The sequence below is a fragment of the Bacillus rossius genome, chromosome 1, assembly GCF_032445375.1.
Source record: "Bacillus rossius redtenbacheri isolate Brsri chromosome 1, Brsri_v3, whole genome shotgun sequence".
Lineage (NCBI taxonomy): Eukaryota > Metazoa > Arthropoda > Insecta > Phasmatodea > Bacillidae > Bacillus > Bacillus rossius.
Window position 1 is genome coordinate 143,701,100 of NC_086330.1, and position 144,179 is coordinate 143,845,278.

Sequence of the window (144,179 nt, forward strand, 5' to 3'; positions counted from 1 at the left end):
GTCGTATGTACGCAGACACAATTTTTATGTACAAAAATCTGTACGTATGTGTTGGCGTCGTTAGGGAAGCCATAGTTTATGTACACTGCTACTGCTCCCGTACACTAATAAACATGTAGTAGTAGTCCTGTTCTGTGGTACACAAGGGATGTGGCGAACACTACAATACTAACGCAGAGAACATCCAGCGTTTTGACTTTTCAATAAAAATAACAACAGTATATCGAACACACATAACATCGGACCATAACAACACAACTTAGTACATGTAACATTTAGTCGTAAGTAATGATGGTTTACATCAAAGGAACAGGTATGTTTGGAAAAATTATTAAATTATTACGTTTTAATTGACTTGATGCAGTACACTATTATCATATCCCGTTCACATACGTAAACGTAATTGTGACTTGGAACAAACACGGGATTTACGTGGGGCACAATGATACTCAACAAAAATTCTTATTTCACTGAAGGTTACTGTTCACTTTATACCAAATTTTCTTAATTTTCGATTATTAACGTTTTAATACTTTTATGATTGCTCTATGCTTTACAAATCATGTAGTTTTGTATGGAATCCGTTACAGGACCTCTAGTTTGCCACCAGTCAGATGGACCATAAATATATTTCTTAATAAAAGTTTTAATTTTATGTATTCCTTATGACTTGTGTAGTTTTTCAATAGTAAATTTTACGTAGAACACGTAAATATGCACTACGTGTCCGTCAGACTTACAGTTTCTTTGTAATCACCATGGCGTCGCTATGCCTTTCTAAAATATAAGGCTTACCGCAACTATTTTCTCAGTTTCCACACTCCTAAGTAAGATATCTCCCTCAACTTTATTACTTATTCTTACAGGCCACTAAAAACAGTTTTATAACGGATGCCTAACTAGTTACATCGCGAGGATAGATAATACTTAAGTAGTATATAATAGTTCCCCCGATGGCTGGAGCTGGAGCGAGGTTTGGATTGTCGGTCCATCATCTTTGATTCTGACGACATTGGGGCCATCTTGAATGACCTTAAATTTTCACCTTGACCTTAAAATTCAAAATGTGTCAACAATTTCCAAAATAACTCAACATTTGAAAAAAATTCGCGAAATTTCGCCTAAATTTCAAGTATTTAGGAAAACATTTCCGCGAAAATATAAAATATTTTCAATAATATAAATATAAAAAATTAAATTTTTGAGGGAATAAATCTGAAAAAATTTAAAAATTGAATATTCTAAATGCATCAAAATATTTTTGCCTTAGAAAAACGAAATTTCCTCATTGAGGATAAAATTCCCTATTCACAAGCCTCCAACAAGCCAGGGACCTTGAACTTGACCTCAACCACCATTTTTAATTATTATTACTGTGGCATCAACCATCTTGAAAATTGTCCACAATCTTGAAAGCGTGAAATTTTTAATATATGAATTCGGGAAAATTTCAAAAAATAATTAAATAAATCACTTATTAATGTTCTGATTAATTCGAACGGCTCTTCAGTCTGCAGTTTGATTCCAGGCAATTCAGGGTTGATTCAATTGATTTGTTATATATTAAACAGTTTAAGGTCCGGGATACAATAACAAAATATCAACATTACGTGAAACAACAGGACAAAGGAGTTAGCATACACGCCAAGTGCCAGCCACTCATGTAGTAAGGACCATGTATTCGTTACCTACCCATAAACTCTATTAATTTTTTTCTTGCCTCATGTAGAAAAATAAATTCCTATACATGTGAAGTTAAAAGTATTCACGTACGACTAATCAAAGAATCTAAATTCAAACTCGTTTACTACACAATTTCTCTCTTCACGCTCTGGACTTATCCTTATTACTGGCCGATAATCAAACCAAAGACGGAAATCTATTGCGCGTCAATCATTATATTAGTGATTTTTTTGATGAATTTTGGAATTTTTACGAATTTCTAGGTCAATAAATACAAATTTCTAAGATGGGGTCATATCGGCATATATTATGAGGAATATTAGGAACTTAAGCTGATTTTAGGACGTTTAACATGATTTATTAAAAATATATTTTTTGTCTAAAATAATTTTATGGCATTGATCAAGTATCGAACCAAGGACAAATATCGATCGAATAAATCATTATATTGATGAGTGATTTTTTCGACGAAATGTGAAATTTTATATATTTTATAAGTTAATTATTTTTAATTTCAATAGGGCGATCACTTTGTTAATATCTGATAATTTAAGGCTAGTAGATGAGTAATTTAAGATTCTTTTTAGGATTTTTTACCATATTTATTGAAATTATTACGTTTTACATAAAATGATTATTTTTTCATCTATCGATTATTAAAAAAAGGACAGGAATCGATTGAATAAACCTGTATATAATTGTAGATAATTTTTTAAAATGTATTATGGCATTCTTCTTGAAGTTCTAACTAAATAATTACGGATTATCAAGATGGGGTACAAATGAAAATATATGAATAATTTTAATTTATAGGATACAATTTCTGCCCGCAGCTATTTTCGCGAGTCAGGTAGGTATCTGCAAACAATTTATTTAAGTTATGAGTTGGTCGATTATTGTTCATTAGTATGTACACCTAATTAAAGCCAAATTTAATGCTTTCTGAAAAATAAACTTAGTGGAATTACTACTTGAGAACGAGCTGCGTATACTTGATCATTTACCTACTTACACTCAAATTAATTCCATTTAAAATTGAAATAAATTTTTTAATATAATTTAAAATAATTTTGAGCAAATTTAAACTAATATTAAAAACAACTTAAAAATCCAGAGTGTTAGAAAATATTTTCATGGTATTTATTTATAAAACTCATAAATCAATCGCAATTATTTGTTTATTGCATGAAATTTATTTCTCACATTATATTATAACTGAAAATTCAAAACAAAATTAATAATATTTGTTTTTAGATTTTAGTTTGGAATTACCATGATAAATTCGGAATCGTTTGAAAAACCATTATGAGATAAAGAATAAAATCCAGGTATTACAACATAAAACTTCTTTGAAATTTAAATCAGCAGCATCAACAGGTTTTAAGTTTAATCATTTCGTACATACAGACATACAAAATGTTTTAACGCTAGAGGTACCAGTGCATACAAATTTTTATCAGCGTTTTTACTATAACTATTTTGTATTGCTACAGTAGAATCATATGTTGCTTTGATTTATTTCTATGAGCGAACTGAAGGTCATCATTTATATTTGGAATAGGGATTTAGAGTTCAGGTAGCATTATTTCTTTGTTAAATTTATGAACACGACAAAAACTAAAGGGATAAAAATTTAAAAAGTATTTTATATACATTTACACATTATGATTTTCTAACATCATACAAAACAGTGTTTGAAAACCAGCAGTAAAAAAAGAATAAACTTTTTTTTGTTATTTTCTTGCTATGAAAACGAACCAAATATCTCCGTCTCTGACATTGCTTTACTATTATTCGTATATGTAAAAAAAAGAAGCAGATTAACACTGCCAATAAAACAAAAAATGACTGACTCACACCAAACGCATAAAACCGAATCTTGATAATATTTAATAATTTTACTTCAACATATATGCTCGTTTGAATTTCAGCGTGTAGCATTAACACAAAACTCAATTCACTCACATGAAACAGCATTTATTTTCTGTATTATATAATCATTACCAAGATTTTCTTACTGTCGTATCTTACTGATAAGACTCGCATGGATTCGGTTTGGAGGATTGTCGGGGTAAAAGTGCGTTTCGGTTATCTCTAGATAAGCTTAGGGACGGTATCGTAAACAAGTTTGTTTAAACACAGAACAACATACAGTGTTTACATCTCTGTACGAAGGGCACATCGACCAGTCATTTTGAGTTTAGCAAAGGTAAGTTGACTTGCGCGTTTTCCGAAGCATGGATTTTCACGGTAATTCAAGTCCCGTAACAAAATGGCACGTAGCTAATATAATAAATGATAAAATAATACCATGGGATTTTGTTTTCTTTATTTCGGAGTACTCTGTCGCTAAATGTATACTTAGATTTGACATATTCCAGAATAATATTCTGGAATAAAAGGTCCGAGTTTATTAAAATTTACGAAACTAAGTTGTTAAATTTACTTTTCAGTTAGTTAACCGAGTCAAGTTGATGTGCGGACCACCTGAGGTATATTTCGACCTTACCACTTTAAAATAAGTTATAAACGCACAAGGTCACATACATGTCGAACACCATATGCTTAGCTTCACAGTTGTGTTTCGACCTTTACAAATTTAAATTACATGCATTGCTGTCACACTTTTATTTCTATGTGATAAAGTTTCTAACGGTTTTAAAATTGGTAGTATGCAATGGGAAATTAACTTTATTATATCTCAGTCAACCAGACTTCAAAATTCCCTTTCGATATTTAAGAATAATAATGATTCAGGTACTTTATTAACTCCGATGCTCATGTTTAGCTGTGCTATCAGTATTGGGTGACTGGATATGGGTGCATGTGTGTGAATTTGTGTGACTCATTAATATTAAATTTATATGTATTTTTAGAATAGTTATATTGCTGTTAGGTGTTATGAAATGAACTACCACGAAATAATTTTTGTAGTTGAAATTATAGTATTAGACAGATTTAACTTAATTAATTTATTAAAATTTTATAATTCCATTTTTATTTCTTATATGTAAAATCACATTTTGTATCTAATATGTTTATTTATTTATTTTGTTTCTTTTTAGTAATGATTTACTTAGTTTGTATTTCACTGTATTTGTAAGTTATGTACTTTTATTGAAGTTATAATTTTTGACGTGACAACGTCTAATAATCAATGACGCCGGCTTCACGCACGAAAAAATGTCCCGTTACGCACATTGTCCCGTTTCGCTGTGTCCCGTTACGCTCATTTTATATTGCTCTTTGCTAACCTGAACCTCCTAGCATTGCGACCGTGTCCATGGCGTAATTCTGTTTTCATTCATTTCAATGTAACATTTTCTTTGCTCTTTGCTAACTCGTTCCTCCTAGCATTTCTGCAGAGTCCGTGGCGCAAATATATTTTTTTTGACTGCATCTTGGTGTATGGTAAGCCATTTTCCTTCACATTATCCTTGAAACACTCCCATTCGTTTCCTACTTTTTCTATCATAGTCCTATCCTTAACAGAATAACACAGATTTGAAGAAGTTAAATAGCAAACATGTATAAAAGTTATAGTTAAAATAATCTCTTCGTTCAAGTATTAAACATATTTGAATTAATGAGTGAAAATAAAAGTAAATTTATCAATTAAATTGTAGATTTCATTTCACTCCTTCTTTGCATCAATAAAAAATCGTGATAATTTAATAAAAATGATTCAATTTTATTCATAAAAGTATCTAATCATTTCATCAATGTATTGTTATGACGTTGTCACGTTAAACTATCGTCCGTAAACCGACTTTACAGACAACCAATTTTTTATATAATTTTACGTGTACCTACTTTGTATATGTTTATGTTACTAAATGTAAGACAAGGTAGTTTGCTTAAACTTCGCAAAAATATAAAATAAAATAATATGTAAGTGCATTAGAAATTATACTTACTTGGCGTAGTAAAAATACTTACTTTAATTTTGCATGCAAATAATGAATAGAAATAAAATAATAAAAATACTAGAATAATATTACAAAATAATACGGTTGGTAAAGTATTAATTAAATCAAATTTAAAATTTTAAATAAATACTCAGTATTCAATATTAATATGAAATAGTGAATAAAGTAAATATTTAATTTTGTAAAATAATTGAAATAAATTTTAATTAATAATGAAATAAAATAAATTGAATGTTTATTCTAATATATTAATTTTCATTATTTATTCAATAATACTGAAATAATTTCTAATTTAAATAAATTATACATATGGGAACATATCCTGACTTATATAAATACACCTTAAAAAGTTTATAAACGCAATTTCTATGACTAATATTTACAATAAATAAATGTTTCTAAATATAAAGACCATTATTCAATTTCAATCACTGAAGTATTTGATTTTTAAGAACATATTTAATTTTTGTATATGTAACTTTTTTTTTCATCCTGCGAAAAATTCGTTGTATGGTGCGCGTGCATCGTAAAAATTCACTATTATTTTTTTCATAACAAGCCTAAAGAAGAATAACATCAATTAATAAATATATTTGCACAGAGGTTGCCAAATGGTTCTTTGCAACATATATTTTAGCAAGAGACCTGCAAATTTCTCGTTATTTTCTGATGTCATACTATAATCCATAACCACGTGGGTAGTCAAGTCGATGTCATACGATTGCTGTAAAATCACAGCTCCTCTCAGATTTTTTTAGAGAAGTTTGCCAATAGTTTCTAGTCCTTCAGGGCGTGTCGAATAACTTGTGATCCAACGGTAATGGACCATAAACCATACAAACATTTGCAATCTAGGCTGTCAACAAATAATAAAGTGGATTAGACAGGTGTCTACTGCTATTTTGTGATAAAACTTAGTTTTAACACTTTTTGATATGTAACCAGCTTATCTCTCGGTATACGGCATTTGGTAGGAGTCATTGCGTGAAAATGGAACGGAAAACGGAAATGTGACACAAAGATGGCGGACCCACGTGTAGCAACATAAAACCGTATGTAGTCACTTTCATAAAAAATATAGTACATATCAAACCTGAATGAACATGGTTCAAAGCTCGTCACTGGATAAGTACTTTTATGTTTTGTTAATAACATTATAATATAATATTGTTAAATTGGCTTATTAAGGTTAAGGTTTGTCGTAGGAAGTATTTACAAACTGATTTCAGGCATTTTAGCAAAAACAAATATACAAACATTTATTATTATTGATATAATATGTATTTTAAAATTGTTTCAGGTTAATTATTTAGTAAAATACCTAAAAGATAGCGCCACGTTCGTAATGCTTTAGAGAACCAACAAAATGTTAAATATCTTTGACGTCATGCTCGTCTCAATAAAATTTTCCTGGTTAATAAGTTATAGGTATTATTAAAGTTGTTATTATATTTGCTTGTGACTATTATTGTGTTCAAAATATATTTCAGGATAGTTTCATTGCCATTAAAAATAATTTGGCACACCAATACGCTTAGTTGTGAGTCCGCCATTTTGACGAATTCGGCTCGTGGCTAAACAAGTTTCTGTTATTCACCTATTGAATTTCTGTTGTGTAATACACGCTTATTTCATTGCATTTCTGGTGCATACTAAAATTTCACCCCCCGCGCAAATAAATAATTATAACCTAAAAAACGCATGCAATGATAATTCCGGTATGGTGGAAATGTCAAATATTCAGCGTTGAGACGACGAGTTCGGTACTCCTGATCTCAGCTGGCCCTGAGAAATCAACAGTACCATTTTTCTAAACAGAATTAAAGTTAGGTTTTAGAAAAGGAAAAATTTTATACCGATGTTCCCTAAAATGAATACTTTTCGTGTATTTATCACGTTCTGTATTATTTCAAAGAATTCTATGTTTTATTTTGTGTCCGAGTTTCGTATTTTAAGTGTAGGCTATTTGTAACATGAGAATACGTTAATTTTCTCGTTAGCGATGTTAGATGATTACACATCACTGACGAGTAATGTAAGACTCGCTCACTTAAAAAAAATCGGGTCTTGTGTTCACTATAGGACATACTCATAAGCTTCAATGGATCTTCAAGGAAAAGTTGCCTTAGTGACGGGTGCCGCTATTGGCATTGGCTTGGAGTACGTGAAAGTAATGCTGGAGAATGGTTTGAAGGTAAGATGTAAGCAAAAAAAAAGTTTACTCTTTCATTCAGTGACTTAATTCTTATTGAAAATCTCATGTAAAATATTCAGCATAATGTTGTGACTGCATAGTGTCCCTGGGGCTGGGCATGATAATGACGTCATGAATTGGTAGCAAAGGCCTGAAAGTTGATGCCAACACCCAGACGTGAGTCAAGTTTAGGAGAACCGCTACAATGTCGAATGAGTGCAGTTCTTTGTTCAGCTATTGGTCTGCGCTAAACAATGGTTGAAGGATAGTGTTTGTACTGAAGAAATATAAAAACCGTTTTAAAGAAATTTATTTCATGGATGTGACAATTTAACATCGGAACGTCAAATTCCTACTTAATAATCATCAGACGTGCTCAAGCACCAATTTCTCAAGGTTGTAACATAGCTAAGGTGAGGTGAACAGTGACTTAAACTACGTCACAACATTCCATCTCCTGACAGCTCATTATTCCGCGTAAGAACTGAAAGACGCCATTTTGGTTCTAACATTGTATGTGTCCGAGATCTGTATCTTAGGTATATTAACTGAAATTTTTTTGTAAGAGTTGAAAGCACGTGCTAATATATTTTCTAAGAATGTAAAATGAGTCAATGTTTCGTTCGTCTTATTTATATTTCATTAATAATGAACGGAAGTTTTCGACATAAGAGATAAAAATTTGTGGCTGTAAAAAAAAAAAAAGGCTGGACCGATGTTAACATCCAAGCTGTAACACATCTAACATCTTTACTCCCCATATCCCCCCCCCCCTATTTCCACCTCCTTTCTCACCCCCTCTCCTCTTTCAAAGAGACAGCTTGACCCGCGGGGTATGTTTTTAATTTCGACAACTTAAAATATTTTTCGACGATTGGGGACATTAAGTGCTTATGGCCTTGTAACTTATGTACATTGTTTATATCATAAACATAAGACAGGATAAATATTTTCCCCCCTTCATAGTTGGGTGGGGGAAGATCAAAAACCCATATTATTCGGGACCACGAAAAAATCTATGTAGGACTTTCCTTTTGATGTACTCCCGAGGCACTTCGACACTTCTGGGTGAGGGGTGTCAAAGCCCCCAAATTTATCCAAAATGGCAAAATAAATTAATATTCATTTCGTACAAGATTAAAGATATCAATTACACAGACCAACAAGAAATTTTTTTTGGTGCCTAGGATATTGGAACTGATTTTAGATGTACATGGGGCGCTGAATCTAAATATCAAATTAGTTTTATTCTATCAGCTCTACTTTTTGAGATAAGTGTGGAAAAACGTAAAACCGCCTGCTTGACTCAAGCCACTTCGTCACACGGGTACCCCAGGATGGGAATCCCATCCTTCATTTCAACGCTTCAAATAAAATTGAGGTCAGTTTGTGAGTTTTAGCCGTGAAGGATGGATCGAAGTTGAAAAAAAATGAGTTCCAGTGGAAGAAGTTGTGGAAATCATCCTGATGTGTTTTGCTACATATGCGGAGAATACACATTAAAAGATAAAAGAAAGACTGTTAGTGACCTTGTGAAGATAGCTTATCATGGATACTTTAGTGTTAAGCTCGGTGATCAGGATAAATCCTGGGCACCACATCAGGTTTGTAAAACTTGTACAGAACATTTACGCCAGTGGACTAACGGGGAAAGAAAAGTTTGAAATTCGGCGTACCGATGGTTTGGAGAGAACCCAAAAAAACACATCGATGACTGTTATATCTGTCTAGTAAATATTACTGGAATCAATCGAAACAACCGTAGCAAGTGGACTTATCCTGATTTAGTCTCTGCAAGATGCCCGGTCCCTCACTCAGAGGAAGTACCAAACCCAGCATTCCACCAGCTTCCAGAGCTTTCTGAGGACGAGTGTTGTCCCTATAACCACCCTTCTGACACTAATGAAGGTGATAGTGATTATGAGGGGATGTCAACAATTCCTAAACGTTTCAACCATGATGAGTGAAATGACCTCGTCAGAGATCTTTTCCTGTCAAAAGAAGCTTCTGAATTATTGGCTTACAGATTGAAGTAAAAAATTAAAGCAGGAATATTTAACGGCCCAGAAATAAGAATGAGGCTGAGCGAAAATACTGGACTTAATTTGTTGCAGTTTTCGAAAATTTTCTAGGCCAAACAAAAGCAGAAGACCATGTTGAACTGGTAAACGATAGGCTTAAAAATTTTATATCTTTTGGATGCTACATAAGTATTAAGGCACACTATTTACACAGCCACCTAGACCGTTTTCCTGAAAGTTTATGGGACAGCAATGAGGAGCAAGGTGAAAGATTTCATCAAGATATTACAATTATGGAGGACCGCTATCAAGGAAGACGGTACACGCACATGATGGCAGATTATTGCTGGAGTTAAAAATGGACTGTTCCAAGATATATTCAAGAAGTTCACGAAAAAGAAGCTTCCGAAGTGTTGAGTGACTAGTTGGTTCCATCGATGACTTGGTACTATTTTTGTATATATAATAACGTTATTATATACTAATAATACTTGTAAAATATAATGATATTTGTATAATATAATATTTGTGTAATTTAATAATGAGAATTTCATTTTAACTTTTAGACTTTATTCATGGATTTAACCTAAAATAACATAAAACATAAATTTTACTAAAACGTTATATCTTGTAATTTTGACCTCCTAGGCAAAAACTAATGCTATATTTGAATTCAGGGCACCAAATTCAAATGAATTTAGCTCCAAATACCCCTGCACCAAAACTATTGTTAGCCTGTGCAATTGTTGGGTCTACACCTCTTACCCAGGGGATATAAATAATAAGTTTTAAAAAAATCACTATGGTTAACTTCAACTTTGTAATATATTGCATAACTAATAATTTTGTATTATTCCAACAGTAGTACGTACAAGTAATATATATATATTTATTTATATACTACCATACTTTATTGCAAGGGATGAAAAAAAGAACATAGTGGAGTGATTAATATTCATCTTGGATGAGTCACATGAGGTATAATATTATTAAAAATTAATTTCATACGCAACGCCAATCATTTCATAGCGGATAGTACTTTTTTCCTAGCCAACCACTGTCATCAACAAGGCCCTATAACTCTGTTAAACTTCCCCTTTCAACACCTTCCAATAAAGTTTGGTCATTATGTTGGCGGTTCATGACGACGCAGAAAACGTCTCTAGCACAGCCAAGATTGTTAACTTAGTTTAATTTCCATAAAACTATTTACGAATGGAGGTTCTATAGTTTGTTGAACGTTTGACATTATCAGCTAATCAGAATCCTGCTTACCGAAAACGGGAATGGTAAACGTTACATCTCAACGAATCATTAAAATCGGGTATGAAACAGATGAATTTAAATGTGTTATGAAAATAAAATAATTCCTTAATGTATGTCGCCAGTAAATTATTTATTTGTAAATAACAAATAATTTTTTCTTTAACTTTTAATGACAGAATATGCATTGTATTATTTAATGAATATTTTGTGATTAAAAATTATAATTTAGTATTTTTTAAAAATACTTAAAATTCATAACTTTTAAAAATTTTCAATCAAGTAATGTGACGCATTACTTATATAATTTTGAAGAAAAAAAGACAAAAGGTGGAACGTTTGAGCTAACTCAGTCCAATATTAAACTTTGACAGCATGACAATATTAAAAATAATATTTGAGGTTATCTGTCCATCTTTATTTGTTAGAAGCAATGGGAAGCCATATTATGTCTAATATTGTCTCTCCCCACCAATATTTGTAGTCAAATATAGATGGAGACGAAAATTTGACAATGTGACAGAGGCTATGAATTAAGGAGAAAGTTTTTCAAAAATAAATGATAAAATATTTGATTACTTAGAATTATCGAATGCGAGATATTGCCCTGCAGTTTTTATTATGATTTTTTCCTTTAGCTTGTGCGCGTTACTGTACCAAAAAAAAGAAAGAATATTAGCATTTTTTGACGTGTAACAGCTTAATTCTCGGGATACGTCATTTAGTGGGAGCAATTTCGCGAATTTCGGAAGTCAAGAAACGGAGAAGTGTAACAACCACGGTGATTCCATCTGTGGCGGATAGTGCAAACCAAAGTTCACAAAGCCAAAGAGAAACTTTAAAGTATTATCTGTTTAATGAGTTCCAACAATACGTGCAGAATTTAAATAAAAATCCTTGTCGAAAATCAGATCCAAAACCGGGATTTAGAATTTTTTTCAGGACTTTTTTCACTTTTATCCGAGAAGTTTCATTATAAAGTTTAAAAATTGTGTCTGCGAATCGTATCATTCGATAGTTAACGTAGCTGCTCAGCAGCAAATTCTAGCGGCGGGTGCGGAAACTACGTGTGATTTGCGTCCAGAAATTGCGTATAATTATCACGCTTGTCATTATTTTAAATAATACCACGTTAAATTTCGTGTCCGAAGCCTCGTATTATAAGCGTATTTGAAACATGAGAACCTTTGAATTTGCTTGTTACCGTGTTTAGATGTTTACACTTCATTGGATGGTACTGAAAGACTCTTATCACTTTTTTTTGACACAGTTTATAACACTGAGAGGAGTGAATGCAATGTGAAAATAATGAAGGTGCATAAAAATAAATCAGTAATTGACAACTTTGTATAGTTGACAATCTACTCGCGGTACAGTGTAGTTCAACTCAACTATCAATGTTGTTCTTATGGACACAGTGAAGGCCACTGTTCTCAACGACGGTGATGTTTGTTTCCAGCATGCTGCTGTTTTGGACGTCAATCAGACCGCCGGCACAGCGGCAGTTAAGAAACTGAACGAAAAATTCCGAGCAGACGCTGCCATTTTTATACATTGCGATGTCACCAACAAAGAGCACTTGGAAGGTAAGTAATAAAACGTTGCGAAAACGAATCATAAAATCCTTTTCTTTAAAGTAAAATTCATGATAACACATTAATGTTTATGCTTCCACTTATTTATTTGTTTCCTAGTTCAGAACAAGTGCTAAGTAAAAGGAAGGTGTCGCGGAACGAGAGAGACTCGTTAATAGCATTTGGAGTAATTATTATTCGCATTCATTTTTACAGCATGTTTGGAACAATTAAAATATCATTCTTAACTGTGACTGTGCGACCCAGGTTACATATTTAATCACTCGTCTTATTTTATACTGAGGCGAAATTAAAGCGCTGAGCGCATTGTCTTACACTTAACCACAGGAATAAACATTTAATTACTTTTATTAATAAAAAGCCAACATGTAAGTAAACTTAGCGAACAGTTTGGAAAAGAATCAATTAAGTATACTTCCTCACATTGAAGTTTCTAATAGAAAATACATTATTAATAGTAGAAAAACATTTAATTGAACTTTTTACATGTTGGTCTAGTTCTATATTGAAAAAAATAGTATTTTCTGATACACATGAATTTAATAAATAAGAAGAAAAAACTATTAAAATAATAAAACTTAAATTTACTACAGTATATGTGTATTATAATAGAAAAAAACTATCACTAAATAAACTCTAAGCTTAAAACAATTTAATCTACCGCAAAACAATGTAAATAACCACAATTACAGACATAGGCCTAGTTACAAAAAAAAAATTTCTTTCCAAATTTTGGATTGAGAGGAATGATGATCAACCTTTAAATTTGTGTTACTTTTTTTTTAATTTCTGGAACGTCGTGTTTCTTGGAATGAACCCCAGTCATGCATACAGAATTTGATAAAAAAATGTAAAAATGAATTAAAACAACTTGTATTCAGTTGTTATTCTCGGCGCAGCTGCCTTCACGCAGACGCTGCGGGTCTTCGGGCGGATCCACGTGGTGGTGAACAACGCCGGGCTGCTGCGCGGCTGCGCGTGGGAGCTGGAGATCAGCGTCAACCTCGTGAGTGCCCGTCGCCCGTCTCCGGCGCTGGCCGCGACGACACTCTGGACCATTGGCGTAGCTGTGTTCATAAAGATGGGGGGGCGGGGGGGGGGGACAAATAATGATTTTGATGTCATGTAAACCCATTCCCCTCTTACTAAGACGGGGGGTCCGGGGGTCCTCCACAGGAAAATTTTTGATTTTAAAAGTGCAAAATAGCGCTTTTTAAGCAGTTTTTGTATCTAAACATTGGATACATCGATATTAAAATTATTGTTTCCTTAAGATAAAATTTGATGAGTGAAGAAATTACAAATAAAGTTGGGCAGAATAATATTATAAAATAAAAATATCATGGTCTAGAAAGTTGGTGGGGACAGTCCCCTTGTTCCCCCCCCCCCCCCGACCCCCCGGTTCCTACGCCGCTGCACTGAACTAGTGCTTCTGTTAAACATGTTCAACTTTTGCGTGCTATTACACGCTGTCTGAACATGTTTTCTTCGAGGCCATTTCTCATCCAGCTTACACAGGTTGGTTGGCAAAAGTAGTTAAAGAACGATACTTCTGCACAAGCCTCTCTGGTTGGCTGCTGAGTGTGAGTGTTAAGAGTATGAACAGTCCTTTGCGAAAAATGCAAGATGGAGAATGCCCCTGGCAAAAGTTAGTGTAATAGTTTACCGACTGCAACAAAAACAAAACAGACAGGTAAATATTTTTTTTCTTTTTAAAAACTGATGCTGGCGGTACTTTTCTTGCATAGGTACAGTTGTTCATATAAATAGGATCCACAACATGTTCATTCGATGACAGTATAAAATCGGTTTTTGGAGTTGAACACACTAAATAAACTTTCACGTTTGCAAACATGTTCACATAAACCTGTTCACCTGAAGTAGTTCGGAGAAAAGTAATAGGAAATAATTTCTTTCTCATCACGAGATCTTACAGTTACAATGGTTTAACCAAGTAAAAAAAGTCTACATAATTTTTGAAACGATATAAAATATTTCTAAGAATTATCAGTTTAACATTTGCTCTATACTTTTACTTACCCAAAATATTTTTATTAACATTAAACCTAAAATACTATATTTTATCTTAGCTCGAAGGCTTATTTATATTATAGGACCAACAATATTTGAAATATTTTTTTTCTATGAATGAAAAAAACCGTACTTACAAAGAAATTATTTTTTAAACATACTCATTAATAAAAATATATTGCCTACCATATGGTACAAACTTCTCTAAAGCTTATAAACACTTTTTTCGGAAAGGACGTAGGTGCATTATTTAAAACTATCATCATATATATTAATACAATAAGAACTAAATATATTTATCAATTTTAGCAACAAAAAAAACACGCAGTTAACCTATATATATATTGGGTATCATTGTATGGAAATTTTTTTATAATTGAAATTAAAATAGTTTAAAATATTTTTTTATATTTTTACAAGTTTTTTATTGTTTTTTTAATATTTTTATTGAATACTAGCTGCCCAACCCGGCTTCGCACGGCTATACTAATGGAAAAAAAATTAAGCCACATCTCCCATTTACAGTAATGTTAAATAAAAAAAAAATTCAGTGAAAATTTATTACAATGCTGTATAATGTACCGGAGAGAAAATGAATAGCACCGGTGGTTTCCCGACTCGTGCACGCAACGTACAACTGATGTACCCGTACTTCGCTACGGCAGTCTACAGGCAGATCACTCTTGCGCTGCTCATTATACATGCCCCTCCTTGTGGATACGTCACTGCCGCGCGATGCCCGTTGCCATGGAGACGCAGAAGGCATGAACAATGCGAAATCCTGTTCTCATGCAGACAAAGTACCCACTGTTTCCTGGTTTTAACCACCCATGGGATATAATTTTCGGAAAATGTCATCCTGTGTAACATAAGGAACATTACTGTGAAGTTTCAAGTCTGTAAAATATATATACTTGGAAAAAAGGGCAAAAAAAACAAACAAATTAAACACAGAGAGAGGAGAAAAAAAACAATAGTTTAGGTTTGCGATTTAAAGTGATAAAAAAGTATTTAAATACTAATTAAGCTCTTATGAGGGTACTGATTGCTTCGTTGTTAGTATCACACGGGTGTTTTTTACTTGTATGGGAAAATTAAGAATGATAAGGCATCTAGTGCGTGGCAACAATGTTAATAGGCAATTGGAAATAAACTTATTTGCGCCTGCGGCATTGTCAACATTCACTTCGTACGTGTACTTAATGTTGTATCTAACACCCTCCAACGCATTTTATTCTAAATTGGACTTTCAGTAAGGATCTCTAATGTTATTGATAATATAATATAGCCTAAAGCCTTCCTCGATAAATGTACTATCCAACACTGAAAGCATTTTTCAAATCGGACCAGTGTTTCCTGAGATTAGCGCGTTAAAACAAACAAACAAACAAACAAACTCTTCAGCTTTATAATATTAGTATAGATTTGTCTGTTTGTCTGTTTGTTTGAGTATCGCGCCAAAACTACTGGACCGATTTTGAAAGAAAAAAAGTATTTAAAAGCGTATGTTTATACTTAAAAACTGGTGTATATTTAATATCGTTACGATGACGGGAGCTGGAGATATAACAATAAACCTCATTTTTTTCACAAAAATGTGCAACCAATACAAGGTAAGCTCCCATTTCTACCAACACTCATTTCTACCAATTTTACTGTGTACCACATACGTAATCTAATTTATTTAATTTATCACAATCAATGACTATTTCTCAATTAATGATAACTTTTTTTATTACATGAAGCTATAATGAAAGAAAAATGAGCACTGTGCGATTATTCGCACGGTTAATAATTCATTAGGTTTTCAAAACGTTCTCATTGTTCCATATAAAGCTGAAATTAACTTCTAAGACATTTTAACGGAAGGAAACACAACAGTTAGGCCTAGTTCTTTATACAGTTAATATGGTATCAGAGAAACGATTGGCCCCACTTAAAGAAATAAGTATGAACAGAAGAAGTACAAAATAACGGTTTTGCATTCTGTTTACAAGAGAGCAGTTACCATATTTCAACACAATCAACAGAGATATAACAAACCATTTAAGAGAGACCTAAGATTCATTGACATGGATTGTAATCCCTGAATAACCCAGATTTGATCATTTGAGATTTTTTAGGTAGATTTCTAAGAAAGAATAACTATTGTAGCCGTTTCCATGTATGACTTCCGGAAAAGCATTTATATAGTATTTAATTAGTTTCATAGTCCATAGACGCCAAAATAACTTCCACTCAAAAGTATATATATACCAAAATGAGACATAACATATAGTATGGGAAATATTGCTCGTGTTCATTAATAGGCAAAATATGACCAAAATGGTAGAAGTGAGGAAGGATTTTTTAAATACATAAAAATCGCTATAACTCCTATAGTATGACAATTCCTACTAAGGGTGCAATAAAAATGTATTAAAGGACATATTATTCATAACCCCTTTAGTAAGCACACCATTAAATCAGTTCAAATTGTTTGTAAAACTCGTAATTTTTATCTAAAACGTTTGTCTGAAACAATTGTTGATAAGTCAAACCATGACTGCAAAGGGTTGAAAAAATCAGGGGTTGAAGTAAAAAAAAAATAATAGTTTTCTACTATGTTCACTATCAAAACCATTCTAATCTATATATATAAAAATTTAGCTTCCATATGTATTTGGCCGCAAAACTCGGAAAGTATACGATGGTTTGGATTGAAATTTTTACAGAACATTGCATCTTAACAGAAGAGTGTTTATATGAAATAAAAGTTTGGGAAAATCCACCGGAAAAGTCGGAAAAAAAAGTTTCTATAACTAAATATCATGGTCACCCAACTTAGTTGTGACCACGCTCGACGATGCTGTACCATATTGTCGAAGTTCAAGCACATCAGGCTACTCGACCATTGTGCCTTGACGACTATAATTTACACAAATATGTATATATATATATATTTCAAGAAAGAATAAAAAACTTTATTTAATTTGAAAGTATATTCTTTCGACTCTATTGATAAAAATACGTTTAAATTAAAAAATACATTTCGTACAATACATTTGAAAATTAAATAATTCTTATCTTATAGCTTATATCTTATATATTGCTATTATAATCTATATCTATAAAAATGTTATGTTGGTTTGTGTACGCTTCAAAAACTCAAAAAGTTCTGCACCGATCGAGCTGAAATTTTACCATTATATACAACCCGCATCAAGGATTGTTTTTATCTACTTTTCACGTTAGCAACATACCCGCAACCGCGAAAAAGTAACTGCGCCATTTTATTAATGTGTTTTCTCACCAATAAAAACAAAAAACACAAATTTTCTGTTATGGAAACGTTTCTCCATGCCAAAGGATTTCTCTTAGCAATGGAAAAAACTATGTCAAGTGAAACGAGCGGGAAATGGCAATATACAATGAGAATAATTTTATTGTGAGGTGCAATAATTAAAAAATGACTAAGCTTACCGGTATGGGACTATATATACAATATGAATGAGGTACTTTAGTGTGATCGTGTCTCGATTGAGCTGCGCCGTTATCCAAATCGTAAGTAGACGTTATGTTTTGTATGGGTCTATCACCACTTGATGTGGGATTGCATGTAGATGGTTCTAGGCTATTCATTTTTTTAACTCCTTAGACCCTATACATTTTTTTAAATTTTTAATTTAATTAATATGTTCTATCGCCAATAACAACAATTGCATCAATCGTAAGTAGAGGTTATGTTTTGTATGGGTCTATCACCACTTGATGTGGGATTGCATGTAGATGGTTCTAGGCTATTCATTTTTTGAACTCCTTAGACCCTATACCTTTTATTTAAATTTTAAATTTAATTAATATGTTCTACGGAATTTTTAAAATCACTTGATCAGCCAGGGATACCACCACACATACTTAAATTGAAAATATGTGTGCCAATTACCCTCTTGCGGAATATTAATCAGCCAAAACTCTGCAACGGCACGCGACTTTCAGTTAAGAGATTAATTAATAACGTAGTGGAAGCAACGATTTTAACGGGGCCTTTCAAAGGTGAATATGTCCTCATTCCTCGAATACCCATGATCCCGACCGATACACCATTTCAATTTAAAAGATTGCAATTCCCAATTCGATTGGCATTTGCAATCACAATCAATGAAGCTCAAGGTCAATCTTTAGAATTGTGTGGTTTAGATTTAGATGCGGATTGCTTTTTACATGGACAACTGTATGTTGCGTGTTCCCAAGTCGGAAAACCAGATAGTCTTTACTTATATCTACGCATACAGTGGAAAAACAAAAAAAATATTCAATCACAATGTGCCACAGCGAAACGTGGCAGGGTACAGCTAGTTTTATATAAACTTTCTAAAAGTTTCTCGAACGTTTGTGTTAGGTAAATTTTCATGTAACCAATTAGGGGGTGGAAATAACAAACAAAAAAAAAAAAGAATAATCATTCTAAAATTTTTTTAGAAAGTATAATATCATATCCTTTATAATTTATTACAAAAAAAAATTATAAACATTATCTGAAACCTTTGGCTGAAACTAGTTTCGATGAAACGAACTACCAATGCTGGATGCATTGTGTTAAAAACAAGCGAAACATTTCGCTGCTTTGAATATGAGAAAAATGTTTTTTCGATCTGTTTGGAATATTGGAGAACATTTAGAATGTAGTGTAAGTTCTTAGAATGTTACAAAAGTTTACAAAAGATTCCAGAACATTTTCAGGAGAAATATTTAATTCGAAATCTACCTACGCCAGTAGACTGTGCCGAAATGTTTCTATTTTTTAAGCTGTTGTAAAAGCAACAGTCAGGTTAGGTTAGGTGTGTTACATAAATACAACTCTTGCAAAAATTCGTTCTTTATGGAAATCCAAATCTTTTAAGCCAATTTGTTTTGCTTTTTGTGCAGCAACAGCATAACTTAAATAATGTACGTGTTTTGCTTGATGTACATATTTATTCCCTTAGGTATGAAATTTTGTTATGATAAATAGCTTTATTTATTTTACGGGAAACCTCTGTTCCAAATTTTATCGAAATCTGTTTATAAATAAAGATGAAATTGAGCAACAAGCATTGAAAAGCAAAACAATTCCTATTTATATACCTAATTGCAGGAAAGAATACATTTGTATGATATACTAGCTGTACCCTACCACGCTTCGCTGTGGCACATTGTGACTGAATAGTTGAGAAATGAGAAACAAAACAAAGAATACATTTCATATAAGTTTAATTTTGCAATACTTGTGGATGTGCAATATTTTTTTGTTTTTCCACTGTATGCGTAGATATAAAGACTATCTGGTTTTCCGACTCGAGAACACGCAACATACAGTTGTCCATGTGAAAAGCAATCCGCATCTAAATCTAAACCACACAATAATTCTAAAGATTGACCTTGAGCTTTATTGATTGTGATTGAAAATGCCAATCGAATTGGTAATTGCAATATTTTAAATTGAAATGGTGTATCGGTCGGGATCATGGGTATTCGAGGAATGAGGACATCTTCACCTTTGAAAGGCCCCGTTAAAATCGTTGCTTCCACTAAGTTATTCATTAATTTCTTAACTGAAAGTCGCGTGCCGTTGCAGAGTTTTGGCTGATTGAAATTCCGCAAGAGGACACACCTATTTTCAATTTAAGTATGTGTGGTGGTATCCTTGGCAGATCAAGTGAGTTTAAAAATTCAGTTGGATAATTAACTACTTCATATGCTTCCACAACGGTGTCTATCGACTTATATGTAATTTCATCACTTTGAATACTGGATTGAATAACATTATTAAGTTGATAGACATCTTTATTCTTTGTGGCAAGGATAGCTCTTTCACTGAGCCAATCGTGATTTCTATGATTTATTTGAATGTCAGGAAATACTTTTTCAATCAGTTCTTCTTTCGATGTTACTAAACTACAAAAATGATCGGGAAATGATATTCGTCTAGACGTCTCATCGACTGACAGCTGTCCGTTTCCAATTTCCAGTAACTGTCGTGAGAATACGTCAGCTGATGGATCATTCTGCAACTGGACACGCATATTCGTAGTCAACTGCAATGCACGTACGTGCCGCCATAGTGTTGAATATTTCAGGCAAGCATTTATTTTGTCTGCTGGTGTCGATCGAGAAATTACAAGCAATGTTTGCCTTAAATCTCCTGCGAGCAATATCAATGCATTCCCGAATGGTTGAACGTTTCCACGCAAATCTCGTAACGATCGATCAAGAGCTTCAAGCGATTTTTTATGTGCCATCGTGCATTCATCCCAAACAATTAGTTTACATTTTTGTAATACTTTTCCCATACCGGATGCTTTGGAAATATTGCATCTGTTTTTGTTTCTGTAATCTTCTGTATCTTGGTATCAGTCTTCATTTCTGTTCTTGCGTTAATGCTACCTACCGTAATAGGGTCTAAAGAGTTCAAAAAATAAATAGCCTAGAACCATCTACATGCAATCCCACATCAAGTGGTGATAGACCCATACATAACATAACCTCTACTTACGATTTGGATAACGGCGCAGCTCAATCGAGACACGATCACACTAAAGTACCTCATTCATATTGTATAATTAGTCCCATACCGGTATGCTTAGTCATTTTTTAATTATTGCACCTCACAATAAAAGCATTCCCATTGTATATAGCCATTTCCCGCTCGCTTCATTTGACGTAGTTTTTTCCATTGCTAAGAGAAATCCTTTGGCATGGAGAAACGTTTCCATAACAGAAAATGTGTGTTTTTTGTTTTTATTGGTGAGAAAACACATTAATAAAATGGCGCAGTTACTTTTTCGCGGTCGCGAGTATGTTGCTGACGTGAAAAGTAGATAAAAACAATCCTTGATACGGGTTGTATATAATGGTAAAATTTCAGCTTGATCGGTGCAGAACTTTTTGAGTTTTTGAAGCGTATACAAACCAACATAACATTTATATATATATAGATTTAACATACAATAATGGTATATTGCCAATGCACTTGACTTTACGTAACACAAAAGTAGGAAAGATACCATATTTGTAAGTTTACTTGTTTCGATCTTTGCAGGCATCACACTAAAACTCACACATAGGGCTTTATATATATTGAGTTTAAATATATTTATTTACACACTTTTAGGACACCGTCATAGAAGTGATATATCAATGATTCCGCCTACACTTCAAGTATTGCCCAACTAAAGGTATGTGTCAAAAATGGCTAAGTTTCTATCTTAATACAAGGTATAAACAATGGAAACAAGACAAACCGTAGTAGAACCAACATCGTAGATTTTTCCAACTTCGATAGGCCGGCCAAGTTTGAAGCTGGTAGCTGTCCATTAAATGTATAAAAATGATATAAACTGTTGTGAAAAAAGTAAAACACTATAGGCCTATATACAACTATATCTAAGGTATAATTTCATATCCTGATAGTATATTATAATAATTCCCATTGCATATAATTTTTTTTAAAGTATACATGAGTGTGATCCTGAGGTTATGGCTTCATGTTTCTAGCTGTGTTGAATACAAAAATTTCACTGACGTTTCGGTCGAACTTACAGTTGCCATCTTCAAGGCAGGCAACTGCTACCCCGAAGATAGTTTCTGCAATAAACCCACAAAGCCAAACAACTTCAGACGATGGCCGTTAAAGCCCGCGATCCTTATTGGTCTGTGGTAATATGTATTTTTTTTCTTTATTTTCCTCTGGGTGCAAAACTTGGTGGTGAGTTGACGCAATCGGCCCGTGTGTGATGCCTGCAGACGGCGCTGGTGAGGAGCACCCTCCTGGCGCTCGACCTCATGGGCAAGGACAAGGGAGGCGAGGGAGGCGTCGTGGTCAACATCGCGTCCGTCGCAGGGCTCTCTTCGGTGGCCCCCATACCCGTCTACTCGGCCACCAAGAGTGCCGTCATCGGCTTCAGCCAGTCCCTGGGGGTGAGTGCGCAAGTGTCTCCCAACAGCAACATACCATAGGCTCTGACAATGCGAACAAGCTGGCTCGGGTGCGAGTTCTCGGATTGCCGTTGGAAATCCCGCCAAGATCAGGTATCTCTAAAAACTGTCCGTATTTTCATAAGAATTAATAATAGTTTGTAGTATGTTCACTATCGAAACCGTTCTTATTTTAATCTTTCTAAATAGTTTCTCGAACGTTTGTGTTAGGTAAATATTCATGTAACCAACCATTACCTGCGGGGGGTGGAAATAACATAATGATAGTACAACTTCTAATAAATTTTTTAGAAAGTATACTATCATATTCTTTATAATTTATTGCAACAAGTTATAAACATTATCCGAAACCTTCAGCTGAAACTATTTTTGATGAAACGAACCACCAATGCTGGATGCATTGAGTTAAAAACGTTCGAAACCTTTTTGCTGCATGGAATATGAGAAATAGTTTCCAACACTGCAAGAAAGATATTTTAACTTTGTGCATCACAAGGCTACGGTTATTTTTGGCTGTATGAAATACGTTTTTATAAATAATACTGAGTATTTCTTACGAAAATTGACGCATATTTTAATATTTTAATTGATGTTTCATTCAAGCGAAATATTTTTAAACCTTTGGAAATGACAATCTTTATTCAACAATTTAACATTATTTAGTTTAACTGTGCTTATTAATGTGCGCAGTTAATACTGGAAAGTTATTCAGGGAACGGTTTACAAATAACTCTAACTATTGGAGGTACTGGGACGACACAAAGCATAAATTCCCGGGTAAGAATCCGAACCTAGTATTACTGCGAATACGATTTTGTAGTGGTGTTTTCATATCAATGTACAAATTTACAAATATCTGTAAGTTTACACGAATATTTCTGTTCCATAACAAAAACAAAAAAAAAATTAGAGTGCAGTTGCCTTAGCTAAAGAAATTGGTCCTGGAACGATTGGAACCAATATGAAACCTTATGTAGCGAACTTACACAATTTGGCGCATTACCATTTTATTAGAATTAAATAATTAATTTTTAATTTTCTATAGTTTTTCCATTAAATGTTCATAGTTATAGATTGCGTAAATAAGATCACATCATGTTAGCACAAAAAAAATACAATGTCTTAATATGAAGCTTGCACCTGGCATTGCAAGACGGTGGGACTGCCTGCAGAAAAACGAAATATAAAATCGTTGGGAATCGAATTTTTACAGTATTTCTTTTACACGTTGTGACAGGTAAGGTTCAAATATACTCTGTTTTTCATACATGTTGAAACTACTTAATAACGTTATCTACCGTATTCAGATTGGAAATAGGGGACGTATTAAAGTGGTACATTTGGACCGATTGAGGGAATACGCCGGAACGAACAGGTTTAAGGAGGGGACCTAAACGAATACCCCTAATAGTCGTCAATAAAAAGCTGAATTAGAGTAACTGTGACCAATGGCAAAAGCTCCAGGGATCTTTTACCGTAAATAATTTCAGAAGAGAGCCTCATCACAGCTATTGTGCCCAACCAGTTTGAAACATCACAAACGTCATGCGTACGGTTTTTTTGCATATATTGATACGCCCCTCGTGCCCTAAAATTATATTATTTTAATTTAATAAAAAAGGCCTAGGAAGCAGCTGAGCAAAATTATAAAGAAAAAATATACAAGTATTACCTGAGGTGGCATGAGGTGGTGAACAAGACAATTTTATACTCCCAGCACACAGGCAACTTGGGAGCTAGTGGATCGTTTAATAGAATAAGGTATATGATAAATAAACACTACATAAGTAGATTGGACTATAGGTTCCCTGTTTTATTTAAAAAGGTAAATTAAATCTTTTGTTTTGGTTTCACAATGACATAGCATTCACAATTAATTGAAGTTATTAAAGGGGGGCCTGCCCGATATTATTAAAACACATTATATTATACTGTTAATAATAATAAAATGACATTTTATAGCAGGTTAGTTTCCATCCACTTATTACAGTATCAATTTCACATTTTCTTATTTGATAAGTTCTCTATGGCACTGCTCGCTGGTATTCGTTTAAATAATTTGTTTCGTTGGCGGTAGGGAGAATTTATATGCTAAATATCACCCGGGGCTTCAAGTTGGACATCTGGCCGGGAGGAAGCTCTTCTTAGAGAGAAATGAAACTGGAGGTCCTGGACAACATGATGGGTGCAATTTCGGCGCCCAAATGTGGACCCTGTCTGAAACACAAGTCAAATTCCAAACGAATTAGACCTGTTTCCAGACAGTCAAACACAGTCGGCGCGAAAAGCCAAACAAACGGGAATTCGGGGAGGAAAAATTGACCGAAGTAACTCACCAAACAGGGTGTAGCTCCAGGCCTCAGGAGATGTCTCACGCCGACATCAGAAAGGCGCGGACCGAGAATTGCGCGGATGACACGGCAGAAATAAACATTTAGTAAAATAAAATAAAAATTAATACATTATAAAACTAAAACTTGACTTGTTTTCTACTACTGACTGGCTACTACTGAAATATTGAAGTTGGGCTCACATCCCTTAACACAGCTGACTATATTTCCTATTACCACGAGTTCGTCGTTGCCGCGAAAAAGCCTCTTAACCGAGGTGACGCCGAGAAGACGCGGTAAGTAGCCGAAGTCAAAGTACAAAGTGCCGGCGATGGTGGACAAAGCTCCTAATTAAAACGGGTGGTCGGCCCTAGGGAAAAAGAGGGTGAAAGTTTGGCTCTGTGCAGGAAATTTTCGGAGGTGTCCGAGTGGTCGTAGCAACGACTTCAGTTGTTTGCGCCGAAGGGCGACTGCTGCGGTCTCTACCGGCAGGCACAGAAAGCAACATACAATCGACTTTTACAGGCCGCAAGGAGGAAGCATAGGGCCTTATGGTGTAGCCGGTGCTACACTCTGGCGGCCTAAAGGGAAAAAAGGGGGGGTTAACAAGATCGCCAACAGGTGTCGCGGGCGTTAGCTCCACTCGCTGGCACCAAGAGAAGAAGTTACTGTTTCTGCCGCTAGATGTCGTGGGTGGTCCATCCTTGCACATATTTTTTCTTATGGCAAATCGACCTTGAAAACGGCCACCGCCTGGCAGGTTCACGTCAGGTCAATGGTCCTGGGATAAATTCTTAGAATCAAGGTGGGTAGCTGTCGAGGAGAGGGGGTACAAAAAACGCAACCAGGTTTGGAACGAGCCTCCTAACGTGACTTTCGAGGAGAGAACCTAAGACGTATGTGTGACGGTAAAAGCTATGATAAGCTCGTCTCTGAGAAATGATAACAACTCGTCCAGAGCTGTTGTATGCAGTTTTAGTCATGCAGGGAAATAATGTTACAGGCCGGGGACGTGACTGTAAGCAGGAGAAATGTCATACGGGCTGCTAACGTCTACATAAGACTAGCAAAATATCAGATAGGTCCCTGAGAAAAGGTGCTTCGGTCCACTTGCGCAAAGTTTAACTAGGTAGAGTACACCAGTCTAACAAAGTGTAATTCACCCTTTTGTAACTAAATTATATAGAAAATAAAATTTCCAAAAATAATTTAAAATTAAAATAACAATTTAAAAAAAACCGTGCCAAAATACACAATTTCCGGCACAATATAAACAGCCAGAATCAAGGTATTTCCTCGAAATTTGACTCTGTAAATCAATAGTGAAAACATTTTCTGGTTCACAAAGAGAATAAACTGGCAAAATTGGCGTTAGTAGTATACAAATGTATTTCCTACTTCTGGTGCTAGTACGTGGTGTGGTGCCAAAATTTGCAGAAAATTCGTCTAAGTTTACAGTTTTTTAGGAAAAATATTTCTGCCGAAAAATAAAAAAATAAAAGTTTAAAAATTCAATTTTTGAGTGAAAAAACCGTAAAAAATTTAAAAAATTTGAAATCTGTAATGCCGCAAATATTATTGGTTTTAAAAGAACGAAAAGTAACCAAAGTAGCTTAAATTTCCAATCGACATGCCGTACTTAGCCACCGAAGTCATGAACTCAAACATTAGGATAAAGTCATGACTGCCATTTTGTATTATGAGTACATTGCCACCATATTGATAATCCGTAAATTATAACGGAGAAATTCTAGAAAAAATTTAAATATCTAAAAACTTAATTTAATTACAATTTTAACAAAATTTAAATAAAAAACGCACATTTATGGAGTCCTTGGTTCAAACCCGTTGAGGGGGGGATGGCGATAGGTCCCTCCTCCTGGGACGCCACCAGCAGACTGACTTTCCACCACTACCACCAAGTCAGATATTACGGCAGCTAGCATGACCTCACATCCGCCATCTTTGAACCGCCATATTGTTTTTGTCTCCAGGAGGTCGCTCATATTGGATAATGCAATTTCAACCATCTTGTTTTCAGTACTCAATACAAGGAATGCTAGTGTCATGTAGTGCAAACATCATCTTCTGGAGGGCACTGCTGCCCTCTTGTTTGTAAAACTCGATACTAAGAATGCTAGTGTCACGTAGTACACACATAATCAGCTAGAGGGTGCTGCCACCATATGGTTTAATTTCTACCCGCTAGAGTCCAGTAGTATTTATCATCGTGACATCAGGACGTTGCTCATCAGTCACTGAGGTTCGTCCGTTTTTGAACTGTTTTACTTACTTATCAAAATTTCCGCGAATCATACAGTTTTCACTATACTGTAAAACATTTTAAATAATATTTTAGCCAGTTTTTCACCTTCAGAAAGTAAAAAAAAAAAAAAAATGATTAGGTACTGAACGTTGTTCAACTAATGTGGAAACTTCAAGCGGACACGTCATTGTTAAATGCAATATTGAGGCTTTATACGACTTTTTTTTATCCGTCAGCTGTTCTCAGCTCATCCAAGTGATGCAAACATAAAGTCATGAAAGTACAAAACTCTTCCTACAAACTGTTTTATTTCTACTTCAATTTGTCTCTTTAATTATTGAATGGCCCTCGTATTAAAAAAAAAAAATTTCAAGCAGAAAAATAAGAGTCTTCAAACTGTCGGACCTACAGTATGGATAAAACCTATTACAAGAAAACAAACCAAATAACTAAGCTTCTTTTACATATACTTTTGGACCAAAAATCCCTGAAAAGTGCTTTATGCTTACAACAAGACCAAGAGGTGCTAAACTATTCATTCACCAGTCCTCAGTATATACTTGAATACTACAATAAACGAAAATAACGTACGTTTGGACGAATATTCGACAAAAACGACTAATATTCGACAAAAAGAGGCACATTTGAAAGTATATTCAAATAATTAATATAAGATCCCATCAGAAGGATATGATCCCATAAGTAGTATACGATCGACAGGATATGTTAGATACGATCCCATTATTAGATATATGATCCCGTCAGTAGGGATACTATTTCATCAGTGGGATGTTATCTAATCAGTAGGATAAGATCCCATCGACAGGGATACGATCTCATCAGACGGATAAGATCCCATCAAAGGGATACGATCTCATCAGTAGGATACGATCCCATCAAAGTGATATGATCCCATCAGTAGTATACAATGGACAGGATACGGTAGATACTATCTCATTAGTGGATATACGATTCCATCAAAGGGATAAAATTCCATCAGTAGGATACGATACTACCGACATCACTACGCACATGTAATGACAAGGACGTACATTCGCACGAACATTCGACAAAGAGGACTCAATTCGACAAAAAAAAAGACGCACATTTGGCCGAAAATTTAACAGAAAACCCACATTCGACAAAAAATGACTCACATCTGCAAGAACATTCAACTAAGTAGGATACGATCCCATCAGAGGGACACGATCTCATTAGTAGGAAATTTCATTTCTTAAACGCTTGGCCATCAGGAGATCCTAATTGCGTCACTTTAATTTCTATTCGAGCCCTACATATAATGTGTAAGTAATATAGCTTGGCCGGTCCGGAAACAGGCCTCAGGCGGTGGATTGAGATTGTCGGTCCGCCATCTTGGATTGTGACGTCACGGCGGCCATCTTGGATGGTTGTGACCTTGACCTTTGACCTTGACCTTGAATTTGATCCTCAAAATCCGCCAAAATTGGGCAAAATTTGCCCCAAAATTCCTCAAAAATTGCCAAAATTTCCATTTCTGTGGAAAAAAGTTCCGCCAAAAAATTTCAAAAAATTCCACAAATTAAAAATTTTTTTTTTCGAGGGAAAAACTTCCCGTTTCGAGGGAAAAATTCCCGTTTTTAGTCCTTAAAAATCCCAGCGGCTGAAAATTCCTAAAACTGGCTTAAGCATCCTTAACTCAAGCCTCAGTTAAGCCATTTCTAGGAATAAGGATACCATGACCGCCATCTTGGATAATGTCGCCACCGTTGCAATTTTAGTTACGGTCGCCATCTTTAAAATCTTCATTTACTATCCGATTTTAATGAATTTTTTTTTAAAAATTATAAAAAAATTCAAATAATAAAATTTTAATAAAAAATATTTAAAAAGCATACATTAACGACACGGAGCTCGGAGTCCGTGGTTCGAACCCGGTGGGTGCAAAAAAAATTAAAAATGACGACAGATCCTTCCCCCTAGGTGGATGCTGGCAGACTGACCCCCACCACTTTTACCAATGCACATATACCATCAGGTAGTATGACGTCATGTCCGCCATATTATCTTCGATGCTGGAAGCCAACATCATTGTATCGTCGGCTAGAGTGCGCTGACACCATGCTAGTTTAATTCTTACCCACTAGAGTGCAGTAATCATTTATTACTGTGACACCCGCCATCTTGTCATTTGGCCGCCATCTTGAAAATCCGTAATTATTTAGCTAGAAATTCGGGAAAAGTTCCAAAATTCATTAAATAAATCACTCATTAATTTACATATTGATTCGATCGATTCCCGTCCTCGGTTCGATACCCGATCGTTGCAATAATGTTTAATCTTATGTAAAAAAATAATTTAAATAAACCATGTTCAACATTCGTAAAGAGACTCTAAATCCTCTACGACCACCATCCTATCAGACATCAAGACCACCATATTGGAAATGTGTAATTTTAATGCTAGAGATCCGGGAAAAAGTTCAGAAATCATTAAATAAATTTCCGATCAATATACTGATTAATTAGATCGACTAAGGTCCTTGGTACGATCTAGGATGATGCAAAAAAAATTAAATATAACATCAATTTAACATAAAAGTAACAGGTTCGAGGAATTAAACACCGCAAGTTCTTTTACAAACATAATATTTATTACATAATTTCTATTCTACTACAGGATCACTTACGAAAGCCAGCAATCTTATAATCATTTAGTTCCGCAGCGGTGTGAAATGACTAATTCTTAGCTCCAATCGGTTTATACTAGACAGAGTCCAGCCAGAACCTTTACAGACATAGTCCACCTCTTCTTGACAGAGTTTCTGGATACCGTTTTTAACAATTTGCTTCACATCGTTAGAACTGTAAATTACTGCAGCCGATGTCTTGAATGCACACTTCTTCACTTTGTCATCGAACGGATATGGCTTTCCATATATACAGTCCAACCACAAGTTATATTTCAAAGGTCCGTTTGTTGCTACATCATCAGTAAGCTGATTGATTATCTTCTGTCTGATATCGTCAAGAAAATTACAACTGTCCGACTCACCGAACGTATTTAGATAATAGTAGTCTTTCAACGTTCCACGAAATGCAGACTGCGCCAAGTAGAAGCCATTTCGTTCACTTGTAATGCTCCGAACACAGTCTTAGGTTTAGTTCCATGTTCAGACGTCATAACAATCGGTTGCTGGGCATCTGTTTTTTTGGTTGTACACTTTCGTGTCTCCAATCTAAAGCGAGGAGTCGAAATGTCGGCAGGTAGTTCAGCAGTAGGAGCACAGACTCCACCTTTACATTTTTTCGCATGATGTCGCAAACTATCGATTCGAGTAAACCATTCATGACAATCATCACATCGAAACTTTATACGAGAAGGATTCTTTTTGCATTTGCTCCGCTCATGACTTCGTGCATCATGGAAAAATGCGAACGACGTATCACAGTAGCTGCAAGGATACCGTGCTGATGTAGACGAACCTTTCAGACCCGATCCAGATATGGACGTTGCAACAGTAGTACCATTTCCAGGCATAATCTTATGAACATCGATGCATCGCTGTTGCACCGAAACCTTTACTTTCTGCCGCACAGCAGGACCTTTACATGCCTTCATGTGCGTTTTCATATTATATTTTCTGGCAAACTGCTTATGACATTTCTCACAAACAAACATTTTACGATATAGGTTCTTGACACATTCGCTCCTCTCGTGTCGCCGAGCATTGCTGTTGTTTGAGAAAATCTTGTCGCAGTAACAGCACCGATGTTCGCTAGTTGTCAAATCAGCATCCATTGAAGTCTCCATCGAGGTCGTATCGTCGATCGTCGTGGTTTCCTGCACATCCAGCTCAGTAGTTATTAAGCTATCTTCTGCTGGTGGTATCACATCTATTGAAATCTCCTCCAATGTTGACGTCGTCGTCGTTGCCAACGAGATCTGCTCCACCATTGTCATCGCTGACGTCAAGGTTCCCGTAGACGATGGTACAACGTCCATCGAGTTCGACGTTAAAGTCGGTAAAGATGCCATCGAGTTCTCAAGAACAGGTAATTACGCGACTTATGCACCAGATGAAATAATCTAGGTGATCCTTACACCGTCGACGACAGTAACAAACTGACCGACCTGCTGTCTAGGACTCGCTTATATACATGCACCGGATGGAATAATACGCTAGTCAAATCAAGAATCATTTACAATAATACTAGAGTCAAAACAACATAAAAAATAGAAGGACCAACAACGAAAAGGCAGCACATTCGGAAGCACCGACAACGAAAAGGCAGCACATTTGGAAGCACCGACAACGAAAAGGCAGCACATTTGGAAGCACCGACAACGAAAAGGCAGCACATTTGGAAGCACCGACAACGAAAAGGCAGCACATTTGGAAGCACCGACAACGAAAAGGCAGCACATTTGGAAGCACCGACAACGAAAAGGCAGCACCGACAACGAAAAGGCAGCACATTTGGAAGCACCGACAACGAAAAGGCAGCACATTTGGAAGCACCGACAACGAAAAGGCAGCACCGACACCGAAAAGGCAGCACATTTGGAAGCACCGACAACGAAAAGGCAGCACCGACAACGAAAAGGCAGCACATTTGGAAGCACCGACAAAGAAAAGGCAGCACCGACAACGAAAAGGCAGCACATTTGGAAGCACCGACAACGAAAAGGCCGCACCGCCAACGAAAAGGAAGCACATTTGGAAGCACCGACAACGAAAAGGTCGCACCGCCAACGAAAAGGAAGCACATTTGGAAGCACCGACAACGAAAAGGAAGCACCATCAACGAAAAGGCCGCACCGCCAACGAAAAGGAAGCACATTTGGAAGCACCGACAACGAAAAGGCAGCACCGCCAACGAAAAGGAAGCACATTTGGAAGCACCGACAAAGAAAAGGCAGCACCGCCAACGAAAAGGAAGCACATTTGGAAGCACCGACAACGAAAAGGCAGCACCATCGACGAAAAGGAAGCACATTAATTTGTCATTGACTCCAATATTCATTGGCTCCAATATTCATTAGCTCCAATATTCATTGGCTCCAATATTCATTGACTCCAATATCCATGAGCTCCAATATCAATTGGCTCGAATTGCTCCAAAAGGTTCCATCAGCCTTTTGGCTCCAACAGTTTTTTGGCTCCGATAGTCATTGGCTCCAATAGTCTTTGGCTACAATATTCATTGGCTCCAATAATCATTGACTGCAATATTCATTGGTTCCAATATTCATTGGCTCCAATATTCATTGGCTCCAATATTCAATGGCTCCAATATTCATTGACTCCAATATTCATTGGCTCCATCAGTCATTGACAACTACAGTCTTTTGGTCCCAAAAGTCTTTTGGCTCCAAATATATTAGGCTAGAATTCTTCGAGTCTAAGAGACTATGAGACCACATGGTTACAGAACTACGTGACTACGAATCTTCAAGTTTACGAGACTGCGAGGCTACAGAGCTACGAAGCCTCTAGCACACAGGTTTACGTGACTGCGAGGATACAGGACTACCAGTCTGCATGAGTACTTGACTACGAAGCTACTCGTCTACAAGGCTACAATTACAGCATCTGTTTTCGTCAGAATTTTCTCTTTTGCTCCAACTGCACCACCAGCATTATGTTATAAGATTACAAGGCCGCCTGCTTACGTAGCTTCAAGTCTACGAGGATACTTGGATACGTAGCTTCAATTCTACGAGGTCCTAAGACTTCATGACTACGCGACTTCGAGCCATGAGGTTACGAGATTACGTGACTACGAATCTTCATGTTTACGAGACTGCGAGGCTACAGAGCTACGAAGCCTCTAGAAAACGAGTTTACGTGACTGCGTGGATACAGGAATACAAGTCTGCATGAGTTCTTGACTACGAAGCTACTCGTCTGCAAGGCTCCAATTGACACATCTGTCTTCGATGGAATTTTCTCTTTTGCTACATCTACACCATCAGCATTATGTTATAAGATTACAAAGCTACTTGCTTACGTAGCTTCAAGTCTACGAGGCTCCAATACATCATGACTACGAGACTACGAACCATGAGGTTACGAGACTATGCGATTGCAAGTCTTCAAGGTTACGTCATCGCGAGGCTATAGGACTACGAAGCTTCCAGAACGCATGGTTACGAGAATGCATGACTAATTGACCGCATGGCTACGAAACTTTATGTCTCTAACTGACTACAATAGTACTATTCAGTGGTGAGAGTTAATTTATTTCATGCAAAGGTACTTGCTGCAAGCAGTTCCGCTTTTCAACATCAGATGACGTCATGTTTTGCTTGCAGGTAAAATAATATTTATTTATTTTATGCAGGATGCGGGTTGTTCACTATCGGTCGCATAAGAAGAATGGCATCGATAGTCTTCAAGGAGAAGGAAGTTCGTCCTTCCTGCTAGTGCTTCTCAGATTTCTCACGGTCCGCCATCTTGGATTGCGACGTCACGGCTGCCATCTTGGATGGGTGTGACTTTGACCTTTGACCGAAACCGCAGGAATGATCGCAAGCACACGGATTAACCATCATAATATTGATAAGAATAATCAGGAGCACACGGAGAAAACCATCATAATATTGGCAAGAATAATCAAGATCACACGGTGAATAACGACACATGTTTTCTTTGATATCATAAAATTACAGGAAAAAAATATTTAAAAATAAAAATAAATTAATAAAAAATTTTAAAATAAAAACAAAAAATACATAAGATTCTGCTAGCTTGTAAACTTATCATTGTTGAGCAAAGATAGAGTTCTAGTACAAGCCAGAATTTTATGTATTTTTTGTTTTTATTTTAAAATTTTTTATTAATTTATTTTTATTTTTAAATATTTTTTTCCTGTAATTTTATGATATCAAAGAAAACATGTGTCGTTTTTCTCCGTGTGCTCCTGATTATTCTTGCCAATATTATGATGGTTTTCTCCGTGTGCTCCTGATTATTCTTATCAATATTATGATGGTTAATCCGTGTGCTTGCGATCATTCCTGCGGTTTCGGTCAAAGGTCAAAGTCACACCCATCCAAGATGGCAGCCGTGACGTCGCAATCCAAGATGGCGGACCGTGAGAAATCTGAGAAGCACTAGCAGGAAGGACGAACTTCCTTCTCCTTGAAGACTATCGATGCCATTCTTCTTATGCGACCGATAGTGAACAACCCGCATCCTGCATAAAATAAATAAATATTATTTTACCTGCAAGCAAAACATGACGTCATCTGATGTTGAAAAGCGGAACTGCTTGCAGCAAGTACCTTTGCATGAAATAAATTAACTCTCACCACTGAATAGTGCTATTGTAGTCAGTTAGAGACATAAAGTTTCGTAGCCATGCGGTCAATTAGTCATGCATTCTCGTAACCATGCGTTCTGGAAGCTTCGTAGTCCTATAGCCTCGCGATGACGTAACCTTGAAGACTTGCAATCGCATAGTCTCGTAACCTCATGGTTCGTAGTCTCGTAGTCATGATGTATTGGAGCCTCGTAGACTTGAAGCTACGTAAGCAAGTAGCTTTGTAATCTTATAACATAATGCTGATGGTGTAGATGTAGCAAAAGAGAAAATTCCATCGAAGACAGATGTGTCAATTGGAGCCTTGCAGACGAGTAGCTTCGTAGTCAAGAACTCATGCAGACTTGTATTCCTGTATCCACGCAGTCACGTAAACTCGTTTTCTAGAGGCTTCGTAGCTCTGTAGCCTCGCAGTCTCGTAAACATGAAGATTCGTAGTCACGTAATCTCGTAACCTCATGGCTCGAAGTCACGTAGTCATGAAGTCTTAGGACCTCGTAGAATTGAAGCTACGTATCCAAGTATCCTCGTAGACTTGAAGCTACGTAAGCAGGCGGCCTTGTAATCTTATAACATAATGCTGGTGGTGCAGTTGGAGCAAAAGAGAAAATTCTGACGAAAACAGATGCTGTAATTGTAGCCTTGTAGACGAGTAGCTTCGTAGTCAAGTACTCATGCAGACTGGTAGTCCTGTATCCTCGCAGTCACGTAAACCTGTGTGCTAGAGGCTTCGTAGCTCTGTAGCCTCGCAGTCTCGTAAACTTGAAGATTCGTAGTCACGTAGTTCTGTAACCATGTGGTCTCATAGTCTCTTAGACTCGAAGAATTCTAGCCTAATATATTTGGAGCCAAAAGACTTTTGGGACCAAAAGACTGTAGTTGTCAATGACTGATGGAGCCAATGAATATTGGAGTCAATGAATATTGGAGCCATTGAATATTGGAGCCAATGAATATTGGAGCCAATGAATATTGGAACCAATGAATATTGCAGTCAATGATTATTGGAGCCAATGAATATTGTAGCCAAAGACTATTGGAGCCAATGACTATCGGAGCCAAAAAACTGTTGGAGCCAAAAGGCTGATGGAACCTTTTGGAGCAATTCGAGCCAATTGATATTGGAGCTCATGGATATTGGAGTCAATGAATATTGGAGCCAATGAATATTGGAGCTAATGAATATTGGAGCCAATGAATATTGGAGTCAATGACAAATTAATGTGCTTCCTTTTCGTCGATGGTGCTGCCTTTTCGTTGTCGGTGCTTCCAAATGTGCTTCCTTTTCGTTGGCGGTGCTGCCTTTTCTTTGTCGGTGCTTCCAAATGTGCTTCCTTTTCGTTGGCGGTGCTGCCTTTTCGTTGTCGGTGCTTCCAAATGTGCTTCCTTTTCGTTGGCGGTGCGGCCTTTTCGTTGATGGTGCTTCCGTTTCGTTGTTGGTGCTTCCAAATGTGCTTCCTTTTCGTTGGCGGTGCGACCTTTTCGTTGTCGGTGCTTCCAAATGTGCTTCCTTTTCGTTGGCGGTGCGGCCTTTTCGTTGTCGGTGCTTCCAAATGTGCTGCCTTTTCGTTGTCGGTGCTGCCTTTTCTTTGTCGGTGCTTCCAAATGTGCTGCCTTTTCGTTGTCGGTGCTTCCAAATGTGCTGCCTTTTCGTTGTCGGTGCTGCCTTTTCGTTGTCGGTGCTTCCAAATGTGCTGCCTTTTCGGTGTCGGTGCTGCCTTTTCGTTGTCGGTGCTTCCAAATGTGCTGCCTTTTCGTTGTCGGTGCTTCCAAATGTGCTGCCTTTTCGTTGTCGGTGCTGCCTTTTCGTTGTCGGTGCTTCCAAATGTGCTGCCTTTTCGTTGTCGGTGCTTCCAAATGTGCTGCCTTTTCGTTGTCGGTGCTTCCAAATGTGCTGCCTTTTCGTTGTCGGTGCTTCCAAATGTGCTGCCTTTTCGTTGTCGGTGCTTCCAAATGTGCTGCCTTTTCGTTGTCGGTGCTTCCGAATGTGCTGCCTTTTCGTTGTTGGTCCTTCTATTTTTTATGTTGTTTTGACTCTAGTATTATTGTAAATGATTCTTGATTTGACTAGCGTATTATTCCATCCGGTGCATGTATATAAGCGAGTCCTAGACAGCAGGTCGGTCAGTTTGTTACTGTCGTCGACGGTGTAAGGATCACCTAGATTATTTCATCTGGTGCATAAGTCGCGTAATTACCTGTTCTTGAGAACTCGATGGCATCTTTACCGACTTTAACGTCGAACTCGATGGACGTTGTACCATCGTCTACGGGAACCTTGACGTCAGCGATGACAATGGTGGAGCAGATCTCGTTGGCAACGACGACGACGTCAACATTGGAGGAGATTTCAATAGATGTGATACCACCAGCAGAAGATAGCTTAATAACTACTGAGCTGGATGTGCAGGAAACCACGACGATCGACGATACGACCTCGATGGAGACTTCAATGGATGCTGATTTGACAACTAGCGAACATCGGTGCTGTTACTGCGACAAGATTTTCTCAAACAACAGCAATGCTCGGCGACACGAGAGGAGCGAATGTGTCAAGAACCTATATCGTAAAATGTTTGTTTGTGAGAAATGTCATAAGCAGTTTGCCAGAAAAGATAATATGAAAACGCACATGAAGGCATGTAAAGGTCCTGCTGTGCGGCAGAAAGTAAAGGTTTCGGTGCAACAGCGATGCATCGATGTTCATAAGAGTATGCCTGGAAATGGTACTACTGTTGCAACGTCCATATCTGGATCGGGTCTGAAAGGTTCGTCTACATCAGCACGGTATCCTTGCAGCTACTGTGATACGTCGTTCGCATTTTTCCATGATGCACGAAGTCATGAGCGGAGCAAATGCAAAAAGAATCCTTCTCGTATAAAGTTTCGATGTGATGATTGTCATGAATGGTTTACTCGAATCGATAGTTTGCGACATCATGCGAAAAAATGTAAAGGTGGAGTCTGTGCTCCTACTGCTGAACTACCTGCCGACATTTCGACTCCTCGCTTTAGATTGGAGACACGAAAGTGTACAACCAAAAAAACAGATGCCCAGCAACCGATTGTTATGACGTCTGAACATGGAACTAAACCTAAGACTGTGTTCGGAGCATTACAAGTGAACGAAATGGCTTCTACTTGGCGCAGTCTGCATTTCGTGGAACGTTGAAAGACTACTATTATCTAAATACGTTCGGTGAGTCGGACAGTTGTAATTTTCTTGACGATATCAGACAGAAGATAATCAATCAGCTTACTGATGATGTAGCAACAAACGGACCTTTGAAATATAACTTGTGGTTGGACTGTATATATGGAAAGCCATATCCGTTCGATGACAAAGTGAAGAAGTGTGCATTCAAGACATCGGCTGCAGTAATTTACAGTTCTAACGATGTGAAGCAAACTGTTAAAAACGGTATCCAGATTCTCTGTCAAGAAGAGGTGGACTATGTCTGTAAAGGTTCTGGCTGGACTCTGTCTAGTATAAACCGATTGGAGCTAAGAATTAGTCATTTCACACCGCTGCGGAACTAAATGATTATAAGATTGCTGGCTTTCGTAAGTGATCCTGTAGTAGAATAGAAATTATGTAATAAATATTATGTTTGTAAAAGAACTTGCGGTGTTTAATTCCTCGAACCTGTTACTTTTATGTTAAATTGATGTTATATTTAATTTTTTTTGCATCATCCTAGATCGTACCAAGGACCTTAGTCGATCTAATTAATCAGTATATTGATCTGAAATTTATTTAATGATTTCTGAACTTTTTCCCGGATCTCTAGCATTAAAATTACACATTTCCAATATGGTGGTCTTGATGTCTGATAGGATGGTGGTCGTAGAGGATTTAGAGTCTCTTTACGAATGTTGAACATGGTTTATTTAAATTATTTTTTTTACATAAGATTAAACATTATTGCAACGATCGGGTATCGAACCGAGGACGGGAATCGATCGAATCAATATGTAAATTAATGAGTGATTTATTTAATGAATTTTGGAACTTTTCCCGAATTTCTAGCTAAATAATTACGGATTTTCAAGATGGCGGCCAAATGACAAGATGGCGGGTGTCACAGTAATAAATGATTACTGCACTCTAGTGGGTAAGAATTAAACTAGCATGGTGTCAGCGCACTCTAGCCGACGATACAATGATGTTGGCTTCCAGCATCGAAGATAAGATGGCGGACATGACGTCATACTACCTGATGGTATATGTGCATTGGTAAAAGTGGTGGGGGTCAGTCTGCCAGCATCCACCTAGGGGGAAGGATCTGTCGTCATTTTTAATTTTTTTTGCACCCACCGGGTTCGAACCACGGACTCCGAGCTCCGTGTCGTTAATGTATGCTTTTTAAATATTTTTTATTAAAATTTTATTATTTGAATTTTTTTATTTTTTTTAAAAAAAAATTCATTAAAATCGGATAGTAAATGAAGATTTTAAAGATGGCGACCGTAACTAAAATTTCAACGGTGGCGACATAATCCAAGATGGCGGTCATGGTATCCTTATTCCTAGAAATGGCTTAACTGAGGCTTGAGTTAAGGATGCTTAAGCCAGTTTTAGGAATTTTCAGCCGCTGGGATTTTTAAGGACTAAAAACGGGAATTTTTCCCTCGAAACGGGAAATTTTTCCCTCGAAAAAATAAATTTTTAATTTGTGGAATTTTTTGAAATTTTTTGGCGGAACTTTTTTCCACAGAAATGGAAATTTTGGCGATTTTTGAGGAATTTTGGGGCAAATTTTGCCCAATTTTGGCGGATTTTGAGGATCAAATTCAAGGTCAAGGTCAAAGGTCAAGGTCACAACCATCCAAGATGGCCGCCGTGACGTCACAATCCAAGATGGCGGACCGACAATCTCAATCCACCGCCTGAGGCCTGTTTCCGGACCGGCCAAGCTATACTACTTGTGTATCCGGACTAAATTGATGCGACCGATTAGCCAACCTCTCCTGGTTAGTTAAAACAAATAGAGCTCTCAAAATATTACCAGGGAGAAAGGTGACAAGCACGCCAGGAAAAGTTTGTGACAACAATACAGGGACAAGTTTAAAAGCTTCTGCTTCGTTTATAGTTTCTACCAAAACCGAAAATTACTTCGTGCATATTTTGTTTTATTTTTTCTTCCAGGCTCCATTTCATGAAGCTCGTACTGGGGTCCGCGTGCTCACCTTGTGTCCAGGTGTGACTCACACCTCTCTGGTGACAGACTCGCATCTCTATGTCATGGATGAGAACTGGAAACAAGAACTGAAGAAATTTTTCACTGATTTTCCTTCACAAACGTAAGAAGTAAACAAGTTGTTGATATTTATTATAATTTTTGAAGTTATAATTATTTAGGCGCGCTATAAAAAAATTATGAGAGAGAATTTTTACGATGCACGTGCATCATGAATTGAAATTTTCACAGGATGAAAAAAAGGTTACACAGAAATAAATATTTATATATATGCTCTTAATCATATACTTTAGCGATTGATATTGAATACTAGTCCATATAATTAAAACATTTATTGATTGTGAATATAAATGGTATAAATTGTAATTATAACTTTATCAAGTGTATTTATAAATTTTAGCATGTATTTTCAAATGTATTTATACAAGTAAGGTTATGTTTCCACATGCATAGTTTATTTTCTTTATATATTGTTACTTCATTTTTAATAATCAATTCAATTAATAAATTATAATAAAAGTTTAGCATATTAATGGTTTGAAATATTAATTAAAATTAATCTCGATTATTTTACTAAATTGAATGAATACATTTTACTCATATTTATATTAATATTAAATACTTAAAGTATTTATTTTAATTTTTAAAATTTTATTGAATTTATACTTTATCAACAATATTTATAATATCACTTCAGTCCATTTATTATTTTTTATTAATTAATTGCATACAAAATTAAAGTTACATTTTTATTACATTCAGTAAGTAAAACTTCTAACGCACGTACATAAGTAGACGTGCCCATTGTTTTTAATATTTCACTTTTATTAATATAAATTGTTAATAATTACAGATTTTGTCTTATAAAACCACTACGAATGTATTTTAATCATGTACTATTTTGAATATTACATTAATTTTAATGCTAGTTTTTCCTAAATTATTTATTTTTTATTTTAACTGTATTCATTTGGTAATGGGTTGTAGCTGATAGCTTGCTCATCCGCTTCTACCATTTACTTTTTTTTTCTTCCTCATTTTCCTTTCATGTTTATGTTGTTTATATTGATTTGTTTTTATATTTGTATAGTACAAACCTATTTTTGACCAGGTCTGTTGGCTAGTACTTAATAAATAAATAAATTAATAAATCTGTATTAAAGCTATCATTATGAAACCGTATGGCTTTTATGTCACTAGCAGAAACCCGCGGACGTTGTCTTGGCAGTGTTTAATTATTTACCTCTATGTATTTAAAATGGGTGGTTTGTCTGTAATTTTTATATAATTTTATCACAGTCACAATCCCTATTTAATGTTATTGAGGATTAATAACAGTAAAAATCATAATATACCTATTTTCATAGCGATTGGTTGAACGGAATAGAAGTTGATGCACTGCAGCGCTATCTATTGGCGAGTTATAGCAAAATGGACAGTGTGAAAATTGAAAATATTCTCCGTGTTTAAATGCCGATATATATAATAAAATTGATATATATATATATATATATATATATATATATATATATATATATATAAATTTTCATGGTGATCGGTTGAACGGTGGAGAAGTTGATGCGCAGCACTGCTATATAGCGGCGAGTTACAACAAAAACTTCTCAATAAAAACAATCAGATGTACTAACTAACATTCATTGCAATCGGTCAAACGGTGTTGGAGTTTATCAACGTCATAATTACCAACATCCATTTTTAGGTTCAAATATAACATTTAAATACTTACATAGCATTAATTTATTTTTATGACTAGCATTTAAGAATTTTTTACATTGTTTACTTAGTACTTATTGGCTTCTAGTTTAAGGACTCGTACGTGTGGATGATGAAGTGCCCTACGTTTCGGCGCTTGAAAATTTGGCTTGAAGATGTCTGCAACAGGGTATGCCGAAACATCGTTCACTTCGTCATGTTCACGAACGAGTCCTCAACTCAGAAGCAAGAAGTAGTTAGTGACCTTGACTTAGATACCTAGCCTTATTTCGTGACACAATTGTTTGGTTGTATTTTACCTGGGTTAAACGGCGTAAACCGGAATCTTACTGCGACAACCAACACTGTGAATGACATTTCCAGACCGGAGTGCGTCGCCACCGCCATGCTGCACATTCTGAAGAATGCGAAAAGCGGAAGCGTGTGGGTCATCGAAGGTGGCAAGCCTGTCTACGAGATCGAATTGCCAAACTACGAATCTTTAAAAGTTGGAAAAAAAAATTAAATTATTTTAAAGGATTTTTTTTTACTCTAAGGCTGACATACTAAAAAGCAAAATAACTTAATAATTAGTAGGCCTAATAGTAAAAAAATCTGAACAATTTTTTAAGAGTTTTATTATAGCACAAAGAATAATGTCTTTGTTGTTAAAATATTAATATAGTGAACAAGAACTCAAGTTTAAATAGTACGAAACTGTTTTGAAACTGTGAAGTGCGTGATATTTCATCAGATTTCTATCATAGCTATATGTTTAGGTGTATTTTTTGTAGCCATGTCAGAAAAAAATGCGCATGTCCTTACTATGGACTTAATTAAATTAAAATATCTAAATAAATCGACTTTTGATTGCATGTATGGGCAATAAGCAGCTTCCTTATTTAACCCATATTCTGAATGGTGGTGTGAAATTGTTTATTAGTTAAACATGTTTCTTTCCTTTATACATATATAGGCCTATAATATATAATTAACGAGGACACACGTAGCAAATTAACAAAGAAAAAATGCTTTGAATTTATATATATATACACACACACAAAAAAAGGACATAACATTGCGCAAATTACTCCCAGACTAATTAATATGTATACATATATATGGAGGTAACTTGTACAACATTAAGACTGTTTAATAAATAAATATGTGTGGAAGTAATTTGTGCAATATTACGTAATTTTTCATGTATAAATGCAGCAGACAAATGCATGTATATATATATATATATGAAAACTGATGTAGTTTCGCACAAATTACCTACAGACTGCTGCATAAAATAAAGAGATGGAAAAAATGTCTAGTTGGTTAACGAGAAATATCAGACAAAGGAGGTTAAAAAAAATTTATCTTAATATAAAATCATATGTTTACTTTTTAAGTTATTATTCCTCCTTAGAGTAGTATTACATATGTTTGAAAAGAGTGGGAATAATATGGTTTGAAGGACAAAAACAATCAATAACTCCCTTAAAAGAAACCGTTCAAGCCCTTTTGAAGTTCATGTTAACCTTCTTAAAACTATCTAAAATACTTTTGTCTGAAATAATTTTTGATATGGCCAAACCTTACTTTAAGGGATAGCCAAAATATGGTCACCAAACCAAAAGTATTTCATAAGTAGTCACTATATCTAATAATTTGTCCAACTTTTTTTTTTTTGTGGTTAAATGATTTAGCACTGTGATTTTCGGTTAGTAGACCTTAGGCAGACAGCCAGATAAAAGTGCATCAGGTCTAGTGGAAAGTCAATAAGTACAGAAAGGTGCATTAAATTTATCTCTGCAAGAACTTAGTGTAAATGACTAACGACAATACTACAGGCGAGATAACTCAAATCTCTGCTAGTGCAGTCTTCTCAAGGACGTGTTGAACAAGCGCATTGTGGAACAACAGGCAGTCAGGCAGTACAGCGTGCTGGCAAACGGACCGCACACGCAGTTACGACACATTAAGGTATGTTGATTCATTTGTTTAGAAATCATGGAATGCTGCACGTTTATCAAGAAAAGTGAGTACAAGTAAGATTTGATCATTATTTTCTTTTTACAGGGATGTAGTTTATTAAGTAAGAAGTGGTAAACTGAGTATTAAATAAACTCTGAAGCCACGTACTTTTGTGTATAGTTACAGATTTATTTACAATGTTAGAGGTAAGTAATTAATCTCAAGTAGCTCCTCTTAAAATTTACTCACGAATTCTTACGAATCATTTTTTAACTTGATATGACTACAGTTTTAACGGTAAACATCCATCAAATGAATTTATGGATAATATAGAAACAATTTAACCCAAATAGAACGCTACTGGGAGGTAGTGAAATTTAGTGAATATTTTACATGTCAAATTTCATGTTTGATATTGAAGAATCATAGCCTCTTACTGATGTACACAGTGTTTATCAATGTTTGCCACCACTAACATTTGTAATTGTTACAAAGTCAACATACTTTCTTAAGGTAATTAATAATTGGTATACTGACATACTTTAGTACGATTACTAAGTAAATATTGTGAAACAAATAGTAAAAAATGCATAACACCCATATTGATGTTTAACTGAAATTTGTCATACCTTGATTTTAAACTTTATTCGACATTCTCAAACCAATTTTAATGAAATTAATGTAAAATAATTGGTGTATATTGCGTATGTTTTACAGCTACTCAAATAATGAAACAAAGAACATTTTGATAATGGTCTCTTTTATCATATACCTACTTTTATGTAAAAGATAGCATCTCAGAATTTTTACTGTTTGTACATAACTATTACACAACATATAGATAATTCTGGAAGTGCAATATGTCAAGAAACAACACAGCACATTCAAGACAAAAATTACTACAAAAAAGACTAAACGAAAAAAAAAATCATAAATCCAGCAAAAAACGAGGAAGATTAGATATTCTCAAAGAGGTCATACTTACGGACACAGTCACTTGCATGAATACACAGAGTGTGGGCGATTTAACGAAGCCATTAAATGCGAGTACAGAAGGTTTTTATTCAACGAATAAGTGCAGCGTTTCGGCCAATGGCACCCGTTTATAGTCTTCAGCCACGCAAAGACTGTCGACTGTTAAAAGAGATGAGATAAGAATTTATTTATGAAATATCTGTAAAACAGGACCTTGGAAGTAATTACTACTAGATTGCTCATCCTTTGTTAACGAGTTTTGTTCATATCGTGGTTATGTGTCATTGCAGGCGCTTATGGACTTGCAAGGAAAAGTTGCTCTGGTGACGGGCGCTGCGGCAGGCCTAGGCTTGGAGTATGTAAAAATAATGCTGAATAATGGTATCAAGGTAGGTAATGTATGCAAGAGACAAGTTAAACAAAACTTTTATCTTTGACTTATTGCTGCAACTTTTCGTAAACAAAAGTACATATATAAACTGTATGTTTATTATTGTGTAAAAGCCCGCTTCTGCAGCATAATGTTTTCACAATTGGGTTGTTAGAAATCTGTCCCCTAATTAACTTATTGGTATTAGTGATGTAGGGAAAATAATGTCTCAGCCATCAAGTCCACCGAGAGTCCTTCGTTAAAATGAGATGTAATGTAATTTTACATCTACAAGAGTGAATGGTTACCAATGGACATACTTTGTAGCTATGACTATCGGTATTCTTATTCAAACATATTTTTAAACAAAATTCCAGAGGATCTTAATAATTCTTCTGTCTAGAAGAAAATAGCGAATCCGTAAATTTAATTTGAATATTTATGATGTATCAACGCAAATTGGACTCTGAATAAGATCTTATCGTCTTCAAAATATGACATTACTAGAAACTAGCAAGTAAATACGCACCCACAAGAAAATAAATTACTGAAACGGGAGTATCAGGTCATTATCACCATTTGGTTGCCAAAAGCCAATGAGTGTGCTGCTGATCGTAGCTAGTTAAAGTGTATATCTGTTGCCATAATGCTTCTCACTTTTTGTCAGCAAATTAATTTTTGTTTAAATTGTATCTAAGTAACTTGGAAAAGTTCATCAGTTCAGTTCATCAGAAAAGTTTCATCATCAGCTTTTCTTCCAGGAAGCTCAAATGTATTTGTAAAAATTGCAGAAGTGCTCCCAATAGTTGCATTACAATTCTTTAACTTAAAACCGCACTTACAATGACGACTGATAAAGTCAACAAACATAGCAATATTTTCAAAATAACTACAATAGGAAAAAAATTATTAGTTTTAGCTGTAAGTGCCAGACCATTATATTTTTAAATTACTGATTACTGTATAAAATCTTATGAAAAACACATTTTAAGGACCTAATATGAGAATTTGTTTGGAATGTTGGCAGAAAAAGCCCACTTTCTATTGCATGAAAAAACATGTTCGGTATTTTTGGATTATTCGCACATGATATCCCAAAACTGGAAAGGCCAGAAATTTTTTTACAACGCGTGTAATAAACTTGGCTCGCAGTTCTGCCACATGCCTATACTTTTAGGGTTTCCTGTTGTAATAGTTGTGCACTATTTCATTAATGAATATTTTAATCTCACCAATTTCATTAATTATTTGCCTATAAAAATAAACTGTTTTGTAGATAAGGCAGTACGCTTCACTAGGAGTCAAATTCACAACATTTGATTTATTTAGGTTACTTTAGGCATGAAAACAAATCTCTCATTTTTATATTATCGCTGTTATAATTTTGGGAGTAAATAATTTTTCTGCACGTTTGTAAGTGAGAACGAATCTTCACCATGCCAACAGTGAATCATGGTTGTCGACGATTTATTTGCAGCATGCTGCAATTTTGGACTCAAACCACGCTGCCGGTTCGGCAGCAGTTGGAAAATTGAACGAAAAATTTGGGGCTGACACCGCCATTTTTATTGCATGTGATGTAACCAAGAAAGAAGATTTAGAAGGTAAAGAATGCCATTCATAATTCGAAGGAAACAAGGATTATGCCACATTTATTTCAAGAAAATATATTTTGGGTATACCCATACATACATATGAACAAATAGAAGTAATATTAATGCAGTACACTCAATTTGGAAAATCTTGTAAATGTATCTTTGTTACTTTTATGCAGGTGCTTTTAGAAAGACATTAAGAACTTTCAAGAAGCTCCACATTGTGATCAACAATGCTGGAATCATGCGCGACAGTGTTTGGGAACTGGAGATCTCCCTGAACTTCGTGAGTTTGACCTAGGAAGGTTATAAATTAATTGTTTGTGCTTTCGTTTTAAAGTCTAGTTGCAGTTTAATTTGTTTGGTGATGCAGTGGTTACTAAAATGAAGATGATATAAATGTGCTTGTTCTTAAATGTTAAATAATCTTCTTAAACATCTGTAGATAACGACGTCACCTAAGAAAAACGTTTATTTTTCTTCTTCTAATAAGCAACATCATTTTCGTCCAAAATGTACTCAATGTAAATACATAATGCACACTAGCCAGCACTCATTGACTACCTTCTTTTGTAGTCACTTAATTTCTTGCTGCTAAAATTATCAGTAGTATACAATTAAAATATATATAGTATATTTTTTGTCAGATTTTTTATTTTTTCGTACATAAATAAATAATTATCAGAAATAATTTTGATTTATACATCATTAAAATGATTTTAATTTTTTAAAGACATCTCCTTTTCCTTTTATTAAATTAAAGTGTTTGTTATATTCAGCATCCTTCAACAAACGCCTTATAGTTACCTTGCAACCTCCTAGTTTTCATATAGCCGACATCGCTTTAAGCTAATAGTTGACCATCTACTTAATATTTGATAGTTATTGATGATGAATAAATTAATTTATCATATTCGTTGCACCTGATTTTTTTAAATCTTTTGCCGTATGAAAGACTGCATTTGCAAGATATATATAAAAAAAACCTAAGATATTTAGTGTAATTTCTCAGACTTCACTCATGAGAGAGTGCAAAGAGTTGCGCGGGAATCCTTTGTCTTTGTTTTTTCATACTGCATTTTCAGTTCCCCTGTTTGGAAATAAACATGCATACAATGCACAGTTTATCATCAACACACTATATACTCTCAATACAAACTGGTTTTTAAGCTTAAACTATCGTCGGTTTGTGTGCCAGTCATGAAGTTGCCCATGTCTCACCTGCAGACGGCGCTGGTGAGGACCACCTTCCTGGCGCTCGACCTCATGGGCAAGGACAAGGGAGGCGAGGGAGGCGTCGTGGTCAACATAGCGTCCGTCGCTGGCCTCATCCCGGTGCCGGTACTTCCCGTCTACGCCGCTACCAAGAGGGCCGTCATTGGCTTCAGCCAGTCCCTGGGGGTGAGTGCGCAAGTGTCTCCCAACAGCAACAGACCATAAGCTCTGACAATGCGAACAAGCTGACTCAGGTGCGAGTTCTAGGATTGCTATTGGAAATTCCGCCAAGATCAGGTAACTCTAAAATCCTCCATGAGCCTTAAGCATAGGTGAACTTAGAGATCCGCAGATAGAAATGACAATATATAGATGTAACGGCGAGAATTCCAAAGTTACTGCTATGATACATTACACATCAAGAGAGTTATACACAATACAATTTTGAGAATTAATGGGGTGCTACTGAATAAGAATGTTTGCGAATGTATGACAAGTTTGCATTAAAGAAACATCGAGGGGAAATCAATTTTTTTTTTAATGTAATAATTTTAAAACATCTAAATAAAAAAAAATAGAATGTCTCTTGCGTCTGGAAGAAATCAGGAAAATGAAAGCACTTTTCTTAATGGATGTTTCGGACTTACACAATTTTGGCCAATGCAAATTTTTCTATTGTTGGTAGCAAAATTCTCGGGCATATTCCTGTTTGTTGCTATATTTTTTTCTCCCTGCTGATCCTATGATAGGTTCACTTAGTTTTGGCTAGGGGTTAGTCACATCTACATGATTACATGATCAGTGTGTAAAGCCTTCTCTCTTCTTCAGCTAATTGTTGCGCCGTATTGGTCAGACGTCCAAAAAATTGGCTGAAGTGTAGTGGTTTCATTGTGTAAACAGTTTTAAGTGACCTATTTTTTTTTTATTAAAGTGACTGTTTTTAAGGACGGAGATTCCAATTCATAGATGTTTACCAGCATTGGACGTTATCTAGAACCATTTCCGAAATGTTTTTGGCGGGACAATATGGTGATGGTGAGGTTGGAAAGTGGCTTCAACTACGCCACAGCATGCCGTCTCCTGACTGTTTACAACTGCTTGGTTTCTGCTGCCAGGTTCCATTCCACGAAGACAGAACTGGGGTCCGCGTGCTGACGCTGTGCCCTGGGGCAACAGACACTCCCATGATCTCAGACTCCCGTCACTGCCTGCTGGATGACGCTTGGTCGGATCACCTCTCGGCAGTCATCAGCAGTGTCTCCATACAGAAGTGAGTCGCAGCAAGCCGGTCTGCTCGAGCTTACGAAACAAGTGCTTGCACGTCTGTGCGAACACTGTTAACATTTTTCACCTTCAATTTACAAACAACGCTGGTTACAATTTATCCGACGATCTTCGTAAATTTAAGGATATCTTAGCACATTTACGGACACTCGAGTCACCTTACTTTGAACATGAATAAGAAAGAATATTCTTGGAAAATTAACATTTCATGAAAAAAAAACTGTTCACGTTTACATTAAGAACACCATTATTTTGTTCACCTTTGTTTAGAACAAAAGATAAACTCGGAAGTCGAAAAACAGCGTGGTTTCTACGAAGATTCAGCTATATGAAATTACGAAGAACTCCTTGTTTACTTGAGTTCAATTTTTCGTTTGATAGTCCGTAAATTTTCAGAAATATCTAACAGTGAAATTGTGGTGGTTTATGTGTGTAAATAATGCCTAAAACAATATATGCCGAGAAGCTTACATTTATTGAATCCTCAAACGCGAATTCACATATCAAACAGCATGAGTTAGAATTAAACCGACAACATTCGGCTACAGTTCAGTCACGAGATAAATAAATTGAAAATATTAATGTGGTTAATGTTCAAAAGTGCTTCATCCAAGGCTATTCGCCTTTATAGTTGGAGCTTAATAAAGTATTTAATTCATGCATATGGATGAATTATTTAAGATGGAGGAACACTAAGCATGTATGAATCGTGTTAAGATGAACATTAGGTACTACTACAAAATAAAACTTGGCACTGTCGTAAAACATTTTCATTTTTCTGACACACAAAATACACTTTTGAGAATATGCTCGTTAAAGATGTTGAAAAGTGTGATTATATCCGACCAATTTAAAATGATAACAGTCTTGGAATTTTTTTTATGAATTTTAATGAACACGAATGCAGTGATTTGGACTGATTACATTATCATATAAGTTAAAGAGGCTCTACAACCTGGAAATTGTTCTTTGTAAAATTACTCAATACAGATGCATTTTAGAGAAGAAAAACTTTAAGTTAAAAACGACATGTTCGGCAAGTTTAAATAGATAACATGACATGTCACTAATATAGTAATTAATCATATTTAACTTCAACTGACATTGTTCTCACCAATATAGGCTATAAATATATCATTTAAAAAAAACATACAGAAACTCTTTGTACATTTCGTCTTCGGAAGTTTGGGTCTCTAGTGAAATATCAACAGCCTGCAGAGACTTTTGATTCTAGAAGTGGTACGTGAGGAAACAATTAGTTGTAAATTTGAATAAAATCTTTGGTTATGAATACTAAGATAATTTTTATGTCTTATTGCACACACTAAAACTATGATATCTGAAACTATGATTAAATGTGATAAAGTATTAGTAGTAGCATTTAAAAACATTTAGTTTGAATTTTCCATGACATAAGGTGTTTGGTTATTGGCAGAGAAGATGCAGCATGAATTTATTATTGTATTTAAATTTTCAGAACTGTATGTAGTGTTCGTTGTTTATCAGTGAGTGAATTTCCATTCCAATAAGTTGAGTTGTTCGGTTAAGTTTCATACCACGTAACTTTTAGTTAAATACCTTGCTAACTTTTTTTGGATTAAAGATAACTTACAAGAATATGACGTTTCACAGTGAAAAAATTAAAATATGCAATAAGAAGCAAGTTAGAGCAGCATTATGTATAAATTGTTATTTAAAACATAAATAAACGATTAAGTTTCATTAATTGTTACTTTTTCGATGTGTAAACCTCGGTATATGGCATTTAATAACAGTAATTTAGTGAAAATGGAACGGAAGTGGATGAACGGAAATGTGTGACCAAGATGGCAGACCCACGTGTAGTAACTTAAACCCGTATAGAGTAACTTTCGTAAATATTAGGGTACATACCAAACGTACTATGTGCCAATTATGTTGTAAATTAAGTCGTCATAGTAAAAATTAGTTACAACATTTAAAATACTTAAGAAAACTGGCAAAACCATGATGATAATACATATTCTTCTTCTTAATTCCTAATAGGCTTGGTAACAGCGGTAGAGTGGCGCTTGTTGACTTCAAGAGACATGGTTGAAATCACGTCACAGGAAAAATTTGCATTAAAATATAATAATAATGTCGAATAAGCTCAATATGGTTTAAGTTTGTTTACAGAAAGTATTTACAGACTGAAATCAGTCTTTCGATCGAAAGCAAATATATAAACATATTCTTAGTGTTATAATATGTGTTTTAAAATGTTTCAGGTTGATATTTTAGTGATGCCATATAAGTAGCTATAGCTTCTAACGTGTACGGAAAATTTACAGTATTTACTGTAATAGAATTCCTGATCAAAAATTAGGACCAAATCTGTAATTCAAGATTTTTTTTTAAAATCTTTTTCGCTTTTATCGGAGCCGTTTCTATAGTTTAAAATTTATGTTGTTTCGTGCTGCTATCTGCGGGTGATGGTGGTAAGCAACGTTTACGATATAGGCAGCGAATTCTAGTGGCGTGCGCAGAAAGTACGCGTGTGATTCACGTCCAGAAATTTTGTTACTTGAATAGCAAAAATTTATTTATCAATATATTTATGACGCTCAGCATTATTTCAAAGAAATCTACGTTGAATTTCGTGTCTGAGGTTCGTATTATACGTTTATTTGCAATACGAGCAACACGAGAACATATGAATTCGATATTTACTGAGTTTGGATGTTTATACGTCACTGGCGAGTTCTGAGGGATTCGCTCACTTTTTTTTGTATTGTCGAATGTAAATGAATCTACTTATACCCGATTTAAGTTTGTAAATGACTTTTTCAGGCCGGAATTCGTCGCCTCTGCTTTGCTGCACATGTTGAAGAATGCGGAAAACGGAAGTGTATGGGTTGTCAGGGAGAGCAAGCCTGTTTACGAGATCAAATTTCCAGATTATGAAACTTGCAAGGTGTAGCAAGTAACCGCATTTCACGAAGGAAATGCATTACGAAAGTAAAACCAATGTACTGGAAGCAAGCAAGATATGCAATATAGCTAACGCTAATGGTTGTATAATAAATATAAAAATCAATAATTGTTAAAAGTGTTTTACTGCTGCAAAGACACATTTTACCTTAAATGGTATTATATTAAACAGTACAATAGAAGGCCGGTGTTAGTAAATAAAATGAAAAAATAAATAAATACATTATTTGTCGGGCTCGATTATGAAATCGAAGTGAGCATTACAGTTTTGCAAACTTTTTTGAAAATATAAAATTTAAGGATAACCCCACGTAACTAATAATTTGGTGCAGGGTAAGGATTTAAAATATAAAAAAAAGGGGGGGTTGTCTGTAAAGTCGGTTTACGGACGAAAATTTTACGTGATAACGTCATAAGGAAACTTTGATGAAAAATTGCATACTTTTTAATTTTCAAGTATTATTTACAGTTTATGAAAATTTAATTTAAATAATTTGTTTAAATATAATCACAAACAATTAGTTATAGAAATAAACTGAAATAAAATCAATGTCAATAAATTGTTATTTTGAAATGACGAAATTGGACAAATAAATAAAAGTTTTTAAATTGCTACTTTTAAAAGCCCGCCTTAACCTGTTTCATTTTATAGGAAATTTTCTCGCACGGTGGTTGGCCGGTTCTTGCACGCTCGACTCAGGCGGAACGTGAAAATGAGTCATGCTTTTTCGTACGTGTAGCCGGCGTTCATCAATTTAAGACGTTACCACGTCAAAAAAAAACTATACATGGAAAACCATTACAGTTTGTTTTGTATGTTTAATTCAGAACCGTTTTTAATTGGCTTATAAACTATTCTCCGTTTGACCTTGAATTCTGGGACATTCTGTATATATGACAACTAAGTCGGTATCAAAGAAGTCTTGAATGTACCCTCACATTAAGTCTATGTGCATAAACGTGCATCGTGAAATCTTTTCAGACAAACAAATTAAAATAGCCCACTATAAGCATCTTTGTGTCGATAATATTCATTAAATATATATTTATTAGAGAAATGTGTATTATGTTGGTTGTTATTTAGACATAAAACTTTCTACCGCTCAAACGTTATCTGAATAAAAAATTGCCACATGTTTCGGTTGGAAAAAAAGTAAATTTTTCTTTAACACACTTACACAATTAAAACATATTGATAAAAGTACCTGCGTAGTTGTAAAGATCGTCTTTTGAGTTAGCTCTAATAACACCATTTAACGTGGTACCCAAACCTGTTTATACGGCACATGCATTACAGATAGCTCGCTATCTCTTTCAGCTTAAAAAAAAACCTCACGGACGCGGCGATTATGCGCACGAATGTGCAAATACGCCCAGTTTAACTGGCTCGTGGAACCAATAGTCAGTCACAAGGTGGTGTTTGCCATCGTTTTTACGGGCGTATAATAGGTATGTTGGCGTACGCTAATTTTATTGTTTTTCTGGTACTTGGAAGTAGAATTATATCTGGTTTTCCTGTTGCATGACTTTTAGTTAGACAACACGAAGTGTAGTGCGTAGTCAAAATCATATTTTCCATTAAGAAGGTTGAAACTTTGAAGAAGAGTTGCGGAAGTACTTAAGTATCTTACTAAAAAATTTCACATGAGCCAGATAAGAATGTATTAATGAATGACGATAAAAATATTATCAAAATTTGAATATTTGCTATGAAACATTAACTAAAAAAATAATATTATTTTCAAAAGTTATTTTTTCAGGTAGATTCGATTAGGTAGATTTGGAAGTAAGACTACCTATTATAGCAGTTACCATGGAGCGACTTCCAGAAAATTTGTATACAGTTTTTCGTTTCATAGTCCATAGACCCAAAAAACCGTCAACTCAAAACAATATAGATGTATATCAAAACTAATATTATAAATGCGAAAGTAACTCTGTCTGTCTGTATGTCTGTTTGTTACCTTTTCCCGGCTGAACGGCTGAACGGATCGTAATGAAATTTGGCAAAGAGATAGATTATATCCTGGGAATGGACATAGGCTATCTTTTGTGTAAAAATAATCTTTAAACGGGTTAAAAATATATATCTTATTTTTATGTAATGTGTGTCATACTGTAGATATACAAACTGTTAGTGTCATTCCTCTATGTCTGCCGAGCAATAGTTTTAAAGCCATTACGTTACGTTTTGATATCTTAGGTTTTTATTGTGTGGATAGTTTCAAGTTTAATATTATGTTGGTAGAGGACGAGGAAAATTACCTACACAACTGGTATGCCATCAAGTGCTGTAGACGACAGGGTTGATGCTGGACGCGAGACGAGCCATGTGGACGATCTCCCGAACGAGACCCTTCACGAGTGGAGTCTGCTCGACAATTTTATTTAGGGAGGTGACCTCTCGTCAGTTTGGGAATCCTGGTTTGTCATGTGAACCGACGACACACCCATCTTCACTGCTGTTGCTGCCCATCAGCAGGAGCCAGCTACATCTCGTGACGCTTCGTACGAATCATCATCAATGGCTTCGCCCACCTTGACGAGACCATTGACTCCGCTAATGTCAATTGCATCACGACCACCGAGAGATACGGAGAGGTCTCATATAGGATTTCGATGTCACAGCCACCATCTTGTTTTAGTTTGCAGGAGCCAATAACATTCTGTCGACATAGCCCCACATTGTTTTCGTCTGCTTGAGGTCACCATCTTGAATAATGTAATTTCCACCACCTTTGATTTCAGTACCACCTACAAGGAGTTTTAGTGCATACATTGTACGTTAGAGTGCGCTGTCACCATATTGGTTTGATTTTTACCCGCCAGAGAACAGTATGATACGCCATCTTGTCACACGTCTTGACAGCCATCTTGAAATTATATAATTATTAACCTAAAGTTTCGGAAAAACTTTTATAGTAACTAAATAATTTATCTATTAATATATTTATTGATTCGGTCGATTTTCTTCCTTGTTTCGACCCTTTATCGATGGAAACATTAATTTATGCTCTTAAATATTTATTTAGTTAACCATCCTCACTGCAAACAAGGACTCCAAACGACTGAATAAATTGTTACACGGTATCATTATGCGGACAATGAAGGTGGTATTCGATGTAGTGTACCTTATGACTACTAAACTTAAAAATACAATCATATAGACTAAGTGTCTCTGAACCTGGAAGCCAGGTCATGTACAATGTTAGTAAGATAGACCCAGCATATCCGAACCACGAGTTCGTCTCTTTTGATATTTGACATTCATTTCGAAAAGCCATGGGCAATGCGAGGCATATAGTCAAAGTGTATGAAACACACGAGACCTTCGTCAACACCAGTCATATCTTTCAAAATAATTTTGACTTATTTCAAGCAGACAAGACAAGAGTCTCCGAACCGTACCTATAGTATGGATATAATCAATTACAAGCATAAGACTAACTAACTAAGCATGTCTTACAGATACTATAGGACCAAGAATCCTTGAGAAATATTTTATCTAGAACGAGAGGTTCTGAACCATAAAATCATCAGTCCTAGCTAAGACTTGACTACACACATTTAACGAAAATGAGGCACATTTGATGAAAAATTCAGCTCGATCGACATAATACATTGGTTTACGATAGGATGTGTTCGACAGAATACAATAGCATCTGACTCCAACATATTTTACTAATTATGGAATTTTGTTACAACATCGAGTTTAAACTGTAAAATATATAGCCTAGCCTATATTAACTCTAAGAACAGGTGCATTAATGTAATACTAATGTATTCTATACCACAGGGACGTTTTTGACATCAAAAAGTTTTAATGTAGCTATGTAAGAATGCTATGAAGTAAGTCATATTTATTACCTCTTTGAAAGACTTTTTATATGTTTTCTAATAAATATACATCAGATCAAATAAATTGTAATTTGTATTATACAAATCTCGTACTTCCTATTCAGGTTTATTTGATGATAGTAAATTTTCAGAATTCAAGAAGAAGTCTTAGCCTGTCGATCAAACCATTCGTATTGTCTCTCAATGGACAATATGTTTCTTCCGCTGCTACCAATTTTTTTTTACAATGTGTTATTAATATTCAGAGAATCTCCGTGTCACATCAGCCTCAATGTCATTAACATGAAATTCATCATCAATACGTAGCTAAGAGTATCATTATCATGAACAGTAGGCCTAATATTTATATTTTTCATGTCGTTTCCATATTTCAATTGTCAAAGATTTAAAACAGTCTTGACAGTTTCACATATTGTCCTCAAGTTCATGAATACTGCTTTCTCATTTTATGTAAAAGCTAGTATTTCCAGTATTATTTCATTCTTCACCCCGCATCACAAAAAAATTGTATCGATGACTTATATAAGAGAAAAGCCACTAATTACTATTAAATAAACTTAGGAAACCCATTATATTAAATTTTCTCCCGTAATACTGTGTCGCGTTTCATCACGCAATAGTCTTAATACTTTTCAGTGTATACCATGTAATGTTCTTCAAGAGTGTGATAATTAATTACCAGTTCCACACACAGATCCGTTCTGTTTCTAACATTTTTCTCACAAGACCACAAAAACATTTATCTACCTGAACAGGACTTTATATGTTTTATTAAATTATCGCATTGACCAAACATACTACCAAATTTAGGAATATATATGGTAAACATTCCATACTTACGGAGTAAACTTCATTTGGTAAAATAACACAACGCGAGTTAACTAGGAACATGAAAAATACGAATATGCTGGTGAGCATGACTGTAACAAGGTGTAGTGAAAATCAAAAACGAATCTCATTTGCATAAATGTATTATTTTTCATACTATACTTTAATTCCTCCAAATATTTATTAAAGAGACGCCAATTTTTTTCTTACGGTTTTTAAATAATTTTAAATTAAGTTTTTTAAAGTATTATTTTAAAAAAATATCCAAACAACTGGTGTAAACTCTAGTAAAAAATAAATCGTTTAAACAATTAATTTATGTATTCTGGTGGTTTAGTAATTTCTGCTTTCGGAAAAAAATTATCAACCAAAGAGAATTTTTGTGTCAATTTTATTATTTTTATTTGTTAATTTTTATATTTAAAAAAAATCTGACTTCAATATTGCTGGTAGTGTAAAATATAAAATTGTAAAGCATAAGAAACAATTTATTGATTTCATAAATTTTATTTTAAGGAATTGTTTGACGTGTTACATGGCAGACTACGATCATAATGAAATTCAATATTAAAAATTGTTACCTTAAGCAATAATTTTCGAAATATTTCTAAACAATTGTTTTGATTTCTCATTGCTTATAAGTGCATATGAGTTACTAAATTGCTCTATATTTTGAAACACGAGCTTATAAATTAGTTTATGGTCACAGTTGACTATTACTGGATTAAAATTAGGTTATTTTAAGTATATTGAAGTTAATTAGTCTGACTGATAATTGTATTATATTTCGAGTTAGAGTCGTGAAGTAGCAGTATTGTGCACCGAATTTTCACTCTGCATTGCAGCAAGCATCTTCAAGGTTTATAACCAACTAAGAACCGCGAGGTGGTAGTAATAAGTACATTCTTCTTGCCAGGGTTCTTCTTCGCGTAACCAATCACGAGAGAGCTCCATCTATTGTCTCTAGTGCCGGCTCTCCTGCCATTGGCTACCGCTTTGGCCAATATTCATGCAGAGTGATTACAGTTCCTCTAAGGACGTTCTTTCGTTCCTTAGGTATTAAGAGTTATATTCAAAATGTTGATTTGTTTCGGCCAATGCTTGTAAATGCTGTTCGTATTAAAAACACGTTGAGCATAAAAGCGACTGATAATCCATCGTGCTCGCTGTCCGACGACAGAGGCACCCGGAAGAGCTCAGAGCGGGCAGTGTAAACAAGCCGCGAGTCAACGCAGAGGAGATAGTTCTTATCTCTGTGGAGCGAGTCTAGAGCCAAGAAGAGCTTGTCGGTGATGCGCACTTGAAACGCCAACCACCAATTGCACTCGACTCTCGTGGCGGGGCGTGTCACGATAATCCCGCCGCTACACAGCTACACAGTGGGCGGTATACGGTGAGTCATGCATAGAGGCCTCATGCGACAAGTCCTCCAAGATTACGGGTTCTACCAAAGGTCTAAGACCATCTGTAGATTTAATATGATAATTTTTTTTGTCAACGCCCAGTAAAATTATCTATTTATAAAAATAACTTCTGAAATCCTTAAATAATAACTACTAATTTAAAATGATTCATTCACTATGTAATTTTGATTTAATAAAATTTTTTGAACACATGCCTTTACAGTTTTGCACGGTTTGTCATGGAAAAAAATTTCGAGAATGCAAAATGAGAAATGAAAAGGAAAACGTAAATACACAGAGAACAAGCCTAAATCATCTTTTGTCGAACACACAGACCCAACGATGAAACTAAACAGGTATTATTGACAACATAACGACTATATCACAGACTAACATATTCAAACTTTAAATATCAGACAGCACAAGAATTTCGTGGAAAGACAATTTCAACAAGTACAGTAAATGCAGACAGAGAACAAACCTGAACAATGCAACGCAGCAAGCATAAGAACACAACGATAAAAACAAACAGGTAACTTGGACAACATAACGAAAACAGCGACAAACACAGTAGGTTTCCTATGACAAAACAGATGTGACTTTTCTGGAACTGGCATCTGTTACCGCCATATGTCTGTTTGTGACTGATAATGGGAGAATATGCCAGTTCCCAAAACGTCACAACAGTTTTGTCGAAGATAACCTACTGTTTTCGTCGGTTCTGTCATCGTTGTGTTTTTCATAAATGCCTGTTTATTTTCATAATTTTAATCGTATGTTTGCTGCGTTGTTAAGGTTTGTTGTCTGTAAGAATTTAATGTTATTGTTGAAACTGTCTCGTCATGGTTACCCTACAATGTTCATCAGTGCTGTTAATTTTTAAATACTAAACTCCTTCTACGGAATTCTTGTGCTGTCTGATATTTAAAGTTTGAATATGTTAGTCTGTGATATAGTCGTTGTGTTGTCCATACTACCTGTTTAGTTATATCGTTTGGTCCATTTGTTCGATATAAGCTGATTTAGGCTATTTCTCTGTGGGTAAATATTTTGTTTGTTAATTTCTTATTTTGCATTCTTTAATTTTCCATGAAAAACGGCAATGTTGTATGTCCGAAAAATTGTATTAAATTAAATAACTAATTAATCATTCCTAATTTTAGTAATTATTCTTTAAACAAAATAAAATTGGTTGTTCTAGAAAAGGTTTACTAATGTAAAAGTACCTTTTCTAAAAAGATTTTGAAATAATTGTGTTTGTATACAATTATGTATAGTTAGACAAATCTTTAACTAGTAAAAAAAAACTTCTCGAAAAATATAGTGATTTATTTTAAAAAATAATTTATAAGTAAAGAAAGTAACGTAAACATTTCAGTAAAATTATGTTATCATTTTAACAAACTTTTATGAAATTTGTCAACTATACCTCAAAAGCCAGCAAAAAGTAGTTTTTAAAATAATTATTTAGGTTAAGAAGCAACTTATATCAGAACTTTAAAGCAAATATTATTATATTAAATTATCAAATGGACTCAGACATTTGGTGGGACCTGGACACTGACTCACTGTCCATAAATTTAAGTTACGCAGAGAAGTTGGGGTTGAACTTGTGACAGATAAATTACGGAATTGTCAGTACCTATATTGAGAGGTTATTTGTTCTAAATGAAGTCACTCTGGTCGTCAATTGGTTGACAAAAAAAACCATAGCTGTTATAAAGGCTAATACTGAAACCTTAAGATGTAACATAGTAGCTCTTGGTATACGGCATTCGGTGGAGTAATATCATGAATACGGAAGTCGCATTAAACATTGCTGCCATCGTTGGCGTATGGCCCGAAAAAAAGTTCACAAACCAAAGGAAAATTTATAATATTAACTACGTAATGAATACACTGTATGCAGTATTTTCATAAAATTCATTGCCATAAATCAGGTCCACAGCCGGAGTTTAGTATTGTGTCAAAACGTTTTCGCTTTTTTTCGGAGCCGTTTCGTTGTGTAGTTTAAAATTTCTGTATGCTAATAAAATGCTTCGGTAGTCGACGTAGCTGCTTCGGCAACGAGTTCTAGTGGCGGGTGCAGAAACTACGTGAGATTTGCGTCCATAAATGTAGTTGAAAACAAAATTTGCGTATCGGTCGGTATTATTTTTGGAGCCAAAAGACTGTTGGAGTCAATGACTGATGGAAACAATGACTATTGGAGCCAATGACTTATGGAACTAAAAACTGATAGATTCATAGACTGATGGAGACATTATATCCTAACTTAACATTGACGATCGCATCCTATCGAGTTGAATGTACGTGAGAATGTACCTCCTTTTCGTTAAATGAGCTTTCGTTTTGTAGAATGAGCTTCCTTTCGATTGACGGTGCGTCCAAAATGTGCTTCCTTTTTGTTGCTTGTGCTTTCAAATGTGCTGCCTTTTTAATTGAGCTTCCAAATGTGCTGCCTTTTTGATGATGGTGCTTCCAAAATATGGTGTCTTTTTGTTGATGGTGCTTCCAAAATGTGGTGTTTTTTTTGTTGATGGTGTTTCCAAAATGTGCTACCTTTTTGATTATGCTTCCGAATGTGCTGCCTTTTTGATTGTGCTTCCTAAATGTGCTGCCTTTCTGTTGACGGTGCTTCCAAAATGTGCTGCCTTTTTGTTGATGGTGTTTCCAAAATGTGCTGCCTTTTTTATTGTGCTTCCAAAATGTGCTTCCTTTTTGATTGTGCTTACAAAATATGCTGCCTTTTTGATTGTGCTTCCAAATGTGCTATCTTTTGGTTGATGGTGCTTTCTTTTTGTTGATGATGCTTCCAAAATGTGCCTTTTTGATGGGACTCTTGGTCCTCTTGTAAGTGTAAAATCATGTTACGTTGGTTTAACTGAAGGTCGTTAGGTTCGGAAATGTCTGGTCTGTACGTCTGACATTGTCTATGAACCTGTCTCGTGGTTCGAAGACAATTGGCCTGTATATATGGCTTTGTACATGAACGGTTTAAAGGTTATTCAGATCATCGAAAAACTAGATTTTCATGTTGGGCTTATAGGAAACGTATTTAATTCGTCGAGCATTGTCGTATATTGTCTTGAGTTGTTTTTCGTGGAGTGAATGAATGATAAACTCCACGAAAGGTAATGGAAAACAAAATATAAAATTTATTTAATATTTAGTTACATTTGTCACTGGTCAAAGAAGCAAACCGAAGACAGGAATCCATCGATTCAATATGTAAATTTTTGTAGAATGAGCTTCCTTTCGATTGACGGTGCTTCCAAAATGTGCTTCCTTTTTGTTGCTTGTGCTTTCAAATGTGCTGCCTTTTTAATTGTGCTTCCAAATGTGCTGCCTTTTTGATGATGGTGCTTCCAAAATATGGTGTCTTTTTGTTGATGGTGCTTCCAAAATGTGGTGTTTTTTTGTTGATGGTGTTTCCAAAATGTGCTACCTTTTTGATTATGCTTCCGAAATGTGCTGCCTTTTTGATTGTGCTTCCTAAATGTGCTGCCTTTCTGTTGACGGTGCTTCCAAAATGTGCTGCCTTTTTGTTGATGGTGTTTCCAAAATGTGCTGCCTTTTTTATTGTGCTTCCAAAATGTGCTTCCTTTTTGATTGTGCTTACAAAATGCGCTGCCTTTTTGATTGTGCTTCCAAATGTGCTATCTTTTGGTTGATGGTGCTTTCTTTTTGTTGATGATGCTTCAAAAATGTGCTGCCTTTTTGATGGGACTCTTGGTCCTCTTGTAAGTGTAAAATAATGTTACGTTGGTTTAACTGAAGGTCGTTAGGTTCGGAAATGTCTGGTCTGTACGTCTGACATTGTCTATGACCCTGTCTCGTGGTTCGAAGACAATTGGCCTGTATATATGGCTTTGTACATGAACGGTTTAGAGGTTATTCAGATCATCGAAAAACAAGATTTTCATGTTGGGCTTATAGGAAACGTATTTAATTCGTCTAGCATTGTCGTATATTGTCTTGAGTTGTTTTTCGTGGAGTGAATGAATGATAACCTCCATGAAAGGTAATGGAAAACAAAATATAAAATTTATTTAATATTTAGTTACATTTGTCACTGGTCAAAGAAGCAAACCGAAGACAGGAATACATCGATTCAATATGTAAATTTTTGAGTTATTTTTTTTTTCGGTTAATTTTGGAATTTTTACCGAATTTATAAGTCAATTTATACAATTATTCAAGATGGCAGTCGTAATGGCTTATAGAATGATGGTAGTAGTTAATTTTAAGCCTCTTTTAGGACTTTGAACATGATTTATTAAATTTATTATTTTTTTTATAAAATTAAATGTTTTTCATCGACCAGGGATCGAACCAAGGACAGGAATCGATCGAATCAATTAGTATATTGATTATAAATGTATTTAATACATTTTGTAATTTTTTGCCAATTTCTAGCTAAATAATTACAAATTACCAAGATGGCATTCAACTGATAAGTTGGCGGGTGTCACAGTAATAATAAATGATTAATACACTCTAGCGGGTAAGAATAAAACTAGCATGATGGTAATGCACTCTATAAGACGAGTACACACAAGATGGTGTCCTCCAGCAGATGAAAACATGATGGTGGCAATGTCCTCTAGCAGGTGGTAGCTCCTGGTAGCGAGTACTGAACACAAAATGAGGTATCTAAGATAGATGTCAAGGTCATGGTTAAATTACAGGGTCAAGGACAAAGTCCAAGGTCAAGTGAAAATTTCAAAGGTCGAGGTCAAAGTTCAAGGTCAAGGTCAAATTTCAAGGTCGAGGTCAAAGTTCACGGTCAATGTCAAAGTTCAAGATCAAGGTCAAAGTCAAATGCTAACAGTTGAGGACAAAGGTATGGTGAACAGAAAATTATACTAACATGGTGCTAGTGCACTTTATCATACGAAAACAAGATGGTGGCCTCCAGCGGATGAAGACAAGTTGGCGGACATGACGTCATACCAGTTGACGATATATATACTTTGGTATTGGTGGTGGGAGGTCAGTCTAGGTAGCTTCCGTGGAGGAAGGATCTGTTGTTTTTTATTTTTTGCTCTTACTGGTTTCGAACCAAGGACGGGAATAGATGTAATCAATCAGTATTCTAATAAGTAAATTTTTTTAATTGAATTTTGAACATTTATCATTAAAATCGGATAATAAATAAAAATTTTCAAGATGGCGTCCGTAACAATAATTGATACAGTGGTGACATAATTCAAAACGACGGGTGTGGCGTAAGACATTATTATTTCGTTTTAATGAGAATTTCTTAAATATATTAATAAATTACTGGTTTAATTTCCCCGGAAATCAAACCGAGGACCGAAATCGTTTAAATAACTAATCATTTGAAGTAGGGTATTTTTAAAATAATTTTTTTGGAATTATTTCGGAAATTCTAGCATTGAAATTATGGATTTTCAAGATGGCGACCGTAACGAAACATGCAACATTATTAGTATCCAATATGGCGGTCGTAACGTAAAGTGTAACGATGACATCGTACGGAACCAAGATGACGGGCGTTACGAAATATGCAACATTTATATAATCCAAGATGGCGACCATAACAATAAGTGCAACAGTGGTTTTAAAGTAATATTTTAATAAATTTTTATTTTTTAATTCAATTGGTTATTTTTTTAATGATTTTTAAAAATTTTCCCGATTTTCTAACATATAAATTACGGATTTTCAAGATCACAGAGGTAAAGAAAAGTGCAACGAAGGATTTAAGGATTTTTTAATTTTTAATTAATATATATTTGTTTAATTTTTAAATTTTTTTCTAATTTTCTCGCATTAAAATTACGGATTTTCAAGATGGCGGACATGACGTCATACTAGGTGACGATATATATATATATATATATATATATATATATATATATATATATATATATATATATATATAAGTATATATATATACTTTGTTATGAGTGGTGGGGCAGTCAGTCTGCCAGCGGCTTCCTTGGAAGAAGGTTTGGTCGAAATTTTAATTTTTTTTTGCTCTCACTGGTTTCGAACCGAGGACTCCGAACTCTATGTCGTACAAGTATTTTTTTAAATATTTTTATTAAAATTTTATTAATTGAATTTTTTTATAAATTTAAACTTTTTTTAAATAAAATCGGAAAATAAATAAAGATTTTCAAGATGGCGGCCGTAAAAGAAATTGCAACGGTGAGGTCATACTCCTAGATGACTTCTGCGGCTTAGAGAGGCTAGCTCTTAGGAATTTTAAGCCGCTTTTAGGAATTTGTGTTCTTTCTAAGGCAAAAGTATTTTGAGGTTTTTCGAAATCCTAATTTTTGAATTTTTTAGTAAGAAAACGAGATATATTTCCTCAAAACGGAAATTTTTGAGTCATTTTGAGTCAGTTTTGAGGAATTTTAAGGTATTTTTGAGTCCAAGATGACCACCATGACGTCAGATGTCGGTCAGTCATTGACTCAACCACCACCACGCGCCTGGCGCCTGGTGCAGTATGCCCTATTCTATACTACTATGTATTGTTTATCATGCTAATTAACGTTGCTGAGAATTTATCCCTGTAAACGTCTTTGTACAATTTTAAATTTTAAATTTATAATCTTTACCTATTTGTGCTGAAAATATACGTAGTAACCTAACTCAAGGGGATAGACCAGGAGCGGATACAGTCATGCGTCTTGGGGAGGGAACCGGTGCCATTCAGCTAATAACAAAAAAACAAAAACATTACCCGATATGGAATTCAATGAACTATTCCCTTAAACATAGACAATATAGAACAATATTCAGAAAACCCTGCTTATGGAAACCCGGACATGGAGTATCCAATTTAGAATAAACATATTTATAATACCAACCTGATAAACATAATTCAAAATTACTAACCTAAAAAATTAATATTATTATAAAGAAAATTCATTATTTTTAAACATTTCAGATCAAGTATCATGCAATATGTACTTGGGGCATTAAAACTGAGTAATTTCAACTTATTCACAAAAAACATTATTCACCTCTATTGCTTAAAAATCAGATAGTTATAAAATATAGGTAACTTCGAAATCCTACAATACTGAAAGTATGTAATAAATACTTGGATACCTCCCTCCTTCTCAATAAAATTTAATAAAAAATCTAAACCATGATACGTGGCTGTAAAAATCTTTTTGTGACTCCTGTAAAATGTATGAAAGTGGAATAATGAAATATTCAAGCCACAGGACTAAGCTATGATTTAAATAACATTATAGCATTTAGATAGGCCTACACAAAGAAAATGCATTATGTACTATTACTTCATGAATGAATTATAGTTACTATAGGTAATAGGACAACCATTATTATTATGTTTATATGGGCGCCACACTTTAACATTACTATAATAATCATAAATGTTTCCACTGCTATAAGTAGTTTTCAATTGCGGCTTATGCCCAAGGTTACCTATTTCTACACTGAGAAACTAGGTCGCTTACCCATAACTCATATGAAATCACACAAAATATAATTTATCTATAAAGTTATGTTGGGCACAACCAAAATAAAAAGTTCATTTATGATAAATATTAATACTTAAAGTGAATTAAAAAATTAACTAACTCAGTTACCTCGGATCACACAAGAATCTTTAAATCGAGACCACTAGGTGAAATTCAAAATAATTATGTTGTGCCATAATGAAAACCAGAGGCATTAACAAGAACAATAAGTTACTAGGCCGAAAAAGTTAATAGAAGGGACTCACTGAACACAAAACTTCAGGACTGAATATATTAAACTTTAGTACCTTATATTTCAGTAGATTAAAGTAGCCCCGGTAATTAAATATTACCGTAGCATTCGCCCTGGCTCAGGGGCACAACAGTTCACTTATTCAGTGAAATATCAGCTGAAAATATAGCTGACACCAGCCACAAAAACTTCCTTCTTCATTTTATTCTCCCAAAATTATATCGTTAACAATGCCTTAATTTTCCATTTTTAAAAGGTCCGCCGATCCATAGACAAAACACCTTCTCTTAATCAGATATCTTTGCCCAACATTAAAACATAGAGAAATAGCTACTGCTCTGAGCAATAAACTCTAGAAATTAATACAATTGAAAGACATATAAACAAACACTCAAAATTGTTTAAACTAAAGTTTCAGTGTTCTGAGATAATTAGTATTATCACAGATGCTGCTCTCGGCCTTAATTCACACCAAAATTACCTTAAATTTGGTTTAATTTAGGTCGTACCATAATTTCAAATTCAAACACTGAAACTTGACATTTTCCAAAAGTTGGTAGCACTGCGTTTCGTGACGGTTGAGAATCGTAACGGCTCACACCATATTTCTTCATCCTGGGGGCAGGCAGCTGCTATCAACAAGTGTCTGGTAAACAAACACCCGGCGTCGTTGATCGAGGTGTCTATTACCTCGCTGAAGGTCTCGGGAGCACAGAAGAAAACTCGTTCTGTCGCTGGTTACAAGGTAGGAGTTGATTCTGCAGGGAATTACGAGGCTGCTATCAACAAGTGTTGTGTGGCGGGTACTAAACAATACCGCTCAATGTGCAGATACACGCCGTCGCTGGACGCTGTTGGCCGGGACGCCGTCCAAGCCAATGACAACCACTTATGTCACCACATTGCCATCGTGATTCAGGCTAGAGAGGACTGTGGCAGCCATTCCAGACAACCCATGTCTGGATATACCTCTCGGCCGCTCCACCCCAGGCCTGCGGTGGGACGTCATGCCCAAAGCATGACAGACATGGTGGACGCTGTCACTGCTGATGCTACTACCCCATGCAGTAGACGAGGATCAAGAGGAATTCATCTCGGTCCGTAGTTCGTCCGCGCACTCGTGTACACTATAAACACTCATTAAACTGTTATATATTAGCCTCTGAATGCACCCGCGCTTTTTAACTTTAAGCGTTCAAGTGAACTACCTCGTACAGTTTATTCTCCATTCGCTGCAGACACCGGAACGTAAAAATTCTTCTTTACTTGCTACCCTAACTAACCTTAAATAATGGGTAAGCAACCTTGGTTTAAAGTAAACAATATAACTCTAAAATAAAATAACATATGCCTAGTTAATAACAATTTAAAATCTTAAATTAAACACACATAATTTGCCACAACTCATATTAACCAAAAATATTAAATAAAATAAGCATAATTCATTAACATAATAACACAAATACATAATATAGTGGAAATCAGATGTGGACTATTGTTGAGACTGGGTATTTTTTTCATGTTCATGATAAAATGCGGAGTACATGAATGTGATAATTTTTACTTGTCTACAACAATAAATATTTACACAAAGGCCATTTAGTTATTTTGGCTGAAAAGAATTATTTTTAACCTAGCCAAAGAAAAACTTTGTTTTATTACAATTGGTATCATACCATCAATTGAAATACCTAGTTGTTTGTTAAACTTCATTATAAACATTATTATTTTAGTACATTAGTTTTATGGCAGAAATAATAACATTTCCTGGGATTCTGCCTATAACAATAAACATTTGTTTCATTATGATATATATTATATTTACAAGCAACTTGTTCTTAGAAACATTAACTAAACTTCAGTGCAGGAACACACAATTAAACTTCAAACACAATAACATTGATAGGCACATATTAAAGAAATATTTACAGTGATTACTAGAACTTCATAAATGCCTTGCTGGTATATAGGAATAGCACATTCCTGGTCATTACAAACAAATACAAACATTTTATAGATATTTGCACTGACATAACATTTATATGCACATATTCTAATATTTTACAGTTATTTCTGATTATACTTAGTAATCATAATTGTTTAATTTTGTCTCCCATAAAACAACATTAAATCACATTTTCACATCACTAGCTTTTTAGCATTGCTATTAATTACAGCAATTGTCAATTAACAAATAATAACATTCTACACTCATCACTGAAGAATCTTTTCACATCAAGAAATAGACAGTGAATTACAGTGATTTCAACCTGAGTGCTATCTGTGTGATGTAAACAAGTGAAATTCAACGATTAATGTGCATTTTTCTTTCTTTTCAAAATTAATCTAAAGAGAAGTGAAGGTGATCTCTCTAGCCAGCTATATAGCTAATTCTTTCTTCAGGTGTGATATCTAGGAAGTTGTGGATGAAGTAAATATCCACTTAGATAGGGTAATCCTGTGGGATTACAATCCTAGTCAGCATGATTTACTACTGATTGAAAAGTGTTAGAAATGAGGAATGCCTAGGAAATAGGTAGGTAAAAAAAAGCTGTAGCCTGGATCATAACAAGGTAAGCCATTATTTTCAATTTCTACAGTGCTTTCTCGTTTGTTTACACACAGTGTGTCAGGGTGTCCGTGTTTACAACAGAACATTGCCTAGGTATACATTTGCACCAATATACAGCCTGTACTGACAGTGTACATTAAAATTACTCAATTCGTGTGTGTGAACCGAACTATTAGGTGCTGCCAATAAACATGTACATACAGTACACCAGGTTCACAGTACATCCTCTAGGTCTCTGCCTAAGGACAAGAGCATTTACTCTCGTACTGAACCACATAAATGCTAGGAAGACTACGCTTCACCTAGCCGAAATCAACTGAGTTCACAAAATTAAAAAAAAATAACTCAGCTGACTAACACCATAACCTTCCGGTATAAATTCACAGTTACACATAAATCTTATTAATAATTCTAGGCACAATAACAGTACAGTATACATATAGCTAACTATTTTGTATACTCTGATCTTATATATTTTGCACCACTGGTGTGTGGTAGGCCCTTAAATGATTAATGTTGTAGTTTCCCACATTGATACCTGTTGACACTTCCTTTAAGGTGTAACAGTTCTCCCGATGTACCTGGAGAATCTCGTAGGGTCCACTGTAGAGTGGGAATAACTTCTTCGTTACATTCGCCCACTTGTTGCTTGTTGGCGCAGTCCTTAACAGCACAAGGTCACCGACCTTAAAACGGTGTAGCTTGCGCCTGGTTTTCCGCTTCTGCCTATTCCTGGCTTCTAGGTGTAGCTTTGCTCTAATTAAATCCTCAATTTCTTCCCTGCTAGGAAGTTTATCCTGATCCGGATTCTCGTCGCAGATAGGTAAATATTGGTTGGGTATCGCCTCCGACCGAACCAGGCATATGGCCTCATGGGGGGTAACGCCGGTAGATGTGTGTATGGTGTGGTTTAGTACACACTCTACAAACGGTAAATAATCACGCCAGCTTTGCTGTGCATCGTGACAGTATGCCCTTAGCAGATTACCTAGCGAACGCATCTGCCGCTCCACAGGGTTGCTTTGTGGATGCCTCACTGAAGATGTGGTGGGTGAAGTACCTAGTCGTTTCACACCACTTTGCCACACATCACTAGAAAACTGGGATCCTCTATCAGATAACACGTAGGTGGCTTTCCCGATTGTTTCAGTGAAAGTTTTGAACTTTGACAACACTGTTTTTGCAGTTGCATTTACTATAGCGTACAGTTTAGTGTACTTGCTGAACACGTCCATTACAACAAAAATAAACTTTACACCAGCCTTGGAGGTAGGTAAGGGTCAAAATAAATCCACTGACACTAAATCTAGAGATCGCTGTGGAATGATTGGTCGTAGTTCACCATGCAGCCTCTCTTGTGCATGCTTGGTTTTCTGGCATAACAAGCAGGATGCAGTGATTTTTGACAGTGTCCTAGTCATGTTGGGCCAATATAGCTGTCTGCTTATGGCTCCGAACAGCTTCTTTGCACCCACATGGCCTAAGCTTACATGAAGCTCCCAAGATATCTTGTCTCGTACAGCCGTTGGTATAAATGGCTTCCAGCAGTCTTCAAAGTATGACTGTTGTTTTTGCCGGTAAAACAGTATACCCTCTTTTGACTTGCAATAATGCAAATGTACCTTGTGCGTAGGTTCACTAGCTGTCAGTTTTGCTGTTGCCTCTTGGCAAAACTTGTCAGTGTCTTGCAGTGCTTTTAAGTTTTTCAAAATATTTTCTAAATTTTTATTTTCGCCAAAATTAGCAATGTTGCCTGGAGCTACCAGGAATTCCTTTGGTTTGCTAACAGGAAACATATCTCCTGTTTCAAGTGACTCCAGCCTACTAAGGTAATCTGCTGCCGAGTTCTCGCTCCCTGGTATATGGCAGATGTTGATGTCGTACTCTTGTAAGAGTAAATACCACCTAGTAAGTCGGCTTCCAAACACTCTACCTGCTTTCAGACACGTGAGAGCTTGGTGATCAGTGAGTAGTTGTATTCTCTCACCTAACAGCAGGTCACGAAACTTCTGTAAAGCCCAGACTATGGCAAGGGCTTCTTTCTCTGTTACAGTGTACTGTCGTTCCGCTGTGTTCAGAGTGCGGCTGGCCATAGCCACAGTTTTCTCCGTTCCTTTGTCGTCGAGCTGGGCTAGTTTGCATCCTAGCGCATAATCTGACGCGTCGGTGTACAACAGGAAGTCTCGACCTTGGACGGGGTGATAAATCACCTGTTCTGTAAGGAACAGCTGTTTCAGGTCTCGGAACGCTGTTTGATGTGGTTCATTCCAGCCCCAGGGAACGTCCTTTTTCAGTAGCTGGAACAGTGGTAGTGCAATTTTCGCCACCTGATCGCTATAATTCCTGTAAAATCCCACGACTCCGAGGAAAGCTCTTACTTGTTTAATGTTCTTAGGAACAGGGAATTCTTGTATGGCCTTAAGTTTATCTGGTGCAGTTTTAATTCCTGTTGGAGTTAAAATGTGCCCAAGGAATGGCAGCTCTTCTCTGCAAAACAGTGATTTTTTTATTTTCACAGTCATGCCTGCTTCCTTGAGTTTAGTGAGTACTACGTGAATGTGTTATAGGTGTTCGCTATATGTTGATGACGTAATCAGTATGTCATCAACATACGCTCTTGCAAATGATGCACACTCTGGCCCTAACGTAGTAGCCATACACCTAGTAAATTCCGCCACTGCATTACACAAACCAAAGGGAAGTACTTGGAATGTGTACTGTTGATTGCGGAATAAAAATGCAGTGTACTGACAGGATTCACGTTGTAATGGTATTTGCCAGTAACCTGAAGACAAGTCCATGGTGGCCAAGTATTTTACGCCCTGGTACAGTCGTAGAATTTCATTTGTGCAGATCGGGCTCTCACGATCTTTCACCGTGATGCGGTTTAGCTCCCTTGCGTCTAAACATAGGCGTACAGTACCATCTTTCTTACGTACACAAACCACAGGATTGGCGTAAGGACTTGCTTCCCTCTTGATGATTTTCCAGTCTAACATTAGTTGCAGATAGTCAGTTGCTTCATTCAGGTACTTAGCTGGGATAGGGTAGGTTTTTCTATGAAAAGGTTCGCCCTCTTTCACCACTATTTTCGCTTTGTACCAACGATTATACCCAGGCTTCTCGTTGAACACGTCCTGATGTTGGCAAAGTAACTGTAATAGCAAATCCTTTTGCTCGGCGTTAATAGTGAGAACCTCCTGTACTGATTGCTGTAATTCTTCCCCTGATGCAATAAAATTATTGTTAGCTTGCAAGCTGTGCACCTGAGGTAACATGTTTAGACGTAACATGCCTATAAAATTACCTGTCACCTGCCAATGACTGGTAGTTATGGTGGTAGGTAACTTGCATTCAGTTGGTGAAATAGTCCACTTGTCGAAATTAAGTACTATGCCATACTGTGTCAGAAAATCAGTACCTAAAATCAATGTTTTTGCTAACCCTTTAACGACTAATGCCGTAATGTCTTTGGACTGACCTAGGCCGTTGATGTGGAGCAAAACTTGTTTGTTTACAATAGGACTAGACCTGGACGTCACTCCAATAATTTTTATGCATGGTACTGGCATGATGCCTAATTTTTGTCCAAGCTGTAGCAGGTGCGTGACAAATTCTTCACTTACACAAGTTATTTCTGCTCCGCTATCTAATAATACACTAACTTGTTGTCCGTTAACCTCTAATTCTAATTCTGGACAAACAGTGTTGTACTTGGGCAAAATACTTTCAGGTTCCTCGCTATAAAGAAATTCACGTTCATTTTCTTTTAGCAAAACTGTGGCGAGCAAAATTTGATATGTGATGCAATTATAACTGGGCACACAATAGTTCACCCCCATGCCTGGTTCGTGGATCAATGGTCGGGGCGTACCACCATCAATCCTTGCTAGTTTAACGCCGTCACATTGGCTGTGCTAGCCAAGGCGGCGTTCGATGATGAGCTGACCTGCTGCTGTTGCCGCAGCTGCTGCATCTGGCTGCTGTTGGGAGGGATTGGTGATTGCCGCGCAAAGTATCCTTGTTGGTACTTTGACGTGGACGAGGGGAAGTTGTGAGTGGGGAAACTCGTCGTGGTGTTCGCTGACTGGACGGTTTCAGCTCCACTGGGAGGGAACACTAGCTGTTGCTGCTGCTCCGGTGATCTTGGCAATCGGTCGTGGTACCCTTGACGTGGTGATCTTGGTCGCTCTGGGTACTCATACCTAGGAAGCCGCTGTTCTTCGTGTTGTGATCTCTTGTTACGGTGTTCATGGTGGCTCGGCTCGTACTCGTCACTACCGGGACGACTCCATTTTCAGAAGTTCGAGTTATGTATTCGATTCTGCCGGTTGTTCCATTTCCCGGTGTGGTGAAACTTCCATTTGGCGGTGTTGACTCGTATTTTGGGCTGTTCCCCGCCGCGCTGCCACTGTTGATAAAGCGGAGGTGATTTCTGAGCTTGTGCCTTTTCTGGTTCAGTGGTATTAATCCGCCCCTGCTGCTCTAGCCTGGCGAATGCCAGTAACTGTTCTCTAAACTCGGTAATATTCGAAAAATTCCTACCAGTTAACTGTAACTGGTACTTGTGGGGTAGTTGTCCAAGAAACATGGAAATAAATTCCTCGTCATTCATTGGTAGGTCTAAGTACCGGGTACGTTCAAACATGCTCGAGAGATAGGCTTCCAGAGACTTATGTTTTTTATAGTCGAATTTTTCCCCATGCAGCCTGGCTCTTAAGTGGCCCTGTATTCGCACACTCCAGAACTGCTGCTTGAATTGGGTTTGGAAGTCTGCGTATGTGTGGGTCGAAGTTTGTATTACTTCCCACCAGTAATACGCATGTTCGCGGAGGGCAGTATTCAGGCATTTTAATTTCTCCTCGTCATTCAGCTTAAACATGGCTGAATACTCCTCAAATTTTTTTAAAAACCGCATGGGGTTTTCATTTTCCCCACCTGCGAAACGAGGCATGGCCTCTGACCACTGTCTGGCCGGGTGGTGCATAATGGCCACTTGGTCAAGTGCAGGAGAAAGGCTAGAATGTGTTGCATGTGGTGTAGTAACTGGTGAAGCAGTCTCTGGCACGTTACTAGGGATAGCTATGGGCGTAACTGTGGTAGTGATGGGTCTATCCATCAGGTTGTCCAACCTGAGGGTAAGCATGCGATTTTCCAGATTACCTACTCGCTGTTCTAGTTGGTGTCCTAGCTCGTCTGTTTTGTGTGAAATTTGTGCCATTTGTTCGTGCACCTGTTGACTAGTGTGGTCCAAGCTGCAGTGGTTTTGTGCAGCCTGTTGGACCACTTGTTCTAAGCGTTCTGACACACTGCCTAACTCCTCCTGTATCTTCTGTGTGGTGTCTTGGCATTGATTCTGAAGCTGGGCTAATTTCTGATCAGTGTTAAACTCTAGTGTTGTTATCCGGTTGGTTACAACTGATACTGACTCCCTAACTTCCTGCAGCTCTAACTTGAGGTTACTCTCGAAGCTGAGGATACTTTGCTGTATGCCAGTCAGTTGTGCAGTATAGGAATCTAGCCTGGCACTGGTTTCAGCAGCGTTGACATCTAATTTGGCATTCATTTCAGCAGCGTTGGCATCTAACCTGGCAGTATTAGAGTCTAATTTGGCAGTTTTAGCGTCTAATTTGGCATTCATTTCAGCAGCGTTGGCATCTAACCTGGCCATGAGTCCCTGGAGCAAGTTATTTAAGTCAATATTGCCACTAGGAGTAGGAACTAAAACTGAGATAGTTTCCAAGTATTCCGTGGGCTGATCAGATTCGTTTCCCTCTATCTCTTGTGTTACCAGAATAGGACTTGTCTCTCTGTCCTCGGACATGCTGCTGTCCCTAGATCCGGTATTGCCTCGGTTATGACACCTTCCTCTGGTATTCATGATTATACTCAACAAAAATTACTTGACAAAATATCGGGCCCCACGTACGGTCGACACTCTGTACTATTACTTCATGAATGAATTATAGTTACTATAGGTAATAGGACAACCATTATTATTATGTTTATATGGGCGCCACACTTTAACATTACTATAATAATCATAAATGTTTCCACTGCTATAAGTAGTTTTCAATTGCGGCTTATGCCCAAGGTTACCTATTTCTACACTGAGAAACTAGGTCGCTTACCCATAACTCATATGAAATCACACAAAATATAATTTATCTATAAAGTTATGTTGGGCACAACCAAAATAAAAAGTTCATTTATGATAAATATTAATACTTAAAGTGAATTAAAAAATTAACTAACTCAGTTACCTCGGATCACACAAGAATCTTTAAATCGAGACCACTAGGTGAAATTCAAAATAATTATGTTGTGCCATAATGAAAACCAGAGGCATTAACAAGAACAATAAGTTACTAGGCCGAAAAAGTTAATAGAAGGGACTCACTGAACACAAAACTTCAGGACTGAATATATTAAACTTTAGTACCTTATATTTCAGTAGATTAAAGTAGCCCCGGTAATTAAATATTACCGTAGCATTCGCCCTGGCTCAGGGGCACAACAGTTCACTTATTCAGTGAAATATCAGCTGAAAATATAGCTGACACCAGCCACAAAAACTTCCTTCTTCATTTTATTCTCCCAAAATTATATCGTTAACAATGCCTTAATTTTCCATTTTTAAAAGGTCCGCCGATCCATAGACAAAACACCTTCTCTTAATCAGATATCTTTGCCCAACATTAAAACATAGAGAAATAGCTACTGCTCTGAGCAATAAACTCTAGAAATTAATACAATTGAAAGACATATAAACAAACACTGAAAATTGTTTAAACTAAAGTTTCAGTGTTCTGAGATAATTAGTATTATCACAATTAAAACATATTTGCATAAAGCCAAATTTGTATAATCCACATTTTATTTTTCAGTGACGAGGATTGAACCATGATTCAAAAATTATCTCTTAAATTTCACAACCGCGCGCTCTACCGCCGCGCTACCGAGAATATTGGAATCTAGGAAGGAGACTATGTATTATAAATAGTGTAATGTTAGGTTTCTTTCATATTTAAAACCATACGGCAGCAATCCTTACTTCAAAAAGCTCACAAAAAAACATGGTTTACCGAAAAAACACTCACTACCACAGTCCTGCTGCTTGTTTACTTTTACAGCGCGCGAAACTATATAGGACACTACAGTTATCAAGCAGTGTTGCCATCATCATATTCAGAAATTCCTTGAAAAAAACATTAACTTCCCATTAAAGATACACTCCACCACTACAGTAAAGTTACCAAGCACTGTTGCCAACTTCATGTTGAAAAATTCCTTGACAAAGGCACAGGTAAATTTCTGATTAATGATAGGAATCACATATTCAATACACCCTTTGATAAATTTATAAGCGTTCGTATTAATAAACAGTATTACATTATTTTTCCTAAGGGGCTAAACTTGGAGATTTTGACTATAAATATTTTCTTGTATATCATAGCGTTAGAACACTTAAAATTTCTGAGGGCAGATGAACTGAATTATTTGTATTGAGAGATAAATACATGTATATCGTGAAATTAAAAATAAACTTATTTTTCATGTACTACAGAACTTGCGATGTATTGAAAATGAAATAACTGCAAAAAAAATTATTAATTTAATATCTAAGTTGAATAAAAAATATTTAGAATATTTTAATAAATATGTGGTGGCGTTATGAGGTGTTGGGAAAATTTTTGGTTTGGTCGGTTTGAAAAAAAAAGTTTTTATATGAGTTCTTGCCCTGGGTGGAACTAGTCTAATTACGTCCCTGCCCAAGGCCGTTATAGCCAGCGTGTGGCCATGTTTGCATGATTACTATGCCCAACACGATGCTTCAGGTAATATTCTGTGTGTATAACAAACATTGCGCCGCAACATGGGCTGAAATAAAAGACTTCACCCGGTTACCATGTATAATCATGCAGGCGTGTCCCCTCCCCCTCCCATCTTCCTCTAAGCACCACGGCTATAACGACCACAGAGGAGCCTAGGTCCCTATATTGGGTTAGATTACTACTTTTGTTTTCAGCACAAACAAGTATAGATTATGAATTAGGAGTTTCAAGGAAAAATAAAATACGCATAAACAAGTTAACAAGTATTAATTATTAGCAAAGATATTTAAAATGATAAACAATCATGTCATCAGAAATAAGTTCAATAATACTGAATAACACTTAAAGAAATTTTATGTAGATTTTAATACTTTCTCACAGTAAAGTAGAAGATAGTAAATTCAAGCGTATTTGCAATAATTTGTTACTAACAACATTTTTTTTTTTTGTATTTTAGCTATAGAGATTGAGAGCGAGAGAGAAAGAGCGGTTTGTTTCTTAGAAGTTAACTCGAAAATTGTTTTGTCTCATTGTGATAGTGTGTTTACTGTTATGAAGCTTTATTATTCCGGATCGACATAGGTTATGTTCTATTATTTTTTTTTAAGTATTGTTTTGTTAGATATAACATCATTTCTAACTAAACCAGAAGGAAAATGACCAAACTGACTGTATTCTTGTCTAACGCTGTCTAGACCATTACAGATATAACAATACAACCATGTCGTAACGGCGCGTGGTGCGCTCGTACGTTCGAAATATCCGTTTTTTACATTGTTATATGTACTAAAGGTTACGTATTTCAAGTAAACGTAATTCATGGATTTTAAGTCAGTTTTTCTGTCATTATTTTTGCCATAATATTGACAAAAGTTTTGTTGAATACAATTTAATTTGAGGGAAAGATAAAAAAATTAGTTGGAAAGTGAAATTAACGTAGATAGAAATGTGTGAATTAGGATACTATAGCTAGTAATTAAAATAAACGGTTTCATACATTGTTGTCTACTATTAACGTCAGTATAAATGTAAAAGAGTTATATGTGTTTCTTATCTTATTTTTGAAATGTGATATATGCTTAAAACTACTTAGTAATTTATTATAATATCATCAATATTTATCTAATGACATGTGAACTCTTGAAATCGATGGTTTTTAAGTTTCACGGATAGATAACACTCGTGACCAAATAACCTAACATTTTAACTGTGCAGTGAAAACACATTCCTATATCGATTTTTTTCTTGGGGGTATTAACGTCTTTCCGAAAGCGATTTCATTAGAGACCACAAGACAAGGAAGTTAGATATTGGCCGAGTCGGTCACAAGGTTCCGGAAGCGGGTGAATGACCGACATCCATCTTGGATATTGACGTCACAGCCCCATATTGAAAATACGTAATTATTATTTAAAAATTGAGGACGAAAATTTTAAATTTTTAAAAAAATATTCAATCACAATTTTAATAAAAAAAAACGAAGGTCATGGACCTTGGAGGTATTGGGTTTGATTCTCGGCGAATGTAGGCTACTTGTAAAAATGAACAACAACTTTCCAAAATATTTCAAATAAACCAACTGACTAATACCAAAGAAAATAAGATGTTAGCCAGCATGACGTTACGGCAGTCTTCTTGGATCCGTTATCTTGTTTTCGTATGCTAGAGATCACTGGCGCCATATTAGTTGATTCTTTTACTCGCTAGAGAACAGTTGTACGAAGCACCAGAACGTCATAGCATCAGCCATATTATCGGCCATATTGTCTGTCATATTGTGAATTCGTAATTATCAACCTGGAAATTCGGAAAATATTAAAAAACATACTTATATAATAATTGATTCTTTCGATTACGCTAATTCTTAGTCAGTGCAAAAATGTAATTTAAGCATAACAATATTAATGTTAGAGGTGGATAAAGTTATAATTAAATGAAACAGGGACAGGAATCATCCATGGCCAATAGTACTAAAAATATCCCAACATAATATGCATATTATGCATACTGTGATTTCGTGAAACCGCTGAAAACGAAAGTCAGTGAGAACCAACCGTTCTTGGATTCCACCTACCATGAAAACAAGACTTAACACTATTCCACATCGCGCCATTTATAAATAACAATTCTCAAGTGTCGTATAAGATATTAATTTCTCTTTTCACGAAAAAGTTGTGTCATTTGTTATTTATAAAATATTAAGTGGTGTTTGTATTCTGCTTTACTTGTATTTTTGAGAAAATTACGTAACCTAAATTTTTTTAAACATTTTATTTTGTGTAAACTGAACTCAGTGTTTGAATAGTTGTATGAAACTTCGTTTGCTGTGTGTTCTATTTTTAAACATATGTTGTTTTATTAGTGAGATTCTGTTGCATGACTTTATAATGCTTATTTTGTAATGAAAAAAAATAAAAAGAACTACATGCTCAGGTAATTTCGGTAAACATTACTGCGTTTGAAAATGGTGACACAAAAACACCATGAATATTCCAAAAGGCACACTATGTACCGAAAGAGCCAACAAGAATACTACCATTATCATAACATGCTATCACTACTTATCTCACCAATAATGTATTGACTATTCCACGTATAGATTAGATATAATGTTATCATATGCTTAATGGTCAACAAATAAAGATGGACTTTTGCACCCTCCCCTAGAAATGCCAACAATTTAGTCACTGTCTGTGCATACTAACGTAAAGTTAATATCAGAAGGTCAGTTCCTATGTTGACTAAGGAAATTACGCGCTTCTTTTGGAACATCGTAGATCTAAAACATGTTCTTGTAAACCTCATTATGTATTTGGTATATTTTCCTTTACAGGTTTCAATATATCATGTAGAAATAAATATAAGAAAAGGGAGAAATAATATTTCACCTTCAGTTCCGCAATTTGGAACAATATTTGATGATTAAGTGGATGGGAGAGGGCGCATCGTGCATGGATTACGAGGATATGAAAACAATGATATAATTCAAACGACTTGGCAGAATACGATGGGGTTGGTTTGGTCGGCTAGATATTTTCATTACGGAGATCTGAATGTACAAAATAAACAACACAGCGTAAAGTTAAAACAGATTAAAACTGTTTTTCATAAGATAAAAGCTCGAAACAAAAAAAAACGGAAAAATTGGTTGTTCGATAATTAAAATTACATAAGGAAAGCCCATATAAAAACAAAATCCAAGAAACTACATAAATTTCTTTTTAATGCTAATTTCAACTTATTTTAACATTCTTTTATGCAAGTGTAAAAGAAAATGATTGAAATCATACCATACGATCTGGTTATTAAAGAGGTTTTTCTTATGTGATTTTAGTAACTTTATAGCCAAATTGTTTTAATTTTTTTGTTTCAAACCCTTATTTTATGAAAATCACTTTACAAATTTCTTTGAACAAAACACTACATTGACTATTTCTGTGCAATCAGTTCTCAGTAATGAAAATATCTAACCCACAAAACCAACCCCATAAAATTCTGTTAAGTCGTTCGGATTGTATTATTGTTTACATATTCTCGTCATTTATCCACGATGTGCCCTCTCCCATCTTAAACTTACACCTGCTAAATAATGGCAGTTATTTTTTCTTTTGAAATCGGAAAAGCTAAAAAATTGGAACATTCAACGAAAGTATTTATTATTTATTTATTTTTTGTCTGAAGGAATGTCCGTCTACGCATAGCTTTTTCAAATGAGTTCACTGTTCACGCAGCTGTCGCACCGATAGCAAGCACCCGGCAAAAATTAAATACATTTTTACTTAAATAACAGACATGTCTCCAATAAGATAAAGCCATGACCGAATCTGGACACAGTTTTGTACTTGAGATATACTTGCGCTTCGCTGTTTGAGAGGGTTCGCTCAATTTTAAGCACCTTGCAGAGGGCATCAGCCAGATGAACAAGTTGTTTGTCAACAATATTTTTTTGACAGCAAATAAATCAAATTTAATAGTTTTTTTTATAGCTGAAAGCAAGTAAATATTTACAATCTCTTACAAATACACGAATTTATTTCGTAAATTTCTATCGTTATATGAGTATGTTGTAATTGAAACATCCTCATAAACATAACTGAATATTTTGTTTTACTTTTAATATGTTAATCTTGGAAAATAATAAAGCGAAAATTACTTTGTGAGTACAATTGCTAAACCGTTTCAATAAAATATAACATACAAACCAATTTTCAGAATGGCAAAGTTCCATTTACCTGTATTTAAGGACGCGAGATTTACACAGAATAGTTTTCTTCCGTAGCTACATACTTCACTTCTAATTCGGACCTAATGACGTCACTCACGGGAACAAGTATGTATAAAAGCGAGCTCGGTCACGGCCTAAGAAAAACAGATTATGTTTCTCCAAATTTTCACCACACTAGACATCAAAGCCTCATTTCTGAGCTAAGTCGTGACTTCAATGCACTCCTACAAGGGAAGTGCTTAAACATTTGGCACTTATAACTTATCATAAGTTTGTTTTGAATTTTAAAACTCTTGATATTTCGTTAAGTGATGCAAATCAGCAATTCTGTGATATTTAATTTTTTCGGTGCATTTTGTCAGTTGTAATGAGAAAATATTTGTAATACTATTTTGAACCAACTTTTTAGCTTAATTTTATATCGCAGGTTACATCATGGATCCCCAAGGAAAAGTTGCTTTAGTGACGGGTGGTGCTACAGGCATAGGTTTGGAGTACGTGAAAATATTGCTGGGTAATGGTGTAAAGGTAAGAGCCAACTTTAACACTTACAAAGTATTTTTATTTTCACTTAGCACTGTAAATTCACATTTACATTGTGTGCCAAATTTTACCACAAATATAATAATTTTTATTACGTAATTATATAACTTTTTACAAACATAAAAATTAGTGTATATAATATTTTATTCAGTTCTTTGCGCTTGTTATACATATTTTAAGAAGTAGAGAATCTTAATTTTTAAGTGTACTAATAGAGAAGATACTCTTTCATCGTCAGAAATTGATAGCAATGCGGTTAAAGGCGTTTAAAAAGATACGAAGTTCTTAGTTTCGAATCAGCATTCATATAAATACATATTTTTTCTTATTTTTCAAGAAACTTCACATAAAAAATGCAAGCAATTTAGTAATATAAGTAGCGAATAATATACACTGTAATATATACATATATGTATATATATACATATATAGTGAATTGAACGGAAATATTCATGTAAAATTACAGATATTTGTAAAATTTTCACTTATATGAAAACAACGGTATCACCACAATATAGTGTTCGCAGTAATACTGTGTCCAAATTCTTACCGGGGCATTTATGCTGTGTGTTGTCCCAGTACTTCCAAAAGTTTAAGTTGTTTTGTAAATCGTTCCCTGAATGGCTTTCCATTTTTAACTCCGCACGAAATAGCTTGATACAACAAAATAAAGTAATAAAATTGTTGAATATTTGATTATCTTTTCCATAGTATAAAAAAAATTATTATGCTTGAAGGAAACATGTATTAAAACATAAAAAATGCACCGTTTTTCATAAGAAATACGCATTATTACCTCGAAAAACGTATTTCATATATGCAAAAATAACTATAGCCATGTCTTGTACAAATATTTTTTCTTGTAGTATAACAAACTGTTTCTTAGAAACAGTTTTTTTTTTTTTTTTTTTTTTTTTTTTTAAGGAAACTTGTGTAAAAGTACAGAAAATATTTTCAGTGTGTATGTATTTGTCTGTAATACACTCGGACACTTGAGAGCTCACATCAGTGCACTCTGGTACACAGTCAATGAACTATTGAGCAGGGTCACGGTTCTAGCCGAAGGTGGATATGCCTGAACATCCCGAAAGATCGTGAGAGGTAAGACTCAGGCAAACACTAGTGTATGTCCATTAGAAATATTAATACTTTTGGCTCGTAAGCCCTATTTTCCACTGGTATTAAGATTTTCTATTATTGATAATCCTAAACTGATGTAGGCAAACACATGGCGCACTACCTGTTCTTCAGAGATTATATATTCCTTTGTACGTTTTCTTTCCCCAGCACGTCGCCATTCTGGATGTGAACCTCACAGCTGGTTCCGCAGAAGTTAAAAAAATCAACGAGACATTTGGAGCTGGTTGCGCCATATTTATAGCATGCGATGCCACCAAGAAAGACGACATTGAAGGTATATACAATTATCACCACAGGAATGCTGTCATATCACGAGAATATTATTACATGAATTTTTAGATTAAAGAAACAAAAGACATTCCTTTTAACTGGGAAAAAAAGTTTTAATATATTATACTTATGGAGTTAACTTAATTACGTGTCTTCATTTGCTAAAATTATCTGATGCAAGGAAATAAGGGAAATAAAAAATATGGGATTGCCGTTCAAGACACAGTACATACAAAAAATATATATATATATACATATACACACACACACATATATATATTTTTTTATTTAGATATATATATATATATATATATATATATACATATAGGCTCAATGAGAATCAAAATGGGAGCTCGCTAAAATAAATTGTAATTTTTTTTTAATGAAACAGGTGGCAATTTTTAAAGTGGTTTTGAAAATAATTTTTAGTTCATTTCTTATGAAATAATTCGTTAAAATTATTATTAAAAAAAATTTAAAACAACATTTTTTAAAACATGAAGACACTGCTAGATTAAAAGTTCTGGATTTCTAAAATAAATGTTACAGCCAAGAGAATAAATATATTTTAAGTTAATTTTTTTCTTTAGGACATGTTTTGGAATTCCTTGAATTTTTTTAAAAAATACCTAATAAAATATATTAGGTTGTGTCCTTCAAATTAAAATAATAATTATTACGAAATAAATTATCTTTTTAAATTATTGTTTTAAAATACTCAAACCATTTTGACACCAATTATGATTTTTTTTAAATAGTATTTAACAACATACAAAAGGTGAATATTTGCATGGAAAGCAAAAAAACAAACAATGTTTATGGTTATTAGCTGATTTATTTTAATTTCTCCATGACTGAGTGCATCCTGTGTTACAACTAATATTTTATATTTTTAGTCTTGCGTTTATAAACTAGGTCATAATGTTCTTGTTTCAAATTTAATATATTTCCAATATTAATGATTGTACGTTTGTTTTCTCATACGCAGAGCTTTTTCGAGGGTTTAATTTTATGAAGCGTACGAATTTAATACCCCATTTCGTAGTATGTTAATAAATATATGTTTAATACATACATTTTGTACTTGCACATTTTTTTCCTAACAGATGCTTTCAAGAAGACGGTGAGCACCTTCAAGATACTCCACATTGTGATCAACAATGCTGGAATCATGCGTGACAGTGTTTGGGAACTGGAGATCTCCCTGAACTTCGTGAGTATTTGCATCAAGTCTTCTAAAATACTGTTTATTTGAGGTTTTAAAAAATATGATTTAAGATTTTTTTTTGGACATAGCCATTGCTAGCTACACTGTCTATTATAAGAAACATTGATAAAGTTTATTTTAACATACAGTGTAGGAAGGTGGGCGAATTCTGCGCAGCGGGTATTACTGCGCAGTGAGGTTTCTCGGAATTGACGTACACTGCGTCGGTCTGTATAATGCTGCCACACGGCGGTGACACTGAGGACTTAGTGCGAGGAAGGAGACGCCATTGTGTGAGTTAGTTGGGTTACGACAACAGTGTGTAGGTTCAGATTGAAAATGTTGTTATTTTCGGTGAAGAATAAAAAAAAGTATAGTTGTGTGTTTCTAGTAGTAAATTATATTTGCAACAATAGTTGACCATATATTCTTCCTGTTGAGCTCTATAATAACTTTAACTGATCACTTTAAAATTATATTATTGCGAGCCATAAATATGTTTGTGCTTGGGGTAATTCTGCGCAAAGATGTAGTGTAATAATGCGCAAGTGCGCAGAATTTCCCTCAATGTTTTCAATTGATAAGGCTTAGTTTTATTTGTTTCAGGTAAATAGTGCGTGTTTTAGGTTCCCAATGCATTTAAATATTGCTTTCAATTAATGTAAATGTGATTTTTAGTGATTTAATGGCATGTCTTCCATACATACAACACGCTGATCCCATTCTGTTGATCCTGGACAATCACTCTAGCCATATTTCAGTTATAATCTAAAACTTCTGTAGAGAAAATGGCATCGTCCTTTTATCTCTGCCACCCCATACAACTCACAGACTTCAACCTCTTGATTTAACGTTCTTCAGTCCGCTAAAAGCAGCCTTCTACAAAGAGTGTTCTCATTTTTTGAAATCAAAAAGTAGGCTTACTTCCCAAAATGAAGCAGGCAGAAAAATAACCCAGTATGAACTCACCGAATTGTTAAACCGAGCATATTTAAAAGTTGCAACTATGGAAAAGGGGATTTCTGGATTTTCAGCAGCTGGGATTTCACCCATTAACCCTGACATGGAGTTTGAAGCCTGTGGTAAAGAAACTGAAATCGAAGTCGGCTAGGCTGAAGAGAACGAAGAGCAAATAACACAAACAGAAGCGAAAGAACAAGGAATTCTGTACCTAGTCAGATACCTACAAAAGTGGCAGAAATTTCAGACATGTCATCTTCCGAGAAAAGTGATGGTGTTCATGTAACTTTTATCTGTACACCTAGCCAGACAGGAAAAAAACGCAGGTCTACGGAAGGAAATGTCCAACAAGCGAAGGTGGCAGACATTTCACCTTTGCCTGGTCCCTCAAAGAATGCTGCATCCCTTAGCACAAATAAACCAAAAGAGCCTAAATCAAGAAAACAAAAGTCAGAAGTCTTAACTGGAACACCTATGAAAGAAAAACTTGAAGATATTGAGAAAAAAAGATAAAATAATAAAAGGAAGAAGGAAACTAAAATCCAGACAAGTAGTAGGTCTAGGCCTAACAAAGCAGACAAGAAAAACACGAAGCTAACACGCAAAAGATGCAAGAGACAACTAACGTTATCAGAGAGTGAGTCTGAGACCGAATTAATCAACGAGAAGGATTTGTATAATGACAGCAATAATGATAACATTGAGCCTTTGAATCTAGATGTGTATTCAATTTGTGACGAATTTGGCCGCGATAATGAATTGTGGTACAGGTATGTGGGGTGTGGTGGGTGGACACATGAAGAATGTAGTGGCTGGGATTCACCAACAGACTACAAATGCGATTTATGTGTCAAAGAATAACAAAATGTGTGTCACCTTAGTTTTTAATTTTTTTTAACATCAATGATAAACTAACTCATACTTATTAGTGATGTTTTTATGTCTTTTATTAAAAATACTAACCCAAATATTCAATTTCGGAGACTTTATTGTTATCATCAACTCGTGTGTTTCTTGTGTCTATTTGATTGTTTAATATTTGGTGGTAATTGAATTTATTTTCGTTTATTTGAATCATCCAATTTTAAAACATTACTATCAATATGTTAGTTAACTTTGATCTGTTTGGTGTTTTAATTTAAAATAATTAATTATGCACTTATATTTGGGGAATTTTTTTCAGATTTTATTGGTTAGGTCTATAATTAGTGATGCGCACAATTACCCAGTATACAGCGCAGAATTACCCGACTGGGTGTGGTAATACTGCGCAGTGCAGCATTTCATTTTAAAATTTATATGACTTTTGGATATTATGTTAGCGCTTCGAATCATTACAATGAATGAAGATTATGATACAACCAAACACCCTTAAAAAACATTTCACCTGAATACATTATTTACGTATCTTAGATACGTCCCAAGTTAAGTGCGCAGAATATTCATTAATGGCGTGTGTCCCAAAAAATTCTGAAATCCATATTCTCTTTTGTAAAAACCACTCAAAGAACCTAAAAATAAAAAAAATAACTTAATTGGATGGTTAAATGGCGAAGAAAAAAAAATTTCGGCATTGTAAATCTTTATAAAAGTATGCTATTTGTATAGGGGAAACTTTATGACCTGGGGCTCAGTATAACGTAAAATAACTTATAAATATCATGTCTCAAGCATTTGTTCCTGTCATCTATTCACCTGGAACACAAAAGGAAGAAATAATATCCTTGATGGTCTTATTATATTTAAACCGAATTCTTTTATATTTAAAGTATTTTGCATAGTCAAATTTTATCAGCGTTTCTAAATATTAAGAGTGATTTAGAGAAATAACAGATTACTTTGATTTATAACAGCCTCGAGATGATGGTAAATGCTCGTAAGTACGGACTTTTCTTTATAAGTAGTTTTGATGTTCATCTAAGCCACACGGCTTTTGGCTACAGTTGTGCATTTTTTTTTAAAGCCGGTCTTTGCTATAATTGCCTGAAGTATTTGTTGAATGATAGGAACGCAGACAAGACAGCGATGGGCGCCAGGTTCGGAGCTGGCTGGCGGCCACGCACGGCGGCCATTGACGTCACGCTCCGTCCATTGACGTAAGACATGTCGCGCGTGTCTGGTCGGATTACAGGGTCCTCGCTTCCCCCCTCTTCCATCCTCTCCCCGCGCATCTTCACGCGCGCTTCGCATGTTTATATAAACGTAAGTTATTCAATTATCGTGTCAATGAAATGTGACTTGGAAAAGTTTACACCAACATATATCACAGCCACTATAATTTGATAATTATCAGTCTAAACATCAAGATTACCAGTTGACTGTGAACCAATGGCTTAGTTCAGGTGAAGAATAAATAGTGCATACTTAATAAATCCATCCACGTCTTTATTACCATCAGAAGAAAGTGATGTCACTGGAAATACTCTTGTTTCCCTATACTCTTTACTAACACATAACTAGCTAAATCTGTGCACTTAATATAGGTAAAATGTTAAAATGTTAAAAATTTTCTTTCTAGCTATCTTATTTTTAAAATGTGGAATAGTCCATTTGTTTTCCATAGTTACACACCTTTTTAACAGTCTTCCAAAGAGCAAATCAACATACTTCTGATACACTTATAAATTAAATTAATTCATGGCACAGAGAAACCAAATAATTTACATACTAGGGTAATAATTGTGTCCTTACAATATTTTAATTTTATATTTAAAGGTTTGTACTAGCATAGGCCGTAGGCAAAGTTCTTATTCGGCATAAAATATCATACCCTATCAACTTAAAAGATACACATTAAAAACCTTACTGTTAAGTAATTTTATATTGCAGCAGATGAAAACAATGAGCAACCCTAAAAACGTTCACTGATTGGTAATATTGAGTCATTTGTAATTTGAATGAGTTGTTCAAGTTTATGCACACAAAAAGGTAAAGATCAGGAATCATCGCCACATATTGTGGCGCCCAGATTTGGAGATTTGTGGGTTAGATGGGTCTGTAGTGCTTTAAGCCCCTTTTCGCCAGAAGTTTATATATTTCTCCAAAAATATCTGGCAATAGACAGAGCAATAGGAAAATAATAGTCTTTCTCGCTAGTATAAAAATATATAAACTAATGTTTTGCACAAATATTAAACCCAATATTGAGCAATTAAAACAATTCAGGGTAATAAATGTTCACAACACGAGGGTAAGTCATAAGGTAAGTGAAAAATTAATATAATATAACTTAAAAGAAGTAACAGGTACTTTCAAAGAATTTTGAATAGATTAGACTATCACCCATTTTAATGATATCCATCTCATAGTGATAAGTAGCCTTCGCACGTAGGCATCATTCGGTTTCAAAATGGCGATGGTGCGAGGATCCTACGGTACAGGAGAATCAACCCAATAATTTTATACGGGTAATATTGGGGCATTGGTAAATTGGGATAAGTGCATAAATATATACATATTCGTGAAGGGTATCTAAACTACCTAAGTGTGTTACTAAACACATTTATTTTAGAGACCAAGCTTCATCTATACCACAGTCACACACATAGTTCTGGCAACTTACCTTCATTCTTCGTCGGCTTAGTGAAGCTCGCGGCAGCCTGCGAACTAACGGCGCTAGTAGTAGTTGAACTCATTATTAACACTTAGCCCAGGAAAAGAAGGTTTTATGTCGGGAAAAATTAGAGACAAGCTGATATTTTCGCAAGTGTTAGGACCTAACTAGAGGTATATTTTCCCAAAAGTCCCCACCCCTCCCCTCTGTGCTTCACCCCCTTCCCCCCTTAAACATACGAATTGCAAGCATTTGAATTACCCTTCATATCTCCGTTGTTATTTATCGCAGTCAAATTTTATTTATACAGTGTTATTCCTTATATTATTATCTACAATAAAGTTATGTATAGTTTTGTTCTAAGATTAGCAGTTAACTAGATATTAGCTGAGGAATGTCAATTTTTACAATTTTATGTTAAGTTTGTTAAGAATATTTAAGTTTAAAATTTTAATTTGGGACAATTTCACAAAACACTTTAGATAAAAAGTGTAGAATGATTCTTTAGCTTTCCAACGGTATTAATGTTTCATATTTTGGATGACGATAACATGTGTATAACACTAGATTATGCGAGGAAGGCGCTGCATTTTGTTCTACCCTTGGTGCGTGCTGCAGTGGGTGGCCTCAGTAGGCTAAACAGGCTTACTATCAAGAACGAGGGAGCTGGCGTGTTGAGTTATAGAAATGTCCCTAACCACCCCCGACGATAAATTTCTTAAGACATGTTTACTGCCTTGAGTAACCCGTCTTCCAGAGACTAGTTCTTGGAGTGGATTTGAAGTGTGCGGTAACGTTCTAGCGTGTATGTGCGTGATTTTCTAGAACTTCCGCTTACTCTACGTCACATAATAACGTGAAGTACTAGAAAGTACGGTGTTAATTTTTGATAACTGAAGAAATTTTGCAACAGCTTCTCGCAAATCTAAGAAGGTAAGAATGTTTTCAATAACAAAACCTAAGTATTATTGTAATAAAAAAAACCTCTTCTTACCGTGGGCTGTTGCTATTCAGTGGTTATAGTGCTGTTCTCCTACCAAGACGATTTGGGTTTGGTTCCCGGATAGGACCACTCCTTTTTTTTTTCATTTGTACCACTGCATGTTCGGCTGTCGATTTTTTTCCCCTTCTTCGGAGCCTTGTGCTAACCTCCACCCTAGCACTCCGGCCCTGCTTCATTCGCATATTAGCATCGATTGTAGTAGCTTCACGTCTTAAGATCCACCAGGACATCTTATAAAATATTTTTACACAGAAGACTATATGTCGGCTTTATTGCAGTTTTCTTACTTTTTAAATTTGTGTCACGTAAATGTGATTTCTATTGCAACACAAATCTCAAACACCGTTAGGCCTATTGATGTGTGTGTCAATACACTGTTTTTTGAAGTTCAGGAAATTAATAGATCATATAACTTAAATATTTTTGCATATTTGTGTGAGATTTGTAGTAAAATATTTTTAAAAATGTTATTATAAACTGATTCAATTCAACATCGTGACTATTTATCGTAATGTTTTTATGGTTCTTCAGAATACCAAACTTACATTTTAAGTAAATAAGTATACTGTAAAAATGCGCATTTGTCAGTCTATGGTAACATTTACTATTCGACAATTGCAAATCAACAACTTTCTAAGTGATGAGTAATTACGTCTTCGTATGTTTCAGGACTGAATCTACCTACCATGTTATAACAAGAATTCATACTAACCAAAATTGAAATGGAACATTTAAGTTTACTTTGTATTCTATGCGGTAAAGATACGGAAGGAGATACTGTTGTTGTTACAAAAGGGTTGAAGACAATAACAGAAGCAAGCATTCTACGAAAGGATGGGCTCCACAAGAACTTGAAAGAAAAATCAAGTGTTCGAGTACACAAATCGTGTAGGCAAAACTATACGAGACCATCACGTATGAAAGCTGCAACTACATCATCACTAAGTCCTGCTGTATGTATTCCTTCAACATTATCGGCTGTTTTGCGAAGTGTAGGAAATAATTTTGACTACAAAAAAGATTGCATTTTTTTGTGGGGAAGAGGCAATTGTCGATTCTAAGATTGCTTTGTATCGTAGCAAAAAAGTTCGTATGGTAGCAATATTACAAATTAAAGATAGTTTGTTGCAGAGATGTGAAGATCGGAGCGATGAATGGGGAGATCAAGTGAAAGCACGCATTTTATATGTAAGTGACCTTGTAGCCCCAGAAGCACGATACCATAAAAACTGTCATGACACCTTTTCAAAGACAAACCCAAGTGAAGGATTTGTAGGCAGACCGATGACAGACAAAGAATTTTTTTTAATGTTGTGCAGTTACATTGAACAAAGCCAATATTCAATTCAAGATATAATGGCATATATTTCAGGGAAAAAAGATACATATTCCGACAAATACCTGAAAAATCTTTTTCTAGAACACTTTAAAGAACGCATTATGGTATCTAATGTTTCAGGTAGAAAGAACATTGTGTGTTTGTCTGATACTGTCCGTAAAATTATTGAGACCTGGTACAAAGAAAGAGATAGGAACCTAGAAACGGAAAAACTTAGGATTGTATGGGCTGCAGCTGACATCATTAAAGAAGATATTCAAAATAAGGCATATGATCATGAAACATATCCAGGTACCAATGACATTACGTGTGGAGGAGAACATTTCATACCAAATACATTAGCAGCTTTCACACAAAGAGTTACGAAAAAGAAAAAAAACGTTTCAGAGTTTGAAATGGTAGACAGAAAATGTGTAGTCATAAACCATGCTATTATATCAGCTGTAAGACCCAGATAATTTTTGTTACCACTTCACATTGGCTTAGCTCTGAAACTACATCGTTTATATGGATCTAAGCATCTTATCAACATGCTATATTCTATGGTTATTTGTGCTTCCAATTACGAAGCTTCCGTGTACATTAATACTCTCATAAATTCAGGATCACTAAATGTCAATGAAGATGCTTTCATACAGCATGATTTTGATAATGCTGATGTCAATGTTCGAACACTGGATGGCGTGAACACGTTTCATGCAATGGGCGGGGTCCAAACTATTACCCCAGATTCTAGTGTTGAAATTCAAGTAAAGGTTGCAAGGAAATCTTCTGGAACATTTAATCCAGAATGCATTAGGATACGATCTTACCCAAAGAAAAAAGCCCACAACGGACTTAGTAGCATTACTGTGAAAGTAGTACTGTTCACAGTAGCAACCATGTTTCCTCTAAACTTTATTTGGCTTTCTGGAATGAATGTCCAACCAGGATGGAATCGTTTCATGAACTTCATTAACAGCAGAAGGGTAAAAAGTGACTCAACATATGTCATGGCTCTTCCATTTATTAATTTGGATAAGTGTGTAAGAGAAGCTGGAGGCAAGAGAAACGTACGTAAGCCAATTACCACATCTAAACCTTTTGCACCAAACGATCTGTTGCACATAGTGTCATGTACATGTAAATCTGCATGTGGGAACTATTGTGGATGTCGAAAGACAGGTTTACATTGCTCAGCTATGTGTGAACACTACAATGGTCTTTCGTGTAACAATGCAACAGCCATAGATGAAGATGAAGATGCAATTGATGATGTATAATTATGTATGTAGGCGTTGAGTCGAAAACTTTATGAATAGATCTGTTTGTAAAATACATTGAAGTACTTTTGTTGTAAGTAGAAATTTTCTATACAAATTAAATAGCATGATGTGTAAATAATAGCAAAGTTTGGAAGTGAAAAATGCACATAAAGAAGTGAATAATTCAGTAAATGTCACAACAGCTTGAAGTGGGTGGGTGGGTGGTCCGTGATGGTGTGGATGATACTGATTGCTCCTATCTTCATCCAAAATATGAAAAATTAATACCGTTGGAAAGCTAAAGAATCATTCTACACTTTTTATCTTAAGTGTTTTGTGAAATTGTCCCAAATTAAAATTTTAAACTTAAATATTCTTAACAAACTTAACATAAAATTGTAAAAATTGACATTCCTCAGCTAATATCTAGTTAACTGGTAATCTTAGAACAAAACTATACATAACTTTATTGTAGATAATAATATAAGGAATAAAACTGTATCAATAAAATTTGACTGCGATAAATAACAACGGAGATATGAAGGGTAATCCAAATGCTTGCAATTCGGATGTTTTAGGGGGGGGGGTGGTAGGGGGGGAAGCACAGAGGGGAGGGGTGGGGACTTTTGGGAAAATACACCTCTTTTTGGGTCCTAACACCTGCCAAAAGTTCAGCTTGTCTCTAATTTTTCCCGACATTTATACATTTTTTCCCTTCATTTCCTGGGCTAACTGGTTAAATGGGAGTTTCGTATAAAAGTGGGCATATTTTTAAAAAATCTTTTTCGTTGTAAACTTCAGTTACAGTTTAGGATTGTTTTTATTTGGAAGCTTTTTCGGGGTTAAATTCATAGCAGTAACTTGTAATTTTACCGCAGTTGTCAGTTAAAACTTGGAGTCTTGAGAATGCAGACCTAAACAAACTGGGATTTCCCATTAAAAAGCACGTTTTAAACGTTAAGTGAGTATTTAAATCAAGAATATTCGTTTGCCATACATTTTAATTTAAAGCAAAAGTAATTTTTTTAAATGTAATTTTTAACCCAAAAATTCTTTTTAATCTAGCAAGGGGAGGGTTAGAGTCGGGACTCACAAATTTGGCTTTAACTGTGTAAGTGGAAGCAGGTAGGCGTTATTTTCAACGTCCTAAAATATTTCACCTAAGAAACGAGAAAATCCTATTTTAATATTTTTAATAAATTTAAAAAAATAGTTTTTCACATATTTTCATATCAGCGGCATGGTGTAGTGGTCAAACGCATGAACTGTCAATCTGCTGGCTTGGGATTGAGACCCAATTATGTTTTTTTTTATTTTTTTATTTCTCGCAATATTAAATTATTAATTACAGAAATTTAATATGACTAAATTACATAACTGGGCGAGGTTTCGAATCAAGTAAAGATTTACCAAAATGCTATCAAGTAACGATCTACTCTGGTTTTTATTGTATTTCCAGTTAAACAATACGTTTTTATAACAACTAATGCAGACACGTGGCGAGACGCTGTTCATAACTGTAGCGACAGTTACAAACTATAGAAACTGTTACAAACTATAAGGGAAAAGGTGTAGTAATGGTCAACTATAGGGGATTTGAAACAGCTTCCAGAGACATGTGATCTGAACGCATGAAACAGAATAAAGAAAAATGATCAACTGGGGATATAAACACAGCCAAACGTTGTAAACCGTTGCTATTGTAAGACAAAATTTAAAATCACTAACCACGCCTGACAGTAGATACAATTCAAAAATGTGTCACTTGAAACAATTCATATTTACATATAATAATAAATTTAATTACAGTAAACTTTGCTACAATGAATATATTTATTCTAAGTATATACTTTTCCTGCCTTCTTCTACTCTCACGGTTTAAGCCAAAACGGGAGCCCCGACTCCGACCTTCAAATCAGAAATATTTTAACACTAAATTTTATAGGTATTGCAGCTTAAGGCCCTATTGCTACACATACTCTCTTGTTCACTCATGTTACTTAAATGTTCCCTTAAAATGACTTTGGGAGACTGATGGATCTTTTAGTTTCAAAGGTAAAACAGTAAAAGAAAAACGTGATTTCGTCTAGATAAAAGTGTATCTACATATATTGTACTATAAATTAAATATAAAGCAACAAAACATGAATTACACTAACAGGTTAAAAAGTAACATAATTTATGTACTATACGTTTTGACAAATATATAAATATTATATCGAATTATATTAAAATATATGGGAATTACATCATTTAAAGTATAGGCCGGCCCTCATTAGACTATTACTATTAGGTTTCATTCGGCATTGATAAACAAAATCAAAAACAATAAAAAGGTTAACGAAACAATCCCAGAGTTAGCGCTTAGAGTGGTTAAAGTTCCGTAAAGAAAAATTTCGGATGTTCCAATATTTCCAACGTAGTGCTCTAATGGTTACGCTATAGCCATAACAAAAAATCTGGAGGACTCGAGATTTGACGTTCGCTGGCCGAAGGTGAGCTGTTACGTTGTGTCAGGGTGCCCTAGTCGTCCTGACTGCTGGAGGAAGGACTCGAGGGTGGTGTTGTTAGGTCCGCATCCGGCCCTTGGACCCTGTCTGTGAACAAGCCCGAATCAAACATGATCAGAACTGGCTCACAGACAGTTCGTAAAATAGGCAGAAAATACCCACTAATAATGGTGATGGTCGGAGAATAAAAGTTTAACAAAAACTCACCAGACAGGAAGGTGGCTTCTAGCGTCAGCCAAGTGGTCCGCCAGGATGCCGAGCTCGCGAACACGCGGTTGTCGCGGATGTTTCCATAATTTAAAAATAATCCATACAATTTAGCGAAGTATGACTATTTCTACGAGGCACGCAGAGTGAATAATAATTATTAATTAAGAAATGAGTTATAGGGACAACATCCCTTGCCTAGCTGACTACATATTTGAAACGACAACCAGACTGAGTCTTGTTGTGCGGCTCGCCGGCGGTGAAATGTTGTCTGTCTGCTCTCGCGGGGCGAAGTATTTTTGTCGCGGTAGCAACTCAAATTAAAAAGAGACTTCAGCTTCCAGACCGAAAGGTTCCAAAGATTTCAGAGGGGGTGGTCGAGAAATACTGACTTCAATATCTCGAAGTTGGTGGTACTGGCCGATGTCAGCGCGACCTACTGAGGGGTGTCCGAAACAAGAAAAGATCGACTCGCACGAGGCGACTGCTAAAGCATGGAGCTTATGGAGGGGACTAGTGCAGCGCTCTGGTGTCTTGGAAAAGAACTACGGGGCACTGCTTGTTGCGTGAGGCGCCAGGGGGCAGGCGTTTAGCGGGCGTTCAAACACCCAGGAGAAATAACTCGCAAATCCGCAACGAGAGGGCAGAGGCGGTGCATTCGAAGACCGATGGGCGTCCTTGGATTCAGCCAGGGTTGATGGCCAGCCGTTGAACTGGGCATGGTTCCCTGGAAAGGCAGAAGAGGGGGGTGGGGGGGAGGTAAGTGGAAAATGTGCTAGCGGCAGTGGGAAACTCTCTCGGCAGAGGCCTGAGACGTGCCGGGGAGGTGGTTAAGACGACCCGCGGGTGTGCCTGAAATCGCTCGCGTAAGGCTGGCTCTCAGAAGAGCTCTGAGAAAACAGTGCCCTGGGAGAACGCCGACATAAGCTGTCTTGATCACGGCTCGGAGGAGAATGACAGGCGACGGACGTGCATCAGGGTGGGGATAAAAATGAGCGCACAGTCTGACTCGCACTGGGTTGGCAAAAATCGGACCCAGTGCAGGGAACAGATTGGGGAGACTAGCCTCACAAAGATTAAATGGGAGTGTACAGGAGGCGGAAAACGTTTAAGTGTTAGCAGCAAAAAGGACTGGCAAAATAAGTTTTTAAAAATTCAAATTTAGCTTTGGGCCGAAAAAATGCTAATTGGTAACACACTATCACATGGTGGAAGTTTCCTTGGAAGGTCTTCAATGGCAGCTGGTATGGATGGTTCTGTGGAAGATATAGCAGAGCGCTCACAATTTTTATGGAAGTTTTTGTAATTAGTCGTGTTTGAATTGCTATGGACAGTTTCATAAAAGGTGGACATTTTATACAATCAGAATAAAGTGTTTATGTGCTCCTAGTATTAAAAATGGTCATTTACTTTGGAGGGATTAGTATGTTTTTATTATTGTTTTAAAAGGTGGTGAATATTTGTCTATTCTCATTGAAGCACTTAGTTACAGTATGAGTTATGCGAAACATTTTGCCTATCAAATGCGATTTACGATGGCTTTGGTCACATTGAAACTTGTAAATGCTCGCCCTTTTTCGATATTTTTAAAATGTAAATGAGAATATTTGAAGTGAATTTTCAATAATCATGTGGCTGGACCATTTGCATGTGCATGTAGAGAAATAATGCGATGTAGGCAATATTTATATTAAAATTATGCTATGAGTTGTAAGTAGGTTTATAGTCCACAGAAGATAAAATTGAGTTATTTTATATAGTTATATATGTGATGGCTTATATAAACACAAATTTCACCAGAAGTTTCATTCTAACCTATACAATTCGTGCGATCGTTATAATTGAAAATGTTTCATTTTGTCTCGTAACTTTACATTTTAGATGAAAAGTGCGAAAATTTTCTATGTTTAGAATTATGACATTGATTTCTAAATTGTAATTGTAATTTTTCAAATGCTATGTATTATATTGTTTCTGCTTAATCAAAATCGTGTTTCATACAAAGTGTTGCAGTTTTAAGGTTTTATTTCTACAAGACATGTAGAAGTTGTCTATGCACATTTAATCGTAATAAAGTATACGTATTTCGGGATTGAAATTCACTTCAAAGGAGCCTGGATATATATTCATTACGACCCATTTACAATTATTAAATGTGAAAATAAAGCTTATACTTTTCTCCACTTCCTTCGTTCCTGTGTTCCTGTCACTGAGGTAGGCAGTCTTTATCCTTGAAAATAAAACACACTAATAAAACCCACATCAGTATTATAAAATAAAAAATACAACAGAAAATTTTAGTTTGCTGAAAGAATATTTATTGGCAAATATCTAGATTATTTCCCAGAAGCCGCTACCTTACTCTATAAATTTACTTACTTATTTCCTTCCCCAATTTTTGCCAATAATTCGTTACATTAAAAGGTAACTTTTGTTATGTTTTAGACTGATTATAAAAATAAATGTACAAATTCATAACCGACTTTTTGAATGATCAAACACTACATAAAATTTATTTTTAATTTAGAACACAAAAATGTCAATATAGATTGAACTAAAGCAGAAACTGTAGGCTGAAAAAAAAAGGCTTCAAAATGATTCTATTGTTTATAAATATCAAAATTTGCAAAAGATACATTTTCGTAAATATTTATGTTTTCGTATAAACAAAAGTACTTATTTCCACAACAAATGAAGATCACTTGTCGATTGTGAATGCTATCGGCGAAACTCGTGAAATAGGTTATTCCATAGAAACATCCATGCCTGCTGCCATATAGACCTGACTGGCACTTTTGTGGGAAGCTTCTAGAGGAGCCTGTACGAAACCTTCCATCGTACGATACAGGCTTTATCATTTATTTCTTTTAACCGGGTCGTTTGGTAGGTGTAAAAACGAATAAAAAACCTTGATGATTTTAAGCCGTTACCTTCATTACACCCAGATGCAATACAAGAGCAAGGCATTCTCTCTCACCACTTCAACTTAACTAACTAATGAGGAAAAAAGTTAAGGGATTGTTACACATTAGGCGTTTACCAAGTACCCAAACAATTGAAAAAAAAAAATCTGGGAAAAATTTTCAAAAATTGAGATGGAATCAAGAACATCACATTTCATACTCAACTCCCATTTAATACGATGCTAGTGATGGGTTCCACTACTACAAGCGCCGTTAGTTCGCAGGCTGCCGCGAGCTTCACTAAGCGGACAAGATACGTCAAGGCAAAGGAATAGGAAGTTGCCAGACCTATCTATATGACCGTGATCTATACTAACAACATTGCCGTTTAAAGGCCAACAAACAGCTAAGAGAGTTTAGTTTTGTCTATGATATTTCAAGTATATGAAGAAGATGGTTAAGTTTTACGCCATGCAAGCCTGGAAAGGCATACAACTCAAAAGTAATATCTTTGTTGAGTCAATGAAAAGATAATTTACCAATTTTTAACAACAGTGTATAAATTGTCAAGTGATCTGAACATTGAATAGCTGACTATGTGAAATTTAGATAAAATCATTTATTACAGTCTTGTTTAGTGGTTTAAACGCAACTCCTTTAAAGATTCACATTCCACATTACCAGATGAGTCACATATTTAATGGTAAATATTGCCATATAATCATAGTCATACTGTGTTCAAGATGAGGCGAGGCTTTTTTTTAAAAAAAAATAGTTGGTGTAAACAATCAGTTAGACTTTGACTACAGAATATTCTTATAAAAAAAAAAAATAAAAATCTTTTTTATCCATGATAAACTAGTCTGAAGCTTCATGATCTGTGTTTGTTTTGTTTTTGCAGTACAATGTGCATCGGTCGAAATCCAAACGTTTATTTCAGTATCTAAAGTTCTGCTGTTCTGAGAAGATACAAGAGTCAAACAAATATAAACTGGAATATTGTTATACAGATTTATTGGTGATTTATGAAAATACAAATGAAATGCCTTAATTTAACTACATAGTTTCTTTCAACAGAAATACATATTCACCACCGGATAAAAAGCTTTCTGATTCCTTCATGACAATAAAAAAAAGATGGTTTCCCCGTAGCCAATTGCCCATGTACTGTTCGATCGCATTGACGTCTTCAAATATTTCCCCTCCTGAAGCCTCCTTCAGTGGACTAAACATGGCAGTCACATGGGGACAAATCTGGACTGTCTGGCGGGTGTTAAAGAGGTTGCAGGATGCAGTTTATGGCTTTGATGTTCCACTTTATCACGACCATTTAGAAATATCTGGGCCCAATCGGAACACTAGGACTTTGCTCAGAGTAGCATCACCGAACTGTGCTTGGAGTCTCTTCACAATTTCACTCATCCCACGCCTAATAACGCGGTGCGCAACTCGCGCTGGTGCTGTCACAGCGACACTGACATGGACGTGAGAGCGAGGTTGGGGAATGCCTGTTCCCTCTCCATTCTCCCGCTACTGCGCTGCTCATGTCACTACAATGGTCTCATGAACACAATTATGGTTTATATTTAAATTACCCTTGTATTTGTAGAGGACTATTCACCAACGAACTGTATTTGGTTCTTGTGGGTGAAAATGATTGGAGCATTTTATGGCCAATTTCGGATGAACGCATCAAGAAATTTCCATACCTCGGATACACCATCATTTTCAAGCATGTGGTCTCAGCCCAGAAGCCAGTAAGTGGTTTGTGACTTTGGTGACGATAGCCCACGTTCAAGAGTGTAGCTGTGTTAAGGACACAAATAATTTTTATTTTAAGTTTCAGGCATGGTGCTGGGTCTGTGGTGAGTACAACGTTGCGTGTGACGCAGTTGCGTCTGTGGTGTCTCGACCGCAGACGGCGCTGGTGAGGAGCACCTTCTTGGCGCTCGACCTCGTGGGCAAGGACAAGGGAGGCGAGGGAGGCGTCGTGGTCAACATCGCGTCCGTCGCAGGGATCGCCCCAGTGAAGATCCTCCCCGTCTACGCTGGGACCAAGAGGGCCGTCATCGGCTTCAGCCAGTCCATAGGGGTGAGTCGCACATTCCGCATCAAGATGCACATACACAACTCTCCAGGTCCAGCTGTGACCAAGCCCCTTTTTACCGCGGGCCATCTCTGACACTTTAGGTTGTTTTATTTTAGACATACACCATTTCTGGTTTCACTGCATGTCATAAGACACCTTAATAATGGAAGAAGAAAGATGAATAAACAAACGCGCAGAAAACCAGCCAAAATAAGCCGATGACAAAAGTTATAATCACATAAACAACACAAAAAATTCAGGGGAATGAATTTACAAAGAAAATGTTACAGCGCAGGCGCACACATATAGACAACAAATGACCTTGGTCATCGCAGAGAAAAACAGGCGAGCCAAACGATGATACTAAACATATAATGTGGACAACGCACGGTCGAATACAATAGGCAACAGTTGCGACTGAAATTTGTTACTGTCCTTAATACTAAATCGATCTGACCCACTGAAAAACCATTCAACGAACGCATCGAATGATGGACTGGGGTGGTGAGGACATAGTACTTTGGTTAGAATTCTGGTCAGAACATTGAGATTTAAAATAGAATTTTATGGTTGATTCCTTCTGTTGTGTATATTTGTGCGTTGATGTCTGTTATGAACTCGTCGTCGAAGAGGCATTAAGCTCAAGTAAAAAAGAAAAGAAACTGTACTCAACATCAAATGAAGAAATGTATTCTTGAAAAAATTTATTTTTGATAATTTTACTTTAAGAATTGTTCTGGCATTTGCTGATATAATACTAACTTTATTGTACGAAATTTCTATCTCTAACAAAAAGTTTTATTTTAGGATAAAAAAGGAGGAGGTAAGGAATGTGTTTTTTTTCCTTTATATGTAATTAACATTAAATGGCATATGGGTGAGCTAAATTTTAAAATTTTTAATTGATTCTCACTTCTTACAAGTTGGCAAACCCCATGCTATGTGAACAGAATGTAGATTGTGACATTTAAACTGACACACTACCAGGGTAATCCAAGGAAAATCAATCAATATTATTTGGTCCATGATCATTCTTAGGTAAATATGTTACAGATCCAAAGAACGGTAGTGTAGTGCCCGATGGCCAGCCTTTCGTGAGGATGGTGGATATTGAATGTCAAACTATGACTTTAATCGAGAGCGTTTGTTCCTCCTACTTGAACTTCACTTCAATGTGCCATTTAGTAGCCTCATGTAATGCTGTGTTCAGCTACTACAAGTCCCTATGAGTGTCACATCAAGTGCCGTGTTACTTCTGCGAGTGTTACTCTCTCCGCCTAGGTGTAGCCCGACCAAAAATTTGTTATCCCCAAATAACAAAATAAAAAGTGTTTAAATTTAAATAAAAATTAACTTTTGGCACAGCCTACAGGCGTTGGTAGATTTGGAAGGACCTATTTCTTCTGCATTTATTTTGGAAGCTTCTATAAACTTCTGGGACATTTAAAAAACTTAATGTGCATAACATCTTTATGTTCGCGAATACTGCAAAAAGGATCGATTAAATATTTTGTTATTTTCGATGCGTCTAAAATATGATAAATGATTTGAACTAAGTGCTCCAGTACTGAATAGCTTAGAACATAGTTTTATTGACTCCTAGGCAAGATTGTACATAGTTTTTTGACTTCTTGGCCAGAGTGAACATAGCATAATATATTGACTGATTGACAAGATTTCCATAGCCTTAATGAATCCAAGGAAATGATGTCATTGACTGCCAGACAAGACTGCACGCAGTTGACTTCTTGGTCAGAATGAACGTAGTATTTATTGACTGCTTGACACGATTGCACATAGTCTAGTTGACACTTAAGTAATATTGCAAATAGTTTTATTGACTTCTAGGCAAGAGTGCACATAGTTTGCGTTTGGCTCTTGGCAAGATCACACATAGCTTTTTATACACACCACGGCAAGACTGGACGTGTGAGTTATGTTCGTTTGGTTTTTGTTTCCAGGCTCCGTTCCACGAGGACAGGACTGGAGTCCGCGTGCTGACCCTGTGCCCGGGCGTGACCGACACGCCGCTCATCAGCGAATCGCCTCGTTACCTGCTGGACAAGGCGTGGGCGGACGAGCTGTCGACGTCACTGCGCAAGATACCGACCCAGAAGTGAGTGAACCGGCGGTGTGTGGGCCTACCTCCGCAGCGAGGTGTTCTAGATCCGGATGCCGTGTGAGTCGCGGGTTGCATCTGTACACAGAAAAAAAAATTCTGTACTTTTACAAAAGATTCCTTTGGAGATACAAATCGCCAAGAAATACTTTGTAATACTACAAGAAATATGTGCAACACATGAATATGGTTATTTTTGCAAATATTTTAAATTACTTTCTCTGAGATAATACTGAGAATTTCTTATGAAATATGGTTCATAATTTTATGTTTTATGTATGATACATTCAAGCATAATATTTTTAAACCATGGAAAAGGTAAACGAATATTCAACAATTTGACGTTATTTGGTTTTTACTATGCCTATTAATGTCGCAGTTAATACTGTAAAGATATTCAGGGCATGATTTACAAATAACTTTAACTATTGAAGATACTGGGAGAACACAAAGCATAAAAGCCCGGGTAAGAATCCGAACCCAGAATTACTGTGAACACTTTTTTGTAGTGCTACAGTTGTTTTCATATAAATGTACTAATTTACAAATATCTGTAATTTCTCTTAAATATTTATATTCCATTTACAAAAAAAAATTACAGTGTACTGTACATGTTGGTTCACAAAAGTCACAAGTTTTAGTTTTGTCAAATATAACGAAATTCATGTAAATTTGTTTGTTTATAACAAGTAGTTAAATGGGGTAGTACGGCTCGTTAATTAAAAAAATTACTAAAGGGTTAAAAAAAAAAAGTGGTATCGAAGCCAGCATACTTGACTGATAGATCTGAAGTTTTAAGATAATAGTCGCAACTCGAGAAAGGGTGTTTTTAGAATTAGTTGGCTCGTTAGCTGAAAAGCTGCTAATCCCTAACCCTCCCACTGCACAAGTTTGGGTTAAGAATAGGACGTGAAAATCATCTTTAAAATGTAGTTAGGAAGAAATTAGGTTTATCCACACTAAAGGCATTGGGGCTGTTTGTTAATTTTTTTTGAACAAAACATCTGTTCCATTTTGTGAATGGTTGTTTTTGTTTTCACTTACCTTTAAAATATTTTATTTATATTTATTGCCCTTTACCTTACTGTGAATCAACCAAAATAACATTTTAATTTTATCTTTTGCTTATAAGTTGTTAATACACCAAATTAGAAGATTTTTTTTGGGTTTTGTTTTGACCCTTGAGCTAAAACTAATGTTAAATATGTCACGCAATTAATTAAGTTTTGAATGCAATTTTCAGGCCGGAATTCGTCGCCACTGCTTTGCTGGAAATTCTGAAGAACGCTAAAAGTGGAAGCGTATGGATCGCTGAAGGTGGCAAGCCTGTATATGAGATAAAATTCCCACACTACAAAACTTTAAAAATTTAAAATTACACTTAAATGGAGAAACTTACGGAGGAAATGCCTTACATAACTGATGATGCCACAGCTAAAGAATATATTATGTTCCTTATCTGCTATTTGATTGCTTTCTAATAAAATTCCTATTGTAATTTCAGAGTTTTATTATAAAACAAAATCATCAACCATTAGTCAGATTATGAGTACTTGCATGCTTACAAACCAGTTTGGTAATCACATTTATTATTTTGGTATAGCATACTATCGAATGTTATCAATGAGCATCGTTACTCGGCACAACTAAACTATGTTTAGGTAGCCACGATATCACAGCATAGGGTTTTTGTACGCCTGCAGATGACCTTAAATGCCGCCTGCGGGATGAGTTTGGTGTATCACCGTGCCAACAGTATTTGCAGGGGTGGAAGTCCTACCCAAAATCAGTGGGCTGACAAGCTGAACAACAAATATTTTTGTTGCAACAAAAACAGAAAATGCAAACAACAATATTGGACAACGTTGCAACAGACAGTGGAACCCAACGACGATACCAAACACAAGAGACTGTAGCATCGGGCTTGTGAACCCAGCGATGGAATTAAAAAGGCATTCTGATAGCACCACGAAGACAGCAGAGGTGAAAGTGGTAGTCATGTGGGAGGGGCGATGGGGACAATAGCTCCTCCCAAATAGTCCCCATAACTAAAAATGTATTTTCAATACATCAGAATTTGGTTAAAACAGCCAAATTAATCATTTATTTTTCCAAATCTCTGACTCTCCATTTAACTGGGAAGTATTCCATATCGACCACCCAAATTTCCCGGACACACCCGTCCCCCACAAAAAATTTAGATAACCCACAAAAAAGAAAAGCCCCTCCCAAATCCAAAGTTGGATCTGCCCCTGACAGACGAACACAGTAGGTTTCTTAAGACAAAACCGTTGCGACGTTTCGAAAACTGAGATATGTTCCCATCTTCAGGTACAAACAGGCTATGGACATTGTCATGTAGCCTGGCTCGAATTTGGCAGTTCTTAAAAGTATAACCAATGGACAAGATAGCCTTCCGCCGCTGTTGCTCCGTCGAGAGTGTATGTAAACAACATCATCATGCGATGATTTGCTAGTGACAGTTGGGAACTGCTGAATCTGAGGCAAGTCACATGACACCAGAGGTGGTACAACACTTTTTGGACGCCCTGGGCTGTGCACTTATGCAGGACCCTAGTGTTTTAGGGCGCTTACCGGAGAGACTTTTGGGTATGGAATAGCCAACCGAAAAGAAAAATGTTTCAAACCAACCTGAAACTAAAATTTATCTTAAGAAATATCGATATTCTCTCGTAATAAATTATAGTTCGGTTAGTTTTATAAATGCCAACGATAAATTGCCGTTGAAATAAAGTAATTATATTGTAATGGCATAAAATACTGTAGGATACCAGTGAAAGCTTTTTTTATATAATAAAGAATAACTAGCCAGACAATCAGGACCGGCGGGACACGATGAGGAAATGACAAAACACAGCAGGAAACATTGAAGGACAGGTGAAGCGAGAGTTGCGGAAACAATGTTTGCGAACGATAGCATAACACGGCCGCGGAAACAAACAGGTTTGGTTGCCACTCGCGCTCAGCTGGCGCGACCTTGGTCACAGCGCAGCGAAACTCGGCCATGTGCACAGAAAAGGGAAGGAGGGGGAGTGTGTAATGACATCAGGAGCGGCGCCGAAGAGGAACTGTTTATGTTATTAACAACAGACACAAACAGGGTCAGGAGGAGATTCTTATACCGGGAAAATTTATTCGAGAAGGGAGAGTCACAGCACAGAGTCAGTGGGAAGCCACGCTACTCCGCCGCCAGGACGACGATTGGTGAGTGACCAGCCACGATGCGACGATGGTTCAACACTAGACAGCAGCACAACAGCCTTAGGCTCATGTAGCTTGTAACAGTTGGTATCTCTCTCTCTCATTTCAAAACTAAAAATACTCACTTTAACAATCACTTAGTCGACATCATTAATAATCTTAACACTGTAAACCGGTCAATTTAATTAATAGAATTCGAATAATAAATACTCTGTCAATTATAGATAGGGATTTGTTCTGGGTATTAATTTAAAGTAAACCATCACGTAACTTGGGATAAATTAGTCTGCAACAGTTGGTAACAAAGGAAAGGCACATAAGAATCACGAGACAAATGAGGTTAAGAATAAGCTCTAGGAAATGGCCGACAGCACGGTTCATTTATTAACGACAGTATCCCTGATAGGAACGACTATGGTTCAGTAATTATGTGTTATTAATATAAGGTTATAAATTGTACTTTTTAAGACCCAGAAAGTAGAGAATTGAATATGTGTTGAATAAACTGTTAGTTGACACTTCTGAAATAAACGTGTTCTTGTGGGAACGTTCATCCTTAACCTCTTTATTTGAAATGTTTTTCAAACCCTACCTTAAGGACTTAAAGGAAAAACCCGAGTGGTGGAACCGCCCCCAGAACCTGATACTCATGACAGGGCCGTCACGATATCAGGAACACATACGATCCCGGTAGATTCACTTCCATTCCCTTTCCCTTCATCCTTCACGATTCATTTCATTATCAACTTTCATGTACATATTCCCTTCATTTCCATCTTTACGGTCGACACAGATAAGAGTAAGTCGACGGCCGTAACAATATGAAACATAAAATTTACAAAAGATTGAAAAAAAATTGTTAAAACTCAATTAAAATCGAAATGATATTGACAAGCAATTTTTAATCACACGCTAATTACAATTCTTTTTTTTATTTTTCCTTCTCCAATGAATGTGAAATTTTTTGACAGAAAACTACACGGACAAGGAAAATAAAAAGTGAGTCTATACTTAGCTGCACATAGAAGTTATACTTCTATGGCATTACTAAAACATTAACATGAAACATTTTAAAACACATTTTTTAACACTAAGCCTATGTATCTATATTTGTTTTTACTTAAACAAAAGAAATTATTCTATTAAAAACTTCCTACAAGCACGCCTTAAATTTATTGAGGTTATAACATTTAAGATTGTACAGTACCTACAAATTTCATAACGATTTTTATTTCTATTTTTCTTGGCGTTGAATATATGTAGGCTAACAATTGTTGTTTCTCTACAGTATGATGAACGCTGCGTTATCTCTACATTTCAATGTTACGAAGGGTTGTCAAAATTTATTATAATGCCATGGTTCTAACGTAATGTTTTTATGTTGTTATTATTTATTTTTATGACAATGAATTATAACAGATTATTCAAAGGAAAGTTGTAAATAATGAAGTTTGATTTTTGAATACCTATGCGTGGTGTTAATTCTGCGATGTTCAAGAAAGAAAAATATAAGGATGAATCACGTGGTCTTTCCGATATTTTTGAGACTTCCACAGATTGCAGCACCGTGTTTACACATTTCCGTTTATTCGAAAACTGTTCCATTTTCACGAAATTACTCCTACCAAAAGCCGTATACCGAGGGTTAAGAGGCCACTCCAGTGTTTCAGGGGCACTATGCAACCCGCGTTAACATCATAAGATTCAATGCTATTTTCATTCTGCATATAACTAATTAACTAATATAGATTTCGAAATGATGCTTGCTTGATATGTTAAGACAACGATGCTCTTATCAAAGCCTCTTTCTTCAAAAACGTGCATAAATTATGGTTTTATACTAATCTTTACTAATATGCATAAGTGTATTGTCTAGGTTTGAACCATAATTTATGCACATTTTTGAAGAAAGGGGCTTTGATAAGAGCATCGTTGTCTTACATATCAAGCAAGCATCATTTCGAAATCTATATTAGTTAATAAATTATAAGCAAAATGAAAATAGCATTGAATCTTATGAGGTTAACGCGGGTTGCGTAGTGCCCCTGAAACACTGGAGTGGCGGCTGTATTTACAATTGAAACAATAACAGTAACAACTGTAACAGTAGGTCAAGCGCACCGCCATGTTTTCGAACCTAGTGATTCACAATAGCGCATAGGATGATCGTGTGCATGAGAGACAGGTCGTGTGCATAGGAGGGAAAACAATATATTTTATTTATCTTACGGACGCATGGCGCAACAACTAATGAGAGTAGAGTTGGAAGCCATTTTGTCGGGACTAGAGAACTTTTTATATTTATCAATCATACTATTGCAAGAAATCGTCGAGACATTACAATACTCAGGTGTAATTCATGCCTTAAAAATTAATGAATTCTATTACATATAAGTCACTAGCCATAATTGTAAATAAAACAACGTGCCGTGGCTAGGATGTTTAACTCAATAATACATATAACCCTTATTTATTTATATATTGAAAACCTATGCCAACAAATTGCTGGTCAGATGTCACGGGATAATCATTTGGTACGTAGTAAATATAGTTACTTACGCTACCTACAGATGTCGGATACATCCATGAATTTCATTGGCTGAAACTAGCAGTAAACCGACTTCGCACCAGCCGCGTGCGCAGTCGTGCACATGGCCTGCTGCGCACTCGCTCATGTGCCCGACCACGAGCTGTGTACGCGTCAGAATGAAAAGGCCCGGGTGACCCAACGCGGCACGGACGCACTGTGGACCCGAGCGCGCTTAGTCACGCACCAGCAGCCGCACGGAGCGGACGTTCAACATCCCGTTCCCGCGACGAGGTAAGAAAACGCTCGGTCGTCGGGACTGATTACCCCGATTCCAAACTGTCATCTTAATCCTAGATCGCATGCGCTCTTGTGACCAGGATCACTGACATCACAGAAAAAAAAAATTACTATACTTTTACAAAAGATTTCTTTTGAAACCAGCTGCCAAGGAATATTTTGTTATGCGACAAGAAAGATATAGCTTTGTACAACACGGTTATTTTTGCATGTATGAAATACTTTATTTAACTCAATAGGCCTACTATTTATTACGAAATGTTTTTATTGGTGTTTAATTCAACCAAATTAGTTTAAAAATGGGAAAAAATAATCGAATATTCAATAATTTGAGATTATTTTGTTTTATTATGCTTATTTTATGTACAATCTGGAAAGCTATTCAGGGAATGGTTTACAAATTACTTTAACTATTGAAGGTACTTGTACAACACAAAACATAAATGCCTGGGTAAGAATCCAAGCCCAGTATTACTGCGAACTCTATTTTGTAGTGATACAGTTTTTTTTTTTTCCAAATAATTGAAACAATTAACAAATATCTCTAATTTTACGTGAACATTTCTGTTCCATGAAAGGATGGAATCTTAGCGTCTGTATAACGTTGAAATAGGAAAGTTCTCCTAACACTGAAAAACTTGTCACGAAAAAGGTTTCATTAAAGTTACCTACTGAAAATAATATTACTGGAAGAAAATATCAAAAAAAAATTGTATCACTTACTCGTTACTCAGTAAGCTGTTTACATGGTAGATATTATAAAAGGTAGAAGGCTGGCCCCATGTTATTGTTATGGGACTACGATTTTGTGGCGGCTTGCCAGTCATAACGATTCGGCCATTTTTGGTGTCAAATTTTCTCAAAATTGCTCAAAAATCCTCAAAATTTCACTATTCCGAGGGAAAATTTCCTTTTTTGAAAGAAAATTTCCCGTTTTATTCCTCAAGTATTCAAGAATTCGAAATTTTAAATGCTTCAAAAGACTTTTGCCTTTAAAAACACGACAATTCCTAAATGTGGCTTGAGTCGCCTTAAAGCTAGCCACCTTAAACCACAGACGTCATGACCTTGACCATGACCTTGACCGTCACCGTGGCACTTTTCGATGGCCGTCATATTTGAAGTCAGTAATTTTTAAGCTAGAAAATCGGGAAAAATATTAAAATTCATAAAAAAAAATTCTTTATTAAATTTTAATAAAAACCGTACTTATGTCATGGAGTCTTCGGTTCGAACCCGGCGAGGACAATCGTTCACAAATGGCGAAGGATCCTTCCCCCACGTAAGCCACCGGCAGACCTACCTCCCGACACTAATGCCAAGGAAGATTTTGCGTTCAGTCAGTATGACGTAATGGCAGCCATCTTAAGTCAGCCGGCTTGTTTTGGTCTGGTGGATGTCCCCATCTTGTTTTCGTCTGTTAGAGTGTGCTACCGACAAATTAGTTTAGATTTTACCCGCTAGAGTGCAGTATCACCATACAGTTAACTGTCTTGACATCCGTCATCTTGTCGGACGTCTTGGCCGCCATCTTAGATATTTGTAATAATTAAACTAGAAATTCGGGAAAGATTATAAAAATAATAAAAAAAATTGCTTATTAATTTACTGAGTGATTCGATCGATTCCTGTCCTGAGTTCTATCCTTGACTGATGAAAAAAAATTAATATAAGGTATTTAATAGGGTGACTTAAATTTTTCATCTTCCAGCTTCCAGTAAACCGATGATGACATAATTACCACCGTCTTGGAAATCCGTAATAATTAACCTAGAAATTCGGGATAAATTCTAAAAATAATATAAAATCGCTTATTAAAATTATGATTGTCTCGGTCGATTTGCATCCTTTGTTTGATCCTTGACTGATGCTAAATGATGATTTAGTTAAAAATTACCAAAAAATGACAAGTTTGAGAAAAAAAACAATATTAAAAAAATGTATTACATAATTTCTATTTACTACCACAAGAGCAAAAACAAAATCATTACTAGCTTTACTAGATTTGTAAAGTCTTCTTAGAAAGCGAAGCGAGTCCTTTGCATGCCTTGACATGTGTTTTCAGCACATCTCCACATGACAGTCGATTAGCCAGACACGACCAGTTGGCGGTTAGGCACTTTCAGTTTGTGGTCAGGCTAAGACATCATGTTGGTGGTCAGGCACATCCAGTTGTTGGCTAGACACGTCCAGTTGGTGATTTGGCACATCCAGTCTGTAGCACGTTCAGGCACGTCTTGATGTAAGCTATTCTTGTCAAGTTAGTGACCATGCACATAAGTCGTTTGACAAGACACGCACGTCCAGTCTGTTGGTCAGGCAATCTCTTCCAGTCGGTGGCAAGGTAAGCATGTCTATTCAGTGGCCAGAAATGCAAATTCAGTAGGTGGCACGGCGCATCCATTCCTGTACTACCTTACAACTATGATTTGCTTTAATCGTCTTCTAGTGATTTTATGGCGCACAAAAATAATATTAGTGTTCATAGTTCTAAAGAGTCTGTAGGAATTGAGGTTCGGTTCAAATAGCGAATGACTTAAGTCCCTTATTGTCTCCACAGAATCTTAAACTGCTTTTAGGAATTTTCGTTTTTTCAAAGGCAAAGGTCTTTTGAGGCATTTAAAATATAGGATTTTTGAATTTTTGAGGAATAAAATGGAAAATTTTCCCTCCAAACGGGAATTTTTCTCTCGAAATCGTGAAGTTTTTTAGGAATTTTTAGGAATTTTGATTCATTTTTGTGGAATTTTGAGGAAATGGCAGAATCCTTATAATTGGTAAGCCGGCACGAGAAGCCACCATAAAATCGTAGTCCCATAAGAATAACATGTGGTTTTATACTACGTAGGATACACCCTAGAGTTAAATTAACGCGTAGATTGGAAAGGTTTACAAGAAATGGTGCAGTTATTACTAATTACAGTTTTCTTGTGTTAGTTTAAGGTGCATACAACCTGTTGAATGATGTTACAGTTTAAGAAATGACTACAGCGATGTATCGCCAATTACTGATACCATATAGAGAATGTCTCTTTCAAAATAAATTGAAAATAAAACCATTCATTTCAATCTTAGGTTATCCAATAAATTTGTTATCTGAAGCAATAATGCGGTTTTGGTTAACCTTTAAAAACTGAGTGGTAATTTTTCTTAGGCCGTTAACAGTTATCCCCTAAGGATTTTAATTCGAAGAATTTAATTTTCTTTGCGCGTGGTTGTACTAGAAAAAACAGACTTTCTCCTGAGAAGTTCTGAGTAAAGTAAACAAAATTATCTCAAAAACATTTTTTTTGTCATTGTTATGAAGCTGATAAGAGAGAGTTGATATCTAAGTACCTAAGGAGTGTCAAGGACGTGACTTGCATTGTTAATAGTTTGAGAAGAATTCCAGTGGAATCATTAATAGCGCGTGATCAGCCGAGTTCGCAACGAAGAGTCAGCCCGCAGACGCAATTGTAGGTGAGTGTACTGCGACATATTGTCTTCCACGCATCCACGCGCTCGGCTATTGCTAGTTGGATAATGCGCGCGTGTGAGACACATTTCATTTCGGCTTGGATATCAGCCTGCAACATTAAATCTCGTATTAAGGGTAGAATTGATAACAGGAAAATGACAGTTAAGCAAACCTTTGTGGCTATTTAAAAAAATCATAAGCGTTTGCAAGCATCACAAGGCCGTATAAGAACCTCATATTGCTCGAGGTAACTTTATTCTTGACTAACTTTATTAAAAGTAAAATTTAAAAGTAAAACATTAAGTTTGACTATGTTGTACAACACCCTACTATACAACACCTCATAAGAAGTACTAATAGTTTGTCAGAAAATTTCTTTAGTGTTTTAAAAAAGCGATATAATAGATTTCTTAACAATTTCTTAATAAACATATATTGTAAAATAACTTTTAAATTTTATTTATTCTATAATGTACCAGGTTTTCTTTGCATTATATTTGAATCTATGATTAAGGTAGATATGTACAAACACACAAATCATAATACTATTTTAAAAACGTTTAACAATTTTTTTTCATCTGCATTAAAAAAAGTGCACAAATGTTTGCAAACTAAAACACTTTAAACTATCGATTACTTATGTACCAAATTTTTTCTTTTTAACTTAGAGCGCCTGGCTAACCATTCGATAATTATATTCAGTGAGTACAAGAACTATGAGCCACACCAAAGATTTGTTCAGAAATACATACACCTTGTCACCTCAATCAATGAACTTTCTGTATCCCTGAAGAAGTCAGGAATAAACATTGGCTGCAATAAGAGAGAACAAAAAAAAAAAAAGTGGCAAAAATGATTGTCTAAGCTGCTCTTAGAAATAATTGGTTAGTCACGCGTAATATGTGTGTTTATCTCGTTTCAGAAAACTGAAGCACTCATGGATCTGAAAGGAAAGGTTGCTTTGGTGACAGGCGCCGCTTCAGGCATAGGCTTGGAGTATGTAAAAATAATGTTGGATAATGGCGTGAAGGTAAGTGATAATGTTAACTGATTATTTTATTTTTATTTTAAGGTATTACTAACCCTTTCCCAAATAACTAAACCACAGATTGGGCCTACATACGTCGTGAAGTTTGGTGGGGAATCTACCTCAAGTTCAATAATCACATAACACTGATGCCCGAAGTAGGACTCAAACTACAGCCTGAAGGCTAGAAATTAGTCACTCTGATTCAATGACACCAACGATGAGTAACTGGGTAAACAGCAGTCCACTCAGCATCTGGTGCCTTATTCTTGAAGCTGTCGAAATAATTTATCTAGAGGAACAATCCGAAAGTTCCAGTCCGGTAGTGCGCTCAAATTCTTATTTTTGAAACTGCTATAGCCTGTATCGGAATAAACAGTATCGGATTAACGAGAAGTTTCTTTGGAAGTATGGCATCAGGTGAAAATACATTTTTGTTCAGTGTCTGTTGGTTAAAAAATTCATTTATGAAAGTCATTGAGAATTATTAAAACCACTACAAGTCTATACAATTTAACTTTTATGGACAATGTACTTATTATGCAATTATTGCGGGAGGAAATATGTGATTATATAGAGTAGCGGCTTCTGGAAACAATCTATGTTTTTACTAAACAATATTCTTTCAGCAACTATTATTTTCTGTCATTGTTTATTTAACAATACTAGTGTAAGTTTTTATTAGTGTGTGTTGTTTTCAAGGATATTTTGCACATGTGTGTACCTGCATTACAGGAATGTAGAATAGGTTTGCAAGGTAGAGAAATAATAAACTTTATTTTAATATTGAATTGTAATTAAGCAAAATTTATATTTACCTGGAATTATTTGGAGTGCATTTCAATCCCGCAATAGATAAACTTTTATGAAAAATGTGCATAGCCTATATAAGCCTACCACTATAGATATGATACAATCAAAGCATGACACATTTCGGCAATATTTAGTGTTAAAAACGAATCACGTTTTACGGAAATGTTGTAATAGTACTTATCGCAAAACAAAATTACTAATACGTATGAAATTTTTACACACATAAAATGTCCATATTTTCTATGTGGGTAAAATATTGAGTAACGAAATATTTCAAGTATAACTGTCGTTGATATTTAGAAACTGATTGACATTGCCAATAACAGAAACACACATAAAATCCTAAAAATTTAAATTTTAGTTATTTTTCAAGAAATTTCTCACGAACACACGAATTTAAAAGGATGAAATGAAACTCGTGTTGCAATTTTTTATATGCAGTGAAATTAACATATTCTTGAACCCATCTCACATGAGTTTACATAAATACCCCTTATTTCTTTAGGTATAAATTAAATGCCAATCAAATATGACTTACGACTCAGCTATAGGCCTACCAACAGTAGGTCTATCACGTCACATATTTTTTTATTTGAATATACATCTCATAATACAGAGTTTCCATGAATAAATGCCCAGTTTCAATGGTACAACAGTTTAATTCAGACAATTTACATCAACTCGTACATCAAATTGAAGGTAAACTAACATAGATTTTCTTACAAATGTTTAATGTATAAGGCACACATCTAACCTAAAGCCCAATTCTTTCCACACTTTTGTTAACACGTCCGGAGTAATTAATGGAAGCTATTCTCTTCAATTATGTGTCTCAATTCTGGCAAATAATTAGGTAGCGACGGAACGTAGACACAATCTTTTATAAAGAATCCAAAGAAAATAAATCGCATGGCGTTATGCCAGGTGAAAGTGGAGGCCAACAAAAAAGATCTATGTCGTCTCGACCATTACGACCAATCTAACTCCGAGGGACTTCGACGTTCAACCACTCTCATACAAAGAGGTTCCATTGGGGATTGGTTCCATCCTGTTGGCAAATAATGTTTATAGGTTCAACCTCAGGTAATTGTTAAAACAGTTATTCTTTCGCACTGCAAAACAGAAACAGCAAAGCAGTATTTGCGCATGCACTTATCTCAAACTATTTGAGTTACTCTTTAATTGTGACTTTGAACCAACACTCTAACACTTACAGTTGATACTGTTAAATTTTATATCTGGGATATTCTTTTATGGTCATTCTGTATAACGAGGTGAATAAGTTATTGTTTGATTTAAATGTAACCGTCCTAATTTATCTTAGCCCTCTACACTAAATTGCAAATTTAAATGTAGCTAACTCAAATTAACCAACATTCCTTACGATTGTTAAATATTTTCAAGCCAAAATAGAGCCTCCACCGTAAACAAATCGAAGTTAGGAAGGAAAAAACTTTCAAAGCTCTAGAGGAATTTCTGTTTCGTTAGAAAAAGAGGAAACGGAAGAATTCCAACAGTTTGTGACGTCGTTCCGACACCTAATTCCGCTAACGAGTGTTAAAGAATAGGGTTTAGGAGTTCTCGGTCGGAATTAAGTCATTCCTCTAGAGGAATTATTCCGGCAGTGTCAAGAACAGGGATACTGCACATGGAAGGAGAAAACTGTAGCACGGCCATCGCAATCCAATAAGAGGACCCACAATACTTGTATTTTTGTGTTGAGAGAATCGTCACAGGCCAAAGGTTGGGCGCAGGAAGATAACATCGGCGCTGTATATAGACCAGCCAACAAGGAATGACAAAAAAAAAAAAAAAAAATTTACAGATCCCACCAAAATATTAGGACCATTATAAATTTAAAATAATAATATTTTTTAGACTCGTTCTTTAAAATTTATATTAAGAAGTTTTCATAATACTGTGCAGAGTTTCTACAAACAACTTTATAGTTATAGAAAATCTTTACTACATTTTTTTTTTTTTTTTAATGGTTTATGAATACTGGAGAATATACATTTATGTATACTTATATATTTTTTATATTTCGAACCATCTACTATTTCATGAAATATGTATTTTATTAACATGGTAATTTGTTAACAATTTTGTGTAGAGATATATCAGTTCTGAGTATTTTTTCAATCATTAATTATTTTATATAAGTAGGTAGTATGGGATAGCCGATCCGAGCACAGGACGTAGGCCGTGAAACCATGAGCCAAACATCTTTCTGCATTGTGATGTCACGGTGGCCATCTTGTATGACCTTGAACCCAACCTCCATTTTGGATGACCTTGACCCCGGCTGCCATTTTGGATTCCACCACCACCACCATTTTGTTTTCTAGTACTTTCCGCTATTTTTGATCCGTCATTTTGCTTTATGATGCCACATCCACCATATTGAATATCTATAATATGTATCCAAAATATCGGAAATATTTTCTAAAATCATTAAAAATTAAATTAAAATGTAATAAAATATAATAAAAAATGCACTTACTTTAAGAACTTTGGGAGTCTTCGAATCGAACCCAGCAAAGTCATTCAATTAAAAATGTCACAGCCCCTACTTCATTGATTTCTTGAATTAAACTGAACCCCCAGCACTAATACCAAGGTATACCACCATCAGTATGATATCATTGTGGCCATCTTTAATCTGCATTTTGTTGCCATCTGCTATAGTGTGCTGCTGCCATATTGGTTAAAGTTTTTACCTACTAAAGTGCATTATTTTCAATTACCAGATTGTGATTGTTACATTCGCCATCTTGTCTGTCATCATGGCCACTTTATTGAAATTATGTCATTATTAATCTATAAATAAAAAAGGCTCAATAAAATCTTTAAAATATACCTCTTAATATATTGACTTTATTGGTTGCTGTCCTCGGTTTAATCCTTTCTCCGTGCAAAAATGATTGACTCTAAAATATTTATTTCATAAAATATCACATCATTTTAAAACCCTACAATAAAAGTCCAGAGTAGTATGTGAATGATTTTCTGGGACAGGCGGCAGGCGGTGGTGTTGTGTGTCCGATCCGCCATCTTGGATTTTGACGTCACGGTGGCCATCTTGGACTCAAAATTCCTCAAAATTCCTCAAAATTGACTCAAAATTCCTCAAAATTGACTCAAAACGACTCAAAATTTCCCGTTTTAAGAAAAAATTTCCCGTTTTAGAGGGGAAAATTCCCGTTTCGAGGGAAAATTTCCCGTTTTATTCCGTAAAAATCCCAGCAGCTAGAAATGTCCATATGTAGGCTTAAACATCCATGTCTACAGCCTCAGATAAGCCTCATCATGGATTATGACGTCACCGTTGCAGTTATCGTTACGCCCGCCATCTTGAAAATCCGCAATTTTTATGTTAGAAAATCGGGAAAAAATTTAAAAATCATTAAACAAATTATTTGATCGAATTAAAAAAAATATTAAAAACCACTGTTGCAGTAATCGTTACGGTCGCCATCTTGGATTATATTAATGTTGCAATTATCGTTATGGTCGCCATCTTGAAATTTAGACGCCATCTTTGAAATCTTTATTTATTATCCGATTTTAATGAAAAAAATTCCAAAATTCATCAAAAATTAACGTATTTGAATTCTGTTTGATTATATCGATGTACGTCCTTGGTTCGATTCCCGGCGAGAGTAAACGGTTGATCCTTCCTCCATGAAAGCTACCTAGACTGATCTACCACCTCCAGTACCAAGGTATATATCATCAACTGGTATGACATCATGTCCGCCATCTTGTATTCATCCGCTGGAGACCGTCATCTTGTTTTCATCTGCTAGAGTGTGCCGATACCATGTAGTATAATTTTATGTTCACCATACCTTTGTCCTCAACTGTTGACATTGAACTTTGACCTTGACCTTGAACTTTGACCTTGACCTTGAACTTTGACCTTGACCTTGAACTTTGACCTTGACCTTGAACTTTGACCTTGACCTTGAACTTTGACCTTGACCTTGAAATTTGACCTTGACCTTGAAATTTGACCGTGACATTGAAATTTGACTTTGTCCTTGAAATTTGACTTTGTCCTTGTCGACCATCATGGATCCGTCATTTTATGTTCAGTACATGCTACCAGGAGCTACCACCTGCCAGAGTACTCCATCTTGTGTGTGTACTTGTATTATGGAGTACATTTCCATCTGGATAATTTTATTCTAATCCGCTACAGTGCAGTAATCATTTATTACCGAGGTGCCCCCGCCATCTTGAAATTCGACCGCCATCTTGAAATCATGTAATAATGTAGCTAGAAAAGCGGGAAAAAATCCAAAATTCATTAAATAAATCACTCATTAACTTACATATTGATTCGATTCGCTCCAGTCCTTGGTTCGATCCCTGAATGATGCAAAACATTTAATTTTATATAAAAAATAATAATTTCAATAAACCATGTTCAAAATTCTTAAAGAGACTTTAAATCCTCTACTACCATCATCCTATCAGACATCAAGACCACCATATTGGAAATTCATAATTGTAATGCTAGAGATTCGTGAAAAAGTTCAAAATTCATTTAATAAATTTGTAATCTATATACTGATTGATTAAATCGACTAAGGTCCTTGGTTCGATCCCTGGCCGATACAAATCAACTTTAATTTTAAAAAAGTACCAGAAAAGTGTAAGGTTCGAGAAATAAAACACCTCAAAGTCTTTTACAAACATAATATTTATTACACAATTTCTATCCTACTACAGAATCACTTGTGAAAGCCAGCAATCTTATAAACATTTAGCCCTGCATAGACATGCATCGACTACTTCTTAGCTCCAAATGGCTCCAAATGCTCCAAACGGCCTTCAAATGGCTCCAACAGCTCCAACAACCTACAAATGCTTGACAGCTCCAAATGGCTCCAAATGCTTCAAAAGGCTCCAAATGCTCCAACAGCTCCAAAAAAAAGCTCCAAATGCTCCAATAACCACCAAATGCTTAACACATCTCCAAATGGCTCCAAATGCTCCAAACGGCTCCAAATGCTCCAAATGTCTCCAAATGCTCCAAACGGCTCCAAATGCTCCAAATGTCTCCAAAAGGTTCCAAATGCTTCAAAAGGCTCTAATTACTCCAAACGGCCTCCAAATGCTTGACAGCTCCAAATGCTCCAAATGGCTCCAAATGCTCCAAATGGCTCCGACAGCTCCAAAAGGCTCCAAATGCTTCAAAAGGCTCCAATTGTTCCAAGAGCTCCATCTTCAATTGATTCCAACTGATTCCAATTACTTTTCTTATCGAACTTGGCATGGTTACTAACATGTCTTTATTAGTATACATTTTGACTGGCAGTGGTAACGTATTTTGCACCTTTAAGTTATAAGTTTTATTTAGAAATCAGATTTCGATAAATGGTAGATATCATTTGGAAAGAAAATATATTAATTTATCTTCAAGTTTATACACATACATTTAATTTAAGCCATTATTGTATGTAGCCAGCTTCCCTCAGTGTTTTGAGTATGAAGGATATTTCTTTAATGTTCGAATAGTTTCCTGCACAAAGCGATCCATGTAGTAGTCGTAGCCTGTCAAAAATATGTTAGGATCTTCCCATGAGGTATAATCAAACTCTTCTGCTGCGTTCATCATCCTTGCATGTTTATAATAAATATTTTTATCTCTGGTGTCTATCGTTTTAACACCAACCTCAAGGTCACTTTCGTCATCGTGCCAGTGATTATCACAAGCTTGATCAGGATAATTTATTTTATTACGACGTTTCCATCGTTTTGGTCTCAAACCACCATCACAGTCTTCGCTCTTGCATGCTTTTGGTGCTTCAGCACAGTACTCAATCATGTCAGCCTTAGATGTGTCAGCACAGTCTTCGTTCACGCCAGCTTCTGATGTGTCACCACAGTCTTCAATCATGTCAGCACCACAAACTTGATCAGGATAATTTATTTTATTACGTCGTTTCCATCGTTTCGGTCTCAGACCGCCATCACAGTCTTCGATCTTGCCTGCTTTAGGTGCTTCAGTACAGTACTCAATCAGGTCAGCCTTAGATGTGTCAGCACAGTCTTCGTTCACGCCAGCTTCTGATGTGTCACCACAGTCTTCAATCATGTCAGCACCACAAACTTGATCAGGATAATTAATTTTATTACGTCGTTTCCATCGTTTTGGTCTCAGACCGCCATCACAGTCTTCGATCTTGCCTGCTTTAGGTGCTTCAGTACAGTACTCAATCATGTCAGCCTCAGATGTGTCACCACAATCTTCAATCATGCACGCTTCAGATGATTCATCAAAGTCTTCGACCTTGTAAGCTTCAGATGGTTCTCCATCTTTCTCATTTTCATGGAGACGACTAGATATTGGAGTAAATATATTTTCATTTCTAATGTGGTTACAACTTCCTTCGTTTGTTTTAAATTTTAAATTATTATCTTGATCTAGATCAGTAATTTTAGCATTAGCTTTTTCGCCTTCGTTCCTCTTCCGCGATGTTGTAGCCCAGTCTTCGTTATCTTTATTCATCTTAATTGTACAGGTCTTGTAATGTCTATCCAAGTAATATCTTCTACCAAAGGATTTCTGACACTGACTGCAATGAAATGGTTTTTGACAAGGACCCAAATTACACTCGCTTCTCTCATGTCGTTTAGCATTCTTTCTCAAGGTAAACACCTTGCTACAGTATCTACAGTGATGACGTTTCGATACAACGTCAGATCCTAAATCGGAATTCATATTAGTTACCGAGACTAATGCCAGATGCAAACTAAGAGTTTTAAATTAGATATATTACTTAAATAGAATTTTTTAATTATTTCATCAGCTAGAATTAATTTATCTCATTCAAAGGTACTTTTTGCAAGTAGTTCTGCTTTTCAATAACAGATGTCGCACATGTTACTTGCAGGTAAATAATATTTAGTTCTTTTATGCGGGATGCGGGATGCTCACTAACGATCGAAATAGAACGATGGCTTCGCTAGACTCCAAGGAGAAGGAAGTTCCTCCATCCTGTTAGTGCTTCTTAGATTTCTCAGAAATTATTTGACTGAGTAATGATAATTTTTTTTTTTAATTTCAACCTGATAAAAATATTACAAGTAATGATTGAGTAGCAGAAGTTCACTCATTATATGCAACCTTGAATAAAAAATGACATGCTTCATTAAGTAAAAAAATCCTTCATGCAGAGATAAATTCCTCATCAGTAACCAGAAGCACTCGGAGAAAACCATCAGATGTCTAGTCAGGAATAATCAGAAGCACCCAGTGAAAACCATCAAAATATTGTCAAGAATAATCAGGAGCACACGGAGAAATCCATCAAAATATTGTCAAGAATAATCAGGAGCACACGGAGAAATCCACCATAATACTGTCAAGAATAAACAGGAGCACACGGAGAAAACCGTCATAATATTGACAAGAATAATCGGAAGCACACGAAGAAAACCGCCACAAGTTTTCTTTGATATCATAAAATTTCAGGAAAAAATAATAATAAAAAATAAAAATTAATTAATAAAAAATTTAAAAAAATAAAATAAAAAATACATAAAATTCTGGCTTGTACTAGAACTATATCTTTGCTCAACAATGAGAAGTTCACAAGCTAGCAGAATCTGTTTATGTATTTTTTATTTTATTTTTTTTTATTTTTTATTAATTAATTTCATTGCAGTCTGTGTCAGAAATCCTTTGGTAGAAGATATTACTTGGATAGACATTACAAGACCTGTACAATTAAGATGAATAAAGATAACGAAGACTGGGCTACAACATCGCGGAAGAGGAACGAAGGCGAAAAAGCTAATGCTAAAATTACTGATCTAGATCAAGATAATAATTTAAAATTTAAAACAAACGAAGGAAGTTGTAACCACATTAGAAATGAAAATATATTTACTCCAATATCTAGTCGTCTCCATGAAAATGAGAAAGATGGAGAACCATCTGAAGCTTACAAGGTCGAAGACTTTGATGAATCATCTGAAGCGTGCATGATTGAAGATTGTGGTGACACATCTGAGGCTGACATGATTGAGTACTGTACTGAAGCACCTAAAGCAGGCAAGATCGAAGACTGTGATGGCGGTCTGAGACCAAAACGATGGAAACGACGTAATAAAATTAATTATCCTGATCAAGTTTGTGGTGCTGACATGATTGAAGACTGTGGTGACACATCAGAAGCTGGCGTGAACGAAGACTGTGCTGACACATCTAAGGCTGACCTGATTGAGTACTGTACTGAAGCACCTAAAGCAGGCAAGATCGAAGACTGTGATGGCGGTCTGAGACCGAAACGATGGAAACGACGTAATAAAATAAATTATCCTGATCAAGTTTGTGGTGCTGACATGATTGAAGACTGTGGTGACACATCAGAAGCTGGCGTGAACGAAGACTGTGCTGACACATCTAAGGCTGACATGATTGAGTACTGTGCTGAAGCACCAAAAGCATGCAAGAGCGAAGACTGTGATGGTGGTTTGAGACCAAAACGATGGAAACGTCGTAATAAAATAAATTATCCTGATCAAGCTTGTGATAATCACTGGCACGATGACGAAAGTGACCTTGAGGTTGGTGTTAAAACGATAGACACCAGAGATAAAAATATTTATTATAAACATGCAAGGATGATGAACGCAGCAGAAGAGTTTGATTATACCTCATGGGAAGATCCTAACATATTTTTGACAGGCTACGACTACTACATGGATCGCTTTGTGCAGGAAACTATTCGAACATTAAAGAAATATCCTTCATACTCAAAGAACTGAGGGAAGCTGGCTACATACAATAATGGCTTAAATTAAATGTATGTGTATAAACTTGAAGATAAATTAATATATTTTCGTTCCAAATGATATCTATCATTTATCGAAATCTGATTTCTAAATAAAACTTATAACTTAAAGGTGCAAAATACGTTACCACTGCCAGTCAAAATGTATACTAATAAAGACATGTTAGTAACCATGCCAAGTTCGATAAGAAAAGTAATTGGAATCAGTTGGAATCAATTGAAGATGGAGCTCTTGGAACAATTTGAGCCTTTTGAAGCATTTGGAGCCTTTTGGAGCTGTTGGAGCCATTTGGAGAATTTGGAGCCATTTGGATCATTTGGAGCTGTCAAGCATTTGGAGGCCGTTTGGAGTAATTGGAGCCTTTTGAAGCATTTGGAGCCTTTTGGAGACATTTGGAGCATTTGGAGCCGTTTGGAGCATTTGGAGACATTTGGAGCATTTGGAGCCGTTTGGAGAATTTGGAGCAATTAGGAGACATTTGGAGCATTTGGAGCCGTTTGGAGCATTTGGAGCCATTTGGAGATGTGTTAAGCATTTGGTGGTTATTGGAGCATTTGGAGCCTTTTTTTGGAGCTGTTGGAGCATTTGGAGCCTTTTGAAGCATTTGGAGCCATTTGGAGCTGTCAAGCATTTGTAGGTTGTTGGAGCTGTTGGAGCCATTTGAAGGCCGTTTGGAGCATTTGGAGCCATTTGGAGCTAAGAAGTAGTCGATGCATGTCTATGCAGGGCTAAATGTTTATAAGATTGCTGGCTTTCGAAAGTGATTCTGTAGTAGGATAGAAATTGTGTAATAAATATTATGTTTGTAAAAGACTTTGAGGTGTTTTATTTCTCGAACCTTACACTTTTCTGGTACTTTTTTAAAATTAAAGTTGAGTTGTATCGGCCAGGGATCGAACCAAGGACCTTAGTGGATTTAATCAATCAGTATATAGATTACAAATTTATTAAATGAATTTTGAACTTTTTCACGAATCTCTAGCATTACAATTATGAATTTCCAATATGGTGGTCTTGATGTCTGATAGGATGATGGTAGTAGAGGATTTAAAGTCTCTTTAAGAATTTTGAACATGGTTTATTGAAATTATTATTTTTTATATAAAATTAAATGTTTTGCATCATTCAGGGATCGAACCAAGGACTGGAGCGAATCGAATCAATATGTAAGTTAATGAGTGATTTATTTAATGAAATTTGGATTTTTTCCCGCTTTTCTAGCTACATTATTACATGATTTCAAGATGGCGGTCGAATTTCAAGATGGCGGGGGCACCTCGGTAATAAATGATTACTGCACTGTAGTGGGTTAGAATAAAATTATCCAGATGGAAATGTACTCCATAATACAAGTACACACACAAGATGGAGTACTCTGGCAGGTGGTAGCTCCTGGTAGCATGTACTGAACATAAAATGACGGATCCATGATGGTCGACAAGGACAAAGTCAAATTTCAAGGACAAAGTCAAATTTCAATGTCACGGTCAAATTTCAAGGTCAAGGTCAAAATTCAAGGTCAAGGTCAAAGTTCAAGGTCAAGGTCAAAGTTCAAGGTCAAAGTTAAAGTTCAAGGTCAAAGTTCATTGTCAACAGTTGAGGACAAAGGTATGGTGAACATAAAATTATACTACATGGTATCGGCACACTCTAGCAGATGAAAACAAGATGACGGTCTCCAGCGGATGAATACAAGATGGCGGACATGATGTCATACCAGTTGATGATATATACTTTGGTACTGGACGTTGTAGATCAGTCTAGGTAGCTTTCATGGAGGAAGGATCAACCGTTTACTCTCGCCGGGAATCGAACCAAGGACGTACATCGATATAATCAAACAGAATTCAAATACGTTAATTTTTTGATGAATTTTGGAATTTTTTTCATTAAAATCGGATAATAAATAAAGATTTCCAAGATGGCGTCTAAATTTCAAGATGGCGACCATAACGATAATTGCAACATTAATATAATCCAAGATGGCGACTGTAACGATAACTGCAACAGTGGTTTTTAATATTTTTTTTAATTCGATCAAATAATTTTTTTAATGATTTTTAAATTTTTTCCCGATTTTCTAACATAAAAATTGCGGATTTTCAAGATGGCGGGCGTAACGATAACTGCAACGGTGACGTCATAATCCATGATGAGGCTTATCTGAGGCTGTAGACATGGATGCTTAAGCCTACATATGGACATTTCTAGCTGCTGGGATTTTTACGGAATAAAACGGGAAATTTTCCCTCGAAACGGGAATTTTTCCCTCTAAAATGGGAATTTTTTTTCTTAAAACGGGAAATTTTGAGTCGTTTTGAGTCAATTTTGAGGAATTTTGAGTCAATTTTGAGGAATTTTGAGGAATTTTGAGTCCAAGATGGCCGCCGTGACGTCAAAATACAAGATGGCGGATCGGACACACAACACCACCGCCTGCCGCCTGTCCCAGAAAATACATTCACATACTACTGTCCAGGTTCCAGGTACAGGATAAATAACTTACAACATTTTCTTACAAATGATATATTTTTTAAATTATTATACTCTACTATAAAAACAATGCAAACACAAAATCAACATAATTCATTCAATTTCGTATGATTTTGAAACCCTTCCTTTGCAAGTTTTGACAAGACCTTTCAGGGCACTTTTTTGTAACAATTGATTACCACATATGTCACTTGTACCACACTAAAGCCGGATTTGTCGAGCAAAACGGTTCATGGCACTTCCGATTGCTAAATGGTACAAACGTCTTAACGCAGTAGATGCAACTGTACCAAAGTGTGTATGATGATAGCACAGCAGCACTGGCAGATGATGAGGTCGATGTCGATGTTAGTACTGTAGACATCAAGGTACCCTCAGCTGGTGTAACTGCACTCGTTAAAGTCTTCTCTAGCATTGTTAATTAGTGCACCTTCCACCGGAATCTCAGCGGCCATCGAATTCGCCGCCCTCGAGATCTCCGTGGTTTATCGACTTCGTTGCCATTGAGGTCACGTCTGCCAGCGAAATTGTGGATGCTAGGTCTTATTGGAACGAAGATGTCGCAAGTACCGATGATACTGACGCCACCGACGTCTTCGTCGTTGATGCTACTGCTGCGGTAAAGAATGATGATGGAAAATCTATTCAGAGTTACTGTCAAGAGAGTCTATCCGTGCTCCTATGCAAACAAAGAGTCACACCTAAGAAAAGCCATTTATTATATCCACGTACAAGAGCTACATGATGTTGTGGATCCGATAACTTTTCAGTTTGTATCTTTACATAATTTGTCATTCATTTTGAGTTGATCAGTACAAAAGATTGTTTCACCAAATTTTTCACACAGAAAAGGTTTTCTAAAGTGTCTATTTGCCGAGATCAGCAGCGCTATGGACACATTCACGTTCAAGACAATTAATATTATTTACGTCATGCAGCACACACTTCTTTAGCATAGTATCTTTCTCATTGTCCTTTATCTTGTATATCTTGTAAGTGAGCATGGGTTTTTAAGTCTTAAAATGTCTTTTTAAGCTCACTCTTTGTATAAACGACCTGTTACACCGGTCACAACTTAACATTTTGCGGAGTGGAATATTAACACAATCATTATTCTCATGATGTCTTGTATTCTTTCTTAAGATAAATTCCCTGGTGACGTAACTACACCTGTAGACTTTCGATAATGCTGAAGATCCAGCTGGATCCTCGATCCAGAATCAATACTAGCTTCGGTGACTGTGATCAGATTCATAATTATTAGGCGAGAGTTAAAAATTATGATTTGGAAAAATTCGTTCCCAATTTGTTCTGCTTTTTACCAACAGATGTCACATTAAGTAATAACTTAGAGATTGTTCATGCTTTAAAAAGAAATATATGATTACACCTAGCATAAGATACCTTGTATAGTAATAAGTGTATCAAACTTTAATAGTTCGCTGTGTTGTAAAAGCTGTCACTGTTTTATGTGGGATTCGGAATTATCTTTCACGGTCGCAAAGGAAGGAGGGCTTTGCTAGACCTCAAGGGGAAGGAGAATCTTCTTACATGATAGTGTTTCTCAGCTGTCTTTACCATAGTTATCGTCTGAGTAATGTGCGCCACCCAAATAAAATATTAAAATTTCTGATTTGGTAACAAGAGTTTAAAAACTAAACAGATATCTATCGATGTATCTCAAGTCCAATATAAAAATAACTGCATGTAAAATTGGTGACTCAAGAATAACTAGAAGTACACAAAGAAAAGCAATTTCAATTTAAAAAGAAGTTCAAATAAATTATCTGTGAATAATAATTATGAAATATTATGGCCATGAATATGTGTTACAAATTGATAGGGATGGTAGATGTAGATGTGGAAAACATTTTATTAAGAAACCCACGTCCGGAAATGCATCCTTATACGTACCTGAAAACTGCGCAACAAAGTAACAGGGGTAGGTAGGCACCTGGCAGGGACGGTGACGTCGGATGTGAATAACGACACATGTGTATATGTATTTAAGCAGGTTTATTCATACGCTTTACATTTGCTGCTCAAAATGTCCTCCGCCACACCCTATACATGCAGTGCAGCGCCGTAACAGGTTGCGTTGCATATCGGCGAAGACAGCTGGTGTGTTTTCTATGGTCTGAAACACAGCATGTATCCTGCCCACCAGTTCATCCCTAGTATGTACAGGAGTGGCGTACACAAGGGACTTCACATGGCCCCAAAGGTAGAAGTCCAAAGGCGAGAGGTCGGGGGAACTCAGTGGCCAGGCAATGGGACCACCCCGTCATATCCACCGCTGTCCAAATGCTCTGTTCAGGTGGTCACGAACACAGAGGGCGTAGTGAGCTGGTGCTCCATCACACTGGAACCACAATGACGCGCGAATATAAAGACTGACGTCATCCAACATGTCAGGTAAAACATCGCGCAGAAACCGCAGACACTCTGCAGCGTTGAGGCGTGGTGGCAAAATGTGTGACCCTAGTACACTGTCATTTAGTATCCCAGCCCAGATGTTCACTGAAAATCGCTGTTGGTGGCGGGTTGGATACGTCGTGTGGCTGTGTTGCTCGGCCCAAACGTGAGTGTTACGGGTATTGAACAAGCCATCCCTGGTGAAACAGCTCTCGTCTGTGAACAGCACATATTTAGGAACTGTGGCACGTTTTCGCAGCACTGCAGAAACCATCGGCAAAACGCATGTCGTGCAGGAAAATCAGCTTCTTGTAAGGTCTGTACCTTCTGTACATGATACGGGCGCAGAAGTTGTTCCTTTAATACCAGTGCAACAGATTGACGGGAGGTGTGCATAGCATGTGCTATCGCCCGTGTGCTGGTAGATGGTGTGTCCTGAATTCGTTCCAGCACCTCTTCCTCAAAGCTAGGTGTCCGTATTGTCCTTCTCGAACCACTTGCTGGCTTCTTGACGCGCAGCGAACCCGTTTCCCGCAAACGGCGGTCATTGCGTGCGAACATTGTGTGTGCAGGGTGCCGTTGGTTAGGGAACCTCTCACGATACTGTCTCTCCGCCTCTCTTCCATTGCCGCCAGCTGCACCATACACTAAATGCATATCGGCTAGCTCTGCCAGTGTGTAGCCATCCATGTCGCCTCTGCAACTGCGACAATAGCGAGTGTAACACATGCACGGTGACTCGTGCGGTCACTGATCGTCAAATCGGGTAGTAGGTAAGACGACAACAACATGTTTTCACTGTCTTATTGTCGCCTAGTTGCCTACCTACCCCTGTTACTTTGTTGCGCAGTTTCAGGTATAAGGATGCATTTCCGGACATGGGTTTCTTAATAAAATGTTTTCCTCACATCTACATCTAGTATCCCTATCAATTTGTAACACATATTCATGGCCACCCTGTAGATAATCAAAGCATAGAATTTATGTTACAATATGCATGCTTATACATATAATGCACATATCTGAATAGATAATTACGTTAAAATATTCATATGCAAAGCATAAATCTAATTCCGACGGAAATAATACATGCCTTAGTGTTAATGGTTGGGGTCGGTCTGATTGAAGACAACAATGGGAAATGGTTGTCGACAATTTTAATCGAATTACCTCGCAGAGTTTGAATTGAGGACTCCAATGATAATGTCGTAAGTGTTTTTATAAAAATTTATAAAAAAATTTAATAAAGGAAATTTATAAAAATTAAAAAACTTCCATTTTAATAATAATTACCGATTATCAATATTGTGACTGAAATATCATCATTCTAAAAGGCGGACATTTCTAGAATCTGAGATGGTGGAAACGGGTGGTGTCATATTCCAAGATGGCTGAATACAAAATGGTGGCCGGGGTAAAGGTAATACAAAATGGCAGCTTGGGTAAAGGTCTTACAAGATGGCCACCGTGGCATTAAAATATAATTTGGCGGTCGACTCATACCTCCACACCGTACTATATACAATGCGCTCGGATCGGATATTCCATTCTACTTATATGATCGACTTCATGAGCAGTAAACGCCATGAAAAAGTCAGTTAAATATTGCAGTTGTAATTGAAGTGCTACCATCGTCAAATTGGTTTCAGCTTGTCCAAATATTATTAACAGAAAATTTAATAAGTCATGTTTATCACATGTTTCGAAGCAAAACACTATTATTTTTAATCTACTAGTAGTCGTTTGGTGAGACCTATACACCTATCCCTCACTTAGCATGTCTTCAGATTGCGCGGATTCATGTGAATTTTACTGTCCCAGTCTTGAATAGCACATCTGTAAATTTCAGTTAGCGCGAAATCTCGGCAGGAAAAAAAAAATGTCGTGCACGACGCCACGAAGTCTGTTTCAACTTCTGCAAACAACAGATGTGCCGTGGGATCATAGGTGTGCCCAGATATTTCTATTAGGGGATGCCCTGCTAAATTTTTAAATCAGAAGCTGAATTTAGAATCTTAAATAGCCTAAATACATTCACTCATTGACTTGTTTATATTTTTGTGCAGTATCAACGAAATATGTTTACTAGTTAATATTTATATCCATATAATTTTAACAATCTGGAAAATATGTTTTTTTTTTTTTTTCCCCATAGACAATGTTTAAAGGGTACTTACACATTTTCCCCCCTCGAATTTCTAATAGCTTGATCCAGATCTACCTTGAAATGAACTTCTTTTTAGTGAATGTAAACACAGCAATTCAGACAACAGAACTTTAACAAACCTCTTAAAATATTTTTTTTTGCTTGGCCATTTTAAGGGACCTCGTGTTTTAAATAAACTAAGGTGGCTGTATTTCCAGAACGATAAAATGTTTAAAAATATTGTTAATTAGCATGCTGCAACACTAAAACACAGTTTGAGTGTCACAGTGCCAGGAATATACGAATATTGAACGCATTAGAGAAAATGCCGATCTGAGTAATTACATTAGGGGGGGCCATGGCCCACCTGGCCCCCCCTGTAGGCACGCCTATGCGTGGGATACAGTTAGCCAAACAAGGGGAGAAGAGATGCGCACGCAGACCTGTCTACGCTATCGGCTGTTATACGAAGCTAGCTTTTGTAATATTATTTCCTGTAAAACATAGTCTATTCGTTTAAATGATCTAAAAAAGAATGAAGTAAATAAAAATAATAATAACACCAATGATCGGGATGGAAAGAGTTTGGTATGCCGCAATTCGGAAAAATAAATTTTAATTTATAGAGCATAAGAAAAAATTATTTTATGTCGTAGTTGTGTCATATCGATTCATACGTTTGTCAAGATGTTCATACTTGTGTTCATCAATTGTGTCTTGGTCATTGTGTCCGCAATTTATTATTCTTGATTTTTTGTTTTGACTTTACGTAGGGCCTACATGAATTTTTTTTAACATTTTTTGTAGGCCAACTTGATTTATTTCGTCGAATTTTATACATGCAATCCTGTAGTTCTTGTAAGTGTATAATCTTTTTTCAGTGTAAAGAAAGTTATTTTCTAGTCTTTAAAGCACTTCGTGTACTTTTCATATTTAAAAGAATTAAGGAAAAATCACTTGAAAAAATATTATGGTGTTTTATGTTACTGCAATATTGAAATAAATTTACTTTCAATTGAAAATTTTGTTTCCAGCATGCCGCCATTTTGGACGTCAATCAAACTGCTGGTTCTGCAGCAGTTAAAAAAATAAATGAAAAGTTCGGTGCTGACACAGCAATATTTATTGCCTGTGATGCTACCAAGAAAGAGGACTTGGAAGGTAAAACCTATTACTGAAAAATTAGAAATGTGAGGCTATCATAAACATAACATAACACGCAAACATTTAATTATTCGGAGTTTACTTGGTTAGTAAAAATTATTAAATATGATACACAAAACCTGTAAGTTTAAAATGTATATAATATTAAATGTTTTACAAATTTTATTAAAAAAAGACGGGTTAAATCCTATGTATTATTGAGTACTTGCAAATAAGATATACTTAACCACGTATTTCATGCAGTACTTTTTTTTACTCAACACCTTTATTCATAATTGTATTTGTGTATATATAATTCATATTCCAATAACGGTGATTGGTAGGTTTAGTTTCACCATAACAAATATCTTCAGTATGTATTAAACATGATTTACTCTTTGTTTTGTGAGCAATTACTTCTTCAAATGATTTGACTTTTTTTTAACATGATGTTATTGTTTTAAATAGAATACATGTAGATCTAACACTGAGAACTTGTATTTTATACTTTTTTTCGTTTTCCTATTCACTTGAAAATTGTTAAAAATTAGTTAGAGCTATAAAAAAATTATAAATCTATTGTATGTTGTATACAAAGTAAAATTAATGCAATAAAGTTTAATACAAAAAATCCTTTGTAATATCTGAAAAACCCTTCGTAAAAAAAAAAAATCCTTCATTATTATTAAATTAAAATTCCCTCCAGAGTGACAAATGGTACTTTGCGGTAACTATCGGTGTATGTATATATATATATATATATGTGTGTGTGTGTAGGTGTGTGTGTGTGTGTTATTAAACAAACAAATTTATAATTTTGTAATTTTGCATTATTTAAAAAAAAAGGCAGAATTGTTTTGGCATTTGTCTAAATTCGCTACACTTAAGTGTTTTAACTGCTTAAAACTTTAAGAAACAATTTACAACGTTTCGATTGACATTTCATGCTAAATCCTCAGGATTAAAACAATTAAATTTAATATTCATCATACTGTACGTTCATCACGAAGTGATCTCATATGTTTACAAAATTGTTTTAATGACAAATTAGGATAAAAAGTAGTTTAAATATCAATAAACAGATTTTATTTTTTATATTTTAAGAATTAATTTTGCTGTATAAATTAAGTATTATTTCTTGTTTGTTAATTATAAATGATAATCATTTAAACTTAGACATGCGACGATCACCGCGCTATCCACATCTTAGCGCAAACTGTTACCTACCTACCCAAGCGCTTAAAACACATTCTTTGTTATTTTAAGTAAAGAATTAAATACTTTTGTTGATAATTTATTTCAAACTTTATTATTCGCTTGGGTTATAGCTAATAAAAATACCCTTATTTCAATAATTATGTACTTCTGTTGATTTTCTCTCTATTGTTTTGCGCAGCTGCTTTCAAGAAGACGGTAAGCAGTTTCAAGAAGCTCCACATCGTGATCAGCAACGCTGGAATCATGCGCGACAATGTTTGGGAGTTGGAGATCTCCCTGAACTTCGTGAGTTGGGGTTATTTTGGTCCATTAAGTAGATGTAAATGTGGTTCTGTGCTTTCGAAAAGTTAACGTGTTGAGTAGAACGGATGTTTCTAAATTAAATTAAAAAAATTCCTTATCTTTTGTCTGAGGCATGATCCTAGCCACTACTGACTTTGCAACCTCATGAGTCATTACGATTACCAAGTACCTAGGAGATCAGGCAACTGAGATACATTATATTTTTATTATTTATTTACTGATATTTATTTTTTTGGGATTCAAGCCGCTCGTTTTGTGCAGTTCGGTTTTTACCGTTACTATCTAAACTCAGCCCTTTCCGTCACACTACTTAATAATCTGAAGCTATAATTGTAATATAAATATAGTTATTGTATATTAATAAGCTATATAAATAATATAATACAATTTACTTACCTATTTTATAGCCATAAAGTATGATGTTGACAAGGATGTGCACCATGACACACGCATTCAAAGTTTTAGAAAATCTATGCATCATTGTGATATAAATTGTCCACTTTAGAGGATGAAAAAACTTAAAAGTGTTAATTTAATCTTACTCTTAATATGCCACACTTGTACATGCCTCACCCAAGATTCTTAACACATAACGCGTCGCACCAAAGTTAACGTTTCAACAAACTGCGCTACTGGGCTCCAATCATGCGGTTTAGAATTTGTTGACTCGTCACTAGTGAACCGGCCGCCGATCCCAAATATAAAGTCTCACTAAACGTTCAAGTCACGTGAGAGTGTTCCAGACACAAACTAAGGAATTCCCGGAACTACGAGTGCATCATCTCGTTCAGCTTGAAGCTGTGGCCCCGGTGATGCCAGGGGATTACCGGTGCAAAGGGGTTCTGTGTTCGAGTTCCGGGTAAGGCAAGGGTTAAAATTTGTATAGTCTAAATTTGTTACAAAAAAGGGTCAGTGTCAGTGAAGCTAACAAATCTAATTGTCTTACTGTTTAACGATCAATATCAAGTCAATAGCAAGGATGGATGGTTGGCTAGTTGGTGAAGAAAATTACCAACAGACAATAAAAGTTAAGATTCGATCACTCTCCACCAACCAAGGCGAACTGGAAATAAAATCCTAAACTTTTCTAAGGATAAAGCGTGGTGGAAGTTTCCGCGGGCATGGTCGGGTGGAAAGTGGGTTTCTCCCTCCATTTTAATCCTAAACTTCAAAGTCTCTCATAACCCAATAAGTGGAGTGAAATAATCTTGTTACAGGCACATTGCTGGAAAGGTAGCAACGCGCCTGGTAGTTATTTCCCGACCCGGATATCAATGCAGTTGGGAAATATATAAATTTAAACGTCAAAATTTTACCATCTCCCCCCTCCTCCCCCACGATTGATCTGTTTTGTCCTTTCAGTGATTAAAGGGAAGGTAGCCCTTGTCTAAGAGCAGCGTAGGTGACTGCACAGATGACGTGAGCTGGTAATTAGTGGCGAGAACTGAAGACTGAGGAGGAGGTTGGGAAGGAAGTTTTACCGAAGTAGGACGCTGTAATAGTTTCAAAATCTACACAAAATAGATAAAATTAAAATAATATTTTTTTAAATAAATTGAAATCATATCATGTAACAATGGTAGCGTTGTCTTTGAATCTAAGAATAATTTATTCTGTAATCCATTAAAATTTCCTTATCGCATCTGCACAAATATTCAACAACTAGCTGCCCGACCCGGCTTCGCACGGCTATACTAATGGAAAAAAATTAAGCCACATCTCCCATTTACAGTAATGGTAAATAAAAAAAATTCAGTGAAAATTTATTACAATGCTGTATAATGTACCGGAGAGAAAATGAATAGCACCGATGGTTTCCCGACTCGTGCACGCAACGTACAACTGATGTACCCGTACTTTGCTACGGCAGTCTACAGGCAGATCACTCTTGCGCCGCTCATAATACATGCCCCTCCTTGTGGGTACGCCACTGCCGCGCGATGCACGTTGCCATGGAGACGCAGAAGGCATGAACAATGCAAAATCCTATTCTCATGCAGACAAAGTACCCACTGTTGCCTGGTTTTAACCACCCATGGGATCTAATTTTTGGAAAATGTATTCCTGCGTAACATAAGGAACATTACTATGAAGTTTCAAGTCTGTAAAATATATATACTTGGAAAAAAAGCAATAAAAAACAAATTAAACACAGAGAGAGAGGAAAAAAAATCAATAGTTTAGGTTTGTGATTTAAAGTGATAAAAAGTATTTAAATACTAATTGAACTCTTTTGAGGGTACTGATTGCTTCGTTGTTAATATCACACTGTTGTTTTTTACTTGCATGGGAAAATTAAGAATGATAAGGCATCTAGTGCGTGGCAACAATGTTAATAGGTAATATGAAATAAACTTCTAGCGCCTGCGGCATTGTCAACACACACTTCGTACGTGTACTGCATGTTGTATCTAACCCCCTCCAACGCATTTGATTCTAAATTGGACTTTTAGTAAGGATCCCTAATGTTATTGATAATATAATATAGCATATAGCCTTCCTCGATAAATTTACTCTCCAACACTGAAAGAATTGTTCAAATCGGACAAGTGGTTCCTGAGATTAGCGCGTTCAAACAAACAAACAAACAAACTCTTCAGCTTTATAATATTAGTATAGATGTAACTTTTTCAACAAAACACGCGAAAAATAATGTGAGATATATGTTTCGTAAATGTTAATACAGTCAATAGGTATAAACGTTTTTTAGACACGTATGTACATTTAGAACTGTACCACGATGGTAAAGGGCACCATGTTAATTTTTTTATGAAAAAGACTTAGCATAATGCCCATGATTTAACGTACATTCTTCGCTCTTTATAGTAAACTAAACCAATATTATAATAATTTACTTTAAATAGAGAAAAATTTCCCAGTCCAATTTCGTTCGGATGTAACATGATTCGAAACATTACTCTCCAGTAAAATTACAGTTTTTTAATGTTGTTGGTGTCTTTTACCTTCGGGGCATGGTTTTAACTAATTACCTGGAACGTGACTTACCCACTTAAAAGACACACCAAAAAAGTCTCGATTAATCGAGTTAATGTGAACCACGACCACCTCAGATAAGCAAAATCTCGAATAACACAGATAGAACAAGAAAGTCGTCTTAAGTATTAGTTGGCCCGGTAGTATCATTTTTCGTGGAGACGTCTTTCCAGCTTTTATTTGGTGTAGATTCTTACACGTTACTCCATGATTCGCCCAAACAGTTAATTGCATATTATGAGAGTAATATTTTAGGCCAACAACAATGGTTATATAATTTTCTAGGTCCTCAAGCACATGTTTTAACAACCTGTGCAGAAATGGCACTTTAGGTTGTCTCGGATATTATTGAATTTCTGTTAATCGAAACTTGGTTTGTTAAGGCTCTACTGTAACTTTTTTCTCACCTGTAGACGGCGCTGGTGAGGACCACCTTCCTGGCGCTCGACTTCATGGGCAAGGACAAGGGAGGCGAGGGAGGCGTCGTGGTCAACATCGCGTCCATCGCTGGGCTCACGCCGGTGCCGACTCTTCCCGTCTACGCCGGGACCAAGAGAGCCGTGATTGGCTTTAGCCAGTCCCTGGGGGTGAGTGGCGCCCTCTCTCCAGAGACCTGCATCATCTTCCTCTGAAGAGAAGTTGGCCGACGTAGATTTGGCTTATTTTACCAAGGACTAGTGGGGGCCTCGATCATTTCGCGGTACAGTTGACTGATAGGCTTTACTTCATAGTCTTGCGCTTGCTTGCACTCTAACATTTTGTCAGTGGTGAAGTGACTATAAGCGATCACACAAAACTACACAGAGTAAGGACATTGAAAGAAGAATTCAGCCATGACCTATTTTCAGGGACCATATAATCATTTAATGAGGACCGTAGGCTTTCACGGCCACTATCTAGAGGTGCTTGGCTTATGGGTTGTAGCCGCGTCGAAGGCGAAGATATCACTGACATTGCATATGATGGGCTGTCTTTCCAATCAGAGGCGATCTGTATTCTTTGGATGCAGAACTTAGTTTTTGATGAATTCTGAATACTGTTCCCCATGTTCTGGTTAGTCTGTTTGCAGAAAACAAAATTCTCGGCTGGTGATTCGAGCCATCTGGATTTCGAGCTACGTTTGTTAATCACTACATCGCCTCGTACCCCATTTTCACTTTTATTTGAATAAATAATTTGAATAAGTTAAATTTCAGTATTCAAACTGGAAATTAGATATCATAATGAGCTGCTGCTGAAGAAAAATCAAAATAATTTACTGGTAATCTGCTCATGGCAAGCAAATTCACCAAAAAATAATAAGAGATCTCACAAAAAAAGAGAAATTTTGTTCCAGAAATTAACTTTAGTTTCCGCTATTACATATTTAAGAGTGTGAGGGATAGTAACCAGTATACATTGGCTGCCGCTTGTATTAGGGACGTAATTCTCACGGTCAATGGCTAAGTGTTATTCTAGATAACGAAGTCTTTTAGCTTTTATGACATCTCAATTTACCGATGTTAAAGTAATTTGGGAGAAGAAACGCACGTATCAGTGCGAGGTAGCTTATTATGTAAAGTATATAGCACAAAATAATTTTTCATAATGTTACAAGAAGTTTTGTTGTAAATTTACAAAAAAAAACCTGTTAACTATAGAAAATAATTTTGGGCGTGTAGTTCCACGCTGGGTACGACTGGCGACAAGTACAAAAAATTACAATGCAATTGTCTGAATCGTGTTTAAAATTAAGTGCCTTCTGTCAGCAATGAACACAACTTCCCAAGTCTATTGTCAGTGGTTGGAGCGCTTACTGAAGTAGCTACTGCATTAACACACAAAGGGTTTTGTAACACTAATGTATCTATTATTGTTATTTTATGCATCATTCCAGTTTAAAATTTATATTTTTTAACTTGACAAGCATTTGAACTGTTACAAAACATACTTCATTTCCAACCACAATTTTTGAAGTTAAACTTCTTTACTGAGGGGGCAACAGTTTTCGGGCGCTACGAAAATTCCGATCGCATGGGGAAAATAGTTAGGTACGTGGTGGGGGAACCGGTAGAGGATGAGAGTGCGTCAGCGGTGACACCTCTCCAACGCATGCGCTAGCGGTCGAATGGGAAGATGGAAAAAGGGGGTGGAGCATAGGTACGTAGCGTAGCATGCTACATGCTACCTGTAACGGCCGGAAGGGGAGACGGCATCGGAGAGGTAGACATGTCGCAGCAGTGATGCTACGGAATTATCATAACGCTGCTTGTGTAACGGCTAACGATTGACGCTGCAATATTTCTTTTATTTAATTTAAATAATCTACAATTTATTTATTAGTGTGGAAATAGTTATTGATTTTTGCAATTGAGTTTATAATTATCTTTAATTTTTATGTGGAAAGTTTGATTGCAAATGAAAATAATTAATCTCTATCTGTGCCTAAAAAGCAAGAAGTTTCACTTTTGTCGTGCGTGGACTCCACGCGCACAATTTGTTTTACTTTATACAGGCGAAATGATAGTCACTATAGGGATTAGATAATTTGGACAAAAAATTTAAACTGGACGAAGTTTCACGATGATGCTCAGAGGTCACGAGACCTGCAGGGTTGTTTCGGGCTTCTTACCAGTAGTATATAATAGCCGGTCCTGAAACTGGCTTCTGGCTGTGGTGCTTGGTGCCGAGCCACATCTCTGATGTCACGTCTATCTGTGACGTCACGGCGGCCATCTTGGATGACCTTGACCTTGACCTTTGACCTTGACCTGGAATTTGATCCTCAAAAATCGCCAAAAATGACCAAAATTGGGCAAAAATGGCCCAAAATTCCTCAAAAATCGCCATAATTTCAATTTTTTTGAAAAAAATTTCCGCCAAAAAATCTCAAATAATTCCACAGTTCAAAAATTAGGATTTCGAAAATCCTCAAAAGTCGCTTTGCCCTAGAAAAAACGAAAACTCCTAAAAGCGGCTTAAAACTCCTAAGAGCTAGCCGCTTATAAGCCGCCGACCTTGAAAATAAGGATGTCATGGCAGCCATATTGGATTATGACGTCACCGTTGCTATTTTCGTTACGCCCGCCATCTTGAAAATCCGCAATTTTTATGTTAGAAAATCGGGAAAATTTTTAAAAATCATTAAAAAATTAAATAATCGAATTAAATAAAAATCTTAAAAACCACTGTTGGACTTATCGTTACGGTCGCCATCTTGGATTATATAAATGTTGCAATTTTCGTTACGCCCGCCATCTTGAAAATCCGCAATTTTTATGTTAGAAAATCGTGAAAATTTTTAAAAATCATTAAAAAAATTATTTAATCGAATAAATAATAAAAATCTTAAAAACCACTGTTCCAGTTATCGTTACGGTCGCCATCTTGGATTATATAAATGTTGAATATTTCGTTACACCCGCCATCTTGGTTGAGTACCATGTCATTCTTACACTTTACGTTACGACCACCATATTGGATCCTATTAATGTTGCAATTATCGTTATGGACGCCATCTTGAAATTTAGACGCCATCTTGAAAATCCGTAATTTTTATGTTAGAAAATCGGGATAAATTCCAAAATTCATCAAAAAATTAATGTATTTGAATTCTGTTTGATTATATCGATGTACGTCCTTGGTTCGAAACCGGTGAGGGCAAAAAATAAAAAATAAAATCAGATCCTTCCTCCACAGAAGCCACCTACAGACTGACCTACCACAACCAATAACTAGGTATTTACCATCAGCTGGTATGACATCATGTCCGCCATCTTGTCTTTGTCCGCTGGAGGGAACCATCTTGTTTTCGTCTGCTAGAGTGTGCTGGAGTCATGTTAGTATAATGTTCCATTCTCCATAACTTTGATCTTGACCTTGAACTTTGACCTTGACCTTGGACTTTAACCTTGACCTTGAAATTTGACCTTGGACTTTGACCTTGACCTTAAACCTTGAACCTTGACCTTGGCCTTTGACCTTGAGCTTGAACTTTGACCTTGACCTTGAAATTTGACTTTGACCTTGACGTCCATCATGGATTCGACATTTTATGTTCAGTACATGCTACCAGGAACTACCACATGCTAGTGGTCATTGCCATCATCTTGTTTTCGTCTGCTGGAGGGGTATCCATATTGTGTGTACTCGTCTTACCAAAATGTTAGTTTTATTCTAACCTGTTACAGTGCAGTAATCATTTATTATTACCGAGGTGCCCGGCATCTTGAAATTTGGCCGCCATCTTGAAATCATGTAATTATTTAGCTAGAAATGCGGGAAAAATTCCAAAATTCATCAAAAAAATCACTCATTAATTTACATATTGAATCGATGGATCCCTGTCCACGGTTCGATTCTTGACCAGTGACAGTTGTAACTAAATATTAAATAAATTTTAGATTCTGTTTTCCATTACCTTTCACAGAGTTTATTAATCATTCGCTCTACGAAAATCAACTCAAGTCAATATTCCTCACCAACGAATTAATACAGTACCGCTATGCATTACATGAAAGTCTAATTGTTCAATAATCGGAATAACCTATAAGCCGTTCATGTACAAAGCCACACATATAGATCAATTGTCTTCAGTCCATGAGACCGAGTCATGTAATTATCAGTCGTATAGGCTAGAAATTTCAGGACCGCATGACCTTCGTCGTTATCTAATTATATACAATTAATCCATCGTGACATTTTTTTATACATACTAAGGGACTAAGTGACCTTGAAAAATATTTTAGTAAAACCAAGAGGTTTTAAACTAGTAAATATTCAATCACTACATTTTGTACTACGCGCAATCAACGAAAAGGTAGCACCGCCAACGAAAAGGCAGCTCATTTATCATTGGCTCCAATATTCATTGGCTCCAATATTCATCGGCTCCAATATTCATCGCCTCCAATATTCATTGGCTACAATATTCATCGGCTCCAATATTCATCGGCTACAATATTCATCGGCTCCAATATTCATCGACTCCAATATTCATTGGCTCCAATATTCATAGGATCCAATATTCATCGGCTACAATATTCAACGACTCCAATATTCATCGACTCCAATATTCATCGGCTCCAATATTCATCGACTCCAATTGCTCCAAATGCTTCAATATTCATTGGCTACAATATTCATCGGCTCCAATTGCTCCAAATGCTCCAATATTCATTGGCTCCAATATTCATGGGCTCCAATTGCTCCAAATGCTCCAATATTCAACGGCTCCAATATTCATCGGCTCCAATATTCATCGGCTTCAATATTCATCGGCTCCAATATTCATCGGCTCCAATATTCATCGGCTCCAATATTCATCGGCTCCAATATTCATCGGCTCCAATATTCATCGGCTCCAATATTCATCGGCTCCAATATTCATCGGCTCCAATATTCATTGGCTCCAATATTCATCGGCTCCAATATTCATTGACTCCAATATTCATCGGCTCCAATATTCATCGACTCCAATATTCATTGGCTCCAATATTCATGGGCTCCATTTGCTCCAAATGCTCTAATATTCATTGACTCCAATATTCATTGGCTCCAATATTTATGGGCTCCATTTGCTCCAAATGCTCTAATATTCATTGACTCCAATATTCATTGGCTCCAATATTCATTGGTTCCAATACTCATCGGCTCCAATATTCATTGGCTCCAATATTCATCGGCTCCAATTGCTCCAAATGCTACAATATTCAACGGCTCCAATATTCATCGGCTCCAATATTCATCGGCTACAATAATCATTGGCTCCAATATTCATTGGCTCCAATATTCATCGGCTTCAATATTCATCGGCTCCAATATTCATTGGCTCCAATATTCATCGGCTCCAATATTCATCGCCTCCAATATTCATTGGCTACAATATTCATCGGCTCCAATTGCTCCAAATGCTCCAATATTGATTGGCTCCAATATTCATGGGCTCCAATTGCTCCAAATGCTCCAATATTCAACGGCTCCAATATTCATCGGCTCCAATATTCATCGGCTCCAATATTCATCGGCTTCAATATTCATCGGCTCCAATATTCATCGGCTCCAATATTCATCGGCTCCAATATTCATCGGCTCCAATATTCATCGGCTCCAATATTCATCGCCTCCAATATTCATCGGCTCCAATATTCATCGGCTCCAATATTCATCGCCTCCAATATTCATCGGCTCCAATATTCATCGGCTCCAATATTCATCGGCTCCAATATTCATCGCCTCCAATATTCAGCGACTCCAATATTCATCGGCTCCAATATTCATTGGCTCCAATATTCATGGGCTCCAATTGCTCCAAATGCTCTAATATTCATTGACTCCAATATTCATTGGCTCCAATATTCATTGGTTCCAATACTAATCGGCTCCAATATTCATTGGCACCAATATTCATGGGCTCCAATATCAATTGGCTCCAATTGCTCCAAATGCTTCAATATTCATTGGCTCCAATATTCATTGGCTCCAATTGCTCCAAATGCTTCAATATTCATTGGCTCCATTAATTTGCTCGCTCCAATATTCATTGGCTCCAAAAGGCTCCAACAGTCTTTTTGCTCCTATATTCATTGGCTTCATTATTAATTGACTCCAATATTCGTTGGCTCCAATATTCATTGGATACATTATTCATTGTCTTCATCAGTCATTGACACCAACAGTCTTTTGGTTCCAAAAGTCTTTTGACTCCAAATATATTTGGCTAGAATTCTTCGAGTCTAAGAGACTATGAGGCCACATGGCTACGAGTCTAAAATAATCTAGCTGGTAACAGGTTATACATGGCTCGTGAGGCTACGTAGCTACGAAACCTCTAGAAAACGAGTTTACGTGACTGTGTGGATACAGGAATACAAGTCTACATGACTACTTGGCTACGAAGCTACGAAGCTACTCGTCTACAAGGCTCCAATTGTCACATCTGTCTTCGACGGAATTTTCTCTTTTGCTCCAACTGCACCATCAGCATTGTTTTATAAGATTATAAGGCTACTTGCTTACGTAGCTTCAAGTCTACGAGGCTCCAATACATCATGGCTACGAGACTACGACTCATGAGGTTACGAGACTATGCGATTGCAAGTCTTCAAGGTTACGTGATCGCGAGGCTATAGGACTACGAAGCTTCCAGAACGCATGGTTACGAGACTGCATGTCTAATTGGCCGCGCGGCTACGAAACTTCATGTCTCTAACTGTCTACAATAGCACTATTCAGTGGTGAGAGTTAATTTATCTCATGCAAAATATCCTGTTTAAAGTAGTGTCGATTATTGTCATCAGATGTCATCACGTGTTGCATGCAGGTAAATAATATTTATTTCTTTTATGCGGGATGCGGGATGCTCACTATAGATCGCAATAGAACGATGGCTTCGCTAGGCTCTATGGAAAAGGAATTTTGTTCTTCCAGTAAGTGTTTCACAGATTTCTCAAAGCATATTATTAATTTGACTGAGTAATGATATTTTTTTAAAATCCACCTGATAAAAATATCGCAAGTTTTGATTTAGTAGCAGAAAGTAACGAATTAAATGTAACTCCAAATAAAATGTCATGTCTCATTAGAAAAAAAAAATATCCATGCAGAGAGCGGTTTCGCAGAATAGTCAGAAGCACTTGAAGAAACCACAGGAATAATAGCAAAAACACGGGAAAAATTATCAAAAAATTGACAAGAATAATCAGGAGCACACGGAGAAAACCACCATAATATTATCAATAATAATCGGAAAAACACGGAGAAAACCACCATAATATTGACAAGAATAATCGGAAGCACACGGAGAAAACCACCACAAGTTTTCTTTGATATCATAAAAATTCAGAAAAAAATATTTAATAAAGAACAAAAAAAATTAATAAAAATTTTTAAATGACAAAATAAAATACAAAAATACATAAAATTCTGGCTTGTACTAGAACTATATCTTTGCTCAACAATGAGAAGTTCACAAGCTAGCAGAATCTGTTTATGTATTTTTGTATTTTATTTTGTCATTTAAAAATTTTTATTAATTTTTTTTTTGTTATTTATTAAATATTTTTTTCTGAATTTTTATGATATCAAAGAAAACTTGTGGTGGTTTTCTCCGTGTGATTCCGATTATTCTTGTCAATATTATGGTGGTTTTCTCCGGGTTTTTCGATTATTATTGATAATATTATGGTGGTTTTCTCCGTGTGCTCCTGATTATTCTTGTCAATATTTTGATAATTTTTCCCGTGTTTTTGCGATCATTCCTGTGGTTTCTTCAAGAGCTTCTGACTATTCTGCGAAACCGCTCTCTGCATGGATATTTTTTTTTTTCTAATGAGACATGACATTTTATTTGGAGTTACATTTAATTCGTTACTTTCTGCTACTAAATCAAAACTTGCGATATTTTTATCAGGTGGAATTTAAAAAAATATCATTACTCAGTCAAATTAACAATATGCTTTGAGAAATCTGTGAAACACTTACTGGAAGAACAAAATTCCTTTTCCATAGAGCCTAGCGAAGCCATCGTTCTATTGCGATCTATAGTGAGCATCCCGCATCCCGCATAAAAGAAATAAATATTATTTACCTGCATGCAACACGTGATGACATCTGATGACAATAATCGACACTACTTTAAACAGGATATTTTGCATGAGATAAATTAACTCTCACCACTGAATAGTGCTATTGTAGACAGTTAGAGACATGAAGTTTCGTAGCCGCGCGGCCAATTAGACATGCAGTCTCGTAACCATGCGTTCTGGAAGCTTCGTAGTCCTATAGCCTCGCGATCACGTAACCTTGAAGACTTGCAATCGCATAGTCTCGTAACCTCATGAGTCGTAGTATCGTAGCCATGATGTATTGGAGCCTCGTAGACTTGAAGCTACGTAAGCAAGTAGCCTTATAATCTTATAAAACAATGCTGATGGTGCAGTTGGAACAAAAGAGAAAATTCCGTCGAAGACAGATGTGACAATTGGAGCCTTGTAGACGAGTAGCTTCGTAGCTTCGTAGCCAAGTAGTCATGTAGACTTGTATTCCTGTATCCACACAGTCACGTAAACTCGTTTTCTAGAGGTTTCGTAGCTATGTAGCCTCACGAGCCATGTATAACCTGTAACCAGCTACATTATTTTAGACTCGTAGCCATGTGGCCTCATAGTCTCTTAGACTCGAAGAATTCTAGCCAAATATATTTGGAGTCAAAAGACTTTTGGAACCAAAAGACTGTTGGTGTCAATGACTGATGAAGACAATGAATAATGTATCCAATGAATATTGGAGCCAACGAATATTGGAGTCAATTAATAATGAAGCCAATGAATATAGGAGCAAAAAGACTGTTGGAGCCTTTTGGAGCCAATGAATATTGGAGCGAGCAAATTAATGGAGCCAATGAATATTGAAGCATTTGGAGCAATTGGAGCCAATTGATATTGGAGCCCATGAATATTGGTGCCAATGAATATTGGAGCCGATTAGTATTGGAACCAATGAATATTGGAGCCAATGAATATTGGAGTCAATGAATATTAGAGCATTTGGAGCAATTGGAGCCCATGAATATTGGAGCCAATGAATATTGGAGCCGATGAATATTGGAGTCGCTGAATATTGGAGGCGATGAATATTGGAGCCGATGAATATTACAGCCGATGAATATTGGAGGCGATGAATATTGGAGGCGATGAATATTGGAGCCGATGAATATTGGAGCCGATGAATATTGGAGGCGATGAATATTGGAGCCGATGAATATTGGAGCCGATGAATATTGGAGCCGATGAATATTGGAGCCGATGAATATTGGAGCCGATGAATATTGGAGCCGATGAATATTGGAGCCGATGAATATTGGAGCCGATGAATATTGGAGCCGATGAATATTGAAGCCGATGAATATTGGAGCCGTTGAATATTGGAGCATTTGCAGCAATTGGAGCCCATGAAT

The 144,179-nt window shown here is 35.9% G+C and overlaps 2 protein-coding genes across 2 annotated transcripts; both read left to right on the forward strand.

Annotated features, from left to right (window-relative positions):
- The first annotated feature begins 3,812 nt into the window (after nt 1–3,812).
- LOC134529544 (15-hydroxyprostaglandin dehydrogenase [NAD(+)]-like) lies at nt 3,813–42,376 on the forward strand. Its single transcript, XM_063363751.1, has 7 exons — nt 3,813–3,892; nt 7,695–7,806; nt 12,550–12,676; nt 13,585–13,691; nt 22,481–22,654; nt 39,726–39,880; nt 41,875–42,376. The coding sequence occupies exons 2-7, from the start codon at nt 7,714–7,716 to the stop codon at nt 42,014–42,016; spliced, it is 798 nt and encodes a 265-aa protein (XP_063219821.1). The 5' UTR covers nt 3,813–3,892; nt 7,695–7,713; the 3' UTR covers nt 42,017–42,376.
- Nucleotides 42,377–43,584: 1,208 nt separating this feature from the next.
- Nucleotides 43,585–110,884, forward strand: LOC134537073 (uncharacterized). Its single transcript, XM_063377354.1, has 16 exons — nt 43,585–43,661; nt 44,721–44,819; nt 46,278–46,404; nt 46,575–46,681; nt 47,623–47,796; nt 48,726–48,880; nt 51,706–51,834; nt 53,249–53,295; nt 80,717–80,817; nt 82,120–82,246; nt 83,349–83,455; nt 99,087–99,260; nt 101,219–101,373; nt 102,620–104,601; nt 107,169–107,419; nt 110,800–110,884. Exons 1-14 carry the CDS (start codon nt 43,653–43,655, stop codon nt 102,747–102,749), a joined length of 1,641 nt encoding a protein of 546 aa, XP_063233424.1. The 5' UTR covers nt 43,585–43,652; the 3' UTR covers nt 102,750–104,601; nt 107,169–107,419; nt 110,800–110,884.
- Nucleotides 110,885–144,179: the final 33,295 nt, after the last annotated feature.

Coding starts and splice junctions, on each gene's coding strand:
- LOC134529544 (XM_063363751.1), top strand. CDS start 7,714: ATGGATCTTCAAGGAAAAGTTGCCTTAGTGACGGGTGCCGCTATTGGC. Junction 12,677..13,584: donor CAACAAAGAGCACTTGGAAG/GTAAGTAATAAA, acceptor TTCTCGGCGCAG/CTGCCTTCACGCAGACGCTG. Junction 39,881..41,874: donor ACTGATTTTCCTTCACAAAC/GTAAGAAGTAAA, acceptor TGACATTTCCAG/ACCGGAGTGCGTCGCCACCG.
- LOC134537073 (XM_063377354.1), top strand. Junction 48,881..51,705: donor AGCAGTGTCTCCATACAGAA/GTGAGTCGCAGC, acceptor TGACTTTTTCAG/GCCGGAATTCGTCGCCTCTG. Junction 53,296..80,716: donor TTTTTACGGGCGTATAATAG/GTATGTTGGCGT, acceptor TTTATATCGCAG/GTTACATCATGGATCCCCAA.